The sequence below is a fragment of the Miniopterus schreibersii genome (genome assembly GCF_964146895.1).
Source record: "Miniopterus schreibersii genome assembly, chromosome: 2".
NCBI lineage: Eukaryota > Metazoa > Chordata > Mammalia > Chiroptera > Miniopteridae > Miniopterus > Miniopterus schreibersii.
The window spans coordinates 60729485-60873663 of NC_138102.1; positions in this window are offsets into that span (position 1 = coordinate 60729485).

Below are 144179 nucleotides of genomic sequence, written 5' to 3' on the forward strand. Positions count from 1 at the left end.
TCCCAAAGCTCCCTTAGACTGTCCTCATGTTTTTTAAGTGTTTTTTTCTTTTTGCTGCTCTGATTGAGTGATTTTTTCTACTTTGTCTTCTAAGTCACTTATTCTATCCTCTGCTTCACTGAGCCTGCTTTTAATTCCCTCCAGTGCATTCTTGATATCAGATACAGCATTCTTTATCTCTGTCTGACTTTTGTTTATGGTATGTATCTCTTTTTTCATGTTTTCACTAAGGTCCTCGATCTTATCATCTAGTGTCTTCTTAAGTTCCTTGAACATTTTCATAATCAATACTCTGAACTCCATTTCTGATAACTTACTTAACCCCATCTCATCAAAGTCTTTTTCTGGCAATTTTTCCTTTTCTTTAATTTGGGGGTTGTTTCTTTCTCTCCCCGTTTTGGTAGGTCTTAGTGTTTGTAACTATATATTAGATATATTTGCTGTCTCCCAGTCTTGTGGGATGGGATTTTGTCTCGTGGGTCCAGTGGAGCCCAGAGATGTGTTTTCCTTATACTTCTGAGCTTTTTGCTCTAGTCATGTCCCTCTTGTGGGTGTCCCTTTTGTGGTTCTTTATGTTCTCCTGTTGTGGTTGGGCCTAGATTGTTGTTGATCAGTCCTTAGGAGGACCCTCCTCTCAGGTTTGCTAACTGTGTCTCAGACCCAACCTCGTCGTGTAAGCTGTTGTATGGGTGTTGGCAAGGCAGAACAATACACAACTAAACTTCCAGGAAACAAGAGGTATCTTACAAAATATCTTGACAATCACAATGAAAATAAGCTATGTGAAAATAGAAGTGGGAGAGTGAAAGGAGAACACACACACACACACACACACAAATGCTTAAAAAAAAAGAGAGAAAGAAAAGTAATGCTTAGAGAGAAAGATGTATATTGTTGTTAATAGTGATGAAAATTTAGAAAATAATAATAAACTAAAATGTAAAAAATAGAGAAGCTACTGGGTGATAACAGAAGCAAAGAAAAGATTCTGAAAAAAGGGTCAGCAAAAAAATTAAGGGAGAGAATAGGAATAGGATAATAGTTGAAAATTAAAAAAAAAAAAACACAATAAAGAGAATAAGAGAAACTAACAATCAAACAAAAAGACAGGAAGACAGAAGGGAGGATAACAAAAGAATGAAAGAAAAGTAGAAAAAGAAAAAAGAAAAAGAAAAAAAGTTATGCCAATGGATCGAGAGGAGAGAGAGAGATATAGCCCAGGCAGGGAGTGAATCTGGTAAGAGATTTGATGGAAACTATAGAGGAAAGCAGTAAACCTGGTTATAATGATAAAGTCCCAGTCGTTAAGCAGGGATATCAAGAAAGTCTTGACAGTAGAAGCAAGGATAAAACAAAACAAAGCAAATAACCAAAACAAAACTAAAAACAAGCTAAGCAAGACAAAATTCTTTTATAAAAAAGAGAAAAAAAATTACTTTAAAAATGTGTGTTTTTTTTTTTTAATTTTTTAATTATTATAAAATTTAAAAAAGAAGAAAAAACAAATTTTCTCCCTTTTCTCTTCCTCCTAAGGAAAAAAGAGAACAAACAAACAAACACACAAACAGAAAACAAACAAAAAACAAAAACAAAAACAAAACAAAAAACAGAAGAAAAAAAGGTAGTCAATCAGGTGGGTTTCTTTTGGGCAACTTATGCTGTCTGAGGGTCAGTGTTTTGTGGGCTGATTTCAGTTCTCCTGGGAGGTGCTTGTGTATCAGCCATTATTAAGAGCTGTCTAGGTTTGGCTCTGGTGTCCTTAGGTAGGTGGTTGACCTGAGGCTCTCCATGGACTACCTCCTCTTGTCATCTATTTTGCAACCTTGTAGTTGCCTGGTCCTACTCCAGCATCTTCTGTAGAGTCTTTAGGGTGCAGGGTGGCTAGTGTAGCTCAGGGTACCACTCCCCTTACTTAGAGGTTTTGCTGTCAGGCCCTCATTGTGCAGGAGTTAGTTTCTGCTCCACAGCCAGCTCCTCAGTCCCTACCCTGTCCCCTGATTCTAGTTCCCCAGGCTCTGGCCTGCTGCAGCTTCAGATTGATTTCAGCCCGCTGCCTTTTTTGTATGGGCCGTTTCAGCGGCCTGGGCTCAGTGGGTTCGATTAAAAAAACATTCTGGTGAGCCCTCTGCCTGCCCAGCCTCCAGCAGGGGTTTTCATCGTTTCCTCCAGATCCCAAACAACAGTCCCTGAGTCTTATTCTTGTGATGTCCTCCTGTGAGCTGCTCTCCCTTCCCCCTCAGGACTGTGCCCTGCGGGGTGTCTGGGGCCTCGGTGAGTGGGACCCGCCCCTTTCCTGCTGGGGGCGGAGCTCCTGGCTGCAGGAGAGGCCGGCGGGCTCCGCCCCTCCCTGCTCAGCTCTGGTTGGCTGGTCGCACCAGGCCCGCCCCTCAGACCGTCTACAGTGCAGACCCCAATCCCAGCCTCCATTAGTCTGTCCACGCAGTGCACTCTGGGAAGGTGTGAGCCAGTTCCGCAATCAGACTCACAAACTCACAAAGCAACACACAGGCACAAAGTCCGCCCTGCAAGGTCCTGCGGCCCGTGTGCCAAGGCCCCCAGGAGAGGGGACCCAGAGTCAGCTCCACACAGCTTCCCTCACCTCTGGTCTCAGCAAAGCTGGGGCAGCTTCACGGCGCCACCATGGTGCCCCTCAGGGCTGGTCACAGATCCCAGCCTCTCAGCACCGGGAGCTCAGGGCAGGAGGGCTCCTCCCCTCCCCCATGCCCAGCAGATTCAGTGCTTTCTGGGGCTCAACACAGTGCCTTACAAGGAGGCAGAGGGTCCCCGTGTGTGGCCTCTCAGCGCAGCCTTCTGGTCCTTTACCACTTGGGTGCCACACACTTTGGGACAGCCTTCCCTATGGTCAGCACCCCGAGCATTAGATGCCAGTCTCAGGTGCCATTAGAGGCTTTGTTTCCTAGGAAGGCGCCATCCGCCATTAGAGGCTTTGTTTCCTAGGAAGGCGCCGACCCCTCCTCGTGGACTCACCTCTTCCCGGGGGTCCCTCTGCCCTGTGTGTGGTGCGCTCCTTCCCCTCTCGTCGCTCCGGGTGTGCGATCCCCACTTTTGGATGCCGTCCGCACTCCCGAGGGAAGGGTGCTTTGCATTCTCCAAGCCTCGGGGCTCAGCGCCCAGCACAGGCTTCAGGGGGGCTCCCCCTTCCTACGCCCCCCCTTACTGGACTCTGTGATGTTTTCTCAGCGCTCCCCACTCGCACTCCGTCCACTCAGGTATGTTTCTCTGGTTTTTCCAAGCTGGCTCCATAGGATTTTAGGAGGAAATCGAGTCCGTGGCTGGGAGTGGGGCCTCTGCTGCTTCTCACAGGGCCGCCATCTTCCCCTCCTTCTAAATTTTTAAAGCACAATGTTAAAGTATGTGGTATAAAGACTCAAGAAAAAATTATTCAATGGTTGACTAATTAGAGAAATAAAATAAATGATTTGACTCATATATATTTATATTAAATCTTTTAATCCTTATTAGGGCCATGAAGAAGAAAATATTATTTTAATGCTCCCAGTTTTTAAAATAATATTATTTTATATAAATCATATTCCTTAGATATATAGAAAGAACACATAACTTTATAGCCAACCTATTTTAAACCTACTGAAATCTAGTTTTGTTTTGTTTTTATACACCCGTAACCATTTTTATGACTTTTTGAAAAACTGCCTGTCATTTCAAACTAATATGGATAAAATATATTTGCAATAAGTATTTTCCATTGTATTGAAAATTAATGACTTAGTTTTCAGAGAATGTTTTATAAATAGGTATGTGGTATAGAATACTAAATAACTAATAAATTGGATTATCTTATTTGCAAGCAAGATCAAATTTCTTAATATAATTCCATCACATCTTATAGGCACTTATACATTAACACTCAAGCACACTCTTCAGATAGTATATATATATCAGTGTGTGCATGTATATGTATGAATATATACATGTGTGTGTTTATGTGATATACATTCATGTGCATGTGTAATGTCCATCTAAATGTTCCTCTTTCTCAGTGGACACATTTTTTCAATACATTGGCAACTGGTGTACATTTTTTTCAATACATTGGCAACTGAAATAGCTTTAGACCATTTTTAACAAGTGGTTTTTCAATGTTTAATAATTTATCATCCAATTACATCTTTCCTAAGTGTATTTCTCCAAAGTAGAGACTGGAGGAACTAGTCAGAAAGAAGCAAATCCATAGGTATCAGGTTAAAACCAATCATAAGCATACTGTGAACTGGTGTTAAGTTATACACCACGCCAACTTCAAAAATGATTATCAAACTGTGTAAGGATAACTGAAACCAGTAACACAGAGTAAACACTGTGTTAGGATAATAAGGTGCTGACAGGGTGAATGCCTTCCAGCTGAATCATTTTCCCATTCCTGGAAGATTTTGAAATGGAGAATTAAGCATTATCTACCCCAGGGTTACTCAGTCAGAATGTATTTCTGCAGATGAGCTTGCTGATATGACACAGAAACGCACAGTGATAAGTCTTACAGAGTCCCAGTGCTTGCAGGCATGAATCCTGCACATTGAGCAGACTCGGGCAATGCTACATCCTCAGTTTGGTCTAGACAACAACAAATAGAAAACACCACGTAGCTGTAGAACAATGCCTGATGGGAAAATAAGCCAAGCATTATACTGTGGTGTCTTATGACACAATTGAGAAATGAATCCCTTAGGGGAACTGTGGAGAAATTCATAAATATGTAAAACAGTTAAGTCTTTGGAAAGTATATTACTCCGTAGGATTAGATTTAGAAATGGGCAGGCTATAGCTTTCTTATATATAAGAGCTTTGTGACTGAAAATAAGACTTTTGATAAATAGCATACACATAATGGCAAATGGCAAATCAGGAGATATATAATCTATGAATTGGCTTTTAGCCAGTGTACTTCTAATAGTGGTTATTATCAGTTCATCCAAATCCTATGAGTTATTTCAATTAAACTATAAATGCAAAGAAATCTCTACTTACTCAAGTGGGGTTGTTCATTTAGAGGATATGTTAATTTTTAATTCTAGGCTAACTTCCCACAGCTTTCAGAACACAAAGAACATCCTTGCTCTAGTCTGTAATACAAGTGTTCCCAGACAAGGCAGACAATTTCAGCTTTAATTCAAGCAAAACATATATCAGATGATTATTTATTCTACTGCTTCAAATCATATTAAATATTCCAAAGTGAAATGTAAATGGTTTTAAATAATTTGTTTTTAGAATTATGCATACCCTCAAATCCATGCACAGATAAGAAAGATTTAACCACATCCATGAACATAATTCTTTTTTTATTATGCAATTCTGAAAACGAACTCTCTTGAGCTATAAAACAACAACAAAAATGCATCTGCAGTGCTTTGTCTATTCGACTACGTTACACCATAGTCATCAAGTTGGGCCTAGTACTTAGAGCAGGCATCATAGTGCTTTGAGGATAATAGAAACTCAATAAGTGTTGGCCTAACCAAGTTAACCACACAGAAGTGCCTTAGATAAAATTGAGAAAATTGTTGATAATTTATATAAGTAAACATATTGTAATGTTTGTGCTGTATTGTGCAGAATTGTTGATACAATAGATAATAATTGAATATAAATGCCAAAGAATTCTTTACAGATTCCTTTTTACTAAATCAAGGAAATGAAGCTACACATGAGTTTTTTGTTTGTTTTTATTTGTTTGTTTGTTTGTTTGTTTAAGATAAAGTCTATGAATATACTTTGTAAAGGAGAAAAGATATAAATGATTCTGAAATTTTTTGGTAACTTACTATTATTTTTTTTCTCAATAACAAAAAAACATTCAAAATTATTAATTTCCCCATTTAAAATGGCTAGGAAAAAAAGTACATTATAAAAATCTGAGACAAAATATAATTTAGCAGGTAATAAATGTCATAAACAAGGATTAAAGTCAGTTAATTATTAAAATTTTATAATTACAAATGTCAATTAAAATAATATAAATAGCAAACAATAAGAGGTGATAAGAATGTGTTTAATAATTTGAATATTAAGAAAGTCTGGGAAACATCATTAATGTTTAAATTAAAATAGTATAGTAAAACAATTTGTCAGACAATTGGAATTCTTACTTAATTTCTTGGGAAGTGATACATGAATATATGTGACAGACTGTTTTATATTTCAATCAAGTCTCCTCTGGTGCTCCCCCTATCTTTGTCTCCTGTTCTTCCAGACATATTGCAGAACTGCACTTTTCTACTTGCTTGCAACTCGAAGGGGTCATGTGACTAGTTCTGGCCAATAGACTGTAAGAGTTATGATGATGGTAGAGTGATAGTAGATAAGAGCTTCTGGGCAAAGCAGTTAATTGATAAAGACTTTCAAGCAGAGTTCTTACCGTCTGCGGTGATAGAAAGGCCAGGTCTTCCAGATTTAGCTGCATGATGATAGGTCTCACTCAGACAGCATCTCAAAATGACCAGGTGGAGTATAATTATCTACCAAACCAAGAAAGATTCACAGAATAAGCGACTACTAAAATTTTGTTGTATTTAACCACTAAGATTTGGGGGTTGTTGGTTACCACATAATAATCTAGCCTAACCTGACTAATCCACAAGCATTATGTAATTGCAATGGGTCTAGTCCGCCTTCAGGTAAAACCTGTACTTAAAGATATATTCCTCACATGTTGAAGACTTTAAAAAATTAATAAGAGTCCAGCACTATTTGATGGTGTAGTTTTATCCCATATAATAGTACTGTGAAACATGATCATTTAAAATAAAGGGTCACTAACTAGATGAAATAATTAGGTATTTAAAATAACTAAACTATTCAGGAAAGAAATATACAACCACAATTTTTTAAAAAATTAATGCATAATGTATTCTTTATTCTGTCTGCTCACCTAGAATAACTAAAATAATTAAGAAAACAAGAAGATAAAAATGATTTAACAGATCTAGCATTTATAAATATTTATTCCTATGAAACATTAATGTAAATGTGTGTATGTGTATCCTGCTATCACCAATCACAATTTCATAGCAAAAACTTGGAACAACAAGCTGAAAAATTTATACTACCTTGAAGAATTTGTACAAGGAGAGAGAAATTATTTAGAACAAGAAACAGACATGAAGGTCATTTCTTCATGCACACGTTCAGTGATTGATGGCCTGCTTTTGAAGAGTTTCCCTGCAAATGAAGAAAAAAATGTTATAAAGAAATCACAGGAGTGTAATGAATTATGGTGAGGCTGTAAGGAACAAATATGTAGTCCAGCTCACGAAAGAATTCATTGGAAAAGGAACTTGAATATAGAAAGTTAGAAGTGCCCATAATACCAATCTAGTTTTTTGGTGTCCTTGAAGAGATATAGGTAGGAAATGGGAAAAGGGAAGTGATATATTTTCTTAAAGTCTTTGTTGCATATGATAAAATCTCTTAAAATATTGGGCAAGTTAGTAACACAAGGAAGTATTTTGCAAATGCATGTTATATGCAGAGGATCTATCCTTGGTACTGTCCAGGCTTCTGAGAACCTAACATGAGGAGATTGCTCTTGTGCCTTAAACTTAATGCCTTAGCAATTGTTTTGTATGTGTCCCCATTTCAAATATTAATTATGAAATTAGTATTTTTAAGAAAACTTAGAATGTCTTATGTTGTGTCATTCTAAAATATTTTTAAAATTTTAAATAATTTGAAGCATTCAAAATGCTTATAAAATAAAAAAATGCACTGGTTATTGAAGTCAGCCTTATTTAGGAACTATGACATATCCCAGAAATCTCTGGGTCCCAGAACTATTACCACAACAAATTCATATCCAAAGTGACAGTTTGTATGGTTCGCTGTGAGAACATGTGTGTATCTGTATGTGCAAGTTTACAAGTACCTGTGTGTGTTTTGGGGTGTACTGTATATAAATATTTTATGGTATATTATTTTATCTTAGCAACTGTCAGTTTTAATCCATTTGTGTGAAATATGTAAGACTTTAATAAAGTATTGGCGCTTCACATCAAGAAAAGGTCACAAACTATTTTCTAAGCTGTAATTAACAAAAATAAAATGTCTCTTATGAGGAGAACAATATTTTTTAAAGCATTTATCTTTTTTTGGAATAAAGGACTTACCTAACTACATACATATGTTTGTGAAAAGAATAAAGTTAAGAAAATGGGGAAAATTTTAAAGACAAAAGCAAACAGAAGGTAAAGATGTTCCCCCACCCACAAATGGTAGCATTTCACTTACCTGGAAAGCCAAATGAACAAACACAAAGGGAAGTCAGAAAGGAATGCTTATCAGAGTAAAAGTTTCAAACTGTGTTCTCTTTGCCTACTTCACAAATGACCTAGTTGAGTTTAACAAAAACTTGGTCAGTTTAACACTGATCTTTTATTTACTTTGACATTTATGTAATAATGGATACTTGAAGGAATAGAACTTATCTCTTAAATGCACATTGTGCAATGATAAAAATCAGCATATCAAAGAATCTATAATGGGGAAACTGAAACTTAAAGACAACGCAAGTCATATTGTGTTATTTCCTACTCATCAGCAATCTCAAGTTCAAAACTAGGTTATCTCAATGTCAGATCAGCAAAAAGAGCATACTCTAGAAACCTAAGGACTAGATCTGTATTTGAATTCTGAACCCTGAGCAAATAATTTTAATATGTGCACATTATTTATTTGATTTTTAGAGTTTCATTCACATTCTTTGTAAAAGTTATCTTAAAATATGTGATACAAATTTAAGAATAGAAGGATCTGAGATAGAAGGATCTGGGAGGAAGATATACACATATATACATCTTTTATTACAGAATCTTTCCCCTGATAACTACTTAAAAGTGAAAGTTATATTGTTACTTTATTGCTGTTGTTCTTCAAATAATTAAGAAACATCTTAATATGACATAAAGGTCTACTGGGATGGAAAGCATATAGTTTCATAAAGTGACTCCTCATTCATCTTCCGAAAAACAGGACTTGAGGCCTGGGAAATGAACACCAATGACATGACAGAGTTTCAGGTTCCATGAAGCATGAAAAAAAATGTCAAAATTCCCCTTTAATTATGCTGACTTTTCTAACAATTTTAAATGGACGTCTGGTGGCAATAAATGAGCATGGCAAAAGAGCAATACTTTTTTCCTCAGATATTAATTAGAGAGGCTGGGAGAAAACATGGGGAAAATGTAGATGTTTAAATGAATGACATTTTTAAAGCTTTCCTTTTTTTATTTTATTTTATCTTTATTGATTTCAGAGAGGAGGAAGGGAGAGGGAGAGAGGTAGAAACATCAATGATGAGAGCGTCATCATTGATTGGCTGCCTCCTGCACGCCCCTGACTGGGGATCGAACCCACAACCGAGGCATGTGCCCTGACTGGGAATCTAACCCCAACCTCCTGGATCCTAGGTCGATGTTAAACCACTGAGCTATGCCCGGCCGGGCTAAAACTTTCTTATCATGTTGTGCTTTTACATAATCCAGCAGGTCATTCTGCTTATTTTTAGTGTTTTACCAAGGTTTAATATTTTAGTAGGGATAAACAGTTGCTAGTTCTATTAAAGTACGTGCTGACAAAATATTTTCCTTTATAAACATCTAAATGCATTACTGTAATCATAGATATGTCATATATTTTAAAGTAGCTATGGCCTGTCAAATAAATTTGAACACTATGTTTTGACTTTTACCATGAAATTTTTTATAACATATTTTTTACAATCCCAAACTAATGATTCCCATAATATGGATCTTTATAAAAGACAAAAATTTCAAATACCTGTAATAAAACAAAAAGTGTATTTTTAGTTTAAATTTTAGCAATTATTAACCAGCCAATGCATTTATCTTCTTTTTTAAAAATGATGAATAAATATAAAATAGCAAGCAGCAGTAGTATTCTGGTAACCTTCATTAAGACTCTATGACCCCAGGCTTTTAATGTACAGATAACAAGTAGGCACATAAAACTATGACGTTACAGGTCAAACTATAAAAAACAACAACGCAAAAAGAACAAAATCTAAAGAGGTCACAGATAGCATTTGTCAGTCATTCCCACTTATTTCTTTGTACAGTAAGCAAATTAATAAAAGAAATTGAGGGCAGTGACCTTCTTCTCTTACACTCTCTTATTTTTCATTTTAGTCTCCCAAGAGCCATGTTTTACTCAAAAATCTTAAACAGTCGTTCAGGTTAGAAGTCATTCACTGACTACGATCTCATCTTGGCTAGTATTGATTGTCTCTCCTGTTGGTAGGAATCACATGAGTTGATAACAAAGAGCAATTCAAATTCGTTCTCACATTTTTAACTCTGGGTAGGTGGAGAAAAAGTGGGCCTTGGTCCTCTAGTTTTCTGCTCGAAGTTCAAGAGGTTCAGAAAGAACTGAATCAGCTTTTCTACTTTCCCAGCAGACTTTTCTTTCCCCAGTTTCTTTTAGCCATTTGGGAAAATCAGCACATTACTCACATTTTTAGAGATACGCATACTTTTAAGTACATCCAAAAGGAATGGAGAGAACTACCAAAAATAACTAAAAATTACCTTTCAGTGATCAGCCAAAATTGATCCAAGTCCAGTCCTGTATTCCCACTTGCTAGACAAACACACGATTCTTCTTTTATCCTACTTTTATATAATAATTATAATTAAGGTGTTGCTGAATGAAGGTGTTCCTATGTATTAGAGATCAAAAACACACTTAAAAGAATGTTGCTGCCTCCAGAAAACCCATCACACTTCTGTAGAAGCCACTTTCCAACCCTGGCCAGAGTCTACCACTGTCTCTGAATCACCTGATGCTGACTACTACTTATGCCCAGCCTAAGATGTGTAAAGTCACAATTTTTTATTTTTTCCATCATACACATCTGTATATAAGAATACAAATTCCAAGTTATATTTAAAATATAATCCTTTGGGTTGGAATAACTTTACTTTCTCTCAAAGCATACTGTGAGCTGTGTTATACTAGTGGTAGAAAAAAAAGGAGACCCAAGAAATAAATTTTAACATCTCAGACTTCAGTGGTAGTGTACAGAGCCTGATGCACACAATAACTGTTTCTATATGTGATGTGGAAATAGTTTCAAATGTGGAGAAAAGCAGTAAATGCTTGTCACTAGATTTTAGGAAAGCTTTATTGAGCTTTACTGAGCATAGCCAATTCTTCTTATTGTTGAATAAAATTGGGTCAACAGAATATTTTCATTATGTGATTTCTCTGCAAATCCTATAGATCACAGGGTCTAGTTGATCATTTATTATAGTAGGAAAAGCAGAAATATCCTAGAGAACTTAACATATGCCAATGATAGCCAATGGATATCCAATGGCTGTCTCTACTCAGTTGTCTAGAACTTGAAGCACATGAATGTGCAACCTTGAAATTCTTTTGTATTATATGGTAGGTTGCATATACCACTGTGTACAAATAGTGGCAAAAGAAAGAAGAGAAAATAAAGAAAAAACAAAATTAGCTTTGAGTCCAATTATTTCTATCAACAAACTGTGAAATAATATAATCCAGATTTTCCTGCTTTGCAGTTCAAACATTCTAACAGGAAAAAAACTTGTATATTCACCAGGGGCTTCCAATTTCTAACTGAAATTATGGATCTGTTTCAGTTTTTAAAAGGTTAAGATTATTACTAAATCATCATTAAGATGTAATTATTTTCTCATTTTATTCAAAAGTCCTACTAGTTCTCGTCACAGAAGTTGTTTAAAAGTTGTGGTGGCAGGGATCTTTCACAAGAGGTACTACATGTGTGTGTGTGTGTGTGTGTGTGTGTGTGTGTGTGTGTGTGTGTGTGTGTAAGAAGTATTCTTTCATGGGTTCACCAAAAGTGCCAAATTTATTGGAGTGTTAATTTTGCATTAATGGTCTCTTTAGTTAATATCAACTATGGGCTTGCTATTCTAATCTATATGCTTCACATTTGAAATAAAGTTATCTTTTCTATTAGAGCCATAAAGTTATATAATGCCTGAAGAGATCTGTGAGCCTAAAAAGAATGGGCACAGAGAACTGAAACTACCTGTATCCACATATTTTAATTAATAAAACTGAGGAAAAGGGCCGTCAAGGTCAATATCAATAGAGTTGTTCTAGGAAATTATTGTCAAAGAGAATGTGCAAAATAATTTTACTCCATTTTTGAGAGGGGGAATCTTCCAAAGTGTATTAAGTCAGCTATAACTGTTTATTCACAAGAGCTTAACAAACTACAGTGGTACCTCAGTTTTTGGACGTCTCCATTGACAAACATTTCAGTTTACAAACGCCGTAAACCCAGAAGTCAATGCTTCGGTTTTCGAACACGCCTCGGAGGTCGAACATGCCCGCGGCTTCCACTGCGGGCAAGGTCCTGAGGCCCAGCTGTGGGCTGTGGATCCCTCAGTTTTCCAACATTTCAGAACTCAGTCTTCCGGAGCAGATTACATTCGAAAACCGAGGGACCACTGTACAGCTTTTAACAACTCACGTTATGACTCTTACCTAATGCGTCCACCACTCATAGCCTATTGTGTTATAAACTTTGATTGATCCCAATCAACTTTCAGCTTTAATTGACACATTTTAAACTACTTGAGCTCAGACACAAGCTCTCTATAAATATCTTCTGGTGAACTCCCCCTTCTGAGATGCTGCTAGGGCTTTGCCCAACTGACACAGCTTTCTTGATCAATAGGTTATTCAGCTCATCTTTTCAGGGAGTCAATAGTCAGCAGTGCTTTTAATATGCTGAGGAAGAAATTACTCATTTTTTTTTTTTCACTTTGAAACCTATGATATGCAACAACTGTTAGAAAACATTTGAACACTCAAATATAGAACTAATGGGATTGCCTTTTAACATTTCAAAAATTGTGTGTGTGTGTGTGTGTGTGTGTGTGTCAGCTTTCCCTGAAAAAGGTTTCCTGAGGTACACATAGATCTATTTACTTACAGTAACAACTTACTTTTGGCTATTTAGTGAGTGGACTCAGATTTATAAAAACTCTAAATGTTCTTCTCTATCCTCTGAAATATAGATAGGATACTATTGAAAATGTTATAAGTGGAGGAGATGATTTTCTTAATATTGTAGTTCTGCTTTAATATTACAAGTGTCCACAACTTTTCCTGTATATTCCCTCTGCTATGGGTCTTTGTAATTAATACCACTTCACTCAGTGTTCTCATCAGTCTAATTGTGTATTGCCTTATTGACATTCAAAAATGTTTAATATCTGATAGCTCTTGAACATTAGTCACCATAGTGATTCACTAACTTTCCTTCCGAAGGCTACTGTTATATATTATTTCCTCAATAAATTGTATTTTGTTGTAATGCCAAGTTTTCTCAGGCTAGTGTTGTACAAGCTATTTGTTCAGTTAATAAATAAACTAATCTCAGAAATAAGATGAGGCAAGTTTGCACATAGCCAAAGCCCCAGATTTTGAGTATAACTTTCAGTATATGGCAGAAAATATAATAAAAAGGGTTTCTTAATTCTTCTCATGAAATAAAATTATAAGTAATGTATATCAAAGTTTCATAATAATAATAAAACAGACAAAATGCTAAATATTTTCATGTGTAACCTCATGTAATACTCAGAAAGTTATACATTATTGCTACCTTTATCTTATAGAGGAAGAAATCAAAATGTCTGAAGGCTTAAAATTTTGCCAGTCACCTAAATATTGGCAGAACTTGGACTTGAACCCAGGTTTGTATTGATCCAAAGCTCATGCTGTTAAGCAGCAGCAAAGAACACCAATTCCTTTGCAGTACAACATGACTCTAAAAGGTGGTGATTACAAAGTATTTTAAAGTTTTACCTTAATAATATTTTTAGCTTGACAAATCATTTTACAAATATGCACCTAAAAGAAAATTAATATTACATTTGCTCATTCCTGAAGCAATGAGTCTTAATACTTACAGCATTAATTTTGGCCATTTAGTTTTAAATTCTTTTATATCTTTAAACCATGGTAATCTTAAACATGTGTTTTATGTTTATTTCCTCATGCAACAAGAAATTAAATAAATGGTATTATTTAAACAGAGCCTACAGTCATCGTAATGATATTTTATTTATTTGTTCATTGAACTTATGTCCATTTTTGCCTACTTTCTCAGGCACATTTGAGGGGCAGGAGTTACAGCAGTGTACAAAATAAATGCCTTCCCTACTCTCATAAAATATATACCTAGCAAGAGGATACAAAATCAAAAATAAACAATAGACAATATAAGATAGGGAAAATTGGTACTAGGTTAGTCTAAATCTAATATTATAGGTATGTTTATAAAACTATATAGATAAAAATGTTTTAGGCTTTGTTTTAAATTATGGGAATCAAGTAATTATAGAAGGTGCACAATTTGCAATATTTCACTTTTAGTAGTTTTTATTTCTTCTTTTTTCCGGTTTGGTTACGTTTCCTTCTTGCTTTATTTGTCTCTTCCTAGTGGTAATTCCCTGTGCAATTGCCAAAACTTCCTACCTAGCCTCATATCTAAGCTGTGGGCCAGAATATTTTTCCTAGTTCTATAAGAAAGTAAATAAAACATAGAAGCATTGTTACTTCATGACCTGAACAGGGTGTAATTTAAAATAAAATAAAACAAAAAAAACATGTCTGAAATGGCAGAAAACAAGTGCAAAAAGATCCATATCACTTGAGGCAATAAAAATACAGGTTATTACCTCAGAGGTAAGAATAGAAGACAGTCAGATGACAAGAAAAAAAAAATCAAATTTAGATATGGGGTGCTTTAATTTCTTTTTATTTAATTTTTTATTAATTTTAGAGAGAGAGAGGGGAGGAAAGAGAACCACCAGTTTATTGTTCCACTTATTTATGCTTTTTTTGGTTGATTCTTTATGTGCCCTGATTGGGTATAGAACTTGCAATCTTGGTATATTGTGAAGATGCTCTAACAAACTGAAATAGTCAGGGTTGGGATGTTTTAATTTAGACCAATAATCAAGATATTGCCATTGTAGAAAGAGGCTGTTAGAAAACAATTATCCATAGGTCTTCTGTGTTTTTCTACACCTTGAGAGCGCAGGCACAGATTGCCTTTTTTTTTTACTGATTTAGAGAGAGAGGAAGGGAGAGAGACAGAAGAGACAAACATCAATTTGTTGTTCCACTATTTATGCTTTCATTGGTTTATTCCTTTTTTAAAAAATTATGTATCTTTATTGTTGAAAGTATTACAGGTGTCCCATTTTTCATCCCCACTGACCACCTCCACCTTGCTCCCACCCCTTCCCCAGGCCTTCACTCATTATTGTCTGTGTCCACGGGTTATGCATATATGCATATAACTTCTTTGGTTAATCTCTTCCCACCTCCTACCCCCTTCCCTCTGCCCTCTGAGATATCACAGTGTGTTGGTTGCTTCAATGTCTCTGGGTCTATTTTGTTTGTTAGTTTCTTTTGTTCATAAACTTCTTCTTAAAGAAGACCCTTCAACATTTCCTGTAGTGCTGGTCTGCTGGTGATTAACTCCTTTAGCTTTGTCTTATCTGTGAAGTGCTTTATCTGACCTTCAATTCTAAATGATAGTTTTGCTGGGTAGAGTAATCTTGGTTGTAGATTCTTGCTTTTCATCACTTTGAATATTTTTTGCCACTCCCTTCTGCCTGCAAAGTTTCTCTTGAGAAATCAGCTGACAGTCCTATGGGTGTTCCCTTGTAGGTAACTAATTGCTTTTCTCTTGCTGCTTTTAAGATTCTCTCTTTGTCTTTAACCTTTGGCATTTTAATTACGATGTGTCTTGTGGTGGGCCTCTTTGGGTTCCTCTTGTTTAGGACCCTCCATGCTTCCTGGACTTATAAGTCTATTTCTTTCACCAGGTAGGGGACATTTTCTGTCATTATTTTTTCAATTAGGTTTTCAATTTTTTGCTCTCTTTTCTCCTTCTGGTATCCCCATAATATGAATGTTGGGCCACTTGAAGTTGTCCCAGAGACTCCATATACTATCTTCATACTTCTGGATTCTTTTTTCTTTTTGCTCTTCTGATTAGGTGTTTTTTGCTTCTTCATATTCCATTGGCTTGGAGGTCATCTGCCAATAGCAACCAAGGCTCAACTACAACAGGACAGTGTACACAGCCCACACAGGGGAGCACCTAGAAGGTCCAGCTCAGGCGACTGGGGAGGCTGAGCCACTGGACCCTACAGGACACCTACTACACAAAGCCACTCTACAAATTCCAGGAGACATAGCAGCTCTGCCTAATACATAGAAACAAACACCTGGAAGCAGCCAAAATGTGGAGGCAAAGAAACATGTCACCAATAAAAGAACAAAAGAAATCTCCAAAAAAGGAACTAAATGAAATGGAGCCAAACAAGCTACTAGATGCAGAGTTCAAAACAATGGTTATAAGGATGCTCAAGGATCAAAGTAAGACTATTAAGGAAACTAGTGATATTACCAATGACATAATAATGAACCAGTTAGAAAGGAAATCTACACTAACTAAAAGGAAGAATAATTTACAGGGAATCCACAGTAGAGTAGAGGATGCCGAGAATCAAATTATTGGTTTATTCTTGTATGTGTCCTGACTCAGGATCAAACCCACAACCTTGGTATATTAGGACAATGCTCTCACCAACTGAGCTATCTGGCCAAGGCTAGATTATCTTTTCAAGAGTGCTCCTATAGCAAACTACTTGGAAATATAGTGATAGTGTTTTCCTCTAGAGCTAAGAGCAGACTTCTCCAGGCTTGGAAGATATAGTGTCTCCCTCCAGAGCAATAGCAAACATGCAAACTATCTATTATAAAAGATTTGGTTTCCCTAAATTCAGTATTCCTCTCCTGTAATGTATCTCACTGCATGTGCTGATGTCACCTGGCACTCTTAATGTCACACTGTGGGAGTTGAGGCTCAGGAAAAATGGTTATTGTTAGTTTATATCTGACCCAGGAGTTTTACGTTTTCGGCCAGTGTCCATATAACTATAGCAGGCTAACTTGTTTAGTTCTCAAGTAGACTAAAACATCTCAAATACATCATAGTTCTTGATAAGGGTGGTTTTAACACTTCAAATATCCATGGACAATCAATGTCCATATAAAGAAACATGATGTAGCTTTATACAGACTGAGAAAAGCATGAAGAGATTTAGTGTGCTTTAAAGCATTTGATCAAGTAGGAAAGAGCACAGAAATGTAACTCGGTGACATTTTTCTCAAGGAATAAAGAAAATAAATTTAAGAAATTTTCTCTGCCCTTTAAGTAACTTTTTTCAGTTATTGCCTCAATTTATTTTACTTGCTTTATGGGGGATACAAATAAGAAGGACCTAATGGCTCCCTTCAGAGAGCTGAATAGGCATTTGTGAACACTAGCCACATACAAAGCTACTAACCATATAAGGGTGCAATAAATATCATAAAAATTATCAGTAAAGTTATAATCATCATTTCTTCAGATTGCTTTCATCATTACCATACTCATCAGAGTTGTTTAATCCTCACTGCAATTCAGTGACAAAGATAATAGAAGTAATAAAATAGAGTTGTATTTGTTAATATAATGTAAAAACATTGTAATGGGGGTTTAACATCAGTAATATTTAGTTTTTCTAATATCACAATTAAGCTGAATATATTATCCATGTCATAAGTATTTTACAGTGGAAGACAATGTAAACTATGACAAATATTTTTCTTCTTATACAGCAGATAATTCAAAGCCTATATACAAAAAGCTAACTACATAGCATAAATGGTAAGGCTAAATTTTAAACTCTAAAATCTAAGCGAGAGGTAGCACCAATATGCAATTCTTTTATTTGAGGCCATGCAAAAATTCTTGATGGCACGATATCATATGTTATATGCAAGGGCTTCATATGTCATCATTTCTCCCACTCTTTTCTGTTTTTAGAGAACTTTTTATACCTAGCATCCTAAAGAACCATATTTGAGTATTATTCTATAACTCAGAAATAAACTAGCAAATAGACAAACGAATGAATGAGTGAATGGAGAGGATAATAAAGTCAATTTTTAAGAAGTGAACATTAACATTGGTTAATATGTGTTCAGGAGAGCATTTTGCTAAGCAGTTACTTACCTGTATCTGATAAATTCATATACTTTTCCATGAGTTATTTTCACTTTAAAAAAAAAATTAAAAATGTTGAGAGACAGGCTCAGAATAAAGTGTAACCCTACTTTGCCCCACCTTGTATAATGCAGAAACTCTTGAAATAAACAGTGAAACAATTTTAATGTTAACTATTGGAAAGCATTGTTCAAGAAATTATAGAATTAAAGACAGAAAATCATGTTCATTTAAATATATCATAATTTATTTTCACTTACCAACTTTCAGAAAAAGAGTCTTAAATGGATGAGACTATTTAGAGAGTAATAACAACATCAATAATCATAATCATAATTAATATGATGCAAACTGGTATACATGAGTACAATGATTCATTTATACATGTAATTAGAATTCTTTAATGATGCTTATAATTGTGATTATTTTATCAATGTCTGTCCATTCTGTAATTTTAATCTAAACTAAAATATCAACCCATACTTGTAAAAACATGTTTCTAATACATTTTTAAACATTTTTATTGCTCACATTGAGAGGTTAAATTACTCATATAAAAATTACACAAATAAGAGAGAAAATATACTTCCATAATAGAAATTGCAAAGCACCATATATGTTTTAAAAATACAAAAGGAAAAATAAATTTTTATAAAAAACAGTAAAATAAGAAAAATTGAAAATGACAAATTTAGAGAAGCAATGCTAAAAAGTAAAGATAATTTTACCATGTTAATTATATGAAGTGACAGCTAAGTTCCAGGTGACTATGCTTTGTATTATATGGGAATAAAACAAGCAAAAGACTTCATGTATCAAACAGGGGAACATCAAGGCATCTAAATTTTTATTTATTTAATTGCAACTTCTTAAATAATAGATCAATAAAATCATACAGTTGTCACTTTATTTTTATATTTAATATTTCAACACATAAATTAACTCTTATTTGTAAAAATACATAGTTCATATGAAGAAATATGCAGTATTCTAAAATTAAAATTTATCTAATCACAATTTAGAAAGTTGGAAATCAATCTATTTCTAAATTTTAGTCAATGGATTAATAAGAAAAAAGTATTATGGTTCATTAAAATATAAGAAGATCTAGGTGAAGTGAGTCTATTTTACTCTTTAGTCCATCTTATTCATTCCTTTATTCCATCAACATGTTTACTGGACTCATACAATGTGTGACGCACTGTGGCATGTTTGTAGGTAATGGTATTAATCATTGTCTGTCTATACATATATTTATTAGGTACATTATCCTAATATTCTCTGTAAAGACACATCCAACTACAGGGTCCAAAAGTTTATGTCATTATACTTCTTTACTTCAGTGGAAGCAAAATAAGACTAGGTACTTGTCACTGACATAACAAAAGAACTACTGATGAAGTTAAACTAAATAACAAGGACAAAATAATTCTTCTTCTGAAACACAATATTATTTGTCTCATTATTCTTTTGTACTTTTTATTTTTATATTTCAATTACAGTTTACTTTCAATATTATTTTGTATTGGTTGCAGGTGTACAGCATAGTGGTTAGACAACCATATACTTTATACAGTACCAATATTTCCAGTACTAACCTGGCACCATACATAGTTATCACAATATTATTGACTATATTCCCTGTGCTATACTTTAAACCCCCATGACTACTTTATAACTATGAATTTGTATTTCTTAATCCCTTCATCTCTTTCATTCTGTCCCTCGACTTGTCTCCCATCTGGCAACCACCAGTCTACTCTGTGTCTATATGCCTGTTTCAATTTTGTTTATTTTGTTCATTAGATTACATATATAAGTGAAATCATATGGCATTTGTCTTTCTTTGACTGATTTATTCCACTTCTGGGTATTTATCCAAAGAAACTTAAAATACTAATTCAAAAGAATATATGCACCCCTGTATTTATTACAGCATTATTTGCAATAGACAAGATAAGGAAGCAACCCAATTGCCCATCGATAGATGAGTGGTTTAAGAAGCTGTGGTACATTTGCACCATGGAATATTACTTGGCCATATAAAAGAATGAAATCTTGTTATCTTTGACAGCATGGATGACATAAAGGGTATTATGCTCAGTGAAATAAGTCTGTCTCCTTTAAACTTAATTTGTCAAAAAATTATTCACCTTTCGCCTGGCCAGCATGGCTCAGTGGTTGAGCATCAACCTATGATCCAGGAGATCAAGGTTTGATTCCTGGTCAGGGCACATGCTCGGGTTACAGGCTGAATCCTTAGTGGGGGGGTGGGGGGGTGCAGGAGGCAGCCAATCAATAACTCTCTCATCATTGATGTTTCTATCTCTCCCTCTCCCTTCCTCTCTCTGAAATCAATAAAGACATATTTTTTAAAAAATTATTTACCTTTCTTATTATATTTTTCAGAGATATACAGAGTCATATCTGATAAACTGAGGACTGTAAGGGAAAAATATCTTAACAAATGGGAAAAAGAAAGATTACAAATAATAATAAACACATATAAACTGAAAATTCTAAGTCAAGAGGGTGACAAACATAGGAAACACGTGGGTAAGAAAGTTACATAAGGAATAAAGTCTTAAGAATTAAAAGCCTAGGAAAGAAAGTTCAAATAATAGAAAATAAAGTCCACGTGGCTGGATGGTAATAAGTAAGAGGGAGTTTTTACAACAGTTTACAATTACAGAGTATTAACGATATACCAGGCACTGTTCTAAGCATTTTACACACACTAACTCATTTAACCCTCTGAACTATGAGACAGGTACAATTATTATGCACATTTTACATATAATTGCACAACAGAGCAATATAACAACATACCCAAAATTATACAGTAAATAAAAACACAAGATTTTAACCCAGGGAGTCAGCATGTGAAACTCGAGTTTGACTCTTTCCCATTGTGCAGAACTGGTTGGTAGAGAGTGTCCAAATCACCTGGGACATGGGATAAAAACTGAAATTGGGACATTAAGTGATGTGTGAATCATTAGATTATTTCAAGACAAAGCATAATATATCTGATTTAGCTTTTATATGGACTCTAACATTGTAAAAAAGTTATTGAAACTAAGAAGAAAGCAAATAAAAGAAAAATCAAATAGCAAGCACAAAGGAGAAAATGGACAAAGTACGGACAAGATTTTTCAATCATGAGATTATGAAGGTGGGAAGAGTAGGGAAAATAGAATAAGAGTTGCAAGAGGGAAACAGCCCTGCCCTTAAGCGCCCTCAGCACTCCTAGGTATGCCTCTGCTACTTGGCATTGGTATGCTCTTGCTCAATTAGCTCAATTGTTTTGTACCTTTGTTTCTTTATCTGTGAAGTAAAAAGTTGAACCACCCAGTGTTTTGTAATTCAAAATATATTGCAAGCAAGTAAACTAGTTAAATTCTCCACTGTTGACCTAATGAAGGAATAGGAAAATTGTGAAAAGCAGACATTAGTCACTAGATTCATGAAGGAAGACAAGAAATGAGTGGTAGCCTTTTTTTTTTTTACCTTATACAGTTTGAGAAACACTGGAATAAATGATCACAATGGTCTCTAGTTTTAAAATCTATGATTCTATAATAAAAGTTTATATAAAAAGTAAACTTTAAATATATTTTATGTAAGAAATAGTTTCTCCTATACCTCAAAAATATTTAAGAAGGAAAGCTATTCTTACATGAAAAGCAAAGCAAATTGAATCCGTTAAAATGACTCTAGGGCACCTCTAGGGCATCTGGCATTGAACCCAACATTGTTCTCTGTCAAAATGGGTGCGAAGAAGAGAAACTATAAAAATTGCAAAAAAAATATTCACTTACATTAATCTAAGTTGGCATCTGCTGTTATTGCTGAGCTCTGTTGCTATCTGATACAGAGCTATATGACCTTGAGAAAAGGAAAGTAAAGAAGTTTCTCCAAAGAGGAAGAAAATGAGTGCTGTACTTTCAAAAATGTGAATTTTTGAAACTTTCTTAAATTAAAATCATATAGAAAAAATTCTTAGATATGACCTTGAATTTAATTTATTTATAATAGGAATTAAAATATTAGTTGTTTATGCCACTAATAGCTATTTGCCAGCCTATAAGACAAAATTTTGCCATAGAGGAAAAATACAATCATATTTGAATATGTCTAATGGCCCACAATTGTTCAACTTATTTGTGAAGCTATATGCCTATAAATGTATATGAATACAACTTCACATAAAACATATATACAAATAAAAAAGCACATTACAACTAAAGGCTAATAAAATAATGCATTGTTTATGGCAATGGTTTTTAAGCTGGTCAGGTTCTTCAAGTAAAACAGTTTGTGTGGGCATTACACAGTGTCCTATGAAATTATAGACCAGAACTTTTCAAAGATACAGATTGACTCAACTTCTAACAATAAACACTTAAGACAGAATTCGTAAAGGAGGAAGCACCAACCAATCAGAATAAGAAAAAATAAATTAATGCTTTCTTGTCTTCTAGGGAGTTTCATTTTCAGCCTTACAGGTGATGGTATTGAGAACCTGAATTCTGTCCCTTTAGGTATTTCCCCTGACCCTGATTTCTACCGAGTCACTGGTTGCACCAATCTGTATTCTTACTTTGGAATTTCTTTTTGGATCTGGTTTTCTACATTCAGGATATTTGTGGTTTGCTTTCCTCTATTCCACAGCACATCCTGCCCCAGATCCTGCTGCTTGTGCTCTCTGCCTGGAATCTGGAAACCTGAACCCACCTCTGACTATTCCCTTTGCTGGTACTTTACAGATAGCCTCTGGATCGTTCACTGTATTCTGATCCGGTAAATTCTGCTGATAATGGATCTACCAGGGCGGTACATTGCATATATTGTCTGAGCGACTGAAATGAATATTCTCTCAGTTATATGAGATAAGGAAATTTAAGTCTCTAAATTTATAACTAAAATTATACATATATAATCATAACCAAGATAAACATGGGTTTGATTGCCGAGCTTTATATACTTCAGTTAGTGAGTATAAGATCCTGCATCAATAAGAGGAAGTAATACTTCACTCAGTAGTGGATACAGCTATGGAGTTTATTATCCATGTATTTGCTCAAATATTAAACCAATATTTATTCAGATAATAGTTTCAAAAATGATTTACTTATATGAGTGGATGACTGAAACATGAAATATGGTAATGTAATTTCTATTATTTCTTGCCATGGAAGTTAGCATCAATTACAACAAACAGAAACTTTGATTCCTGGGTCCTAGAAGAGGCCTTACTTATCCTGACATATTTAAACAACTTTATACACATCAGGGCAAATGCTCAGATACTCAAATTCTCAGTTATTTTTGTTTGTGTGTGTGTTTTTTGTGTTGTTTTTTTGGTTGGTTGGTTGGTTGGTTGGGTTTTTTGGGTTTTTTTGCAAAGTGAAATGAATACTCTCAGATAGTAATTTGACCCATTGGTCAGGAAAAGTACACCGTAATGCAAGGATAAAAGCAAACCAGTTCATGAAAACTGTGCATGTTTAGCATGACTGCTCATTTAATGGATTATAAAGTTACTAAAGAAAATATGAGGGCCATGAGAAAAGTAAAGACATAAAACAGTGAAGAGGACAGGGCAGAGATACCCACAAAATTAAACTTACATTTGGACCTTGAGTTTTTTTAGGTTCAATATTTGTACTTGATTCCATCCACCTTTTTTCCTTCTTTTTATATTATTAAGAAATCAGAGTTTGCTTTTTAACCTAAACTTTAAATTAATAACCTGTGTGTATATGGTATATCCCTACCGATCCAATAATTATGTTTACAAATAAGTATACTAAGCTTCATTATTCACTGAAGTTCATTAAAAAGTAAAGCAAAAGGATTCCAAGATGGCAGCAGATTAAGTCGAAGCTACACAGACACTCTCCCAGTATGAAACTGGAATTACAACTAAAATATAGAAAAACCATCCTGAATAATCAATTGAAGGCTAGCTGGAGAGCACCTTCATAACCAAGGAGGAAAAGTAGAGAGCTTCCCAGGCCAAAAAAGCTAAAGGAGTTTATCACCAACAAACTAGCATTGCAAGAAATTTTAAAGGGTCTGCTGTAATAAGAAGAAGAAATAGAGAAAATAGAGAGAGAAATATAAGCATGAAGAATTAAAATGGGAATAAATAAATACCTATCAATAATAGCCTTAAACATAAATGGATTAAATGTTCCAATCAAAAGACATAGGGTAATTGAGTGGATAAGAAAACAAGACCCAAATATATGCTGTCTACAAGAGACCCACCTCAGAACAAAAGACTCTCACAGGATGAGAGTGAATAGATGGGGGAAAAAATTTCATGCAAATGGAAATGAAAAGAAAGCTGGGGTTGCAATACCAATACTCATATCTGACAAAATAGACTTAAACTGATGACCATAAGAGAGACAAAAATAGTCACTATATAATACTAAAGAGAGTGATCCAACAAGAGGATGTAACCCTGGTAAACATATGTGTACACAATACAGCAGCACCTAAACACATAAAAAAACTTCTGGAGGACTTTAAGGGAGAGATCCACAGCAACACAGTCATAGTAGGGGACTTTAACCCCCCACTGACTTCACTGGATAGATCTTCCAAACCAAAAAAAAAAATCAATAAGGAAACAGTGACTCAAAATGACACACTAGATGAGATGGATTTAACTGACACTTACAGAACATTTTACCCCAAAGCTGGAGAATATACATTCTTCTCAAATGCACATGGGACATTCTCAACAACAGGCCACATGTTAGGAAACAAAACAAACCTCTACAAGTTCAAGAAGATTGAAATCATATCAAGCATCTTCTAGGATACACTGCTGGTGGGAATGCAGACTGGTGCAGCCACCATGGAAAACATTGTTTCCTTAAAAAATTAAATGTAGAATGCCATTTGACCCACTGATCTCACTTCTAGGTATATGTCTTAAAAATCCTGGAACACCAATCAGAAAGAACATATGCACCATGTTCATAACAGTGCTATTTATAATAGCTAAGATCTTGAAACAGCCCAAGTTCCCATCAGTAGATGAGTGGATAAAAAAGCTATAGTATATTTTCACTGTGGAATATTATGCAGCTGTGAAAAAGAAGAATCTCTTACCCTTTGAGACAGCATGGAGGGACCTGGAGAGTATTATGCTAAGTGAAATAGCCAGAGATAGACAAGTATCACATGATCTCACTCATATGTGGAATCTAATGACCAAAATAAACTGATGAACAAAGTAGATCCAGGGACATATAAGCATGGAACAGACCAATAAATCTCAGATGGAAGGCGAGGGTGGGTGGGAAAAGAGTAACCAAAGACTTTTTATGCATCTATGCATAACCCATGGACACAAACAATAGTGTGGTAAAGGCCTGGGGTGGGAGGTCGGTGCAGGGTGGAAGGGGTCAATGAGATAAAAAAGGGACATCTGTAATACTTTCAACAATAAAGATAAATTTAAGGAAAGTAAAACAACAGAAAGGCCATTCGAGTATGAGGAACATTAAGTTTTTCAAAGCAACTCTTGAAGAATATTTGTACTCAAAACTTTGAAAAAAATAATTGAGGGACAGAAATATTGTGAAATTTCTGCACTGCTTCAGGCACTAATAACAAAAGGTTATATTTTGAAATGTGTCAAGTGTCTCTCCAAGGTGTGCTCTGTGCAAGTATATGTGTGTATGTGTATTGCCTAGAATGAAATCAACTGATATTATCACGTTGACTCAGGTATCTGCAGCTGACAGTGCACCCTTCAGGCATTTTGAAAATCTTCAACTAACGCTGCAGACAGCTGACAGCAAAAGAATGATGAATTAACACACTCAGGGGCATGGAAAATAGCAAAAAGAGCCTGCTAAGAAAGTTTGGAAAGATGACTTGTAAATACAATAGGTCTATTAATTTCATAGAGCTCTTCACCTGTACAATTTAGAAAAAAATGAACTCTATCTTAAATATTTTAATATTAAAATCATAATCTTAACAATTGCAATATTATTTCTAACATAGTAAAAGCATTAATTGATTAAACAATGTCTATGGAATACACAGATTTTAGTACTAATTTAATATTGGTTGTATTGAATAAATGAATGTTCTAATCAGGAGATATCTTGTTATTTTGAATATGAAAAAAAAAATCCATTATCATGTCTGTAACATAAATCTCATTCAAGAGGTCCTTGTTTAGTAATATAGCATACAAAAATATATTCATTCAGTTAAAGTATAAAGTACAATATGACAGTACAATATTTAAAAATAAATTTTTTAAACTGAGTAGTATTTATACCTATTGAGTAAATTTAACAATAATTCTCCTGAAGGATATTCACATTGGTTCATCTCTGAGTTTCATTTTTTTTATTCAGTATTTCATTTCAAGGGGGGGAAAATGGGCCTCAGTCCCACAGGAATAGTTGATTTTTTTTTTTTTGAAGGTTGGCATAGAATTAAAATGACCTTGGTAACAAGGACATATCAAAATTATCACATGAAATATATTAAAATTAAATTTATGTAGATTTAAAAACATCTTGAAATATGCTTATGTCTATACTACTTCAAATTCTATCTCTTTTAGAAAACTTATCTACTATTCTCTAGAAATGCACTTAATATTCTTTTGCTTAATATGGCCTTTATCTTTAATAATGACTTTCATATTCATTTGCAAAAATGTTTTTTTCCATATATTTTAACCTTCTTGCACAGAGGCATACATAATTCTTCATTGTTCACACCTTTCATAAATTCTTCCAGGTCGTTGAACTTATAAGAACAAAGAATAGCCTTTGTAAAAATTAAATTTAATTTAGTTACTTGCAGAGACATTTGGTACCTTAGACCAAGCCTAGGTATAGATTAGGGCCTTAAAAACATAAGTAACAATTTTCGGAAAGTCATTTGAAGAGTAACTTGGAGTAACTTTAGCAGAAAATATCTTAAAGTGACATCAAAACATACTGCTATTTATTGCTTTATAGTTGACTTATAAAATCTAGGTTGATTGCTAAACAATACCACATTTGACAAGAAAAAAAAGTAGAATAGTAATTGTAAAATACATATAAATTTTATAGTATTCCACTATTTTAGGAAATGTGTGTTAATTACTGATAAAAACATATCACCTTCCTAGGGTACATAGGTGAATTAACATTAGCAAAAATTAATATTGCTATCTGACATCACAAAACTGCATCCCACTAAAGAAAACTACATCACTTGCAGAAATATTGTGTAGTTGATATTGCTAGAGACAGAGCTGAGTTATTCACCTCACCATGATGACACGTAGACCACACTTCCTCCAACAACTGATTGCATGAGTGTCATAATACCCTGAAAAACACACTGTTTTTTTCTCATTGTACATTACTCACAATTCTAGAAAATGGCAACATTTCAGCAAGAAGGGAAGTATTAAAGAAAATCTCAAATGCCAGTTGTTTTTATACATTCCATTAAAAGGCATTTAATGAAATACTGTAAAAAGTCTAAGAAGCATATGTCATCTTAAACTTACAAGAGAAAATGAAAAAATAGGCAGAGTTTTTAAGAATGCTTTACATGAATTAACTTTTTGTTCCTTACTGCCTCTCCAGTACTATTATCATTCCTGCTATAGATAAATGACTGGGCACAGAGAGTTTAAGTGAATTTCCTCTGGTCACACAGCTAGCAAATTATAGAAAATAGCTCTTTATTTGGTCTCTACTTAAAATAAAAGTTAAGAGATTATAGTTCACTAAATCCTCATGAGCTAGGTTAAATTATAGTTAATAGAATTTATTCAGTATTGCAGTTATTACAGGAATTTCACCTTGCAGCTAAGAAAACATTGTCTTAATCTTCCATGAACTTCTGCTTAGTGAATAACTATCACTTTTCAATACACATGTGACATAAAAAAATCCATCTCTATATCAATAAAAATATATGTTGGCTCTGTGAATATGAGAAAAGTTATAATGTACCAATTAATTCTTACATACCAGAGCTGGCACGTTAATTTGTTTAGGTCAAATTGATAACATGGTTGTCATGTCTATTTTATAATATTTGTAGTTTTGCATACACTATTATTTATGTGATATATATCTCTAACTTAAAATAAGGCTTTATACGAGATATACTAGGAATAAGTAAAAAGAACTACTTTTTAAACTCAGCAGAAGAACATTCTCACCCAAAATTTCACCAATTTTATATGACGTTGGACAACGTATTTATTAAATACTATTTTCATTTACTTTTTGTGTAAAATAAAAAGTTTGACCTAAATTATAGTCAAGATTCATTTCAAAGATCAAAATAGATGATTTTTAAATGTTTTAGTATATTTTCAATAATTGTTTTAATTAATTTATTTATTTATTTTGGTTCTGTCTCACACACATACGCACTTTATATGACTCTGTGGTTTTAGTCAGAGAAACAAATCTGACTCAACTGCACTCTTTTTTAAAAATATGACAGAATTTAGAATCCAATTAAGAACGCTTTAGTGAAATTAGGTTGTATTTTACAACTTGACTATCCTTTGCAGTTTATAAAGTTTCTTCAGATTAGAATCCATTCTTCATCTATTGAAGCGAAATTTTGCTATGTAAAGAAAATAAGCACATGGAAAGACAGTGGTCTGAGAACCAAGCAGACTGGATTTATACCAGAGCTGCCATCATCATTTCTCCAAGCGTGGCAAGTGCCCTGACAGTTTAGTTTAGTTTTTGTTTTTAAAATCTATCCTTTATACCAACTTTGAAAGATTTCCTGGGAAGTATGACAAACACTTAGTAAAAGTAATTTTGACAATGACAATTTTATGATCGGTTTTTGTTTTGAGGTGATAAAAAGTATGCAGAAAAGTATAATCAATGGATATTTTAACATTCAAATTTTCCAAAAAAGTAATATGCTACATTGTGCATTTGAAAAAATATAGTCACTGAGATTAAAGAAGCTATATTCCAGTGAATGAGAAATTGATTTGGAATAAAGATGGTACAAAAGGATAGTTATAAATTACCATTACATCTAAATCATTGTGACAGCATTATTTCCTTTGTGTCCCAATCTCTGATAGGTCTATTATTAACCCTTTCTTAATACTGTAGAAATTATACTTCAGTGAAACTACAAAGTTTGTAGGTCAGTTGAATTTTTCCTGGAAATGAAATAGCAAAATAACCAAAATGTAATAATGATCAGTACTTTATATATATGTATTACCTAATTTATTAGAAAGTGTTGTACTTAAATTAATTTATAAATATGAAAAAATATAAATTTGATAAATATTAAAATGCAATTATAAACATAATGCCTTATAATTATATTTACATTTATTTATAAACATAATGAATTAGAGAGAAAATTATAAAAATATATAAACAGATATAAAGACATTATTTATAAAGATATAACATATTCATAAACATATAATACATGTAGGTATATTTACATTTTCTTATAAGCATCAAAATATTACAAATGTAGTAAAGATTCTAACTTTACCTATGTTTAATTTATTATAGCATATACTAACACTTTATTTACATTAACTAATTTATTCTTCAAAACAACTATGGTTCCCATTTCATGGCTTTACAGAATGAGAAAACTCAGGCAGAAAAGTTGATTCTTCTCTAACATCACATAATTTGTAGGTGGCAGAGTCAAGATTTTATTCCAGAAATCAGACTCTAAGGTATAATCTCATTTTCATCACATTATTTTTCTTTGAAATATTAATATTTAGAAAAGTTGTATATGTCATTAATAACATATTAGATGAGCTTGGTGGAAATAAACTTTTTTTAAATCTAAAGTATTAATGTAATAATACCAATTTTTCTATGAGTCTTGTGAATAAAGATTTGGAATTAAATGGGACCTAGTTAAAAAGTCTCTGTTCTTCTGCCCTGGCCGGTGTTGCTCAGTGGTTAGAGTGTCAGCCCCTTGCGCTGAAGGGTCTCAGGTCGATTCCTGTGCCTGGGTTACAGGTTCACCCTGGGCCCCTGGTTGGGAGACAACCAATCAATCTCTCTCTCTCTCTCTCTCTCTCTCTCTCTCTCTCTCTCTCTCTCTCTCTCTCTCTCTCTCTCTCTCTCTCTCTCTCCTCCCTCCCCTTCCTTGCCTTCTTTCCACTATCTCTAAAAATCAACAGAAATAGTATCCTCTGGTGAGGATTAACAAACAACAACAAAACTCTCTGCACTTCTGATTCCTCATCAGGAAAAAAAAAAAAGGAAACTTTAATGGGAACATCATGCATGTGTTTCATAGTTAAACGAGAAATATATATAGGTTTGTGCCTTTTGTAGAGCACAGACCAAAATTCCCAGTAACTGATAGAATGAAATTGATTATAATAGAAAGTGTGATTCCTGCTTATAAAAATAAATCCTGATGTCGAATGGACACAATTTTATCCCTTGTACAAACGGCTGCATACCTATTGGAACATTAATCTGAAAAAAATGAAAGACTATTATTTAAAATTATCAAATGGATGTATGCAACATGACCATTATTTAAAATTATCAGATGGGTATATGCAACATTTGGTGTGCTCGGACAATGCATGTTTTCATTTGTCCTGGAGTCATTAGTAATTGTGCCCTTTCACTCTCAATGTTGTCATAGTGTGGATGGAAAGTTGTCCAGTCACCTTAGGTATAGAGTAGCAGAGAGATGCTGTAACTGTTGTTTTGAGAGGCTGAAAGCCTTAGAACTGTTGTGTATAATAAAACTAAGCCTCATGAAATTATGGCTGCCAAGTCTGTAATAAACTAATGGAAGGTGTTGATAGGATGAGCACAGCGTATTCATCCAACCAAAAGTAGATTAGAATTAGGAGCACCCATTGAAGCGTGGAAGAGTTCAATTTGGGGCACATAAGAAGCATGGAACCAATAATTTCTCTAAGCTGCCAAATTAGATATTATAAGGATTAAGAACCAAAGACCATGAACTTTATTCAAAGGAGAGCTCCTTTGGCTGTCATTCAGATATTTCTGATTTTCCTACAAAAACAATGCAAAAAGGTTTTTTTTTTATACTTTATTCTATTTTCACACCAGATTTAGGCAATTAAAGTATCAAGTTAACTACATTATAGATAAGAATATATAGAGGTAAAACATACTTATCTAAGTAATTCTCAGCAATATTTTTTAAGTTATAATATTTGAATAATAATTGGAATTATAGTTATTTGGAAAAATGCATTCATTTAATTGTAAAAGTTAAGATCTCGGTCTGGAGATAAATGAGGAAATGAGATAAAGTGGCTTTTTCATCTTTCTAGAACAAATTCAAATTTAATAGTGTTCTAAGAAGTAGTATAGGCTAAAAATATAAGTAGTTTAATTTCATAAGTCTTTTTAATTAATTATCAGGCTATATTGTGAAACTTATAAAAGAAAAGCAGCATGTTTTTTTCTTTAATTTTGGACTTTTAAGATTAAAATCAAAATCCCTTTCAAACATGCCTCAAGTTGGATATTACAGAAAACTACCCGACAAAATTAATCCTTGTATTCTTAATTTTAAATAAAGTTTGTTAACTTTTAAGCAGATAATACATTTCAAGATTGTGTCATACCTGTAATACTTTTTCATGGGTGTAAAGTGCTTTTCCTGAAGTCAAGACATATTTTAAGATGTCAATTTCTAAGCTACCACCTGATGCAATGAACAGTTCTGATGCAATGAGTAAAATTATCAAGGGTCCTAGTACAGATCAGTACTATAAACACATACAAGATTGTTCATGGCTGGCCTTTAGACCTGGGGTGAAAGTAGACTGCCTGGGATTTAATTTCTTCAAGAAGAGCAATTGTTTGGGGGGGGGGGGGTGGGGATCATATTTCATTTCAATTTTACTTTATTCTACCCTTCTCGTATACTGATTTTTATGCTTAATTTATTCTTGCTTCAAAAGATAATTATCAATAATAATCTGCAATACTGATTATTTTCTTGAATGCTCATTTTATGACATTGTGCTCATTTCGCATGATGATAATAATAAGCACAATGAAAATTGTGGTCTCTGATTTCAATTTCAGAGTGATGGAAATAAATAAATAAATAAATAAATAAATAAATAAATAAATAAATAAATAAATAAATATAAATACTGAACAAATTTAACTTGATTCTATTAATAAACTACAGTATAAATTTTTTCTTTAACCCAAAACTCTTTCTGGGACAATGACAGCAAAAATGACTGAAAAATATATTTGCCTTTTATAGTGCAAAATCCAACTGTTATACTCTAGTAGCAACAAGTGAACCTACTGTCCCAATCTTTATTATTCACTAGGAAAATTCAGAGTTCTTTATAGAATTCCCTGGTTCCAATGCTAGAGCAGGAGGAGAAAAGGACAGGAATGTCGACAAGGCATAGAGAACTTGCCTGAAGGAATTCCCCATGGCCAAAATGGAAATATCCTGAGTCACAAAACAAAATTAATGATAGCACTGGGTTATAATCAAAGATAACACAAAAATCTATGAGTTCACAGTATTAAGGGAAGGAAGGAAGGAAGGAAGGAAGGAAGGAAGGAAGGAAGGAAGGAAGGAAGGAAGGAAGGAAGGAAGGAAGGAAGGAAGGAAGGGAGGGAGGGAGGGAGGGAGGGAGGGAGGGAGGGAGGGAGGGAGGGAGGGAGGGAGGGAGGGAGGCAGGGAGGGAGGGAGGCAGGGAGGCAGGGAGGCTGGGAGGATGGGAGGATGGGAGGATGGGAGAATGGGAGGATGGGAGGGAGGGAAGGGCAATAACTCTTCCTTAAAGAAGAGTTACAATTAAAAGTTCAGGAAGAATGGTGACTAGAAAATCACCAGTAGAATATCACAGAAGTAATTGCCACTGGCAAGACCCAGCAATGAATGCAGAAGTTAATGGACAAATGATTAAGCTAAAAATCGAATATATGATATATATCTACTTTCAAAGCTAAAATTATAAACTATGTTATAAAGAAAAAAAGTAAATTTAGAATGTAAAATCCTAGCAGACACAATCTTAACCAAGTGCTCAAGATTATTGTTACATATTGATAATATTACCATATAATTCCTGATTTATTCACAGAGGAACATATCACTTTTGTGGTACTTTTCCAACCTTATGAGAAAAAAAAAAATCAGACAAATCAAAATTGAGAAATATTCTAGAAATAACTGAACTTCCCCCTTTAAAAAAATGTCAAGGTCATGAAATATAAGGAAACACTGAAGGGCTTTACAGATTGGAAGAACTATAATTAGATTTCTATTGCTGCTGTAACAAATTAACACAAATTCAGTAATTAAAACAACACAGATTTATTATCTTACTGTTCTACAGACCCAGATTTTAACATGGTTCTCAATGAGCTAAAATGAAGTATTGTATTGGTAGGGCTAAGTTCCTTGCTATAGATCCTTGACTTTTCTAGCTTCTAGAGGCTGCCTGTGTTCCTTGGGTCTTGTCCAGTTTTCTGCACAAAGCCAGCAACATCACATCTCTCTGACTTTCCTTCTATTTTCACATTTTTCTCTGACCACAGCCAAGAACAGTTCTCTGCTTTTAAGGGATTCATGTGATAAGAATGTGCCCACCTGGAAAATCAATAATAATCTCCTCATTTCAAGGACAATACCTTCAATTATCATCACAGCAAAGTCTTTTTTATCATGTAAAGTAACAAATTTGCATGTAGTAGGTATTATTAGTACATGGATCTCTTGGCAGAGTATGCATTGGAGGGTGAGAGCAAAAATAAGCACTAATTTGCCTGTCACAGAAACATGAGAAATACATCAATTTTAGATTGGATCCTGGACCATAAGCTGAGCTGTAGTGGTAAAATCAAAATAAATTATATAGTTCAGTTAATCATGCTATATCAACATTAATCTCTTAACTTGATAACTTCTCTGTAAGCCTAAAATTATCTCAAAATAAAAGGTTGGCAAAGTACAGATGGTGGTTTCCTTGGGTACAGGGCAGGAGAGAGGTAAGAAAAGATAAGTTACAGTTAATTGACATAATTATTGGGGTAATGGGATGTTTTAAAACTTTTTATGGTAAATATTGAGTTGCACACACGAAACAAATAAATTACACATATATAAAATAAAATTGGCCTCAGAAATCTTATATATTTTATATGCAGATTGTGTCTAGTTTTTGATGGGCATCAAGACAATTTTTAACAGACTGCATTAATGCAGAGAATAATGAAAGTAGTACTTGAGAAATTAAATGTTAAGAATGTAAAACAAAATCTTCCTTTGCACACATAGGCGTACACACGAAATGTGTTATTACCAAAGAAACGTGGAGTGTTTGTTATTGACACTCTTCAAGAAAATTAGTCAATTCCTCTCAAAGAGAACAATCTTTCTTTGTGAAATCTACTGAATTTCACAAAAGAGAGAAGCAGTAACTATACAGCATAATTTATGTCCAAATTACTACAGCTTCATTAACAAATAAGTTTTCCAGGATTATGCAGAAAATCTAGTAAAATCATCTGTGTTGTTGTTTTTTAAATGGAAAGACTAAATTACTTTTAAAAACAACTTCAATAACTTAGGGTTTTAGTTAAAATAATAACTTTAGAACCTATGTCCCTGAATGTAGTTAATCTATATGCAAAATGCCAGCTATATTTGAAAATAAATTATTTTTAATTCTCACAATGATCAAAATGATTTTTCCTCTTTTAATAGTTTATGTGCAATATCAGTCTTTCCATGTAGTATGTTCATGCCGATAATAGTTTACTTATATTTAAATGTATTGTTTTCTATCTAAATATTTTGAGATATTGAATATGAGCTTATGTAAGTAAACAATTTAAAATTCATTAGCAATTTGGTGAAAGTTCCCTAAATTACATCAACTGCCAATATGTAACTTCTATTTTTGACCTCTATAAATGTTTAACTTTGATAATAAATATTTTAAAAGCAATTTGAACAATTCTTTTTCAATGTCATAAGAAAAATTATATCACTACTAAGTGGAGCTTCCTATGAAGATTATTATGACTTGTTTTATGCGTGTTAGTATAATGACTTCTCCCTTTATATCTGAGTTTTTGAGGGGCATATAACAATGTTTAAGATGAAATTCTAAGACTCTACCCCATCAGTTATTAGTGTTTAGACTTTTTTAATATATTTAATCTTCCTTTAATTTTCTCATATTCACATACTATATGTATTTTGAATAAGATAACTAAGGAATAGGAATATTGAATTTATCTCAAATATTATTTTTAAATTACTATGGAAGCCTGGCTGTGTGGCTCAGTTGGTTGGGTGTTGTCCCATGCATGGAAAGCTTGCTGGTTCCATTCTCACTCAGGCACGGCACATCCCCAGGTTGTGGGCTCCATCTCTGGCAGGGGGCGTGCAGGGGGCAGCCGCTCAATTTTCTGCTCTCAAATGGATGTTTCTCTCTCTTTCTCCCCCTCTCCCTTCTTCTGTCTCTCTAAAAATCAATTTTTAAAATCTTTTAAAGAAATTAATTATTATGGAAAACTCTTACTAATTATTTACAAAGTCAGTCATTTTTCCTTCAAACATTTCTAATAAATATGTAATCAAAATGTTTTCCAGCACTCATTTAGATATTACAATATCAGCATGATTGACTTGTCTACGTTATGAATCCACTGTGCATAACCAAGTAAGGTTATCATGGCCATGCTTGTTAATAAGTCATAGTTAACCTGTCTATTGAGTTCTCATAAAATGCTCAAACTGATACTGTGATATGATTTATTATGCTTTATTAGACAGTAATCAAATGTGAACTCCAATTAAGTGTTGGCAATTTGATTTAAAAATTGCATTTTGACTAAAGAGTAAAGTAGACTTAGAGAGATTATATTATTTTACCCTACTACTCAAATATTTGAAAAAAGAAAAAAATGTGTTTGTTCAGCTCTTCAATTCGTACAGACTTTTACTCATTTATTTCAAGCTTTATTTCCACCAGTTTTATAACAATATCACATCATTGATTATTTGCTTAAAATACTGCCCTTGGAAATTCAAAAGATTATTTTAAGTCTTTGCAGGTACCTTCTTTTGTGCTTGATGAGACAAGTGTTTTGGTGGCCTTCAGTGAAATGACCTCTAAGAATACAAAATAGAAAAAAAAATACCTATCTTGCATCAATAAAAATCAGATTTTAGCATTTATTTTCTAAAACAAAGAAGAATTGAATATCATCAAATGTGCAAATTAGACTTTTATTAACTTTATGTCCAGATGTCAAAGTAGTAGTATGTAAAAGCATATTAAATAAAATAATATGAAAGATGTTATAAAAACCCAAAACCTGAGAAATATTATATTTCATAAAATACAAAAATAGTTCAAATTAATACATAAATAGATTATGGCTAAAGCATTCAGGAATAGACACTCAAATCACTCTGAAGTCTGTGTGTCTTACTTCCTGTTATTTTGAGCATTTATGTTTATAATGCCTTATATGTCATTATAAAATATGAATCTAACCTTTTATATTCTGCAAATAATTTATTTTTATTTTTATTTTTTTAAATATATCTTTATTGATTTCAGAGAGAGGAAAGGAGAGGGAGAGAGAGAGATAGAAACATCAATGATGAGAGAGTCATTGATCAAGCCCACAGTCTGGGCATGTGCCCTGACTGGGAATCAAACCCTGATCGCCTAGATCTTAGGTTGATGCTCAACCGCTGAGCCATGCCCGGCTGGGCTCTGCAAATAATTTAAAGGAGTTTAACTGTCTTTAAATAAAGAAATGCACTGTCCTTTGTTTTTAATATAAATAAATTTGGCTTCAAATAAAATAATATGAACTGAACTATATTAAATTTTTATTACAATGTTTCCTTTTAATGAAATGACCTAAATTGTGTCTGCACCTACTCTTGACTTAATATAAGTTGAAAGACTTGGCTAAAACATTTTATGACCATGTCAAAAATATTTAAGGTCTGAAATTTTATACTATTTGCATTCTAAAGTTTTGCCTACCACATTTCTTTGATGCTGTGCATAAAACATGAGACTCGTGGATCAAAGACAAATAAGCACAATGAATTTCATGAGCACGTATGTTAGTTCTTCTTGACCCTAGTTTTCATGGGGCAGTATAATATGCACCCAAATGATATGCACATGTAGTAGGTTTGCTTATAAAAAAGGAACTCGGTTCATTATATTCCACATATGAGTGAGATCGTGTGATAACTTGTCTTATGAAGAACAAAACAAACTAATGAACAAAATAGATCCAGAGACATAAAAGCATGGAACAGATTGTCCTATCTCAGAGGGAAGGCAGGGGTGGGGGAGTGGGTGAGGAGCGATTAGTCAAAGAATTTATATGCATAAATACATAAGCCATGGACACAGACAATAATATAGGGAAAACCTGGGGGTGGGGCCAAAGCGGGTGAAGGGGATGGTGGGGTAAAACAAAGGGGACATCTTTAAAACTTTCAACAATAAAGATAAATTTTAAAACAGGAACACTAAATCTCCTATATTAGGCAATAAGAAGATCTGCCCTTTTCTGTTTTGTTTTTTAAAACCAATTCCTCTTTTTTTCATTTTATTTTTTATGAATTTTTATTTTATTAGATTGGGGTGAGATTAGTTAAGATTATAAAGGTTTCAAGTGTACACTTCTATGATACATGATCTATATATTGCATTGTATGCCCACCATCCAAAGTCAAATCACCTTCCATCACCATATATTTGACCCCCTTACCCATTACTATCTCCCAACCTCCTTTCCTCTGGTAACTACGACAGTGTTGTCTGTGTCTATGAGTTTGTTTTTCTTGTTTGTTCATTTGTTGCTTTCAGTTTTATATCCCACATGAGTGAAATCATATGGTTCTTAACTTTTTCTGTCTGACATATTTCCCTTAGCCGGATATTCTCAAGGTTCACTTATGTTGTTTCATATGGCAGGATTTCATCCTTTGTTATGGCTGAGCAGTATCCCATTGTATATATGTACCACATCTTCTTTATTCAGTCAACTAGCCAAGAATATTTTGGTTGTTTTCATATCTTGGTCACCATAAATAATGCTGCAATGAATATAAGGGTGCATATATTGCAAATAAATGTTTTCAAAATTTTGGGATAGATACCCAGAAGAAGGGTCGCTGGGTCATATGGTAACTATTCTTAATTTTTCAGGAACCTCCATACTGTCTTCCATAGAGGCTGTTTATATTTCCACCAGCAGTAAATTAGGGCTCCTTTTTCTACACAATCTCTCCAACACTTGTTATTATTATCTTGTTGATAATAACTATTCTAACTGGTGTGAGATGATATCTCACTGTAGTTTTGATTTGCATTTGACTAATAGCTAGTGAAGTGGAGCATCTTTTCACATATCTATTGGCATTTGTATGTCTTCTTGGGAGAGGTGTCTGTTCAGGTCCTCTGCATATTTTTTAACTGGATTGTTTGCTTGGTGTTGAATTGCATGAGTCCTTTATATATCTTTGATATTTACCCCTTTTCAGAGCTATTGTTTGCAAATACCTTCTCCCATTCAGTTGTCTTTTTGGTTTCTTGGCAGTTTCTTTTGCTGTGCAGAAGCTTTTCCATTTGATATAGTTTTGCCTTTACTTCCCTTTCTTTTGGGATCAAATTCATAAAAAAATCTTCAATAAGACTAAGGTCCATAAGTTTAAGCTATGTTTTTTGTTTTTTTTAAAATATATCTTTATTGATTTCAGAAAGAGGAAAGGAGATGGAGAGAGAGACAGAAACATCAATGATGAGAGAGTCATTGATCAAGCCCACAACTGGGCATGTGCTCTGACTGGGAATCGAACCCTGATCGCCTGGATCCCAGGTCGACGCTCAACCGCTGAGCCATGCCCGGCCGGGCAAGCTATGTTTTCTTCTATGTAATTTATTGCTTCAGGTTTTATCTTTAGGTCTTTGAATAATTTTGAGCTAATTTTTGTATATGGAGACAAACTGTAGTCTAGTTTAATTCTATTGCATGTGGCTTTCCAATTTTCCCAGGACCATTTATTGAAAAAGTTTTCTTTCCTCCATTGTATATTTTTAGCTCCTTTGTTGAAAATTGTTTGCCCATGTGCATGTGGGTATTTTTCTGGGCTCTCAATTCTCTTCCATTTGTCTGTGGGTCTGTTTTCCTGCCAATACCATGCTGTTTTGATTGTCATCACTTTGTAGTATAATTTGAAGTCAGGGAGTGTGATACCTCTGGCTTTGTTCTTTTTTCTCAGGATTGCTATCCTGCTGGAGGAAGACTTACCTTTATAATACTGGATAATCAGCATGCCTGGACTTGGAACTGATGCTGATTCACCTTGTAAAACTGTGTGCATATAACTATGACAAGATTGCCCCATACAAGACAGTAATTTGCTTGCAAGATATGCAAAACCATGAGAGATCTAAAGAGATTCCCACCTTGATTCTATTTGAAAATTCCACCTTGATCCATGAAAATTTTCCGTAAGTATGCTATGCCTTCATCCACTCTGATTAATTTGATTAAAAGAGACTGGGAGTATATCCATTTAATTTGCCTCATACAGCATTCAATTAAGGCATCTTTTGTAGTATTCCATGTGGGGAAATGAGACCAATCTATAATATTGATTTCAGCAATTCTTTCCACCCCCATCCACAAGTTCCAGACCAGCCCAACCATCTCAAAAAAATTTTTTTTAATTCCATAAACAACAGGATCTACCTTAGAAATTCCAGAATCCCAGTGGCTTTCTTCTTTAAATTTTTACTTGCATTTCCACTTGGACCAACTCATTAATTCAGAAATAGTAGGACAAACTAACAATTGCACAGAATTCACCTTATCTCTTGAGAAGGAAGACGAAGGAAATTCTATCATAGCAATCCTTCCTAGAGAGTGAGGCTGACCAGAATCACTTTGGGAGCTGAGGTACTGTTACTAATCAATTCAACTAAAATCAAGTATAAACTTCCTATTACTTTTCCTAATTGGATGATCCCCATCATAGACACAGCTTCCTAAATGGTACATATAAATAGTCTCTTATCCCAGTGGAAAGCTTACACAAATAACCAACAAAATCATCATTTTGGAAAGGAATCTGCAGTTATCCATAGGCTCCATAATCTACTGCTCGTGCTTCCTTAAACAGTTGAAGGGCTTTTATAACAATCTCTATGTTAAAAACACTGTTTTCATGAAAGAGTCAAGCACATGCCCTGTTTCCACATAAAATTTACAGTCCTACAGCACACATAATGATCCTAGAAAAAAATGTGCTGATGAAAATTGTTTAGGCCCTTCAAAGAAGACTTACATCAGTCAGTTATTCCCATGTGCTCTACCAACCAGACAGTAGGCCTTTCAATGCCTAGTTCTGTTTGAATAGTTGAGTCTAGCCATAGTTTAAGAGATTTTCTTAAAGACAGCCATCTAAGACTTTCCTGTTGTCCACCCCATCTTCAACTTGGCATTCATTTGTTGTACAGGCTATGAAAATGGGTGTGCCAAAGACATCAGCAGCTACTGATATATTTTTGTGTGTCAGAGGGGAACTATCTGTGTCCTCTACTGAAGTATCCAAATGACTTCTTGATAATATTGTGAAATATGGTTTTTAGATCATGATGAGAGCTACCAAGGAGACCCAAAAGTCTTATAAAATTAAGCTACTTATAACAATTTTAGAGAGCCATATTAGGACCTTCTCTTTGAGGGAAAAGCTTAAGGAATGGATCTTAAAGACAAAGATCATAAATGTTCTTTTTTCTCCCAGATCTCTTAAATTCTATGTTTTTCTTTCAACAGGTGCCTAAGTTATTGTTTTCCTTCACCCACAATGAAAATGGTTTGTTCTATTAGAGTAACTATAACCTAATTTTCCCAATGGTCACACATTCACACATGCTCTGTAATCTGGAAGGGTTGTATACAAAAAAAAAAAGTATCACTTTCTAAAACATTATTTACTCACTTTTGTCCCATTTTAGCTTGTTTAGTGTTGACTTGGCAAATGCTGTGCTGAATTAACTACTCAATTATTATTTATACAGTGGGTATCATCTTATTCAAACAAAAGAATCCAGATGCCTGAATAAATCAAAATTAAGATTGAATCCTCTAGGACCCTTTGACTAGGTTTTTATCTTAGAGTGCCAGCAATCGGGATGGTCTAAGTGACATTTTTTTTAAGATAATGACCTTTTTAAAAACTATGTTTTTATTTATTTCAGAGAGAGGAAGAGAGAGAGATAGAAACATCACTGATGAGAGAGAATCATCAGTCGGCTGCTTCCTGCACATCCCCTACTGGGGATCAAGCCTCCAACTTGGGCATGTGCCCTGACCAGGAATCGAACCATAATCTCCTGGTTAATGGGTCTACGCTCAACTGCTAAGCCACACAGGCTGGGCTAGGTGTGTTTTTTTAAGGGGAGGAAACAGTATCATGACTAGCAGTCATAAAGATGGTACTATAGAATCCTCTTTCTTCTTCCACCTGCCTCCATACCACACAATAGCTAAGAGAAAAGGATTGCTTGTTTGGGTCAACTACATACTTATACCAAACTAGCTTTTGGTTTTGGACCAGGAGGAAGTAATAAAGGCAGGATCAGAAATCTTTTAGAATTTGAATTTGAGAAGTCAGTCTCAATGTTCAAAAACATCAGAGACTGAATGAATGATGGTGGTTATTGTGGAGGTTCATCAAGTAATTTGACTACCAGCCTATTTTTAAGTGACAGTTTAGATAAAGGTACACCATGATCAGAATGCAAATATTCTGGAAAACCGAAACATCAGTGAACCTGGCCCACACATTTAGGTGAAACTATATAAATGGAGAGTCCCAGTGAGCTAGTGGTTCTGCTTCAAGTAGTGAATAGGTAAAACTTTCACCAGAGATGATTGCTACTCTTTCATGTGTAACCAAGTTACTACTGAAGCCAGTCCTGGTTGCATTCTTGAATACAGCATGTCCCATTTCACTAGTGAGATTTTTTGTATACTATTCACCGTATTAGTCATTGAGTCAGCATCCAAGATGATACACCACAAAATGGGAATATTAGAACACAGCGTCAAAGGGCATGCCAAGAGATGCTTTTCAAAATGTTATGTTGTACCTGGTAGCTGTCCATACTGAACCTGTTGTGTGGGCAACACATCTAAAAGCCCAAAGGGTGCTATTTGGTATGGGTAGCCTCCATTTGCCAGAGCTTCCAATCATAAAAACATCACTAACAAAAACCCAAAAGTACCAGTAACTTAGCAGAGCCCAGACATACAAGCTTTTCTATAAAGGCAGTCTTTTTCATTTATTAGAATTCCCTTTGACACTTGGAATTGGGATGAAGAAACCTATAATGCAGGAATAACTAATAACACACACATTTTTACTATGCGTTCAGATATAGAAGCAACAATAAAATATATTGCATTGGCCTAACCCCCACCACACACCCATACTTACTTATGTTAGTGTCTTTTCCAGGACTGAAAAACTTGCTCAAACTTCATTTTTGAATTTGTGCAAATCCTCTCCTTTCTTTTACATCTAAGAAAGCCATAAAAGTTTGATACTCTTTCCTTCAAATTTCCCCGGGCATGTACAGCCATCAGTTACCCTTGGGAATAAGGAGAACTCAGCTACATTTCAAGTTAGTTAGTTAGTTAGTTAGTTAGCCAGTTTTGTTTTTTGATTTCACTTTTAACCCTTATCCAAGGATATGTTTATTGATTTTAGAGAGAGAGGAAGAATGAGAGAGAAAAACATTGTTGTGAGAGAGAAACATCGATCAACTGCCTCCAGCACACATCCTACAGGGGATTAAACCCACACCCTGGGTATGTGCCCCACTGGAAATCAAATCTGCAGCCTTTCTGGTGTATGGGACTATGCTCCAACCAACCGAGCCTCCCAACTGGGGATATTTATTTATTTTAAATTGAATATATTGAGATGGCATTAGTTTGTAAAACCATATAGGTTTCAAGTGTACAACTCAATAAAACAGCATCTGCACACTGCATTGTGTGCCCATTACCCTAAGCAAAGTCTCTTCCCATCCCCATTCCCCATCCTGGCCCACATCCACCTAGCCCCCATCTGCCTTGCCCTCTGGCTATCACCATACTGTTGTATGTGTCTATGTGTTATGTATATGTTTTTTTGGCTAATCCCTTCACCTTCTTTCATCCAGTCCCCCAATACCCCTCCCCTCTGACAGCTGTCAATCTGTTCTATGTATCCATGCCTTTTTTTCTATTTTGTTCTTCAGTTTATTTGGTTCATTAGATTCCACATATAAGTGAGATCACATGGTATTTTTCTTTCTCTCACTGGCTTATTTCAATTAGCATGACAATCTCCAGATCAATCCATGCTGTTGCAAAAGGTAAGATTTCCTGCTTTTTTATGGTGGAGTAGTATTCACTGTGCAAATATAAAACAGCTTTTTTCCCCCAGTCATCTATTAATGGGCACTTGGGCTATTTCCAGATCTTGATTATTATAAATAACAATGCAATGAACATAGGGGGTGCATATATTCTTTCAATTTGGTCTTTCGGATTTCTTAGGACATATTCTTAGAAGCAGGATTGTTTGGTCAAAAAAGCAGCTTCATTTTAATTTTTTGACGAAATTCCATAATGTTTTCCACAGTGGCTGCACCAGTCGGCATTCCCACTCACAGCGCACTAAGATTTCCTTTTCTCCACATCCTAACTAGTACTTGTTTTTTGTTGATTTATTGATGATAGCCTTTCTCAGGTGTGAAGTGATATCTTATAGTGATTTTAATTTGCATCTCCCTGATGATTAATCACATTGAGCATTTTTTCATATGTCTATTGGCCATCTGTATGTCCTCTTTGGAGAAGTGTCTATTTGGTCTTTTGCTCATTTTTAATTTGAATGTTTGTCATCCTGGCATTGAGTTGTATAAGTTACAATTATATGCCAAAATATTAGGCAACCTGTGTAAAATACCTGTGTAAAATGAATAAATTTCTAGAAACATAAAATCTTCCAAAACTGAATCAGGAAGAATCAGAGTACCTGAATAGATGTATTACAACTAATGAAATTGAAGCAGTAAAAAACAAAAACAAAAAACAACAAAAAAAAACTAAACTAAACTAAAAAAACCTCCGAATAAACAAAAGTTCAGGACTGGACAGCTTCACACAGGATTTTTACCAAACCTTCAAAGAAGAACTAACACTTATCATTTTCAAATTATTTCAAAAACTTCAAGAGAAGGGAAGACTTCCAAGCTCTTTTTATGGGGCCAACATTATCCTAATAACAAAACCAGACAAAGACACCACAAAGAAAGGAATGTATAGGCCAATATCCCTGATAAACTCAGATGCTAAAATCCTCAACAAGAAATCAGCAAACTAAATCTAGCAGTACATCCCGGCCGGGCCTGGCTCAGCGGTTGAGCGTCAACCTAGGATCCAGGCGATCAGGGTTCAATTCCCGGTCAGGGCACATGCCTGGGTTGTGGGCTTGATCAATGACTCTCTCATCATTGATGTTTCTGTCTCTCTCTCCCTCTCCTTTCCTCTCTCTGAAATCAATAAAGATACATTTATAAAAAATAAATAAATCTAGCAGTACATTAAAAAGATCATACACCATGACCAAGTGGGATTTATTCCAGAGATGCAAGATGAGTACAATATTTGCAAATTTATAAATGTGACACATCACATAAACAAAATGAAAGACAAAAATCATATGATCATATCAGTAGATTCCAGAAGAAGCATTTGATAAAATCCAGTGCTGATTTATGATGAAAACTCTCAGCAAAGTGGTAATAGAGGGATCATACCTCAACATTCTAAAGGTCATATAGGACAAACCTACAGCCACACCATATTCAATGTACAAAAACTAAAAGTGGTTCCCGTAAGATTAGAAACAAGACAGTCATGTCCACTTTCACCACTCTTTTTCTACATATAACTGAAAGTTCTAGCCACAGTAATCAGACAAAAAGAAGAAATAAAATCCATCCGAATTGGAAAAGAGGAAGTAAAATTGTCATTATTCACAGATGACATGATATTATACATAGAAAACCCTAAAGACTCCACCAAAAAACTACTAGATCTGATAAATAAATTTAGCAAAGTAGGATACACAATTAATATTGAGAAATTGATGGCATTTTTATACACCAATAACTATACCAATATACCAATGGCATATTTCAAAGAGGTAGAACAAATATTCCAAAAATTTATATAGAACCACAAAAGACCCTGAATAATTCAGCCTCAATAGGGAATAAAAGGAGACATCTTGAATACTTTCAACAATAAAGATAAATTTAAAAAATAAATAAAAGCAAATTTTAAGAAAACAAACAAAACATATGTCTTCCTGAATATTAATACTTAACTAACTATCCACCTTTAGCCCTCAAATATTTGCCTCACAGCAGATAAATCTCTTCCATTAGAAGTCAAAACTTATAAACTAGACTCCATAAATATGAACTTAAAATTGACAGTAGGGAGCTGCAACCACCAAGCTAACCTTGAAATCCTAGTAAGAGTTAAATGACAATAAAGTACAAATTAATATACTTTAAAAATCACATATATTTAAAGTGTCTTATCATTGCACACTTTCCTGTTTCCAGTCACCACCAGATGTGTAGACTTGCTGGTCAATCACAGGAGACCAAGATTAGTATCAAGAACAGAATAACCAGCATAGTCAAACTACATACCCACGGAAAAATCCCCTGCTCTCCTCTCAACTCCCATGCTCCTTTTGCCCTATATAATTAGCTAGCTTGACAAGAGCTGTTAAGATAATTTTGAGAACAAGAGTTCCCATCTTCTCAAGTCACCTCCACTTGAATAAACCACTTTCCTTCTTACAGGCACCTGTCTCATGAGTTTAGTTTTTGTTTTTGCAGGAAGTCAAAACCTGGGTTTGGTTTCAGTATCATCTGATTCTTTGTGTGACACCCATGGGACTTGGGACAACGAAAACCTACATATATATTGTGATAAAAGTACTGCTTGCTTCGTCATGAGTAAAAGGCATTTGTTTTACAAGGACTTTAAGATTGTGCCAGTATCCAGGAATGTGTTACAGACTAACTCAAGAGTTTGTGTGGTAGTCAAACCACTGGCTCCACCTCCAAGATTATCATTCCTTGATTATTTATTCAAACAGTAACTCAAGTACTGATATAAAGGAATTTTTCATATGTAATTAAAGTTGCAGACCTAAAACAGGGAGATTATCTGAATTAGTCTGGTAGGCCTAATGTAAACACTTGAAAGCAGAGAAATTTTACTAGTTGGAGTAAGAGCAATAGAGTGAAAGAGGAAAGCAGAAAAGATGAGGCCAAAGGGATACAATTTATCATGAATATTATAAATAATGGATTCAGATAGTCTCATAAGAATGTCTACTGTGACCCAGTAAAATGACTAAAAATTAAAAATTTTAAATAATTTATGGCAAAAATTTAGAGCTATGGAAGTCACATACACTGCTGTTGGGAGTGTAAGTTAGTCCAACCATTTTGGAAAACTGGAAGCATCTAAAGTTGAACACATTCATTTCTTATGATTCAGTAATTCCATTCTTATGCATACATCCATCAGAAATTCATATATATAAAGATATGTACTACATATTCATAATACTACTCATAATAGTCCCAAGTTGAAAACTACTTGAATGTCCACCAACAGAATAAATAAATCGTGACAGATTAACATATTCAATTCTCTGCTGCAAGTAGAATGAATAATTTAACAGTATATTCAACAATATATGAACTGCTGAAAAATACACTCTTGATCAAAAGAAGCTAAACACACATACATACACACACACACAAAGTGTGCACTATATGGTTCCATTTATGTAAGCCAAAGAAACAGGTAACATTATCTGTACTGTTACCACCATGGTTAATGACTAGAAAGATGAAAAGGGGAGACCTGTAACATGAGGTAAATGTTTTATTTCTTTAGATGGGTCCTGGTTACATAGGTGGGTTCAATTAATGACAATTCTTCTAGCAGTGAATTTGTGCTATTTTCTTTATGTGTATTATTTAAAAGATACATTATTACAGCATTTCTGCCGAAGTGGGGGAGAAAGGAAACAAAATTGAACATTTTTTTCTGGACAAATGGAATTTAAAATATTAGATAGATAAATAGATATTCGTATATTAACAAACATAAAGATAAATTTAAGAGACACTATATATACTATTATGTACTATATTAAGATATATAAAATATACAAATATGCAATGTAAGCACTGTAGATCATGTCTGAGTATCAGATATATCAGATAATATGAGGTGAAAAGATTAAAGCAGAGAAGAGTAAGCGCATTTAGAACCTGATTTTCCAGGGGCCTGCTTTCCAATGCCATAAATTATCAAATCAAGGACCACTAAATTTGGAATTTAGGGTGATGTACCTTTTAAATCATACATATGTATACCTCTTTATTTGTGGCACATAGTGCTCACAATGCTAATTCCAAAACTTCTGCAGGCTTAGTTGTGAATATAATTTTATAGACCCTAATGATTTGATAAAGGGTGCATTTAACATTCTACTGGAACACCATTTAGTAAACATATATTAATATTCACTATATCAGCCATTTGATGGTGTCTTTATGTTGCCACTTATTTTTTTAAAAAAGACATTTGCCATATTTCTAGGATCAACCTGATCTACTCAAGTTTATATTTTATAATATTCTTTGTCCTTTTATCAGAATGTCTGCTCTTGTGTGTCACTCTACTGCTACTATGTCCTCAGAGCGATTCTTAATAAGTGAATTCATATTCTTGATGATTGCTTTACCTGATTCTATTTTGAATAACTGATCATATTAATTCCTAAAATAAGCCAGACTGAAACTACAATGTGAAGGGATTTGACCTATAGATTGATGTTTTTGTTTTCTTTTTAGAGTAGAAAGCCGCTGATTGAACACTTTTTTTTCTCTTTTGGTTAATTCTCACTGGAGGATATTTTTCCATTGATTTTTTTAGAGATAGTGGAAAGGGAAGGGAGAGGGGGAGAGAGAGAGAAACATGGATGTGAGAGAGACATTGATTGGTTGCCTCCCACATGGCCTGAACCAGGGCTGGGGAATGAACCCTCAACCCAGGTACATACCCTTGACCAGAATCAAACCTGAGACCCTTCAGTCTGTAGGCTGACACTCTAACCACGGGACACACCAGCCAGGGCTGATTAAACACTTTTAATTAATTATCATGAACAAGTTAGTGATTTAGGAGAATCTAACTAGCAACACAGCTTAAAAATAGTTTAGAGTAGATTGATGCTAGGTAAGGAAAGAGGAAATAGTCGTATCCTCATTGCTAAGAGCATGGTCTAATATAGCAGTAATGAAAACTGAAAAGAAAAAAAGAAAAGAAACATCCACCTTTGTGAGAAGGATAAACAATATTTGATGTGTAGCAAATTTTGAGTTTTATCACAGAGATGAAATGGGCTAATGTGAGTATGATTATCTGATAAGGGAAGAAGTGCTTAGGTCATGTACATATAAATGCGTGAAGATAAAAAACTTGCTAAATCAATGATTACTGGGGCTTTCCAACAATGCATTAGGGAAATGTGTAAAAGTAGGGAGTGGGCAAAAACAGTAGGTAGCTAGTTATAAAGTTACATAGTATGCATATGCATATATATGTGTATATATAAATGTGTATGTGTGTATATATACATATATATAATTTGTTAATCTAAGTCAATGTTAAAATATCTAAAATTAGAAGGTCTTCATATCCAATAACCAGTGTTTCATTAAATATTCATCTTCTCAATGTTTTTACTGATTTTTATAATCACTTATGTAATATATACATAAAACAATACATTAGAAGCAAGTCTTCCACCAAATTCTTTCTTTCAGCTTATCCATAGTCCTTCCAAAAATAAGCCAGTTCTACCAGTTTCTTAAAATGCCTTGTCCTGTCATACATACTCTATTCATATAGAGACATGTATGTAATTCACCACAAACAGCATATTATATGCACTGCCACACACCTTGTTCTATTCATTTAACAATGTGGTTTGACATTCCTTATGTAAATATAAAAAACTGCTTTATTCTTTTTAACAGCTACATAATGTGCCATGTATGATAAAAGAATTTTTTAGGTCATATCTAGTCTTTGAATATTAAGCAATACTATTGTGAATATACTTTTATATATGAAAAATCTCATGTGTTATTAATTGATAACATAAATTATTATAAGTGTTAAGTGGTAATTCAAAAATTTATAGATCTAGAACATATCTAGCATTCTTATAACATATAAACCAAATAATAATATATGCTTCAGTAGAATATCACCTTAAGTTTAAGAGTATATATAAATTTCTTTAATAATAATCTACCCTTAGGCCTAAATACCATAGTAGTTAATGCCTTGGGCAGTAATTTCACAATAAACTGGTTCTAGTATTATTTTTTAATTTAGATTTATTGTTGAAAGCATTACAGATGTCCCCTTTCCCCTCCCCCACCATTGACCCCTTTTATCCTGCATCCACCACCTCCCAAGGCCTTCTCCACACTAATTGTCTGTGTTTGTGGGTTATACATAAGTGCATATATAAGTTCTTTGATTAATCTCTCCCACCTACTCCCCCACCCTCACCTTCCCCCTGAGATTCTCAATCTGTTCCATGCTTTTATGTCTTTGGATCATTTCTGTTCATCAGTTTATTTTGTTATTTAGATCCCACATATGAGTAAGATCATGTGATATATGTCTTTCTCTGACTGGCTTATTTCATTTACCATAATGCTCTAATACTCTAAAAAATAAAAATAAATTTTAAAAAAGAATATATATGCATAACCATGAACATGGACAATAATTTGGTAAAGGCCAAGGATGGGATAAGTGGGGAGGGTGAAGGTGGGCAAAGGTGGAGGTGACCCCTGCAAAAATATCAACATTAAAATATTTTAAATAATGAATGAATGAATAAATAAATAAATAAATAATAAATAAAATGGAAAAATAAATAAGTATCCTTTCAACTTTGAAATGGAGAAAAATAATTCTCTATTACCAGAATTGGGGATTTGGTCTCATTTTTAGTGGAGTTTTTCTGCTATAGAAATGGACAGCAAGCCAAGTGCTAGAAAAAATTGTCCAAGAAGAGCACACTCATAAGGGCAATATATATTTATTTCATGCCAATCAAAGCTATCTCATCAGTTGTTATTAGCCTATTCAGGTTTTCTTATTCTTCCTGATTGTTTTACATGATCTCACTAATATGTGGACTCTAGTAAACAAAATAGACTGAGGAACAAAATAGATCCAGAGACACAGAAGCATGGAACAGACTGATGAATTTCAGTGGGAAGGGGGGTGGGGGGAGAGAGTGGATGGGGAGAAGTTAATCAAAGAACTTATATGCTTATATGCATAACCCACGGGCACAGACAATAGCGTGGTGAAGGCCTGGGGTGGGGGGGCGGATGTAGGGGAGAATCAATGCTGAAGAAAAGGGGGGATATCTGTAATACTTTCAACAATAAAGGTCAATAAAAAGTAATAATAATAATAATGCAGTGATAGAATTAATTGGCATTAGATTTGGAAGTAGAGAAGCCTCAGTTTACAAATTTTGGCTCCTAGGTAGGAATGAATTTAGCCTCCTTGTAATAATAGCTAGTATACATGGTTGGGTGAATGTATGCTAATATACAGGTAAAGGAATCAGCAGTAATCAAAATATAACTGATAATATTATTATTGTAGTATGTGAAATTGGATTCAGTTTACATATAAAGGATATTCTTTTTTTTCCTTCTATGTCTATTTATTGTTCTTGGTATTATTCATTTATTGCCAAAAATACAGTGAATTTTTTTTTTTTAAGACAGAATCAAACAGGGAGCAGTTGTGCTCACAACTAAAAGTCAGGCTCTAACAAAAACAGGTTTTTTCTGTTTACTGAGAAATAGTTTTTGTGCAGTAGCTACAAAGGCATTGCTCATGTCAGGAAAGATTGCATCTATTGCTTCCCCTTGATTGATCAGGTTTAGATTAGTTTGATAGAACTTGTACTTTAAAAAGCCAATGCTGTTATTAACTAATTCCAGGAGTAAATTACCTCCATAAAATAGGCCAGATCATTTCCCCTGTTGCCTAGTCAGGAGGCAAACTTGCTGGCAAAAGGAGACAAGTCCTACTCCCTCCCACCAAGAAAATTGCAGGACGTGCCAGTTATTCTCTAGGTCACTAAGCAAATGAACAATCACTCTCAGTTGTAACCTTGCCCTTCAGAGTAACCTCTTCTCTTCCAGGTGCTGGTAAATTAGTAACATTTTTAAACTTTTTTTAGTAAGAGACTTAAATTAAGGGATCATTAATGTCAAAGATTATACATTTTCTTTTTCCAAAGTGTAGCTACAGCACTGTCTCTACAACAAAGCATATAAAATATAAACATAAATTTAAACAAGTAAGATGTGTTTGCTTTCATCACGCTTTATGATTATCTTTATTATCAATTTTAAGTCATTTTTTATTATTTTTGTCATTTTGTCTACTCTACTGTCTTGAAGTAGTTTTTCATATTCCAGAAATTATTTGTGTTTAGTATTGTCATCTCCTTGACAAATATCGGTTTTATTAAATAGACAAGAATCATTGCCCATGGAAAGGAAGGTAAGTTAGCCTCGTTACTCTTTCCACATAGATCTCTGAGAAAGTCCCTATTACTATGTACAATTACAGGACAAATCAATTTTAAAAATAATAAACATGTGGGGAAGGCATGTGTGTGTAAATAAGCATTACCTTTAAATGAAAAATTAAGTCAGTGTAAGATTTGTAAGTCATTGAAAGTCATACATTTATTAAACATGATTATCTTTTATATTTCCCAGGCCTACTTACTTTCCCAGGCCTACTTACTTACCTTGTTTCAATCAAGAAACAAGGACCAGAGATATAATATTCAAGAAGAAATAAACTTGATTTCAAGAAGCATACCAAACACTACAGGATATAAACACAAAAACGAAGTCTTCAGTAGATCAGTACACATTATTTTAAGAGCCCTTGCTTCTGACTGATGAGACCTATGGCCATCTGCTATTCTTTCACAGTTTGATATAAAATAATCTTTTATGCTCAAAGTCAATTTTGTTTGGTATATTGTGACCATCACTGAGGTATTCAGTAAGTTCACAGATAAAAGTTGTGAAGTATAGTGGGCAGAGAAGGTAAATACATAACCGGATTAAATATCTAATATAGTATGGATATATAACATTATACCCTACTTAAGGGAAAATTTCAATATAAGTAACAGACTGATGCATCTGTGGTAATGCCATTGGCCTAGCTGCCAGCAGACTGTATATCTGACAGTAGATGCGGCCAATTTAGCTTATAGCAGGGCCTCGAATAACATTCTTCCATTCAGTGTCATTTAGTCATGAGATGCTGTTGAAACTTAATTTTTGTCCTGTGATAAAACTGGTTTTGTTATACATTGTCTCACTTAAAGTTGCAGAACCTATTGTTGAGACCAAGTGAGGACTTACCATCTTGAAAGGAAGTCCACATTGTTGATAGATAACCACTATCTGACTCATATGGCAACAATATTGGTAATACCATCGAGAAACCACTGTGCTGGGGACAGAAAGAAGGGGTGAAAGACTTCTCAGTAAGATTTCTTTGTTCTACCTTTAAATTAGATCTCAAAACTGGCCACTTCTTTCCAAGTCCTTTACACCAAGATCCAAGATTCACAATCTCTTTCCTGGATCATTACCAGCTTGCCTCTCTCATCCTATCATATTCCCCACATAGTAGCCAGAGTGATACTGTTAAACATTTTATCATAAAGCTTCTATGCTCAAAAACCTCTACTGGGTTTCCCACAGTACCCAGAGAACAAGACCAAACATTTTTCAATGACCATCAAAATAGAAATAACCCAGCTGACCATTTTGCTCTTTCATTTTATGTTCTACTACATTCCCCTTGCCTGACACTCTGCTTAAGTCGCACTGGCCTTCTCTATGTTTCTGGACTGTAACAGAAATTACTCTTCCTCAGTCTTTGTAATCAATCTTCTTTTTCCTGGAATGCTGGTCTTTGCTCAGTATAACATAATAACCACTTTCAACATTTGCTCATTTCCTTAATAGTAAATATTAGGTAACTATTACATATTTCCATATCTCACACTTATCTTGCTCCACAACTATAGGAAGGTAACATGAAGATCAGAATTTTTATAGCTTTAATGGTTTCATTTTCTCCTAAAAGGAACCAAGTTTCTTTGGAGTAATTATTCTTTCTGAGCCTGGGGTGAAAAATCAGAAAGTGATGTGAAACATTTTGTGTGTGTATGTGTGTGTGTGTGCCCACATGCATGCCACAAAGTAAGGATGTGTGTAAAAGATGTGCAAGCATGTCAAAGTCACACAAAAGCTACCCAGGAGGGGCTTTCACTCTTCAAATCTGGAGTAGTTCAAATATCAAAATAAAAAATGATAATAAGGGGTTATGACTGATAAGTGAAACATAAATGTGTAAATATATTAAAAGTCTGATCCAGAGTAAGGGAATCCAAGAGTCTTAAAGCACTTCCCTGATGTGAATTTCCTGATTTGAAGGCTGTACATGGTTAAGTAGAAGGATACCCTTATTTGTAAGAAATATACACTCAGGTATTCTAGGGTAATGAGGCATCATATCAGTAATTTATTCTCACTGATTAGAAATAAGAAACTTTTTATAAGTTTGGAATTATTGAACATTTTAAAAATTTAATAATAAATCTAATTATACAAACTAATGTTTTCTGTGGTAGATGATGATTGCCTTACAGCACTTTCTTTCATATTATTTTTAATTTCATAAGATATTTACAATTATTGATTCCCATAACATTTTATTTGTTATCAAATAGTTAAACCAAGGGTAATTTCTTTAACATCAGTGTTAAGTGATATACATTTTTCTGTATGATAGGTATCACAATATAGAAAGGATAAAAAAGTTTTAGTGTTATGAATGTCTCCCAAAGACTCTCAAAACTTGATGTCTTTTTACTTAGATATCTGTTCTTAATACTCTTTAAAAAATTGCAGAGAAGAGCTTTTATTGAAACATTCCACCCTTTGTCTTTCCCCTTATCTTTATGAGCCACCGAGTCACTTATAATTCTATTTCCATTCTTACAAAGGCTGAAACATATGTTCTTCTGTGTACAGAATAGAAAAGCCATATTAGAAATGTTTATTTACAAATTTGCATCATTTTGCAGAATATTAAAGCATCATTATGCAAATTTTCTACTTTTAATTGGCATTTTAAAATCAGATTTATATTCCAATTTTCTCAGATGGAAAATGCAACACACAAAATCATACATTGTGTATATTTTCTAATGTCTTCTTTCCTCTTATTCTTATTAAACCTTATCTGTTGCTCTATATGTTGCATTATTTAAAGACTGTTTGACATATTTACTACTTGTAGAGAGCTAATTCAAGAACAAAATTGCTTTTAACATGCTGTGATAGATTTTCAGAAAATTTCAAGTTCAATTATTTATAGACTAATTTTCTGTTTGCTGTCTACTGAAAGGCAAAGTGAAAAGTTCACAAATCCAGCAGGATGACACTTGCCTCCTCATATTCTAGGGCCCTGACATTTCTTCGTGGACTGACAATAAATCATAACTCCCCAGGCTACTCGTTAACTTTTTGAAGTTGATATAGTTCAACTTAAAAGTTTGGTCTCTCTTGGATGACCACGAGTTCTGTTTATGGATACCATTAAAAAAAAAAAGTACTTGAGATGGTAATAAATGGTGCCTCGAAGACTAAATTTAACTGTAGTAAACTTGGATCATAATCACGACTGCTACTTCCTATGAACATCCACATTGATGCTTTAAAGGCTTTAGGGACAACTGTCTTTTTCACACCAGATAAATTGTATTTTCATTTCAGACTGTGTCATTACCAGACCTATAGGCAGCCATCAATCACCTTGTTATCTCTGAGTCATGTATCTCTGTTATTAGGGTCCTACTAGAGCTTAATTTTTTAAAAAAGACAAAACAAAAAACTCAACAATTTGCAAGCTGATGGCATTTTAATTAGAGAAAGAAGTACAATAAAGAGATTTTCAACATAAATAAATAATAAATTTTAATAACAAAGTATGAGGAACAGCAAATACATTTTAAATAACATAGTAAAAAACTATAACAAATTTTAGATTTAAAAACATTTCTTATAGTGACTTTTTTTAGTAATCAGGATATTGCATGTTGTCAAATTGTTGCAAAATTGTAATTATAAAATGTTTTCATCACATACTGATATAGGAAATGTAATAAAATATATGATGCTATACAGAAAGCAACTAATTCAATATTTCTAAATATACACACATGCATAGAAAGTGCTTTTGTCATGTAAACCTCAAGAATTATTAAATTCAAAATAGATTAAATATTTAAATGTAAGTCATAAAACCGTAAAAATCCTAGAAGAAAACATAGGCAGTAAAATCTCAGACATCTCTGGTAGTAATATTTTTGCTCATATATCTCCTAGGACAAGGGAAACAAAGGAAAAAAAATAAACAAATGGGACTGCATCAAATTAAAAAGCTTCTGCACAGCAAAAGAAACCATCAGCAAAATGAAAAGGGAGCCCACTGTATGGAAGAACATATTTGCCAATGATACATCTGAGAAGGGGATAATTTCCAAACTATATAAATAACTCATATGACATAGCACCAGGAAGACAAACAATCCAATTAAAAAATGGGCAAGTGACCTGAATAGACACTTCTCCAAAGAGGACATACACATGGCCAAGGGACATATGAAAAAATGGCCAACACCACTACTTCTGGGAATATATACTAAGAATCCCGAAACACCAGTTCAAAATAGTATGTGCACCTCTGTTCATAGAAGCATTATTTATAATACCCAAGATCTTGAAGCAGCCCAAGTGCCCATCAGTAGCTGAGTGAATAAAAAAGCTGTGGTACGTTTAAATAATGGATATTTCCTGGCTGTAAAAAGTATATATATTTTGTTTTTCTTGTAAATCCGCACCCAAGGATATGTTTTCTTTTGATTTTTTAGGGAGAGTGGAAAGGAGGGAAGGAGGGGGAGAGAAAGAAACATCCATGTGAGAGAGACACATGGACTGGTTGTCCCATGCACATGCCCTCACTGGGGTCCGGGATGGAACCTGCAACCCAGGTATGTGACCTTGACCAGGAATCAAACTCAGGGTCCTTTGATACAAGGGTCAATGCTCTAACCACTGAGCAATACAGGCCAAGATGAAAAATAAGGAACTCTTAACTTCTGCTATGGCACGGATGGACCTGGAGATTATTATGTTAAGTTAAATAAGCCAGTCAGTGAAGGAAAAAAATACCATTGTGATCTCACTTATATGTGGAATCTAATGAACAAAATAAACTGATGAACAAAATAGAAACAGAGGCATGGATACAGGAAACAGACAGATAGCTGTCAGAGGAGAGGGAGGAGAGGGAGACTGGATGAAATCGAGTGAAGACATTAGCCAAAGAACATATATGCATTACACATAGACACAGATAACAGTGTGGTGATGGCCTGGGGGGGAGGGGGCAAGAAAAGCAGGTGGGGTGGGCAAAGGGGGGGGGAGGATTTGTAATAGTGCAAAGAATAAAAAGAAAGTGGGGAAAAAAGAAAGTCATTTCTCAGGCAAATTGTTTTATGATAACCCATCCAAAAAATATCCATTCATGCCTCTTTAGTGATTATATTAAAAGTGAAGATTAATAGCAATAATAGTAGCATAAAACTTTTTAGCTCATTCATATTCACTTAGAAAAGTTTTTGATGGATTAAGTAGGCAAAATATGTTATTTTAGTATTTTCTTCCTGAGTTGAAGTAATCAATGAAAATTTTCTGATGTGCTCAAGTAAATATTTGTAATTTTATCTAGCTACTATTAATCCTAAATACTTTAATCCAAAATCACAACTAAAATAACGTATTTCCATGAATTCACAACATACTGGGGAAGCATTCTAGAAATCTCCAATAATACATTAATCTAAATATGTAAAGTAAATAGCTAATTATCATAAAGGAACTTAATACTCCTTGTTTAACCTTTTAGATTCTAAATCAAGTAATAATTTGTAGATCATCTTTAAAGAACTTTTAGCTTGAAGATTCATTTCTAGGTGTTTGGGGGTTTTTTTTGTTTGTTGTTTTTTTGCCATTAACCCAGTGTTTTAGGCTTGTTTCCTGGTCAGTTTCCCAAATTTGTCAGTGTACATGGTATATCTATTGCTTTGCAAATGCCATTTTTCTCTGAAAGGCTCTTTATCTCCTGCTCTACCTAGTGAGATTTACTTATCCTTCAAATCTCAGCTCAAGTGACATCTTTCTGTGGAAACTTCCTATGTAGTTGTACTCAGTCTCCAAACCTGATGGAAATAACTATTTTTCTCAGCTTTGGGAGTTCTGTTTCTAAATTGGCACTTATCATATCCATCTATAGATATCCTTTTTGTTCTTATCATCATATTGTCACCATAACTCCCATTAAACAATTTCAGTCTTTATATATATACTTAATATATATATTAAGTACCATATATACTTAATATATATGTGTATATATATTAAGTACCATGCACTGAGTTAAGAGCTTGATAAAAACTCATATAATCCTCACCTAAAGCTGTATATTTTTGTGTACTTTTTCTGAATCTTCCTTTCACATTTTAATACTTTATTTTTTAGGGTAATTTTAGGTTTACAGAAAAATTAATGTAAGTTCCATGTACTCCCTCTACTCCTATTATTTATATATTTTATCAGTTTAGTATATTTGTTACAATTGCTGAACACATACTAATACATTATTACTACCTAAAGCTCATAATTTACACTAGAGTTCAATGTTTGTATTGTAACTTCTATGGATTTCGACAAATGTGTAGTGTGTCCATCATCACTGTATCATTCAGAATAGTTTCAGTGCCCTCTGAATCCACTGTGCTGAACCTATTAATCCTTCCCCAAGCCACTGTCAACCACCAACTTTTTACTGTCTCCATGATTTTATCTTTTTCAGAATGTCATATAACTGGCATCATACAGTATGTAAACTTTTCATATTGACTTCATTAATTATCAATATGTATTTAAGTATCCTCTATAATTTTTAGGGCTTGATAGCTCATTTCTTTGTATCACTGAATAATATTCTATCTTATGGATATAGAACAGTTTATTTATCCATTCATCTCTTGAAGCACATCTAAGCTATTTCGAAGTTTTTGCAAAGATAAAAAAAAGATGTTACAAACAATTGTGTGCAGGTTTTGGGGTAGACATAGGTTTTCAATTCATTTGAGTAAAAAACATGAAATGTGATTTCCAGATCCTATGGTAAGATTATGTTTAGTTTTATAAGAAACTCACAAACTGTCTTCCAAAGTCTCTGTAGCATTTTGCATTTCCCCTGCCATTTTATCTAAAATGTGACCACCAAATCAAGATTTTATTCTATACACCCTAGCTTTTAGCTTATGTTATCTTCTGAGATTTTTATAGTTTTGTATTTTGCATTTAGATGTCTGGTACATTTTCAATTAATTTTTGTGAAATGTGTAAGGTCTGTGCCTATATTCACTTGCAGTAGTTTCAGTTTTATTAGTAATACTATTGGTATTTTGTTTTATAGTTAAACAAACTAAACTAATAAAAATAATACAATTATCATCCAGAGTGTCATGCACAGACACTATATAACAGAGTTGAGCCTGTGCACAAGTCCACCTGATTTCAAAGTCATTGAAATTATTAATTGACCTATATAGCTGCTTTAGGTATCAGTCATATTTTACAACTCTATCTTTCCTAGTCCTTGACACATAGCAGGTCCTAAATAAATCTGTGGTAAAAGGATAATTAATGAACAAGAAAGATGAATTTAATATGACAGAATCAAATACCAGAGCAATCACATCTGATATTATTTATTATTGGTTATATTATTTTTTTATGTAGGCCAAGATTTTTTAGTGAATGTTTTTATTTAATAATACATATATACTTTATTATCTATAAATTTAGAAGAATTAAAATGCATACAGGAATAGGTTAGGAGATAGTCGTATAGATGATAGATTATGATCCATGTTGAGTTTAGAATTAGAGAAATATTGTGTTTTTTAACAAACACTAAGTGTAGACTATTAATGATATTTAAGAAGAAAGAAGGAATAAAATAAAGTGTTTGAATTACATATTAACCTTTAAATGGAAGATACTTAGAAGGCAAAATTAATCCATTTTTATAAACTTTAAATTATGTTCTCATAAAGATATTTTTACTCAAACTATATCAATTACATTTTTAGCTGGCTTAACACTTTCTCATTCATTATCAGATTTACAATTCTACAAAATTGCTAGCAAATAGCTATAAAAAGAGACAATTTCTGGCATAAAATTGAATGCATGCTTTCCATGGAAAGTTACTAAAATAGGTACATTTTATTTTCAGGTAATTAATTTCTGGAAGCTACATCTTCATTTATCATCTGACAGGCTCACAATAACAATACATGCCCTTATGATCATAAGACTCAGTATTATATCTTCAAAAAATGCCTTTTCACAGAAATTTTCCAGCAATGGTAATTTGTGCCGAGTCAAGCAGCATAACTGTTTATGGGTTAGAGAAGCATGCTTGAGTTTTTTAAACTTTTGTAGTTTCTACATTGTACTTGCATGTTTTATAATACTTAACATTCTTCTTAAAATACAAATGCCTGTACATCAGCATAGTTACACTAAGAGAAAAGACATCAAAAATGTTAGTGTTTTTTTCTTTCTAATTCTTTGTAATTAATCCAAAGTAATATAGGAGATTATCTCTTTAAAAGAAATAGTACTTATTTCATATTCACTTCTAAGAAAAAGAATATTTTCTTTGTTTCCTATAGTCATGGTTTACCCAACAATTAATTAAGAGCGAACATTCTATTGATAGCCAACACAACACCCTTTTCCCTAATGTACATGCCTTAAAATTACCTGGCTCAGTACTTTCTAGTTCCCTCCATGCTGTGCCAAAGGATAAAAGATCCTTCCTCTTTACAGCTGCATAGTATTCCATGGTGTAAATGTGCCACAGTTTTTTTATCTACTTATTTACTGGTGGACACTTGGGCTGTTATTATGCTAAGTGAAATAAGCCAGTCAGAGAAAGACAAATACCACATGATTTCACTCATATGTGGAATACAATAAACAAAATAAACTGATGAACAAAGTGGATCCAGAGACATAGAAGCATGGAAAGGACTGAGGGATCTCGGAGGGAAGGTGGGGGGGGAGGGGGAAGGGGGTGGGGAGAGATTAATCAAAGAACTTATATGTTTATAAGCATAACCCATGGACACAGACATTGGTATGCGGAACACCTGGGGGTGGGATGGATGTGGGGTGGAGGGGATCAATGGGGATAAAAAAGGGGCATCTGTAATATTCTCAACAACAAAGATAAAGAAACTTAAAAAAAATTACTGACACATTAATTTTACCAGTCTAAATACTTTTTATTGGATTCAGTACTATCACTTTGGGAACACAAATCTTCTCTAGATTTCTCAGTGTTCTTTCAAGTCCTGGCTTCCAGAGCTATGGAAATGGATATGCAATGAGATGGAGAATGTGTGCTTTTATTTCTCCCAGAAACATTTGCTCCTCTCATGCCATGGGTTCTAGACTTGGAGCTATTTGTTTCTTAATAGTTTGTTCCCATTCAACATATATAAACCTTCTCTTACCTCCTTTAAACAGTTAGGTTCAGGGTGAAGGTCCTGGATGGATGGAAAAGGCCACTGAATAGCCAAGAATCTTCCTGATGGGTTTAGAGAGTTACTTTCCTATGTGTTTACATTTCAAAAGAATAATTCTCAGTTTAAATTTTAAAACACTTATCTTAACTTCCCCCTGAATATACTTGTTTACATTCCAAATAATAATCCCAAATCCTTCCCTCTTTCTTTGAGAGGAGAACTGGTTTATATCATAAAACAGTGGTTTCTCTATCTCCCTCAGGAGTGAGGACAACTATCCTTCTTCTATATAAACTCCTAGCTTCATATTTCTGGGGTTCCTTACTTACAGTACTGATATGGGTAGGTTTAGCAAGACCTCTAGTTCTAATCAGATCACCCTGGAGCAAATGGAAAGGGGTGCAGTCATTCCTGTAACTAATAAGAAATCTTTCACTGCCCCACAAATATATGGACTACTTTCAGGAAAATATGAGTAAATATAGATATTAAAATCTTATTTTAGAACATCATCTCTGAGAATCCTGTGCCTTGCTGCCTGAAAGTATACAGAGAGAACCATCGTCTCCCATAAACATCTCTGATTCTTACATGTGTCCTCCCAGCAATTAGAGTATAAACACCAAGAAATAAATGTTTTGTATAATTTTGCAATTCTCATAGAACATAGACCTATAACATACAAATATCTGAAAGTGAGTGGAATATCATTATCTAAATTGTCCAATTGTTAATCTTAAAAGAATAAGGTACATAATAATTGATTTTAAAAAGTTGAGTGGTGAGTAATACTGCTAGAAAAAGCTCTGCTTGGGTGGGGGGAAAAAGGTCAAGCAATGAAATACTAGTGAGGAAGAGAAAATGACAAATAGCTTTTAAATCCTTCTACAGATCATCTAATCACAATTTTAGACTATAATATAATAATTGCATAATTATCATATTATCCAATTTTTTTGGTATTTTTCTTTAGTGTTTCTAAATAATTTGCTGATTGTTTCTTCCGCTTCTAAGTATCATTTAGTTGTTCCAAAACATCTACTGAGTTCCTAAGTCTTTGGGAGAACTTGTCTAATTAAAGCCTTCCTTTCAGAAATATGTGGGTAGTAATTTCTAAGAATGTCAGCAAAAAGAAAACAAAACTGAGGTCACCTTTCAGCCATGAACCTAAATATGTCACATTGACTGATTATGAAATAGGATGTGCATCTTTATGTACAATGGACAAGATGACTTACATCTGACATCATGAAATAAACTACTACATGGCCTCTAGTCAAACTTATTTATTAATATGTCTAGGCTTGAGAGTTAATATGCATGATTGCCAAATTATAAAGAATTGACTTTTCCCTTCTTGGTCAGAGAGCATTATTAATTATGACAATCATTGTTTTCTCCAGGAGAAAATGCAGCACTGTGTGTCTGTTAAATAGCTCCCAAAAGAGTAGAACTCTACGACTGTTTTTCTTCCAGAAAAATCAGTCATATCTGCTCACTACTTCTATTGAACTTCTTAAGAAAGAACTCCAAATAAGTGACATGAATATCACCCCATAGATTAGAATACTACAGCATAATTTATGAAAACTTTTATGGCAAAATAGATTTCAAAATTTCATTTTGAGGAGTCTGACTCCTGATTAACAATCTATGTATGATTTTTCAGGTCTGCCCTTAGGAACTTGAAAAGGCATGACTGGGCAGGTTTCACAGGGAACAGCTGCCCTCTTCACAGCAGACTAGGCGTACAGCCCAGGTATTTCATTCTCTAAAAGGAGTTGTAGTAAAGCACTCAGTGTCTTTAGCAGTTCATGCTCTTATGCATGTCTGCATTCTTCACCCAAGTATATTTAGTTCTAAGTCTCTTTACCTGAGGTCTTCAACCAAGTTCTTCTCCTGAGGCCTTGGGCCAAGGTGTCCTTATGTGGGGAGAAGAGGAAACCTGAAGAAAAAAATTTTCACTCTGATTCAGTACTCAGGTCAAATGGAAACAGCAAATTCACTAAGAAAAATGAGTTTCTAAAGCTTTATAAATTGTTTTACATTATTTTGTAATCTTAACCTGTGTGGTGAGTCTACCTGCAGAGAACATGGATAATATATCAGAGAAATGTGATGTTTTAAATTCATAAATTAACATATATTTTGGATAGAAACACTACAAAATGCAGAACACTATAATGGGGGAAATTAAAAATCACTCATATAAATTTGATAAATTCTATTATCATCATAATTAGCTAGTTAATATTAATAATAGGAAGAGAGTAACAGGAGGCCAGACATTATAGGCATGGTCATCTGGGCAGTTTCACCAGGAAGCTGCAACTTCACACTCCCCAGGGAATCACCAGTCCATTCCCCGGCAGATCACTGGGGGAAGGGATCAAACAAGAGGAGAGATGGGCACATGCACAGTCAAGTCAGAGCAATGCAGAGGAGGTGCTTGCCTATCAGTCTAATCTGGAAGACAATGGATTGGCTAGGGGGTGGAACCACAGAGGTCTTAGAGAGTCAATTGGTTAGTCTGAAGAAGATCCTGGTTAAAATCCCCAAAGAGTTCCTCCTCTCTTGTTGTCCTTGAACTTCTTGCTCTTGTTCTCTCTTGCTCCATGTCCTTTAGCTATAGCCATGTGGCCTTAAACAGTCGCATGGCCCATGGCCGTGGGGACCCCACATGCAATGAACTGCAGCTGGGAATACAAGCTCAGCTAATCAGATGCTAGACTGGACTATGCTTTAATATGGAGCAGAAACTATGGACAGTGGCATTAACTCTGGCCCTGCTGAAGATGAGACTGGACTTCTTCCACGGAGAGAGAGACAGATATGGGATTCTGGAGGGATATCCCCTTAATTTTTAATCATCAATAAAGCTTTCCATTAAATCCCATCCTGCCATGAGGGCCTCAGGAAATTCTTTTCTTCAAAACACCCTAAAAACTCTAATTCTACAGACAACAGATCTACTTGATATATATGCAAATTTATTGCATATGTGAATACATAATATTTTGTACTGGATACATTTTGGATTAGAGTAATATAGTTTCATATTAACATGTTACTTATTTAATTCTTTTATCAAATATTTTGAGACACTTTCAATGCATCCATTTTTTACAAGCCATCAAAAATTATTTAGAATCATAATTTTTAAACTGCAAAATAATATCCCAGCAGATATATTCACCATAATATATTTATTTCCCTATTTAGAATAAAGTTGATTCAACATTTTCCACATTAAAAAAATATTAAACATTTATACCTGATGCTATGTGTCTGATTATTTAAACAGCAATGATTTCAATCAATAATAGAAAATAGGAAATAATATAAATATTTTTAATTCCTTGACATAAAATTGCCAAATTACTTTATAAGAAGTTATACCAATTCAGAGTTCTCAAGGTGTCGTGAAAAGAATTAAAAAAAAAAAAAAAAAAAGCCAGAATATTTTTTATCTTGGCAAACTGCATGTGTGAAAATGTTTATTTCATTTTTAATATTCATTACTTTGATTATTACAATTAAATAATTTTATTAAAATGTTAATGTGAAATATATTTGTATGACATAATAACTCATGCATTATTAACAGAACTCTTGGATTTATAAAATCTATTTATACATCTTTTTTTCTCTTTTTAAAAATATTTATCAACTCTACATTTTCTCCTACCTATTTGTTGCTCAGGGCACCAGGAAATTACATCTAATTTTATGTTAACATCTCCTCCAGATAATGAAAAGGTGATTCAACATTAAATATACAAAACTGAATTAATTTTCTTTATTATAACTTTGAGCAAAATTCTAAATTTTATATCTTGAAGACTGTCACATATCCTTCTACCCCTGAGAAACACCTGAGTTTTACCTTTAATTTATTCCTCTCCTTTACACTTTCTAGCAGCTGATCAACCAATTTTGTTAACTCTATTTAAAACTCTCTTATTTATGTTTTTCTCCCCATCTTCCTGTCAACTGTCAAAATATTACCTTATAACTTCTTGCTTGGTAACTCTGCTTAGCATAGTGTGTGTAAAAATTATAGCAGATGCTTGATTTTTTTAAAAAAAAATTGTTAATTTTATTAATAATTAAAATCTCTTTGCATCTGGTCCCTCTTACAATTAAAAAAAATGTTATCACATCAAAACTTTATGTACATAAACATTTGTTACTTTCCATTGGCATGTAGGTGCAATTCAATTCTAGCAACGCTTATATGGTCCATTATTTTTTTGCCACTGTTTATTCTCCAGCCTTATTCCTATACACTCCTTGTCCACAATGTAATTTCTGTTAGCCTGAGAGTTTGCCATTTTTCTCAAACCTGCCTTCATATTGCTACTGTCACTGGCTGCAGACTGGGTCTACTACCCTGAATACTCGCACCATCAGTAGTGCCATGTATTCTGAGCATTCACAGAGCATGCTCATGAAACAGTCCCCAAGAGGACTGTTAGAAACCAAATGCTCTGTGATTTTATTTTCTGAATATATTCTTTAAAAATTGGAGGATTTCTAAGGTTACTAAGACAAAGTAATACATACATGATATATATTCATCGAGGAGAAGTTTGGAAAAAAAATCTTGTGACATGAAAATAAAGGGGAAAAAACAGTCTGTTTTATGTTCATTTCTCTTGCGAAACAAAAACACAAATCTTGCAGAGACCCATCCCCCTACCTTTAGCCCTTCCTATATTCTTGATTTAAAACTCTCTCTCTTCATATAAATATGTGTGAAATAAATCTTTACTCTGAGCTCACTCAGTTATTCTATAGAGGGAGAGAGTCATTGTGGCAGGTTATTCCATCTATAATAAAGTACTTCCTTTTTTTAAATAATAGCTACTTTTTTAAAGTAATAAACACTGTTGAAATTAAAGCATATTAACTATACAACTGAGAAACAATCACGGAGAAACTTGGGGTATGCACAATGTGCCAGTGGTCTATACACGGGCAAACAAATTGAGGTAGTTAATTTAGGCTGATCACTCCATTTCAACCTGAACATTTGCATTTTAACACTTCATCTACACCCATTAAACATTTATTAAATACATATTAAACAGTTAATATTTGCAGTCACTACTATAGGGTCTAGGAATAAAACTTCTGATAAGACATAACACGTGCCCTCAAGGACTTACTTGGTAGTGGGACAGGCTGGTAAATATACTAGGAACCACAAGATAATTTGAAGATGATAAAGCACTGAGAGAATACAACTCCTGTGATTCATAGAAAGATTTTATGAAAGAAATTATATTTAACTTGAATTTTGAAGATCAGCTAGAAAAACTGAGTGGCTAGATGAAGAAGAGAAAGGGAAAGAACCATCCAAGGGGAATTAAAATGTGGGAAGACACTGAGCTATGATAATGTCTGGCCATCTAAATTGCATCATTTGTGCCGTATGTAGCTTGCACTGGGAAAGTTGAAGGAAGTCATTCACAGGTTATATGCAGGAAGGTGAGATGAGCGCATTTGCAGAAATTCATGTGTATGAAGGAAAACAAAGATGATTAGGTAGATTAGAGAATGGGCAAACTAATCCCCCCCCCCCTAAAAAAACTAGGAAACAAAATATTAGTGAGAAAATAAAATAAGGCAGTGTCAAGGAAATGGAAAACATGTGTATGCAGGAATTAACATGTTTTGGCTCAAAGATATTACTTATTAATCCTGTCTCAGACTCAGAATTTTATTTGGCTGGTTACAAAAGAACAGTTTTCCTTATTAACTGATAAAAAATATTTATTTACTGCTATGATTTCTTTCTAGAAAAAAGAAATGACTTTTTCTTTAAGAATAGAGTCAAGTTGCTGGCGAGGAGGCAGAGAAAAGGGGATCCTTGTGCACTGTTGGTGGGAATGCAGACTGGTGCAGCCACTGTGGAAAACAGTGCGGAGTTTCCTCAAAAACTTAAAAATGGAACTGCCTTGCCCTGGCCAGTGTGGCTCAGATGGTTGGAGAATCGTCCCACATACCAAAAGGTAGTGTGTTTGATTCCCGGTCAGGGCACATACCCTGGTTCTGGGCTCCATCCCAGTCAGGGTGAGTACTGAAGGCAATCTTGAATCAATCATACTGTGAATTGCAAAATGGAGTGATTGTAGGTTACAAATACTTAATTAAATATATATAATTTAATAGTTGCCACTGTGCCTTATAAAATGTACCGTTAAAACAGGACATGTAAATAAGTTTGCTTTGTCACTGGAAGAGTTTAAGATTCACTGTGATTGGGAATTTCAGCTCCCAGATTTTAGTCTATAAAGAAACCTATTAAAAAATCCAGCATCTTTCTTCAATTGCACATTTGATATCAAACAGCTCTCCTGTGAGGATAAAGATTTCAAGCAGTTGAGTGTGTTTCAACTTCTCATTTCCCAAAAATGCTAAAATTAGATTCTCTCAAAAACCACCAAAGGTAAGCATGACCCCCAGATCTCGTTGTTCAGTGTCTAGCTGACTTCTGTGACAATAGTGTACTCAGGGTACCATTCGATGGTACTGAAAAATAATTTATTCAATTATTCCTCTTGCTCAATTATTTTACTTCAATGGAGCCACAGGTACAATTTACAATGATCACCATTTTACTCTCAGAGAAGAACTGAGTATAAATCATTTGTTTTCCTTCTGCCTAATCACTATAAATCAGGTGTTTTTTGCTTCTAGCAACTTTTTTTTCCTGAACTTGGGTATTTGTTCAGATTCAGATGACTATTCAGATTATCAGACTAGTTAAGAGTCACAATCCTGATTTGGAATTTAATTCAACTCCAACATTTCTGTAGCAAATTTTTATTTTATTTTACAGTGAATGAGGTAAGTGCTTGCTGTGATATACAAAATAGTTCTAGGTAATGGTATGTGTATTTTTTCCTAAGAACACTTTTTATATGTTTAGATTTATTTTCTGGCATGCAATATATGATTTGTTTCATGGAGACTTTACCTAGAAACAATCTATAATATCACTTACCAGCCTTCTTTTTAAGCATTATGTCTAAGTGAGCTACTAATATATGTGTTCTATCACTTCATGTGTCCTAGAGCATCTCTATACCATGCAGTTTAGTCCAGAGGATGTATAGGGTTTTCCACTAATTAAAATCCCCCTTCTAATCTGCTATCTTGACAGTAAAGGATTTATGGCACTGTGTCCATTGCTGAGAATGCATTCATAGAAAACAGTGTCTATCGTGTTACAGAGAACTATTCTCAGTTTATCAGCATGCATGGTTTTTTTCTGATAAAGGAACAAAGCTGGCTGGCATCTGACAGGTATAATGTGCATGTGCTCTTCCATGGGATGCCTGTCAAAATCTCTCAAACATATTGGTTTCCTCCAGGCCTTTTGTTTATAATTCCTTTAACACGAAGCAATCATAATAGTCTATACAATACTTCAGACAAACCAATGACTAGATACATTAATTCTTTTTGGAGTTTTCTGAAGCTTTCACTTACTGCTAAACTCACCCATAGGGCAAGCAATAGCACTTAACTTACTCAATTTCAACTGCTTACCGTGTGTTTCTCCAAAAACTTTTTGTCACTGGAAGATAAACAACGATCTCTGAAATGTATATATCCTGACAATCTTATTAAAATTCACAAATATATTTCTGTCAATCTCAAACATAAGAAAAACAAGTTTCTCAAAGATGAGAGCATCATCAAGTATGGGAAGAAATATGAAAACCTATGATTTCAAAGACATTAATAGGAGTTTTAGGACGAAGTTGATTTTGTCATTAATACTTGCCCAGTGTTAGCACTTCAGCTAATGTTAATGATGATAACAATAAAGCCATGTAAACAGAAGAATATACCTAATTATTTTAATAGAAATAGAGCTAAAAGAAATTTTTTTAGTTTTACTCATGTTAATTTTTTATTTTATTAAATTTATTGGGGTGATATTGGTTAATAAAATTATATATGTTTCAACTGTACAATTCTATAATGTCATCTGGATATTACACTGTGTGACCACCACCCAAAGCCAAGTTTTCATCAATCACCATGTCTGACCCCCTTTACCTTTTTCTACCTTCCTCCTGCTCCCCTTTCCCTCCAGTAACTATCATATTGTTGTCTATGAGTTTTTGTTTGTTTGTTTATTTGTTCATTTGTTGCTTTCAGTTTTATATCCCACATGATTGAAATCATATGGTTCTTGACTTTTTCCACCTGATTTATTTTGCTTAGCATGATATTCTCAAGATCCATCCATGTTGTTGCAAAAAAAAAAATGGCCAACAGACATATGAAGAGATGTTCAACCTCACTAGCTATTAGGGAAATGCAAATCCAAACATACTCCCTCACACCTGTTAGAAAGTCTATTATCAACAAAGACAAGTAATAAGTTTTGTAAACGCTTCTATACTGCTGGTGGGAATGTAAATTGGCACAGCCACTATGGAAAACAGTATGGAGCTTCCTAAAAAATTTAGAATAGAGTTATCATATGACCCAGGAATCCCTCTTCTGGGTATCTACCTCAAAATTTAAACACATTTATTCATAAAGATATATGCACCCCTATGTTCATTTCAGCATTATTTACAGTGGCCAAGGCATGGAGACAACCAAAGTGTCCTTCAATAGAGGATTGGATAAAAAAGATGTACAATGGAATACTACTCAGTCATAAGAAAAGATTAAATAAAAGTGAATTTTAATGAAAAGAAACACATTTTCCACTTAAGTCCTTTTTATTAAGAGGGAGGGGTGGAGTGTTTTAGCCCTTCACTAAAATGATCTCATAGTATATTTATACTAAGGGGCTATGACAGAGAAGTTCTTTTAAAGATGGCATGGCAGTCTTGAATTCATTAAAAATTTACAGTTTAATTAAATTATGAAATTATTGTTTTTAAAACATCTCCAATAAGTTAAAGTTAAAAGCCTTAATAAATTTAACTAAATGATGAGTAGAATTAAATGACAATGATCAGTAGATCGCACCTATATAACATACAGTTTTTATAGCATCTCATTTCCCAGATGTTCTGCTTTGTATCAAGAGGACATGTGATGCATGTGTATCTCTGACAGTACTTCTAGTAACTTACTGATAGCTAAGATTTTTTGGAAATTCCAGAAAGTAAGATTAGGTTGGGGACAAGCTTTCTTAGAATAGCTCAAACATTACTTCTGTTCATAAAAAGGTAACTTTCTGTACCCATATCCATAGGATGCAAAATATCCAGGTGAAGACTGTACAATTCACTAACCTTTCTCAATTTTAGAATATTTAATTTGTCAAGTTACATCAGGGTATTTACAATTATTTTTACATTCAGTTTAATATTTTTTTATTTTTAATTACAAATTCTTTAAATCCTAGCATTTTTCTGGTGTAATAAATGTAAAACATATATACTACTATAGAAATAATGTAGAATATGATAAATATATAAGAAATGAACACCAATATAACTGCCAGCTCTATCAAGAAACAGTTTGGGCAGCAATTTATAAGATTTAAGCATGTATCTTCCTCATCATATCCATAATCTCCTAACCTTACTGAGGTAAATAATTACCTTCATGTTTATGTTAATGATTTTCTTGCCTACTAAATGTTTTTGAGATTTCCTCTTTGATGTGTTGGTTACTTAAGAGTGTGCTGTCTGATTTATATATAGTTGTAGATTTTCTCTTATTAATTTCTAGTTTAATTCTGTTTTTCACCTTAGAAAATCATTTAAGTAGTGTTCTATCTTTTTCTATCCTAAAAGACTTTATGTAAGATGTGGCAGAGGGATTAAAATGTTCCACTTTGAAGGAATCTTTTTGGAATATGGGGTTCCTTTGATATATTGGCTATCACGGGGTCTAACTTCCATGTCATTCGCCACATAGAATTTTTTCATTTCTATAATTTCCAGAAGAAATTCTCCATGAAGGGAATGGGTGGATCATACTGATCAGAAGGAGAAGTTGAGCAATGATATAGGCCTATCATCTTCAAGCAACCCCATAGCTAGCCTTGGAGCTGAAATAGCTCAATTCATGCTAAATTATCTCAGATTTAATACCTCTGTCTCAATCAGTTATTTGATATGTTTGGTTGGGAAATCCATGATCTTGCATGAGGTGGCTATTTGCAGCTTAAGCAATCCTTAAAGCTACTGAGAGTTAAATACTTTAGTCTGACAACATTCACAGCAACAAGGGCAACAAATCATTCCTTTGAGAGGGTTGTAGCCCGGCCGGGTGTGGCCTAGTGGTTGAGCATCGACCTAGGATCCAGGCGATCGGGGTTCAATTCCAGGTCAGGGCACATGCTTGGGTTGCGGGCTGGGCAGCCGATCAATGACTCTCTCATCATTGATGTTTCTATCTCTCTCTCTCACCCTCTTTTCCTCTCTCTGAAATCAATAAAGATATATTTAAAAAAAATAAAAGAGAGGGTTGTAGGTCAGAAATCTCTTTGTTCACCATGTGTAAGATACAATAGTTTTCTTTTCCTCTGTTAGTTTTTCTGTAAGCCATCTTCCAACCCGTGACTCAACTTTTCTATTTTGTGTATATATAATGACAACCATTTTCTTTTAACTAGAATATTTAGTTTATTTACATTCAATATTATTTAACTATATAAAATTTCAATGTAAAATTTCTTAATTTAAGGACTACTTTTTTATAGTTGGAGTCTGAAATGACTTTTATTATTTTAATACTGAAAAAATTATTTTCGCTGAATTAAAAATTCTAGGGTGGCATTAATTTTTTTTTTAAGCTCAGGAAAGATGTTATTCCACTGTGTCATGGTTTTCATTGCTGCTTAGAGGAAGTCAGCAACCATTCTAACTGTTGTTATTTTTTAAAGTAATTTTATTATCCTTCACTCCTCAGATTCTTCTAAAATTTGTCATTTTCTGTAGTACAAATAAGACGATTAAAGCATGAAATTTCTTTATAGTATGATTACAGGGATCCATGGGGCTTCTTAATGTTTGGCTTTGTCTCTTTCATGAATTTATTCCTTATACTAAAGGCTCTCCATCATGGGGTCAAATTTGCTTGTGTGCTAACAATCTCTACTTGAGTGTTTATATATATTTCTTTTAATGGTGGGAAAATGTGCAACCATGAATGAAGTTATATTCTTCTCTGAGGGATTTAAAATTTGCTTCAACCATCCTGGAATCACTTCAACCAGCCTGGAATCACTTCATCGCCCCTATATCACAAAAGCTTTTAAAACTTAGACTTTCATTTTTCACTAAAACTATACTGTGCCTTTAACCCAGAGTGACACTCCTTTTGTGTAGTGGGTACTCCATTAGAGTATCACTTTCTGAGACTTTGATTTTGGTCTTTTGGGGTTTTTTGCTCTTTCTTTTACAATAAAAAATAGGTAAAGATATACACTTAAGACCAAAAACACTTTCAGGCTATTTTGCTCCAGACACCAATATTTATTAGAATTTGGACAACATGGAAGAGTTTTTGTTTTTTTTTACTATCTTGTCAGCCCTAGATTTTTTAATTTTTTAATTTATTTTGGAAAATATTTTTATTTATTTTTAGAGAGAGAGGAAGTGAGAGGGAGAGAGAGAATCATCGAGGTGAGAGGATGTGAGAGAGCAACATCAATCAGTTGCCTCCTGCACACTCTCCACTGGGGATTAAGCCCACAACCCCTGCATGTGCCCTGACTGGGAAATTGAACCAGCAACCTTTCGGTGCATGGGATGAAGCTCAACTAACTGAGCTACACTGGCCAATGCAAGCTTAGATTATAGTAAAGAAGATTATAAAAATATATGTTATCCAAATTTCCTAATTATTTTTGGCAGGGAAGTTTTCCCAAATAACCTAACCCATTATTTCTAGAAATGAAAGATCACATATATAAATGAAAAAAGGCAAATACAGGGATATTGATTATTAGTGTGACCTAGTTCTCAAGGCACAGGAGAGCAAAGGATTTGCAACCTCTTTAGTAAGAGTTGAAACATTGGTCATTCTCTAGTGATTAATAGAAAGTTAAAATTTTCTTCTTGATGCGATTAACATGCAATCCCATTTCTTTAGTCAATCATTAAAGTTCTAAAAGATAGTAACTTACTAGCCTGGCTGGCATGGTGAGCATTTACTTATGATCTAGGAGATCAAGGTTCAATTCCTGGTAAGGGCATATGCCTGGGTTGTGGGCTCAATCCCCAGCAGGAGGTGTGCAAGAGGCAGCCAACACTGACTCTCTCATCACTGATATTTCTCACTCCCTCTCTCTGAAATCAACAAAAAACTTATTAAAAAATTAATTAAAAAATGAAAGATAATAACTTACTGTATACGTATGTCTATTAAAGAAGTGTTTTGAATGTGCCTGACCTGTTAATTAACAATAAAACAACTGCCATTGTACAGCTCAATGTTGGTGAAATATTTGGTAGTCAATCATGGTATATTTTCTTTAATACAGAAACATTTAAAGATATTGACATGAAAATTTAAATTAAAACCAAATTGTTTGTGTAAAAGCTACTATGTACAAAATTAAAAGTGACCATAGTATCACTCAGTAATAATATGCACCTTTGCTTAAAAAGACCCTTCTTTCCAAAAATATAAGATAAAGCATATTCAGTAATTTCACAAGTTTAAGATCAGTCAATCTTTTCAGTCTGAGACAACAAAGAAGCAAACGTGGAAACAACACATTGTAACTGAATCTGTTGCTCTTGAATGTCAAAAAAGTGTTCAGAGACTTGCATTCCTATCATTTGGATGCATCTGTTACAGGCATAAATGAAAGCATGGAATAATTTCAATGTGCATTTGATTGTTGAATCTTACTCTGTTAAATCTTCTATTGAATATTCCTTTTCAAATCAAAGTCTTTTTAAAGACAAGTCACAATTCTATTATCCATGGTAGAACTATAGATATTAACTGTTAATCACAACCAAAGAAATGTTTACAAAGGCTTATTTCCAAAATTACAGTGTATTTTATTTCTGCAACAAGTTGTCTTTGTCGCTCTATTATTTAAATAATTACAGTAAGGACAGAATACCAAACTACACACTTCAAAGTCATTCTTAATAATATTTTGTATTAAGTAGTATTCATTCTTAATAAAAATGAACATATTCATTGGAAATAACAGAGAAATAATAATGATTCTTAAATTTGCTTAAAGTCAGACAGTTTTAGTCTATTTCATGCAAGATGTTCCTTTTTGGAGAAAATTTATTATTCATATTTTATGAGCTTGTTCAGTCAACCAAGAGTCAGATTGTTTTAGAATAAATTGTGAACTTGGGTAATAAGGTTACCTCACTTTGCATTAGATTAAATTATAAATTTAATCAATGTGGTCAAGTGATAATAGAATGTTTCAGTATTTCACATAAAATATCTGCCTATATTTTTCTTATTATGTTCCATTCAGTGTGTGTAGCCTTGACTGAAGTGTAAATATGGTGTACCAGCCCTATATCAAAGTATTTTGGAAAATGAAGATGGCACTTTTTTATGCTACATAATCTTACCTTAGAAGTAAACTTTAATAATATTTTTAACCTCTAAATTGAAGGCATTTTCACTGTCATTTGGGGAAGGAAACAAGATGGCAGCGTAGGTAACCACTGTACCCGCCGCCTCCCGCAACCTCATCAAAATTACACCTAAAATACAGAACCACAGAGATGCGGCCGCGGGCCCACACCCGGTGCGGGTTAAACCCAGGAGGGAATCTCGGCGGTGGGGGTTTCCTGGAGGGGCAAGGGGTCCCAGCCCCACAGCAGGCCCCCAGCCCAGGGCTCCAGGGCCAGGAAAAGCTGTCCCCACAACTCCGGGCTGTGAAACCAGCGGGGACTGTCCCTGAGGGTGGCGGAGGCTGCGGGAGCCCCAGCAGCTCCTCCTAAAGGGCCCGGCACGGACTCACTCGGACGCTCCCTCTGAGCCCAGCGCCGGGCAGCAGCCTGAAAGGACCTGGGACACTCGGGGAGGAACTAACCTGCCTGAAATCCGGGCGAGAGGCGGAGGGCGGCTTCCTCCCAGGCAGAAGGGCTGGCGGAGGCCATGGCTCCTTTGGCGAGTCCTCCCCGCACACAGCCCGCAGGCAGGCGCCATATTTGAATCGCCAGCACCTGACTCACACCTTTGGCCCCGCCCCGTGATTCCCGGAGGCCCCGCCCCTCCCCACCTGCAGCTCATCCAGGCCATTTCCAGGGGCTTTTCTGTGCAAGTGGCCTCTCGAGCCTCATGCTTAGGACTTTCCTAAAATCTCTCAAACAAGCAGCAGCGGGCCCCATATGGCTTGATAAGTGGCCCCAGGCCTGGCACTAGCGCAGCCTGCATTGGCTCATAGCTTGGCCTCTCCTGGACACCTCCAAGCCCAGCACAAGCAGCAGCCAACTGCAGTTTGCTGTGTAGCTCATGCTGGGGGGCCCTGGGCAAGGCACTGGCACAGGCTGACTTTGCACCTCCTGGGAGGCCCCAGAACCAGTGCACCTGATGGTCAGACTCAACCACACTGGATTACAACCCTACCACATCCACGAGTGACACACTCAAGGGGCACACTTGGTGAACACCAAAGCCCCACTGAAGTAAATCCTGCTCCATAGGGGTGTCTGCAGCACAGCAGGTCTCTGGCTGTAGTTGCAGCTGGTCCTCACAGCTGATTGGCCTGGGGGTCAACTCCTCCCAGTGACACCAACAGCAACCAAGGCTCAACTACAACAGGACAGAGCACACAGCCCACACAGGGGAGCACCTAGAAGGCCCAGCTCAGGTGACCAGGGAGGCTGAGCCACTGGATCCTACAGGACACCTACTACACAAAGCCACTCTACAAATTCCAGAAGACATAGCAGCTCTACCTCATACACAGAAACAAACACGTGGAAGCAGCCAAAATGTGGAGGCAAAGAAACATGCCACAAAGGAAAGAACAGAAGAAATCTCTAGAAGAGGAACTAAATGAAATAGATCCTAGCAAGCTAACAGATACAGAGTTCAGAATTTTGTTTATAAGGATGCTCAACCATATTAGTAAGAGTATGACAAAAATAACTGAGAAAATCGGTGACATAATAAAGGACCAATTTGAAATGAAAGCTACAGGAACTGAAATGAAGAATAATTTACAGGGAATCAACAGCAGAGTAGAGGACACTGAGAATCAAATCAGCAATTTGGAACATGAGGAAACAAAAAACACCCAACCAGAAGAGCAAAAAGAAAAAGGAATCCAGAAATATGAAGATAGCATAAGGAGCCTCTGGGACAACTTCAAGAGGCCCAACATTTGTTTTATTGGGGGGCCAGAAGGAGAGGAAAGACTGCAAGAAATTGAAAACCTATTTGAAAAAATAATTACAGAAAACTTCCCTTACCTGGGAAAGAAATAGACTTACAAGTCCAGGAAGCACAGAGTGTCCTAAACAAGAAGGACCCAAAGAGGCTCACAGCAAGACACATCACAATTAAAATGCCAAAGGTTAAAGGCAAAGAGAGAATCTTAAAAGCAGCAAGAGAAAAGCAGTTAGTTACCTACAGGGGTGCACCCATAAAACTGTCAGCTGATTTCTCAACAGAAACTTTGCAGGCCAGAAGGGAGTGGCAAGCAATATTCAAAGTGATGAAAAACATGGAACTACAACCAAGATTTCTCTACCCAGCAAAGCTATCATTTAGAACTGAAGGTCAGATAAAGAGCTTCACAGATAAGACAAAGCTAAAGGAGTTCATCACCATCAGACCAGCACTATAGGAAAAGTTGAAGGGTTTTCTTTAAGAAGAAGCTAATGAACAAAAGAATCTGATGAACTCAATAGATCCAGAGACATTGACACATGCAACAGAAGATCATATTTCAGAGGAAAGAGGGAAGAGGGGTGGAGGGTGGGAAGAGATTAACCAAAGAAGTTCATGCATATATACTTAATCCAAGGACACAGTCAATAATGAGGTGAAGGCCTGGGGAGGGGTGGGAGTGAGGTGGAGGGGGTCAATTGGGGGGGAAATGGGACCCTTGTAATATTTTCAACAATAAAAATAAATAAATAAATAAATAAATAAATAAATAAATAAATAAATAAATTGAAAGCATATTCTATATAAGTGATGGCTGTCTGAATTTTCTTTTTAGGATAAAGAAAAGATTACTAAGCATTAATGATAAAATACCTTTTTTTCTAGTTTCATGAAAATAATATATTCACTATAATTATTTTTTTCATTTTTCTATTTTATTTTAATTAAATAGATACTTTGAACCAAAAAGAATTATTCAAAATAAAGACAATCTAAATCTTGGTTAATATTGTTTCAAAAAACATTCAAAACACAATACATATAATTTCATAATATTTCACTTTATTTTCTAACTTTTCCTACGTTTGAAGGATAGAGTTCTTTTCTGTGTCCCCCCCACTCAGGTATAAAAATAGACAATAACTGTTTGGGAGTAAGGCTTCAACCCCACTGAGAAATTCTTCATAATGGCATCCTGCCTACACTGGGAAATTGAATCATACTGTGACGACTATAAGAAGCAGCTCTTCCATCAATTAGATGAACTTAATCTCTAAAGAGAAGTTCAGTTTGATAAGCATTAAGTGCACCTTAAATGAAAACAAAGAGCACACCTTTGTGTCTCAACAGGATAATTCAAAATAGATTTTTAACCAAATACATATATCATAATTCAGTTTGGATGGCATATATAGATAATACACTTAAACACTCATGGGCCACACTTACGGACCAGTAATTACATGGAGAGCCCTCACTATACAAACTGCTTTAAAACTTTGTAAGTCTCTGTTTCAATTAGACATCATAAAACTTAATTCTTTATGCTCTGAATATAAGACACAAATTTAAAATATATTTAAAAGAGTTACAGTATGACATAACTGAAAAACAAAAATAAAATAAAATCACACCAAGAGAAAAGAATTCCAGATTAAAAACATGGCTTTATTAGTTATGTTGCTCTAAATTTATACTTTTCTTTTATACTTATTATTCTGCTACCTATTTAGAGTACATCCCAATTACTTACACATTATTTTTTACAGTTTCTGTTTTCGTCAAAGTGAAGAAAATCTTTCAGCTTTACCGAGGAAAGGAAGAAAATCACTCAGAGACTCTTATATTCCCAACAAGATAAGGACCTAAGCTTGGTGGAACCAACAATCTATAAAGTGATACTGTGCAATAAAAGTAAATGTTGGCTTGAGTGGAATGTATGAATTTTAAATGCTGAAACTCTATATTAAATCTCTGAGCATGTGTGTGTTTGTATGCATGTGAGCACATGTCAGGGAATGCACAACCCTCCCCCAAAAGATCTGGGATTCTATTCACAAGCATCTTATTTAAAATGTACATATTAAGTTAATTTTTTGCAAGCCTACCAAAGATTAGAACACTGCTATATGCCAAATCAAATTAAAGTTCACATTTTCAAAAAGCTTTCTCCCATCAGTTCTACCAAAGTGCAGTTTTCTCCACAGCATGTAGTGCATACAAAATGGCATCGGGCTTACTTCCGAATATATTAGCTTAATGTACAACTAGCCGTTGCCATCTACTAAAAATGGCCTTTACAAGTAAACCATCCATCTGCCAACAGAGGCAAAACATTGCAAGTAATCTATGTCCACCACTAAATATTACTTATGATATCGTAAATGGGAGATATATGGTCTTTTATTTTTAAAATTTTTATTACAATTCTGGAAAGTCCAGGAAGCACATTGTGTTAAACATCATAGCATTTACTGGCAGGAACAGAGAACAGTGATAGATAATAAAAAATAATAGTAAATGAGATCTTACATTTCTAACAGAAATAAAATATCTTCAGAATAGTTGGAAGCATATGCTCATAAATATTATTGAATTTACCTCTTTGGTTTCATCATCTACCTCTTCTTGAAATATACTATTTCTTGGTTAAAATGTCGCCATTTCAATATCAGTGATAATCTTTCAGGTGTATTTGAATTTACAATAACTTTACCTTTAGTATAGAATGGACTTACATTATCTCCCCAGTGAATTCAAGACAGACAATAGTTCGGGGAAGACCTGGGGAGAGGGTGGGACTGGAGTGGAGGCAGTCAAGGGGGGATATCTGTAATACTTTCAACAATAAAGATAAATTTTTTTTTTAAAAGCTATAATTTTACTCTTTCAATGAAGTTTTGAATTTGTCTTCCAGGAATGATCTTTTAAACCCTGCACTATTCTCAATTATCACATTATTCTAATAATCGTTGGCACATGGCAATAGAATTATTTGTTAACATATCCCTGATCTGTCATATTGCCTGCCATCCAAAGTATAAGAATTTGTTTCTACATTTACAATATGTTTTTCTCTCAGTCTGAGTCTCTCATTTTTCTCTTTTTCCCCATGTTTCCCCCAGGCTTCCGCTGAGTACTGTGGGATGTGTTCTGTGATTTAAGAGGGATGAAGTGATGCTATGGGAGGTGGTCAGTGTTACCACATGAATGGTTATCTTGTTTTTGTTTCATTCATTCTAAGATTATGAGTGATGAAAATTACCTCCAGTGACACAGGTATTTTATGTATCCGAACTCTTCCTCTTGGCAAGAAGAATTCTTAGGGATACAATTGGAAGTGGGATTGGCAGAAAAAAAATTGAGAGGTCAATGAAAAAATATAAAAAAGGAATCAGAGTAAAACAGGCCTGCAGACTTGCACCTGACCTATGCTCTGTATAAACTGATGAATGTCATAAAGGGAAAGGAAACAGAATATGGTAGAAATGATACTTTGTGTGCTCAAGAGCCACTTTTTTTCTCTTTTCATAATGGTCAGGCTTTAATATTGTTCTACTGTTCACCTTCTGTTACAGGTTTCAGGAAATCCGTAATGTGGTCCTATTCCATTGATAGACTGAGTTAGGGGTGGGCAGATGATGGTGATCCACCAAAAAATGAAGTAAAAAGCAGTTCTTTATTTCAGTAGTACATTTTGAATTCTATATTTAATGCTTTGAGCTAAGGCATCCATTCTTTGACTGTAAGAATAATTGTCTGAATTGAACATATTAAGGATAATATGGAAAAATGATAAAAATCCCCATTCCTTGATGACATTGTTGAACCACTGACCTAATAAAACCCAAAGCGATTCTACTACTAGACTTTTCCAAATATTTAAACCTTTTGTGCATTATTTATTAAAATATTTCCTCCTCCCTCCTCTGGTACTCCAATGAGACATATTTTAGAAAACTTAATATTGTCACTCAGGTGAATGAAACTCTGCCCATTTTCTGTTGTTTTTTTTTTTTTTCTTCTGAGCTACAGTTTAGATAGTTTTAATATCTTTTCAAGTTCAAAACTTTTCTGTCTAAATTTTTAATGTGCTGATAAACCTAGTCAAATAATTATCATCTAATATTGTATTTGCAACTAAAGTAATCCTTATTGATACAAACTACGAAACGTAGCAGCACACAAACACACAGGCATACACGTTCTTAGAGACTCGTGGTCTTTAGTCTTCATGACTGTAAGGGTTAAATGGGTAATTCACTCAAAATCTATTCCCTCCTTTGACATTCCACTTTCTAGTGATACTCTCCCCTTTTTTATACCACCATTCTTCCCTTTTCAGCACTACACAATGTACTTCCTTTTCTACTGGAACTATTCTAACTACTATTTAATTGATTTATAAACTGCACACTTACCACAGCTCCTATTTCAACAATTACCAAGTTATTAATTATTTTTAAATTTATTTTTATTGTTGACAGCATTACAGATATCCACCATTTTCCCCCCCTTTGCCTTCCTCCACTTGGGCCCCGCTCCACCCCAGGCCTTCACAGCACTTTTATCTGTGCCCATGGGTTATGCATAAATGCATATAAGTTCTTTGGTTAATTGATTCCTGCCCCACCTCCCGCCTTCCCTCTGAGATCTCTCAGTCTGTTAACACTTTAATCTAAAATGGACCTGCCAGGCTATACCTCTTGACTTCATCTCTCTCTATAAATAAATTTTTCTATCCATTATCAACCTTTTTCAATTCCTAATACTAAGCCAAAGATCTGTCACATTAACCAGCATTTTTCTGGTGTTATCAGTTCTCTTTCCCCTATGCCCTTCCATTGTTCCAAACTTGGATGTGACGTGGAAATTAAAAACTCAGCAGAATGGCTGCTCCTCTATATTTAGACTTACCTTAGCCAGTAGAGAAGAATATAAGATAACAGAATTATAGAGAAAGGAGTCATGATCTTATCTGTGTCCCCATTGTCTTAACTAAAAATTATCTTTTTACTTGCATAGTCTTTTCTTTCTCCTTTTTACTAAAGGCATTTTTTAAATGGTTCACTCTCTTCAAATCTTCACCACCTCCCATCCTACCTTGCAACCCAGCTCCACTATCACAATATTTTACCACCAATAAATTGAGAATAAATTGATTAGACTGGGAAAGAAACAGAATCATAGTATTGGTAAAATAAATACAAGCACCCAGCTGGTGTGGCTCAGCAGTTGAGCATCAACCTAGGATCCAAGGAGATCACAGTTCGATTCGCGGTCAGGGCACATGCCCGGGTTGTGGGTTCGATCCCCAGTCAGGGGCGTGCAGGAGGCAGCCGATCAATGGCTCTCATCATTGATGTTTCTATCTCTCTCTCCCTCTCCCTTCCTTTCTCTGAAATCAATAAAGACGTATTTTAAAAACATAAATAAGTAAATAAATAAATACAAGCTGAGTTAAAACCTATTAAAGTGGAACACAAGCTTTGGCTTTGCAATTATAAATGTCAGGTAAATCCTGAATATATAGTTAAAAATAGAATATACATCATAGAAGGTACAATTTTTGACCAAGAGTTTAAATATCATTTTCAAGACAAAATAAACTACTATATTTAATAGTTTAACTCTCTTTTGAGAGCTTTTCCATCCATATGAAGAACATCAGACTCTTTGAGCCAATCACTTCTCCTCAACAGCCCACCCGTTTGCTAGGCTTTGATAATTTGCTTACTTTGCACATCTACTCTTCTCTGTTAGTTTCTATTCTTCTTTTAAGACAAAATGCAAACTTCAACTCTATAATTAAGACTTCTCTGACAAAGTAATAAGTGTATAACATATGAGAGGAATACCGTGGACCTATCATGTGAAGAAACATTAAAAATTGTGCCTTCTGTGATGACATCACCCCCACTCATAGTTTTAATAAAGTTTATCTTTTGTTTCCTCATATCAGTGTCATTAGTTGAATTATCTACAATGAGTCCCAATCTTGTCAATCCAACTATCCCTTGATATTCTTACTAAAATAAGATGCCTATGATAACTGATTATAACATTGGAGAATTTTAGGTAGATTAATTGTATCTCAGGGCTGGTACACAGTTTCCAGCATCCTTACCTAAGATGTGGCCTTACGTGACTTTCAAAATAATATAAAACAAACAAACTAAACTTTGACCAGAGGAATTTTAGGGGATTTTATTAGCATATGTTGACCCTAATGCCGGGAGAGTCAAGCAGTGATTTACAGAATGAACTGCAAGATTTTTATGAACAACAAAGATGATAAGTTCTCCTGTCATCCATAGTTCCTTCCTCAAATGCCACTATTAAAATAAAGGAATGAATCCCTGTGAAATCTTGTCAGGGTCCCTGTCACTTGTGATATTTTGGGATGAAAACCAAAGCTAATAGTTTAGATAATGTTCTCTAAAGCATTAAATCAAATGAATTTTACATAATGGGCAGCTGGTTTTTATCAGGGGAATAATGGAAGAGAGGTAGTGTTCTCAAGCAATCAATTGGAGTAACGAAAAGGAAAAGCTATTATGCAAATATATGGCTAGGTACTGCTAATACACTTTGAGGAGATTCAGCAAAGGATATACATAGGAAGACTGCACATTCAGACTTTTTCTGCCTGTGATCCAGTTATATTTTAATAGCAGATATTTGTATAATAACAAATATTATTTTAAAACAAGGTAAAATATTATAAAATATCGGTGATAATCCTGAGTGACATAGGTGAGTATGTTATCTCCTTGCTATGTGACCACCATTCCCCAGATATTTCTAATGGTTTCTTATGGTGGAGATACTAAAAGTGACATTTATGTCTGGCAAATGAAGTTTCGTCATGCAGAATTATAAATCTTAAATTCTATAACTTAAAGTTAAAAATAAAATACATAGATAAATATTATAAATAATAAGTAATGTTAAATAATAAAAACATTTCAGTGCTAAATCTATAGTTTGAGGAGAACTTCAACTATTAAGCATTGTAGAAAATCAAGGTCCTAACATTCTACAGTAGTAAAACAAGAAGAATCTCAAATAAAGACACTTAATGATGATTAATTACTCTGAATTCAGAAAACTAATAAATACAAGATGCCTATTTTTTTAAAAAATATGACCCAATAACATGTCACATGGATTTATATTCCTAATTCTCTCAAGTACAGTTCAATATCAGTCTTCTGAGAAAATGAATCATAAGTGCAAATTCATATATTTCTTTTAAGGCACATAATTTTATTATCTTACACAACAATCGTGACAGAAAAGTGAAAGAAAAAAGACTATGAATTTCAAAATCAATGAGCCATTAGAAATGGAGGTGACAGCCTATATACTGTGAAAGTTTAGGCATGAAGAGTGGAACAAATACATGCACCCTATGAGCAGGACGACTGCTGACTTTCAGAAACTACCACTTTGGCACACTTAGTAGGAGTAATGGTTCTTAAAAGTATCTTTTTGATTTTTCCCCCCAAAATAATCTAAAGATAATAAACAGGATTGAATAAAAAGGGAAGAGAGCATTCCACTGTCCTTGAATTATTTCAAACTCAAATCAGTTCAGAAGCTGCTGGAAGTTTCAATTTAAAAAAAATAAAAGTAACCTGAAATTGTATGTTATCGGAACCAGTTACAGAAAGTTTTATTGTTAAAATCTACTCTATAAGAATTCTAATAACATTTAATTACACAGAGAAGCTGACAATATGATGGCAAAAACTTTAGTAAGAAAGCACAATATTGATATGCCCAGAAAAGTGAAATAGGAACTGGAAAAACAACTTTCCAATTTCTATTAAATCATTTACCTTAGGGTATACGGAGTAAAAAGTGGGACAAGCAGTCATGGAAAAAAAGCAAAATAAGAATCTAGGTGATAATTAACTAGTGTTGAAAGGATAAGGGGTCCAATCCATGTTGCTATAAAATAGCCTATATCTCTATCAATTATAAATTATTTAAATATAAATGACCAATATTAAACAAAGACCAAAATTCCTTGTGCTATACTTTTAAATACATATAAATATGAGAAAAATAATAACTGTGTCACATTGTTGTTACAAGGATTAAATGGAAGAACATATTTAATGTTCAAAGGAGAATGTATTGCATATAGTAAATATTCAAAATATTAGTTATTTTCAATATTAATGTTATTGGAGTTTCAGTTGTTATTTTTATCATTTCATCTTACTGTCACAAAGCATTTACAGTGCAATAGAGGAATGTATAAAGTACATATATTTATTAGAATTTATTGGTAATAAAAAATGATAAAATGGAAACTCCCTTTTCTCTGTCAAATCATTACTTTTAGATTACCTGTTCTTCACCTCTATCTGTCTCAGGAAAAGAGTGATCCAATGTCCTCCTAGGGCAAGTCATATTACCTGTGTTTACAATTCGAGCCTCATATCTTTTTTGGATCATAATCTATTCATGTTTTTAATTCTCCCTTGAATAGTCAATTACTCTTGCCCACACATGATGTCTATCAAAAATGCTAATGCAAACTTTGGATGCAATTATAGTTATATAATATTTAGAAAAAGGAATAGGTCAATCATGTTTTCCTTTTAGCTAGATAGTTGAATTAATTTATGGAAACCCTGCTGTAAAAGAAATATAGAGATATACACAAGGTAGAAGCTGAAGAAAAATTTTATGGTAAGTCTGTTTTAAATAAAGTTACAATGACTTAACTATAACGACAAATGTGTGCCCAGCACAATTCTAAACACAAATGGCAGAGTGATATAGAAGACAGAATAGCCCATTCAATGAAGTTTACATTTTAGTGGACAAAAATTAAAATGAAACAGACAAGCAAATAAATACATTGAATTAAAAGAGTGATAGATGTTTTGAAGAACATAAAATATCACAATATTTGGAAATGACATGAGGTGGCTTGGAAGTGGACCACAGAATAAATATCCATAAGTTAAAGAATAGAATTATTATATAAATGGAACTTTTAAGAATGAATTATATTTGTGAGATTGAAAAAATGCTAGTATCCAGTTAATTGAAAGAAATGGATCATTTGAGTTATTTTACCCTAGAAGAATGACCACACAAGAAAACACATCATTTGGGGAGTATATGGTTTAAGAAAAAATTAATTTAATCACACTTTTAGAGGACAGATGTAGAGAAGAGACAGTAGAGTTATTTCTAAAGTGAAAAGAAAAAGCATGAAACGGTTTTGGTTTCAATATAATATACTTCCTTTAACAGTAAATCTACAGCAAAAACAAGCTTCCTCAAAGGACAGTGCCATATCCATAATATTTAGGATTATTGAGTGTTTGCTGTGGGATAGTAATAATGACAGGCACTTTGTACGATTTTACCTTCAAAACAATCCAGTCAGGTAGGTGCTGAAATTTTATCCAACTTATAAAGAACATTCTTTGGAACATGAAATCTGGCACACAACTAGTGGAAGACAGAACTAGAATGCAAATAAAGCTCTATCTGAGGCCAGTGTCCATGGCTTAACCCACTATGCTTTCCTGATTTATTAGGATAAATGAATACTTGGAAAGGATCTTGTAGATTCAATTCAAGCATTGGATAAGCGTTGGATGAAAGTTCTGGAAGTGTGGGAAGTAACATAATGCAGAGAGTAAAACAACAACTACTTTTGTTACAAAATGTTAAACCTTTCAAATCTGTTTGAACTAAATTAAAGACCAGTATTTTTAATTTATAGTTTACTGTGTGACCTTAAGGAAGTTATGTAACTTTTCCCCTATGTCTTTTCATCTAGAAACAATGATTAAAAACATCCCATGCAAATATTAAACAAAATGAGATAAACTTTGACAAATTGCTCAACCCAATGTTTAGCACAGACTGATCATTCAGGAAATAAGATAAATTTCTGATTTGTTTCATTCATTTATTCATTTATTCAACAATTATTTATTATACATCTATATATATCTGGTTCTGTATTTCGTTCTGAGGAAAAATGATGGTGACAGATACGATCACTGTTCTCCCGTAAGTTGGGGTATCAGTGAAGGCTTAAAACCACTTCCAGTGCTATCATTTGTGAAGATCCCTTTTATATAAAACATAGGGCCTCTTAGTCACCAAAAACAGAAACAAACCTCTTGCCACAAAGGTACAATTAAACACTAGTTTCACATTCTCCATAAGTTTGTTCACTATAAAAAATAAAAATAAAAATCTGAATCGTGTCTACCAACTACCTCCAATAATATTCTTTGTTCTGCCGCACCCCCACTTATCAGCAGGTGACATGTGGCTCTACAGTTACTGATGTCTTTAAAATCACACCTTTCTCCTTACACTAGTCCTCACTCCATGGGAACTTTGTGGCCCTTATGGTATATTAAATATAGTATCATTTTCTTTTTGAAATATTTTTTCCTTAATATCACAGAACCGTAAGCACTTTGAGATTGTATACAGCTTATCAGTCTGGTGTTATTTTATTCATTTTTACTCCAGAAAATTTTATTCAAATGAGACCCATAGCTAGATATATACCTGCAATATTATTTTTACATTACAATCATGAAGAAAAAAGCATAACATCAAGGCATATAAAAATTATTAAAAAGTGACAGGAGTAAATCTGGCATTAAAATTCTCAAGATGGCAGAGGCTCAAATGGCAAAAATGTGATTTCTATTTGTACAGCAAGTTATTTGTTTTACAAGCGAGAAAGTAAAATGACATTTTGTGGATACTTTGAAAAAATTACTTGAAAATAAAGCAGAGTTAACCAATAAATAAATCAAAATCAAGAATGTAAAAAAAAAATATTCTGTATAAAATAATTGGAATGGCAAAGTAGTTGAAGCCCCCTTAATAGTCAGTCTCATTTATTTTAGTTAAAAAGGAAAAAAATTAAGCAAATACCAACTCAACAAATGGCCATATTTTATAGTAACTTTTATAGTCAATTGTAATTCTGAGGTTATATGATTTCTTGTCTAAAAACGTGAGAAAAAATTATGCTTAAAATGCCCGTTTCACATTCTTCAAATAGTTGGATCGTTTCCTCTCATTTCACTCATCCATTTCTAAGGGCTAGCTGTGACCATGGGGCTGATGACCAACCATTAAATATACCAGTGTGAGTCATGTAAATAGGAACTGAAAAAAATCATATAGAAGGAATCCAAGTCCTGATAATTTTATGGAGAATTGCTGCACTGTTGCTCTGGACCATCTACTTACCTCTAGACTATCATGTAAGAGACATTTAACATCAATGTTTTTTGAATCACAGCATAGTTGGTCTATATGTTATAGCAACATACACCATATCCTACCTTTTACCATGAGAAAAGAAATAACATTTAAATAGAGTTAAATGTTTTAACGCAAAATTCAAAAGTAATTTTAAAAATAAAAATGTATAGCATAAGAGCAACAAATTAACAACTTCATAAAATCAACTGAGTCTATTAATTTAAATCTATATGTGGGAGGTGGTGGAATTTGAAAGTAAAATTATTTTAATTACTTATTTTGCATAACACATGTTTGATAAATTTAAATCTATAATCAGAGTAAAATTAAAATAATTATTTCTGCCCCCATATACATTAGATACTTCTTGCTGCTCTTGTCTGACCACACCAACTGCCTGTGAAAGCCACCCTTGCAAAGGACAAAGCTTTTAGAGCCACGTTTGTTCTGCTAAACATATCTCCCAGGCTAAAGCGGAGAGGCTGGGTTAGAAACCTGGCGCAAACTAGGACAATTTGGTGATCTCTCCTAGGAACCTGGAATTGGTCTGAGTTGATGGCCAACACTGAGGGTCAGCATTCTGTGGGGTGGGCACAGTAGGCCATGTGCACAGAAAGAACAGAGCAAGTGAGCAGTGACACACAGGTATATCATGGAAAGCAGGAAAAGGGGCGAGATCATGATCCCTGGAAGCAGCCTGAGAGATTAGCTGCTTTGATTCCTAATTCTAGTTCTTGTTTCTGTTCCTGGTTCACGAGCCCAGATACAATTGAGACAGGCCAGTAAGCCAGGACAAGTGGAATAGGAAAACTGAGACAGGTTGTTCAACAGCGGTTTGCAGCCACCTAGTAAATCCTATCTTCCCTAAACCAAGGGCACTTGAGGGTAAGCGGTTTGTGTTAGATGGGCCAGGTACAGAAGCTCACCAGGGCAGGAAGCCTGGATGCCTAGCAAGGGGCAAAACTGGGAAAACAAGGATTTGCCCCCAGGGTAACCTATTCCCCCCACCCCATCATGCAGTTTAGACCCCTGAGCATTTTCTCCCTAAAGATAGCATCTAGGCCTCAGTTGTATTTCAGCTCCAGGCCCAGATAAGCAGCAAAGCCACCAGACAAGTGGCGCCCTGGCTGCCTCAGGACCAGTTACATTGACTAATGACCCCCTGCCCTGGCACCAACCAATCAGCGGAGAGCATGACCCTGAAGAGCACACCTGGAAAGCTGATGAATATTCCACTGAGACCCTCCCCTGAGACCTCCCTTAAGGTTCCCGCCTTCAAGAGAGAAATAAAAACCTCAAGACAAAGGACCCGATGTGCTCTCCCTTTGGGTAACACCCCCAGCCCCATTCCCTTTCTCTTCGTCTTCCAGCACAGGCACCCGTCTCCTAAACTCTAAGGGACCCTGTGAAACTTGCCACCAGGGCAGCAATGGGCAAAGGCAGCTCATCACAGGCTAATACCCCGAGCCTCTTCCCAAGGCCTCCTTTTCTCTGACTCCCCCAGAGAGCCAGGGCAGCCCAACCTAAGCTTTCCTGTTGCTTCTTCTATGCTAAGCCCTCTCTTGTTTTACTGTCCCCAGCTTTAATAAATATTCCCTCATAGTCATCTGGACTCGTGTTGTGAAACTTTTCCTTCACGAAGTCAAGAACCCACACACCACCGGCTGGCCCTAGGCAGACCAGCCAAGGGCCAGGTTCCCTTTCTGGTAACATAATTTTTGCTTTGGTGTTGTAATATAATTCTACATATTTAAAGAAGCTGGTCAATCCCTCATACTCAGATGAAACAGGAACCATTCTTGAATAAATCAATCCCTTTTGTTTCTCCCCCCAGAGAAATGTTACACATGCATGAACAACTTAGTGCCAACACTTATAATTGTTTTGGTGAATAATTCTGTATTGCCTTGAGGTGCTTCTACCTCTAAACACTGTATTTTCTATGACACTGGCCTATATTATAGATCATTTCTAAACAAATCTTTTAAGATTAGCTTTTTAGAGAAATGAGACGGAAGCTTTAGAGTTTTATATCAAGATTAATCAATTTGCATAAGATGATTCTCATTGTAATATGAAATTTATTTTCCCAATATACTACACAAATTCTTGGTTATAAAAATTGATTACAGGACATCAAGAGTAATGTAGTAAAACATCATTTTAAAACAATTATTCTGAAGAAAAGCACAAAAATAAAAATAGATTTTTACTTTAGACTGAATCATCTGATAAAGGCTCTATAAGGATGTAGCATCTTAATAATAATCAGTATCTTGTGGGTTTGGGGTAAGACATAAAGAGGGGCAGAAAAAAGTTTTGCACTTTTGAGGAACGTGAAAGATAATAAGGTATTCTAAACAAAGTAAGCAACGGAAATGTTAAACAGGAATTAGATATTTGTGAGCCCAGTGGGCCAATATAAATATTTTTCATTTCAATTGATTTTAACAGGAAACCTTTCAGCAGGCAGAGGATGTGATTTAAAGTGCTCTTCAAAATGGTCATTATGTTGCCATGTGGAAAGCAGATAGATAGCTAAGGGCAGCAGGAAGGAAGGGGGATCACACAAAATGCTTTGGAGCTAGTCTAGGTGGGAGCAGATGGTGGCTGAGTTTGGCTGGTAGCAAAGGAGAGAATAGAACCTAAATGGAGTCAGAATTCACTTTGCAGGTGGAGCCTATGGAGTTTCGGGGAATATTAAATAGAATGCGTGAAGATGGAAAGGCAGACTCCTAGACGCTGGCTCCTAATCCAAGTGTATGGAGCATTAATTATTTACATAAATCACAGAAAGCGAAAGAAGACTCTCTAGGGGGCTAAAGTACCAAGGCTTTTTACTTGGACATTTTTAGTTTGAGAAGCCTATTAGGTGTCCAAATGAAGTTCTTGAGAAGGTGATTCTGCACCACAGTTGAGAGATCAGGGAAGATTTAAACTTAGAAATCACTGTCATGAATGAAATGTATAGCCATGTTACTTAGAGATAAAACATAGAGAAAATTCTACAGATTGAGAAAGGAAGAGAATCCAGGACTCCTCCAACGAGTAGGTATTATTTGGAGGGTAAGAGTAGCCAACAAAACAGCTGAGAGGGAGGGGGGGAAATACGCTTGTAATGAACATCAGATTTCCAAAAATAAAGAGAATCCCTGAATCAAAAAGAAATGAAATGCTGAAGACCTCAGAAGTCAGCTGAAAAGATGATGTAAAGTGAAGACAGAAATCGTAACTGGAATTGGTAACACAGAAACCATCAGCTTGAGGGTGTTTAAAAATAAACAATGAAGTGTAATTTTACACTCACAGTTGCGATTTGTAACTAATCCCAGTTGTGCTATTTTTCTACAGCAATTCAAATTATTTGATCATTATGCAAGTCAGTTAAATAAAAGGAGAAAAATAATCGGATGTGATGATGGCAATAAAATGAGTAAATTGAAGACTGTAAAATTTAATCAGGGTAAGGGTAGAAGTAAGAACATAGATTAAAAAAAAAAAAAAGTGACAGAGGCAAGTATGTTTGGGAAAACCTCGGTTTCTCCCCCAGTGTGTCTCCTTTACTTTCAGACAGGACACTTCATCCTGACATTTCTGCCAGACGTGTGAGGAGTTTTCCCATACTAGCAATTCTCTGAGGCACCACCTGGGTGTCCTACAATTTATGGAGCTGGAGACAGTGTCAGATCCCACAGTTAAGGCTCAGTCCCACAAGACTGCCCCACCCCACTGCAAATGCCAAGTGCCAGTAGTAAGTCCCGAGGCTACTCACAAAATCTGTCCCATTTGGCTACATATTGGAGGTTCTGATGCCCTTTTCCTCAGGTTTGATTTGCTACAGCAGCTCACAGAACTCAGGGAAACACAAATACCAGATTATTAAACAATATGATAAAGGATACAGACAGATAAAGCGATACATGGAACGAGGTCTGGGGTGGTCCCAAGTATAGGAGTTTCTGTGCCTGTGATGTTGGGATGCATCACCCTCCCAGTGTGGATGTATTCACCACCTTGTACCTCTCTGAACCCCATACTAACTGGATTTTTTAATGGAGGCTTCCTCATAATAGGCATGATTAATTAATTCCATTTCCAGTTCCTCCCTCCTTGGTAGGGAAGTGGAGAAGGAGCTGAAAATTCCAAGCTTCCAATTTTAGTTGGACTTTCTGGTGAACAGCACCCATCTAGGAGCCCACCAAGAGTTGCCTCACTAGAATAAAAGATGCTCCTAATGCTCTTATGACTTAGACTATTACAAGGGTTTTAGGGGCTCTGTGCCACGAGCCAGGGGCAGGGACCTACATGTATATTTTCTACTATCTCACAGCATCGAACTGAAGTTCCTTATGAAGTGAAATAATTATTGGAGTGCAATTGCTAAAGCACTGAAGTGATAAGGAGAGGGATTATGGTTAGAGAACTGTGTTTGAAATAAAGATTTTGCAAGAGTTACAGTTATTGATGATGATAAGAGTTAAGATATGATTAAGAGAAATGGAGATAAGAAAGTCAAAGAATGCTAACTGACCTATGATTAGAATCTGGAGGTTTGAAGAGACTTTCATTCCAAAACTAAGAATAAAACAAATTGGATATGTTTCAAAATCCTAGATTTTTTTTAAAAATTAAAAAATTCAGGGAGCTAAAAATGCAAAGAAACAAATGAACTGAATTTTAAAACAGGATGTGGCCCTCTGAAGAGAGAAAAGACCAACAGTTGTCCCACTCTCTGGTGAACTGGTGGACAAATAAGAAATCAGACATAAATTAACCTAAGAAGACACTAACTGTTAACTAACATCTTTTTAACAACCACATGTAGGCTGGTGTAACAGGTTAGAGTGTAAGTCAACATCTGTCCACTGATTTGCTCCCAGGACTTTTCACTGAGAGCATGGGGCATTACACCAAAGGCTGGGCATAGGGTAAGAGAATGGAGGGAGATCACCCTTAGACATCTGGAATTTTACTCAAATCCAAGATCTCTATTCAGTCATGTGCCACATAACATCATTTTGGTCAACAACAGACCACATACAACATGGTGGTCCCAGAAGATTATAATGGACCTGAAAAATTCCTATGGCCTAGTTACTTGATAGCCATGGACTTCATAGCATAGTGAATTTCACACTTTATGGGGAAAGACACAATACCCCTTTCCCAAAACATTTGGGAACACACTCACTTTTCCCACTCAGTATGACAGAGGATGGCCCAGACAGAGCAATAACATAAATAAAGGAAATAAAATGCTTACAGATTGGTGAGGAAGGAATACAAGTTTTTTCTGCGCAGATGACATAATTGTGCACATGCAAAATTCCAAATCACCTTTTAAAAAGCTAATATTTCTAATAAGTTACTTTAGCAAGATTGCAGGATACAAGGTCAATATAAAAACATCAATCGTATTTCTATAGAATACTAACATAAATTTAAAATTTACTTAAATAGTCCTATTTACAACAGCACCCAAAACATGAATGTGTATGTTAATTCTAACATATAGTCAAGGTCTATATGTTTAAAACAATAAAACATTGATGTGTTGTGTCAAACAAGACAGAAATAACTTGAGAAGTATACTGTATTCATGGGTTGGGTAACATTATTGGCATGTTTTCTATTTTCGCCTAATTGATCTCAGTAGAACTACCAGAAGAAATGCCTGTAGAAATTTACCAATTAATCTATAATATAAAAGAAAATGTAAAAGACAGAATAACCTAAATAATCTGAAGAAGAAAAAGTTGGATGTCTCATACTATCTGATTTCAAGACATATTTTAAAACTACAGTAACTGAGTATGATCATGATGTAAGGATAGTCATATAGGTGAAGTAAACAGAAAGTAGAACATACAAATAGGCTTACATATACAAGGTAAATTGATTTTGGACAAAGGTGCAAAGGATATTCGCTAAAGAAAGGATACTTGTTTCAAGAATTGGGCATTAATATGGAAAGAAATAAACTCAACATACACCTCACTGTAGTAGATCTAGATGTAAAACCTAAAAATATAATATTTGTTGAAGAAAACAATATTTTAGTGACCTTGTATTGGACTGCTCATTAATTCCTGAAATTATTTTAAACCAAGACAGAGTCCTCAGTCCACTTTGCTTTTTTCCTACTTCCAGCAGAGAGTATTTGCCCACTGTGCACCTTGATCTGGTGACCACGTCCTCAGAGCACAACACCTCAACTAAATAAAGATATTTGCCAAGCATTACAGATGAGTTGCATTTTATATGACTGTTAATGTAATTAAACATTCAAACCTGTGAATAATCTTTTGTGAATTTATTTCAGTGTGACTGTTGACATATGTCAGGGAGCCAAAATCTCAATGGATTGAAATAATCCTCCAGAGAATGGCAGTTTTGCACCCTTCTTTATAATTACAATCAAAGGAGATGCAAGTGGGTTACTTGAAATTCATTGGTGATAGATTAGGGAGGTGGGAGAAAGCAAAGCAGGGAAACCTCTGGGATTGGATAAAAAGTAAAATGATAGACACATACTTTTTTTACATAGGTGGGTACAGGGTAGTAAACAGTAACAGTTAACAAGATATCAATAACAATGAGAGGATTCTGGTCTCAGCCTTGGTGCATTGAGGGCCTGGAAAAGGGGAAAATTACTTGTTTTGCAAAGGCATATGTTAATCAAGTATGTGATCTTAGATGCAAAAGACAATAGACAGGCTTAAATTAACCTTTGTTAGGGAAAAATACTGCCTCAGGACATGGCTACCAACCATCAACTGCTTATGTTTTTAAAAGTTTTTAATTTCAGACATCCTTTGTGGTTATTTTAGGTCTCTGAGTTTGCAAGGCCTCCACTCCCAGGTCTGCCCTGAGCTTTTCAGGTTTATTATGTCGTCCCTTTTGGTCCACATGACTATAAAAGTCAGTTTATGGAAGCACATTCACATATATTTAAAATTATCTGTAAATAATCCCTTGTCATCCATATAAAGCATACTATGAGACATATTGTATCACAGTAAGTTCAAGACAATTTGTTTCTCCATGTAGGAACAGATGCTTCTCAGTTCATGTTTACTTTGGAGGCTCACTAGGAGGGAATCTATGGCAATATTTAAATTTTTATTTTGTTTCCTCCAATGTTTTTCTTTCCTTTCAGCCAGAGAGTGACTGCATTTACATATGATACATATAAAACGGTATTACCCCACCAGTTTGTATTAGATTCTACTTATTTTGAGTCAATGTATTCTTAATCGTATAGAGATCTTATACCAATTTCTGGATTCAGATGCATTTAGTGTGCTCCTTCACGTCAAATGCAGACCTTGCAAAGTGTATTTGTAGAAAATAGGCCTGCAAAGTATACGCTGTGTATGTAAAAGGGGATATGTTTCACAGAAGAATACTTCTGGGAAATACTTTTATTGACTATCTCCTCTTGATGATTTATAAACCACATTAATATACTAGAAGTTCTATGAGGCCATCAAATAAGAAACATAATTTTGTATAGTCCATTCTTTCAAAACTTATTTGACATTTGAAAATATAGGGTAACCCTGGAAAACAAAGTACTTGATTTCCTATTTGAATGGAAAGCTACAGTAACCAAAATGTTATGGAATTTGCATGAAGATTGCCATATAGGTCATTGAAAACAAATAGAGTCCAAAGATACACACACACACACACACACACACACACACACACACACATTTTTTATTAAATTTATTGGGGTAACATTGGTTAATAATATTATATGTTTCAAGTGTATAATTCTAGAATACATCATCTGTATACAGATTTGTGTGCTCACCACACCACATTTAGTCTCCTTCCATCACCATATATATGACCCTCTGTATCCTCTTTACGCTCCCCGGAATCAACTCCCCTTGGTACTGAAACCGGGACAACAATGGGTCTAGGCGGCCTGTCACCACTTGAGCCAATTTAGCAACAATGGGTCTAGGCTGCCTGTCACCACTTGAGCCAATCATATATGAGCGTTTATTCCAATATTGCCTGCAAATTGGGAGAGCAATAATGGTCATCCACAAAAATCTTCTCTGGCGCCCCCCCCATAATCCAGCTGTTTATATTGGGTAGAAGGACAAAGATTACATAGCAAAGTAGGAATTACAGGCATGGGAAGTAGGCAAGGTGTAATGGTTACAGGTTATAGGCAATGAGGGCTGGGGGTAGCAAAGGGCGGGTGCCTCGGGGATTCTGTTATTTCGGGAACAGGCTGTTAATCTTCCCATGTTGATAAAAGAAGTATGGACTTCTTATAAAAGAATAAGTTAATTCCCATGTTAACTCCCCTGTCCCAGAGTGTACAACTCTCAGCCAGGTTAGAATCTGCTTTCTCTAATCAGAACAGAACAATCACGGTTAACAGAGCATGATCAATATTTCTTACAAGTACAGCTAAAATCATGGTTAACAGTGCATGATCAATACTTCTTACAAGTATAGCTAAAATCATGGTGAACAGAGCATGATTAATATTTCTGTCCCCAAAAGTATCACCCTTCTGTTGTCTGTGTCTCTGAGTTTATTTTATAACAACTTTTTATAATAATGCTAATGTAAGTTAGTGAAGAAAGCATAGTCTTTTCAAAAATAAAACTATATGAAATTTAAAAATTATTCTCAACCTTTACCTCGTATTGTCTACAAAACTTAAAACACATAAAAAAAATAGAACAATAAAAGCTAAGAATAACAGACACAGATTGGTGCTTGGCCTAGACAAAAGGTGGAGAGACTTACTACCAAGAGTCACAGGGAACTTTCTAAATGGGAGGAAATTCGACTGCGTATATGTTTGTATACTTAAATGTACATGACATTTTTTTCATCTGGATGTATATGTAACAGTTTTTTTCCTCAGTCTCTCAGGAATTGGGAGCACATATATTTTGCCAAACCTACTCATGTTACTATTCAATACCACGTATAAAATTCTTGTGTATTATTTATATGCACCTAGATGTAATCTTTTCAATTGGTTGGTCTAAGGAAAATTCTTTGGGCAAATCCACAGTACAATGCTAAATTCCTGTCTGGTTCTCAGGTAAAGCTCCCTGTCAGCATAACTTTGACCTAAAGCTTAGCTAGATTTCACCAGTCAAACCTGGCTCCTGTTCAGCTTTTCAATCATGAACTCACTAACCCTGGCCAATGTGACCCTATTTCTTCTTTACAGCATTATAGAATTTTGAGCCATGACTTTTCCATTTCAACTAGTATTGAGTCTCAGATAAAGTTTTCAAGGGATCATAACAAACAATTTTATTTAGCTTATGAAAGTTCAAGAGTCATGAGGTGATTTCTCACTCTACTGAATTTGTTCACAGTCAGCCTTAAAGAGCCACAAAACGTAGTTGAAATTCCTTGTTAAAAATTATTTTCCTTACTAAATTTCAAGAAAAAAGAAAAATCTAAAACTACATCATGTTTCTAAAAGCTGAGGACTGTTTATAAGAAAGGGTTTCATTATTTCCCGTACTCATAGGCCACAGTTGTCTATTATGAATCTAGTAGTATATTTCTATCAGTGATATAATATATAAGTCATACAAAGTGACTTTAAAAGTAATTCATAACATTCTATTAAAAAATATCAGGAAGAATATTTGCTATATGTTTCCATGGAAACTAATGTGCTTGCACAAAAATGCCATGCCCATTATTTCTCAATAAAATGTCTCTGATTTATATTAAATTGATTCAACACCAAAGGAAGAAGGGGGGTTTTAATATTCAAGAAATGACTCAAATTTAGAATTAAAACAAAAGGAGGCTATTATAAATTTGGGGGGACTGGCTTGGATTATCTTCCTCATTCAACAAGATCTTTCATTCTGAAATTAAAGAACTCTGGTTAAGATCTGGTATGATCTTATGAATACATTTTTAAAATTTATATAGAATAAAGCACATATTTTATAGAAATGAACTTACTTGATTTACTATACAATGGTCTTTTGGAAAAAGAATTACACATTTTACAATAGTATAATATTATATTTTTGGAATGTAATCTTGAAGTTAAAGTTAATCACTCACATAGGATATGTGAATAAACTTGGGATGTTGAGCTTTTTATTATTTTTAAAGCTCAGCACTAAGCTGAATTATGTTTTCTGGCTGACTAAGTTGACTATTTACTATATTATTTTCAAAGTAAACACAGGCTTAGATAACCTTTATTGAACCTCAGCAAAAAATTCTCTTCAGACAGTCTCAGTTAATCTAATTGAATTTCTGAAATTCCCATAGAAATAGAGGCATATTTTGAATGAAGAAAATAAATATCTTATTTACTTAATTAGGTCTTAAAAATATCAGACGTAGTCTTTTTTAATTAATATTAATTTCACAGCTTGATTATCAGTATGAAAACTCAATCATGAGGAAAAATGCCAATGTAGAAATCCAGAACGGCTCTTGAAGTACTTTTCTCTTCTGCCTCATTCTATGTTAAAGTTGTAAATAGAATACAATTCAATTACTCATGGAAAATAAAAACTCTCTGATGCTTTTAAATGTATTCTATAAAATATCATCTCGTGTATAAAACTAATAGAGAAGAAATAATTAAATTTTAGCCCTGCTTGAATATAAGGATGGTATGCTTTCTAGACCAACTGATCACCATGAAATCCAAATTTCATAATTTGAAAACTTGTCCTGCTTTGGATAAAGAAATGTATTTTTCACTTAAAATATCTCAATCAATAAATATTTTGATTTGGGATATTCTCCATAGGATCCTAAGCTCTAATATGAGTGCAATTTGTGTATTACTATAATAGACAAATATACACATAGTATCCAGGCTATAACTTTCTATTTTTAGTGTGATATAAAAAATTGATTCAAACTTCATTCATTAGTCATTACCTACATAATCACTTAACTCAGATGAAAATTAAATGGCCAATATTTTTTACTTCTTGAAGCACAAATTCTACAATGAAGATGGCACAGAACATACTATATGTATTAGATTAATTTTATCCATATTTATTTGTGTATTTGTATACTTTTATTTAAAACCACTTTCTAAATAGAAAAGTACACATAACTAAAATTATACACCTATAAAAACTCTAGAATAAATGGAGCCTTTTTAAAAATCTTGTTTTGATGTCTTTGTCCCAATCCCCTACTTACTGCATCTAGCACCATTTATAATCTGGGACATTTGTAATGCAACTGATGTTAGAGCAATGTATCATGGAAGAGACAAGGTAGAATTTGATAATCCTTGCCTTGTGAAATGTGAAGATTTGATTTTTAAATACTCCAACTGCACGCTAGGCCAGAATAATAGCTTCTTTCTTCGGTCACCTCTAATGAGAACACACTGAAGTAAAAGACTGGCAACTTAGATTGGAGGGACAGTAGAAAACAGGTTAAAAGGCCATAGGAAGACAAAGCCAAAAAAAGAAATTTTTTTCTAGAAAGACCACACTGGGTAGGTCAATGAGTAGGAACAGGGTTTACATGGAAGAGCTGTCCTCAGAATGGCAAATTAAAATTACTACATCCACTCGATAAGCTTGCACAATAACCTATATCTGAAAGTCATCTTCAATTTTTTAACTATCGTAGGGTTCCATTTGTATCGTAATATATTACTTACACCAACCTCTGATCGCTGTTATCTACATGCTTTACCTGCAAATAGTAAAAGAGTACTGTACAAAAATAAACCATGTGAAGTCTTCCCTTCCATGCCTTGACAGTTAATATTAGGTGAGGTTTCATAGATAATATACATGTATCAACATATTTGTATGTGCTTGTGTGTTTAGATGTAATATAGTACAAGTATACATTTTAAAAAATCAACAATCAATTCAGCATGCTGAAAGAAGTAATTCAAAGACAAAAGATGCTGAATGACTTTTATTTGTAGTAATTTGCCTCCCTATGTTTTCTAATATCCTACAAAAATTATTTTAAGGTAAACATATTTATAAAAGAAAGAAAACAGCATAGTAAAATGATTAAATGTTTAAGTAGTAAAATAAAAATTCCAATACAGTAAAATCTCCATATAACATATTAATTTAGGTGAGGGGGTATCCATTAAAGCTGAAAGTCCATTATATAATGAAATAGGTATGTTCATGTGCTAATCATTCGCAGAACAATGCTTACAAGTGGTGACACTGGATTTAAATACGTACACCATAGTTGCAGATAAGTAATATTTATTTATGTTGGTGAAATTATTACAATGTTTTTTTCCAACATATGGCCTATTCTCTAAAATTTGTTAAAAATAACAGTGAATTAATAACAAAAAATAACCTGTTAATTTAATTGTAAGCCAATCTTGGTTATAAGCATTTTAAAATTAACAGGGTGCTAATTTTCACATATGACATGCGAACCGGAAACTTTGTCTGTTAAATCCAAAGTCCATTGAATCGAGGTGCACAAAATTGAGGGTTTATTGTAGCTTTTGGATTAATACAAATGAGATAAAGAGTTTCACCCCTCCAAAATAATCATCAGAGTCATCAATAATTACTTTCAAGTTCTAAAACAATGATTATATGTAAGGTTGTCCTTTCTTACAAAACTTGTTTCAAGTAAGAAATTACAAATGGGAGCTATACTTTATGGCTTCCTTTGGGATTCCACACATGTTATTATACGGCAAATAAAGTGTAACTAAGAAAATAGTGCAGGGAAGGCCTGGGGAGGTGGTAGGAGCTGGGCGGAGGGTGCCAATGGGGGGGGGGGGGAAGAGGGATATCTGTAATAATTTAAACAACAAAAATAAATTTGAAAAGAAACAAAGAAAATATTCTGAAGTATGTAGCAAGAATTTTAAAATACCAAATAAGTTAGCTATAGTAAAAAGACACAAAACAAATTATAAAAATGTTCATGAAGAAGACAGCGGAAAAATTGCTATTTTCCACATATTCGTTAGTAACATGGTTTGCAGCTCAGAGTGGCACTGTGACCATGACCAAATTCTGGATCATGAGATATATCAGAAAATACAGGGTGGGCAAAAGTGGGTTTACAGTTGTGAGTACATGAAACAGTTCATTCTTATATTACTATTTATTAATTACTGTATTCTTTTCCATTTGAACAACTGTAGCCCTACTTTTGCTCTGCCTTGAATGCTAGACAGGGGACTTTGCTGAAAGGTGCTGTATTTTCCTTTCTCCTTGTATTCCTTCTTCATTTTGTAACATAGAAATCACGTGTGAAGTCCTGTCAGTCACCTTATACTTGGGAAACTCAGATCTGACTCCAGTACCGTGGAGCAGAAAGATCAAACGAGTCAGGTTCCCTGATAACTTGTAACTGTGGAACTACCACATTAGCCTCAAAGTTCCCATCTCCAGCATCATTTTAGATAAGAGAATTAATTACCTCTGTGTGTATGAGCCACTGTGGTAAGATTTCTATCATTTGCGACTGAACACAATTGCTACCCCATATGGTACAGAAAGATCAACAAAATTAGTTTGGAATCTTTTATTCTAAATAATATAAACTGACCTTAGCAAGCACACGTAAGTTTATTTAAAAAAATACTTGGGCCCTAACGGGGTGGCTCGGTTGGTTGGAGTGTCATCCTGTGTCCCAAAAGATGGCAGGTTCCATTCCCGGTCAGGGCACATACCTAGGTTTAGGGTTCGGTTCCTCGTCAGGGCACATACGGGAGGCAACCCGTCGATGTTTCTCTCTCGCTTTCTCTCTCCGACCCCCTCCATTTCTCTCTCTCTAAAAAAAATAAATATAAAAAAATCAGTCAACATAGCCTTGGGTGAGAATAAAAAATTTAAAAAAAAAAAAAATACGTGGCATCTCACCAAATCAAGAGAAAATAAAAAAGTTAGGACTTAAGAAAGAACGGTTGTAAGACTTACCGAGAATGTCTTTGAAGCTACGTCGTCGGAAGTACTCGGCTCCAAAGTCTATGTCGTCTGTGATATCCTACAGTGAAATGCTTAGAAGTGCAAATCCGACTGGACTGCACTTTATCCTTTAGTCACGGCAAGCTGGTGGCAGCTGAGGCGTGGCTGCTAACAGTCTCAACGTGACTTCACAGAATGGGGACAACGCAGCTCTCGTGGTGTTGCTGCCGATGCCAGGACAGAGCTAACAAGTAGGAGGAAAGAAAGAAAACATTAAGCACATAGTCAAATACAATCTTTTTGACCTAGATGTAATTAAAATGTTTCTATCTTATGTTAGATTCTGCGTCAGGTATTAAAAACACATACATACAGACATACAGACATACCTATGTACAACTGTTTCCTTCTCAAAATAAGCAATCCAAAGTCATTCCCGGTATCCAACTTCAAGCACAAGATCTCTGTAAGATAGTTATTTATTGATTTTTTAATTTATATCACTTGGAAACTATTATTAGGAAAAGAAAAAGAATTTAAAAATTCATGTGAAGCCAGAAATAAAGGTAAATGTTAGAATTCTAAATTCTGCAACAATATTACTGCTGATAATTATGACATTCCCCTCTATTGCCTGAATATTCCAGTGAGAGTTCTTTACCTAGGAGTAATTTCCAAACATTTCTGTCTGAGCTGTTGAAATCATTGCATATTTAGTCTTTAATAAAATACCAATGGTCATGTTATTGCACTAGAGACTCCTCCAAGTTCTAACCATTCTCTTTCCTGCCACCATTGTTTAGCAACTGTACTAGTTTTCTTTTAAAAAACAGGACAGTCACTCTAGCCTTTCTCCCTGTCCTATACTTTCCCACTGTTCCCGTGGCAGGAGTTGTTAGAAATGGCCAGGTAGCAATTTTAGCGATTCTATCAGGCTCCTAATTATATTCCTTAGTAAAAGTTTTTCTCACTTGATTATGAACATTGATAAACAGAGGCCAGAGTCACAGAAGTTATGAACAAAAATTTTAAGTGAGTCATTAAATATAATCTTACAAAGTGTCACCCACACTTTTCTACCTTTTGGTAACTGTAAGTATACACACTACAAGCAAATACACACACACATACACAGACAGACAGGCAGCACCATAGATCGTTCATTGGTTCAAAGGATTTATGCCATTCTGAAGGAGACAATTCTATCAATCTCGTTATTTTCTCCAAACAAGCTTGGATCCTGAGAAGCAATGCCATTATTTTATGATGATCACACAGAAGCACCCCTAAGGCTAAACAAAGTGGTTGACAGAGAGCTCAGTGATAGCATGGGCAGGCAGGTTGGGAGGGTCTGCTTGCAAGTCTTGTTTTTGTCTGAGATCTGTCAGTATATATTACTTGCTCTCAATGGGGTACCACTAAATAAGCTCAACTGATACCTAGCTTGACCCTACAGTATTCAATTCACAATCTCTGCTAAAGTTGCATGGTTCCTAAGGTTCCAATGGCTAATTATTTAATATCCAGCAAAACCTTTCAGTTCCCAGGAAAGAGTATGTTTAAAGGAATTTACTTATTTCTTGAAAGTGATACGGGCTTACTTCTGAAAGCTTGCATTTCTGATGTGATTCCTTTTTCAGAAATTTTCAACTGCTTAAAGCAGGACAATCCATTTAATTGAAACCCAAGTCCAGTGAAATATTTCAAGCCATAGTATTAAATGTTAGAGAAGCTTACTACATATGTGGGGCAGCTGGAAAATTATTCTAGTTCCTATGCCTAAGTACAACTAATAGTACTTTAGGTTTTAAGTCAATGGGCAAAAGCAGGGCAGTTACATGCCACCTACTTTGCCTCAAAAACCTAAAGAGATCTATCAATATGTCTGCCTCCTAATATTGGATATTTTCTGTTTTTTCCTCCTAATTCATCTCCACTCATGAGTCATCCTGTTTTGAACCAGAGTATGCCAAAAGTGTGGACTGAATTAATGGTTTCCTTTATAAATATATGTGTGTGTGTGTGTGTGTGTGTGTGTGTGTGTATGATACATAAAATCTTTCTTGATTTCAGAGAGAGGAAGGGAGAGGGGGAGAGAGAGATAGAAACATCGATGATGAGAGAGTCATTGATCGGCTGCCTCCTGCACCACCACCACCCCCGCCCCCCGGATTGAGCCCGCAACCTGGGCATGTGCCCTGACCGGGAATTGAACCGTGATCTCCTGGGTCATAGGTTGATGCTCAACCGCTGAGCCACGCTGGCCGGGAGAATTAATGGTTTCCAGTATTCTCCAGTGTGGTTAACCAATGAGTAAGTGGCCAAGATGGAAGGCAGGAGGAGATTTCAGTTAGTTATCTCTTTCGCTGAATAGCTCATGCTGCTTTCTCTAGGAAGGCTGCGTCCATATAACAAAGCTCATATAGCTTCTCTCAAGCTGACATCTTCTGTAGGAATAGCTACTATCTCTGGATCTGTACAACTCATTTTTTATTTTACCTTCTGATGTAGAAGGATAATGGCTCCATGTCTTCACTACCCTGAGATGCCTCCATGTCCTTTTTTGGTTTTCCTTTTCCATGCTTCCTAGAGATCTGTAAATAGCCCTCTCCTGATCACTTCTGGTTTTTTCCAACATATAAGTCAACCAGAGCTGGATTTAAACAAAACGAGGCATAACATTCTTCACTTTGAGGAAGTATCCTCAACTGCCCAGACACTTAAATTCCCAGGAATTTTAATGATGTGCAGGCCTTTAACATTTCCTGAATTTATTCTTCATTCTGATACACTTCTTACCATTGTTGCTGAGGAACTTGAACTTGCTACTCTCTGATCTCCTGTTTTTCTCCAGGTACGAAAGAATCAAGTTATTAGTGATGCATTCCAGGATGATGGCTTATGGAGATAATGAAGTTGTCAATGTCCTTCAACAATAATTATGGTACTGATATGAAGCATCATATATCCTTAAAGCAGGTCAAGACTTAATTCTGGGTGATCTATGTTTGGCAGACCAGATATTTAAAAAAAAAGAAAAGAAAAGAAAAAGAAAAAGTTTGCAGGCCTGGGTTGGTTAGAGCATCATCCCAATATGCCAAGGTTGCAAGTTCGATCCCCATTCAGGGCACATAAAAGAATCAACCAGTGAATGCATAAATAAGTGAAACAACAAATCAATGTTTCCCTTTCTCCCTCTCTCCCCCTTCCTTTCTCTGTCTAAAATCAGTAAATTAAAAACACATTTTTAAAAAGTTTGCAGGCATAGAACTACTTTCCAATGCCAGAGGTTTATTAATTATCCATAAAAAAAAGACTACATCTGGAATAGCTGCTATAATTGCAATCACTGCACAACTACTTTCTTTATAATCTATTGTCATTTTCTAATGTGTCAGGCTCCCATATAGTTCAAACCAGGAAAATTAACAGGTAAATAATAAACATCTCCATAGCTGCTCCATTCAAAATTTTGATCATGACTTTAATCTCTATAATTCACAAAAGAATGCACTATTACATTTGGATTGCTATTTTACTAAACAGGAAGTATTTTAATTGTTTCCCCTTGACTCTTCATGAAAATGTAGGGTTTCTGCCAGGTTCTAAGTTTATCAATTTAAAATTTTCACTCAGGAAAAGATAAAATAGCCTTAGTATTAGTGAAATATGTAACAATTATGATTAAATTTAACTGCATATACTAGCAACAGCAAACTTAAAACATAAACTATTTTAAAATTATTAAATATTTATTTTACCTTTCCTTCTTTTGTAAATTCAGAAAGTAGACAGCCCATGGAAAGTTTGACTGCTTCACACTCATCAGGGGCCCAACATGTTTTCCTCCTATTATTCTTGCACTTGGCTTTCTTTCTTCTACTTGCTACAGGCCACAGGATCTCTAGAGACACCACTGAGTTCACACCCCCACATTTAATTTCCATGGTTAATCTCAAACTCTCTGACAAACATGAACCACACTGAATTATCTAAGTTCAGACTACTTTTGAGCCACTTTACAGTGGTTTTCTGAAATAAAGTTTGTTACCTAAGTGATTCAATAAAACATTTTATGCTTCAACAAGATAGAGTGGGGTTTTGGTTTGCCTCTGGAAATTCTACCAACACACAGAATATCAAAACCTAGCATAGACTTTTGGCAAATAAAAATCGAAAATAAATCTTCACTATGAATATAGATATAAACATCTAAGGGAAAGAATAACCAAAATAACAGAATCAGTAAAATGCCAACCATGATTTAAAATGCTAGGACTATAAGAAAGCTCAATATTGGAAAAAACATTAAAAATTATTGTATTAACATTCATATATCAAATAACTAATGATACTGACATGCCAAAGGGAAGTTATCTTTTTTTTTCAATGCTCCCCTGAGGATATTTTTTTTTCATTGATTTTTAGAGTAAATGAAAGAGAGGGAGGGAGGGGGAGACAGAAAAAGAGAGAAACATCCATGTAAGAGAGACACATTGATTGGTTGCCTCCTGCGCGCATGCTCCCCTACTGGGGCCCAGGATCCAACCTGCAATCCAGGTACCTGCCCCTGACTGGCAATGGAAGCTGGGATCATTCGGTGCATGCGCTGGCACTCTAACCAATGTGCCACACAGGCCAGGGTGAAAGCTATCATTTTAATAAATGTTGGAAAAAGGTTTGATCAGATCATAAGAAAAACTGATTTCAGATGTTCGAGCAAAACCTTATATCTCTCCTTTAACAATGATCAGCCCAGTATTACATTTAAAAGTATAAAATGCAAACAAAAGAAAGGTCACTTCTCATACCAATTTTATTTCATTTTAATGAGCAACTGGTAGCTAGAAGCAGAAATTAAATAAGAAGTGTAAATATAAGAAATGAGTTAAATTATTTCAGATGAACTGATTTCAGGTAAAGAAGTAAGAAGCATCAATAAAAGTGCCAAATAAATCAATAAAACTCAAAAACTTCCTTACACAGCAAAAATAATGAATTAGAAAATATAACCACAAGAGTAACAGCAAAATAATCCTTTTCACTGCACCAGAAAACAAGAATAGATGTGGAATAAAAATTACATGCACAGGACATATAGAGATGAAGTCATAAAACTTTGCTGAAAAAAAATTCAAAAATTACTAAAAAATAATTTTAGTGGCTCTTTAAATTTTATCAAAAAGATAGTCAATTTCAAGAAAGAAAAAAACAAAACAAATCTCAAACACAGCAACTGAATTTCAGTCAATATAGAGTAATGAGGTTAGAAATACAAAATATGTTAAAATATATTATAACATTAATTAGCAGAATTTTGACAAATATAAATATCAATAGATCTGAATGCAAAGTGTGGAGACCCAGCATATATTGTGATTTCATATTAAAGGTAAGATAGCATCTTAAAACAGGAAAAAATAGATATGCCAATTACTAAACAAGAGGCTAATCATATTTCCATCCAAAAAAATTCCAGACAGAAATACAAATGTAAATCTCTAAAATACAATCAGGATAAAATGTCAGTGCATCATTTTGTAATTCAAGCTGACAGTTGGTTCTAAACGTGGAAAAAAATAATTGGTGACATGCAGCAAAAGCAGTGCTTAAAGGGAAGTTTATATCATTGAATGCATATATTAGAACAGAAGGAAGATCTAAAATAATTCACCTAAAATAATTCACCATCGGAAACTACAAAAAGAAGAGCAAATTAAACCCAATATAATCAGAAGGAAAGGAATATTTAAAATAGAGCATAACTCAATAAAATTAACAGGAAATCACTGGAGAAATATCACTGAAACCAAAAGCTAGTTCTTTGAAAAGGGCAATTAAAATTTGTAAACCTCTAGCCAGGCTCACTGAGAAAAAAAATGAGAGGACACAAATTACTATGATCAGAAATGGAAGTGAAAATATTATTGTAGGCCCTGGCTGGTGTGGCTCAGTTGGTTGAGTGTCATCCCTTGCAAGGAAAGGTTGTTGGATCAATTCTGACCAGAGCACGTGCCTGGGTTGCTGACTTGATCTCCAGTAGGGGTGCGCAGGAGGCAGGTGATCAATGTTCACTCTCACATTGATGTTTCACTCTCTCCCTTTCCATTCCTCTCTCTCTAAAATAATCAATTAAAAAAATCTTTTAAAAAAATAAGGTGACAGAAAGAAAGAAGAAAGAAAGAAAGAAAGAAGAAAGAAAGAAAGAAAGAAAGAAAGAAAGAAAGAAAGAAAGAAAGAAAGAAAGAAAGAAAGAAAGAAAGAAAGAAAGAAAGAAAGAAGGGAGGAGGGAGGGAGGGAGGGAGGGAGGGAGGGAGGGAGGGAGGGAGGGAGGGAGGGAGGGAGGGAGGGAGGGAGGGAGGGAGGGAGGGAGGGAGGGAGGGAGGAAAAGAAAATATCACTACTGGCTTTAGGGGAATTAAAAGGATAATGAAGAATAATGTAAAAAAATTCTATGCCTACAAGTTTAATGATCTACATAAAATAAAACAATTCTTGGAAGACACAATTTGCAAAAACTCACACAGGAAGAAACACATTATCATTGTATGCGGCTATCTACTAAAGAAAGTGAATTAATAATTATAATTTTCCAAAACTGAAAGCTGCATGCCCAGATGGTGTTACTGGTGAAATATACCAAACATTTAAGAAAGACATTATACTAATTCTCTATAACCTCTTTCAAAAGATGGGTGCAGAAGGAATACTCTCTGATTCTATGAGGCCAGTATTTACTAAATTACCCTAATACTAAAAACACAGATACATGAAAACCACAGATCAATATCTCATGAAAACAGATGTAAAAAACCCCAACAAAATATTAACATATCAAATCCATTCATGTATAAAATGAATTGCACTGCACAAACAAGTGGGATTTGTTCAAGGTGTGCAAGTCCTTTCAACATTCTAAAATAAATTAGTGTAATCCACCATATAAACAAGCTAAAAAAGAAAAACCACATGATCATGTCAAAAGACACAGAAAAATGATTTGGCAAAAATAAAACACCCATTCATGATAAAATTTCTCAGCAAACTAGGAATAAAGAACTTCCTCAATTTAATAAAGAACATACACAGAAAACCTACAGTTCACATTATACTTAATAGTGAGAAACCCAAAGCTTTCCCACCAACAGTCCTCACAACAGTCCTTTTCAACAAGGAATTCCTAGCTAAAGTAATGAAATAATAAGATAAAATAAAAGGTATACAGATTGAGAAGAAATACAATAAAACTTTGTTTGCAAATAAAATGACTGCCTATACAGAGAATTTGAAACAGTGGACAAAAATTTCCTGGAACTAAGAAGAGATTATAGAAAAGTAGCAGGATATAAGGTTACTACACTAAAGTTAGTTACCTCCCTATACAACAGCAATGAACAAATGGAATTTAAAATTAAAAACGCAATACCATTTATATTAGTACCCCCCAAAATAAAATACTTAGGCATAAATCTAACAAGTTATGTACAAGATCTATGTGAAAAAAAACTGTATGATTCTGCTTAGTAAAATAAAATAACTAAAATAAATGGAGATATATGTTATTTTTGTGAATGGGAAGACTCAATATTGTCAAGATATGAGTTCTTCTAACTTGCCCTACAGATTCAATGCAATTCCAATCAAACTATTGGCAAGTTATACTTTGGATATGGACAATCTGATTCTGAAGTTTACACGGAGAGGCACAAGATCCAGAATAGTGAATAAAATATTAAAGAAGAGGAACAAATTCAGAGGACTAGCACTACCCAACTTCAAGACTTACTATTAATCTACAGTAACAACAACAAAAAGACAAATATCTCAATAGAACAAAATAGAGATCACAGAGACAGATTCCTATAAATGTAGTCAATTGGTCTTCAATAAACGAGCAAAAGCAATACAATGGAGAAAAGATGGTCTTTTCAACAGATTGGTAATCTTTCTTAAAAACCAGACGTTCACATGCAGAAAAGTGCAAAACTATAAAAATCTTAAAAGAAACATAGGAGAAAATCAAGAGGACCCTGGTTTTGGTGATGATTATTTTTAAATATATTTTTATTGATTTTTAGAGAGACAGAGAGAGAGAGAGAGAGTATGAGGGAGAAATAGAAAAACTGATGAGAGAGAAACAGTGATTGACTGCCTCGTGGACGCCCCCTCCTGGGATTCGAGCTCAAAACCCGGGCATGTGCCCTGACCAGGAATCAAACCCGCAACCTCTTGGTGCATGAGTCTATGCTCAATCACTGAACCACACCTGCCGGGCAGGTGATGATTTTTTAGATATAACATCAAAGAAAAAGTCGATGATAAACTTGGCTGCTTTAAAATTAAAATAAAGAAACTCTGGCCCAGCAAAATCATTGTCAAGAGATTTTTGAAAAGCCACAGACTGAAAGAAAATATTTTCAAAAACATATATAATAAAGGAATATTACTCAAAATATAAAAGTAACTCTTAGAACTCTGTAATATAACATGAACAATACAATTTAAAAACGGGCCAGCCCTGGCTGATGTGGCTCAGTTGGATGAGCACCGTCCCACGCACCAAAAAGTCACCAGTTCAGTTCCTGGTCAGGGCAATACCCAGGTTGTGGGTTTGTTCCCCAGTAGGGGTGTGTGCAGGAGGCAACCAACCAATAGATGTTTCTCTCTTCCTCTCTCTCTCTCTCTTTTCCTCTCCAAAATCAATAGAAACATTTTACAAAATTTTAAAAACGAGTCAAAGAGCTTAACAGACATTTTACCAAAGAAGACATACAGATGGCAAATAAACATGAAAAGATGCTCCATAACCTATGTTATCAGAGAAATGCAAAATAAAACAATGAGACACTACTATACACCTCTTAGAATGGCCAAAGTCGAGAAAAGTGACAACACCAAATATTGGCGAGGATGTGGAGCAACGGAGACTCACATTAATTGCTGCTAGAAAAATGGATCAGCAACTTTGATAGATATTTTGAAAATTTCTTATAAAACTAAACATATTTTTACCATATCACCCACCATTTACACTCCTTGGTATTTACCCAAAGGATTTGAAAATCTATTTCCACACCAAACCTCCCCACAGATGTTTATAGCAGCTTTATTCATAGCTACATTATGATATTAAGCATTATAATAAGCATTATGGAAGCACCAAAAAAAGAAGAAAAAGGGAAATAGGCAGAGAGCTTATTTGAAGAAACAATGTCAAAAACTTCTCAGATCTGTGGAAAGAAATGTATATAAATGCAATAAAGTAAATAACAAAATGAAGGGAGTCACACAATTTTTTTGGTTTCCCAGTGCATGGAGAAGTTATGTTTACACTGCACTGTAGTCTATTAAGTGTGTAAAAATAGCAATATACCTAAAAAAAGAAATTTTAAAAATACTTTATTTCTAAAAAATGCTAATCATTATTTGAGCCTTCAGCAAGTCATGTTTTAACTGGTGGTTGGGTGGTGTTCTTGCCTCAGTGCTGATGGGTGATGACTGATCAGAGTGTTTGGTGGCTGCTGAAAGCTGTGGTGGCTGTGACAGTTTCTTAAAATAGGACAACAATGAAGTTTGCCGCACTGACTGACTTTTCAAGGGCAATTTCTCTACAGCATGTGATGCTGTTTGATAGCATTTACATATAGTAGAATTTCTTTAAAAACAGGAGTCAATCCTCTCAGGTCCTGCCATTGCTTTGTAAACTAAGTTTATGTAATATTCTGAATCCTTTGTTGTCATTTCAACAATTTTCACAGCATCTTCATCAGAAATAGTGTCCATCTCAAGAAACCACTTTCTTTGTTCAACCATAAGAAACAATTCCTCATGTATTAAAGTTTAATCATGAGATTACATTAATTGAATTACATCTTCAGGCTCCACTTCTAATTTTAGGTTTCTTGCCATTTTCACCACTATTGCAGTTACTTCCTTCATTGAAATTTTGAACCCCTCAAAGTCATTCATGAGGGCTGGAATCAACTTCTTCCACACTCCTGCTAATGTGAATATTTTGACATTTTCCCATCAATCGTGAATGTTCTTACTGGCATCTAGAATGATAAATCTTTTCCAGACAGTTTTCAGTTTGTTTGATACAGGATTGCCACAAACCTTCGATTTGTATTTTTTAAAAAGAGAAAAGCAATATTTGAAGCACAATACAGTGAAGTACAATACAGTGAAGTATGCCTACATAAATGTAACAAGAAAACAAACAAATAGCCCATTACAAAATGGGCAGAGGGCTTCAATACACATTTCTCTAAGAGGATATACAAATATACAAATGACTAACAAGGAATTAGAAGATACTCAACATCACTAATCACAATGAGATATCACATCACACCTATTAAGATGGCCACTATATATATATGTATGGGTTTTTTTAAATCAAGTGTTGGTGAGGATGTAGAGAAATGAGAATTCTTATGCACTGTTGGTGGGATTATAAAGTGGTCCAACTATTGTGGAAAACATTAAGTTGTTTCCTCAAAAAATTAAAAATAGAACTATTATATGATGCAGCAATCTCCCTTCTGAATAAATACTGAAAGCAGGGTTTCAAAGTGATTTTCACATGCATGTTCATAACAGCACTACCCTCAATAGTGAAGAAACCCAAATGCCCATCAATGGATAAATGGACAAACAAAGTGTGCTATAGACATACAACGGGACATTCATCAGCTGCATAAGAAAGGAAATTCTGTCGCATACTGTAAAATGGATGAACCTTGGGGACATTATAATAAATGAAATAAACCAGTTACAAAAAGGCAAACACTGCATGATTCTACTTATCTGAGGTATTTCCAGTAGTCAAATTCATAGACACAAAAAGTAAAATGGTAGTTACCAAGGCTGGGTGGGGGAGATTATGGGAACTGTGGCATAAAGAGCACACAGTTTCAGTTTTGCAAGATGAAAAGTTCTGGAGATTGGTTTCACAACAATATAAATATACATAGCATTATAGAATTGTATACTTGAAAATGGTTAAAATGGGCATTTCAGGTTACGTGTTTTTTGCCATAACACAAAAAGGAATGACTATAAAAATTTTAGTAATTTATAAGTTGATCGACTTCTATACGTTAAAATGGTCATACTTCTTAAGACATTTACTATATTATTTATCAGAATTGAAAAGGAGAATTTAAATGAAAAGAAGAAAATGAGTGAGACGTTTTTGCAGTGTACATTTATACATGCTAATAGCTATGAGAAAACATTCTTACTGAAAAAAAGATGTTTTCACATAACATTTCTCAGTTTGCAATTTCTACAAACTCCACACAGTTTGATATTTCTTACATCACCATATATATTCACAGAATGTGATTTTTGAAACACACTTGCAAAATTATATGTGAAATGTATTTTTATGCTTACTATACCTTGTAAGTTAGGCTGCTCTGTTATTAATATCCTCCTGTTAACACAGATATTAAGTGACAGTGCTGGGTCTATATCCTATGAATCTTGATTCTCTGAATAACAGCAAGCATATTGCTATATTTCTCATGTTTAAAGAGAATCTGAGTATGCCTAAAAAGATCAATGGGCTGTCAAATGATTTTTATATATCTGAATCAATATACAGAATATTCACTGCTCAGATGGTAGAGTAGTTTTCTGTTATTTGAAGTTAAGAATTTTCTAATGCATTTGGAACATGATTTAAAATCAATATCGCTATTCCACTGAACACGGTTATCTATACTGTTCAATCTATTTATGTTTACTAACATTGTATAATTATATTCTACAATTTTAAAGTTGTTCTTAACAAAATCATTAAAGATTTTTATCATTTCAACCCTAAAAGTTAGAGTTAATTCCATTTGGTCTGTAATTCAAATATTTGTGTGTTTATGGATGTAATGTATAATAACATTTGAGGCCCTGATGTATAGTTGCCAGAATTTTTCTAAAATACCCATAGTTACTCCCTAAAATGAAACACACACACACAACATTCAATAACACACAAAGTTAAAACTAACATGCAGCAGAGTATGAGCATTTGGGCATACTATACACTAGTTCTAAGGCTTACAGAAATAGATTGAAGAAAGCATACCAAAAATTAAAATATCCATGACTTCAATAAACTGAAATTGTCTAAGAGAAGAAATGTGAACATTTGTTTCTTTGCTCACCATACATTCCCGTATTTGGAATCCATTTTCTTTACCAACCAGAAAAATGGATAGTGATCCCCTATTTCAGCATCAGTACATTAAAAATAATGATTATTTTTATGTAACTACTATCTACTTTTATGAACAGGAAATGCATGCACATAGTACACAATTCAAGAGTACACAGTCATAATCTCCCTCTTTCCCAGACCTCAGCCAGCCAATTCCCCTCCCCAGAAGCAACAGCATTACAAAAAATGTCTACACATAACAAACCACATAATTGTTATTTTTTAAAAGAAATGATCAATAGCCTTTAGTAATTTTTAATTCTCTTTCTTAGTCACAGTGAGTATTTTTTCAGGCGATCTTCAAATTCTGGCTAACGAAAGGAAGTCACCCTAAGGTCTGACTCCTCAGTTACCCTGCAAACAAAACACTTTCTCTATGGGGTTCACAAAGTCTGTGGCCCCTGCCAAAATTACCTAGTTTCTCATCTACTCCACCAGGCATGCCTATTCTAGTTAGTTCATTCTAACTCTGGTGTACTCTCACTAGAAAACAATGTCAAACTCCAGGAGGCCTTCAGTTGTCAACCTCCAAGTTTTTATTGCTGCTATTGTTGCTTAATTTTTATTTACCAGTTACTTCAATTGAAAACAAAAGCTACAAGAATAGCACCAAAACTGCTTTATCTGAATGATTTAGAGTAGTTTGCAGCCATGATATCCTCATGATGATTGTTGCAGAAACTTTCAGACATGATTACCAATTAATAATTAAGCAGTATTTCAACAGACTAGGACATTCTCCTATATATGCATTGCACAACCATCAAGGTTAGCATGTTAATACTAAGATAGGACTACTCTCTACCCACTAGATCTTATTCAAGATTCATCAAATGTACAGTAATTAAAAAGGACAATTATAAAGAGCATACACTGCTTTTAGTTATGGCTGTCATTAGAGCCATTCAGTAAAGTACAGTTCCTCAAAATTTTGAAGGTTACAGGACAGTAACTGAGTAGAATATCCCACAATTTTAGTTTGATATTTCCTCATGATTGCATTCTAGATTCATTTTGTACAATTTTGGTAAGAATATCACATAAATTCTACGGTATTCTTATTGCAACCTATTAGGTTGCACCTGGTTTCCATTTTTTTCCATCATGGGTGGCATTAATTTTGATCACTTGATTAAAGTGGACTCAGATAAATTTCAGTTCTATACAGTTATGCTTAATCAGTGTAAAATGGGGCCAGTAGGAGTTACCTGTAGGTTTACTCAGCTTATGAATTCTGAAAGATGTATTTTTCTAAAATGTATTTCCTTTCAGTTATGCTCAATCCTGAAGGAAAGTCAATTGATTCATTCACTCGGTAAAAAAGCATTAAAAATGCTTACTATATGTCAAACACTGTCCTAGGAACTGGAGTCTTTTGCACGTGTTATGATGAAATCAGGAATGAGCCTGTGTCCATGGCAGAAGAGGAGACATAGATCTCACTCGCTTCTTGGCTCAAGAGTGGAATGGGGTTTCACAAAAGAGAAACCCCATTTCTCATCTTTTTGAAGGCTGGGGATTGAGGAGGCAAGAGGTAAGGCTTGGTCAGCGAGACAAGAGAAGGCATACATGATTGTTTCTCCTATTATCTAAGCAGAACGTTGGCACTAGAATGTTCTGCTAAACATGGTCCATGAACCCTCATCCCCACTGCTTTCCCCTTTTTTAAGGGCAATTGTAAAAAATGGTATAGTCATAACCTGCACTGCAGCTACCTCTGAGCCAGACTGTTTTAATTTATGGTACCTGCTGTTGAAAACTAGTATCTGGGAAATCTGGGTATCCAGGAGCACTTGGAGGCTTGGGCGGCCCTGGCATATTTCAACTCCTCTAGTTAATGGAGGGTTGCCAGATTTAGCAAATAAAAACACAGGAAGCACAGTAAAATTTGAATTTCAGATGAACATATTTTACATAAATATGCATTACTCAATATTTGGGACATACTAATACTTAAATATTATTTGTTGCTTTTCTGAAATTCACTTTTAACTCAGCATCCTGTTTTATCTAGCAACCGAACTCTAAAAGTGAGAAAGACAGTGGTGCAGTAGGTATAGCCCCACTCCTGCTCGAAGAGCCATCTGAATCCTGGTTATCCCATTGTCCAGGCAAAGCCGAATGAGCATCTTGGGTCACTTATGGGCAGTGTTTGTTATTGCACCATAGGGAACTAATAATAAACCTAATATGTTTGCATATTTGTCCCTTTCAAAAATATGATACATGATTGTGTATGTCTCTCTTATTAGCTATATCTATTATAAGTCTCTACAGATTTAATTTTGTAAGAAAAAGAACCATATTTCCATATAGCTCACTGAAAGAATTTTCTTGGCCTGGTTTTGTTTTTATTGAAATAATTCTGCCAATATTAAGGAAATGTCAATGAACAAATCCCTTTCCTTTTCTCAGGGTCTTGGGAGTGTGGACTCCATTGTCAAATGGTACAGGGGCATAGAATGGTAGATGTGGCTGATGCATTTTTACTTGACATACATTCTCTGCCCTTCCCCGAAAACCCCCTTGCCTCACCATTCTGCCAACAAAATTTTCAAAATGTTGCCTGCATTTTGGCTAGGTATGGGCATGTCCTCTAAAATACAAATAGAAAGACTGGGTTAGGCATCCTAAGAAAGTTTTTTGGTTTTTTCCCTAATAAAAAGATTTTCAAGGAGAAAGTACCCTTCTTTCCTTTGGATGCAGTGTAGTAAATATGATGCCAAGATCTATGGTAGCTGTTCACTGATCCTTGAGGAAAAGATAGAACCCAAGCCAACAGCTAAGGTTGACTAAGAAGAATATGAAAAACCCCAGGGCCTCCATGACATCATTTTGCTGCTAAATTAATCAGACACCCTGGGTTTTTGTTATGTGAGGTAAAGAACATCCTATTGCTTAAGCTGTTGTTTGTTGGGTTGTTTGTTACTTGCTGCTGAAAGAGTGCCATCTGGTTCTCATCATCATCTGTCCATGATGGTATTTACCAATTCATTCATCATTCTGTCCTGTCCTTAGTTGTCAGTGCATATGGGCTGCCACAGAACCATCCTTCATTCAATACTCAAAGTCCCACTGGAAGAAATCATTCTTATGTTACTATCCAGGAAACTTTATGAGGCTGTTTAAGATCATCTGCTAGGGCCCTGGCTTGGGCTCAGCTGGTTGGAGTATCATCCTGTACACTGAAGGGTGTGGGTTCACTTCCCAGGCAGGGCACATACCCATGATGTGGGTTCAATTCCTGGTTGGGGCACATACAGGAGGCAGCCGATCAATGTTTCTCTCTCTCTCTCTCTCTCTCACCCTCCCCTTTCCTCTCCTTAAAAAAAAATCAATAAAAAATAAAAACATATCCTTGGGCGAGGATTAAAAAAAAAAAGATCATCTGCTAGATTCTTCATACAACTATCCATTTGGGGGTAGGGGGTTCCCTAGCCCTTCCCTTTCTTCTCTGCCTAGTTCTACCTAAAAAATAAAATATATGTTTCTTCTTTAATTAGATTGTGTAATACTTTCTGGTGCGGTTTTTTTTTTTTTTTTTTCTCTCTCTCTCCTGGACCTGGATTATGGGACGGGAAAACAGGCTTAACAGAAAATTGCTCCTAAAACCTATTACCACTCGCATGCCCTTCTCCTTCAAGCTTCAGTTTAGACATTGTTTTCCCCAGTCTGAAGGGACACTGCACTCTCTGTTTCTCCATGTCTCTCTCCAGATCCTATTGTTTATGCCCTGGGTCCTTCCTACTCTCCTCAAAAGCCAGCCACATGAGATTCAATACTTAGAAGAAACTGCTTTAGGGTAACATATCCTTCCCTGGAGCAGTGAGCACTGAACAGTTTCTGTTCTCTTAAAATGGGCGAGGGGGCAAAAAAGATCAGGAAATATCAGAAATAGTTGTGTGAAGATTTCAAATTTAAGAACCTGACTCTCTCTCTCTCTCTCTCTCTCTCTCTCTCTCTCTCTCTCTCTCTCACACACACACACACACACACACTCTCACACACACTCACACACACACACACACACAACTTTTATTTACAGAGTCACTCTCCATAAATTTCTTTGTTGTCTTCATTCAGTCCTAAATGTATGTTGGGGGCACATCCAGCATATTTCTCAAAAGATGTTGGAAATAGGAAGGTATTCCTGTCGATTACAGTTTATTTTCTGGGGTCTAGGCTACATATTCAACCATGTTTGATATCACTTTAAGACTTCTTTAGTTTAGCTACCTTTCAGGCTAACTATATGATGTACTGAAAAGACTAATTCTAGAGGCAGTTTATAAGGTTCTTGTCACAGAGAGAGGGTCATCTGAGACTTGACCCCAATATCTGATAATAGATGGTGAGAATTAGGGAAATGTACCGAAGTTTTATTGGTTAGAAGCAAAGTTCATTGGGGAGAAAGTCATCTTTTGGGAAAAGCGGGAGTCTGGGAATCACTTAAATGGGCCCTTGGTAATATAAATGAGAAATAAGATTCTTTTATTGAAAGTAAGGTTTTGAGACAGTATCAAATTGTTCTGCATATTAATGTCTAAAATTGTTTTCCTCTGGGCAAAATTGCCTCCTTCCAGGAAGACTATTATGATGTTTAAGTCTGTTCTCTAGAATTCCACAAAGGATGAAAGGTGATTTTTTTTTTAATTTGTTTTGTTCTGCTTTGCTTTGTTTTCCTCACCTTACAGTACATAGAGACTTGAGGGGCTAGACTCCAGGTAGAAGGGAAGGTGACTGAGAAATACGTATGATTAAGGTGAAATGAAACTGACTCCTATAACTAAATAGCAGGCTGCAGTCTAAGCGGAAAAAAGTCAATAGGAAATCTTGTGTAGCTGATAGATTCTAAGAGATATATTCACTTTTATGTTTTTGTTGCTCTTAAAAATTCCTCTATTGCATCCTGCTTTGTGCTCTTTAACTTCTCAATAAAGAAGAGTTGGAGTTTAAGACCAGTCCTATCTGCTATATGGGTAGAAATGTATCTATATTTTTTAAGACAACAACAGCCAAAGGAAGAGTTATCGAATAAGTGGTGCGATGCAAGGAATAAGGCAGCTTTCTATTGTTGCTAGCTAATTTAACACTTAAGTGGAAACCACTCAGGATTTTTAAAGCATGCAAAAATTCCTTGAGGAATGTCACACATAAGAGACAACTCTCAGTGCTAGGCCATATAACGAGGGCTCCTATATTGCTAACTGTCAAGTAGCAGATACTATAGATGGCTTAGTCACCATCTATTTCCCCTTTCTATTTTTTTAACAAAACTGAATTTGATCCAGGAACCCCCTGAGCTCCATGTATCCACAGGTTTCACACAGCTAAGCACAGTAATCTTAATCTTCCCTAGTACTCCTCCGAAGTGTTTTGCAGCTGCTATTACAAAGGCACCCACCAATCCGACTGGAGGCCTGCTGCAACACGGTGTGTGCTTCAGGAGGCCTCTTGCTGCAGGGACTCCCCGCAGCTGCTGAGATTAGGGGTGCAGGGGCACTAGGTGGGCCTGAGTCAGCAGCTATTTAACAAGCGATTCATAAGTATCTCAAGATTTAAGAAGTGGAAAGGCCTCATATTGGTGCAGATCAGATAAATATCAGCCTTGTTCAATTGCCGTAGTCGGGAAACAGGCAGGTAGAGTTGTAGCTAATGAGGTGAGAAGAGAAAATTGCTGAGTAACTTCTAGGAAAACTTGGCTAGTGATAAAAAGAAACACAAACTATCCGTTGAACAATAGTTACCCATATCCACCTCCCCCCATCCCTTGGCAACCACTATTCTATTCTCTGCTTCTGTGAATTTGACTATTTTAGATACCTCTTACACATGGAAACATGAAGTATTTGTTCTTCTGTGGCTGGCTTATGTCACTGGTATAAAGTTATAGTTATACAAGATGAATAAATTCTAGAGATCAGCTGTACAACACAGTGCCTGCAGTTAACAATTTTGTTCTTCTGGTTAAAGCTGCTTTGAGTATTTTTTTTCCCTTTTATTTGCTGCCTAGAATTTCCTAGCAGGTGTTTGATCTTTTGTTTCCTTGAGAACACAGATAGAATAAGAATTTGCTTTGCAGGATAGTATTGAAATTCCCAGAAAGCATCCTCTACCAAAATGCTTGAAAAATCTTTGGATCATTCTCTAACCAATGGTGATCTGCTCATGTTGAAGTTACATCTATCATTAGACTGTACCCAGTTCAGACATTTGTTTCCATAATTACACTAAATGGCTGTTTCATTGTGGTCTAAGTCAAGAACTTGCTGTTATGACTGATTCCTCTATTTTTCTCATATGGCAAATCCAAAACATATGCAAATAGTGTCGGCTTTCATCTTCAAAATATATCCAGATTTTAAAACCTAAAATTACCATGTAACAACATCACCCTATTAAATGATGCAGAGAAAAATGAGTTATTGGATTAGCTCCCTAATCTTTTCTGTTTTCACGTGTCCTTCACAGTCTATGTTCACCACAATAACTAGAATAATACTTTAAAAACTTAAATCAGATCACCTCAGTCTCCAAATGCAAAACTGTCAACATCCCATCTCACAGAGACTAAAACAAAGGAACTTACACAGGTCTCTAAGGACTTCACCTGTGGCTTATCTCCTACTTCTCTCGTTCACCCTGTGTGGCCACAGCCCACCTTGCTGTTGCTCAAGACTGGCAAGAACATTCTACACCTGAGGGCCTCTGCACTTGCTCTCTCCTCCAGGGAGCCACCGGGCTTGCTCTCACTGTTCAAAGGCCACTTTTTAGTGAGCTCTTCCCTGACTGTACAATATAAAATAGTAATTTGTCCCTATTGGTAGAACTGCCTATTTCCCTTACCCTGATTTATCTTCCCCATAGCACTTAGCATCTGACCTATTATAAGCTTAGTTTGTCTCCCTGTTTATTATCTCTCTGCTTCCATTAAAATGCAGTCTTTAGACTTCTGTTCTCTAGTCTGCCATGTAAGAACTTTGGCGTTGCCACTCCATCCTAACAACAAATAAAAACCTGAGCAAAGTAAAACATAACATTTTTTAGATCCATAAGACAAGTGACATAACCGGGCAATCCAGTATCTCCCAAAATTGTAAAGAACAACAGGAGCATTAAAGAGAGAGGGAAAATGCACTTCACAGTCATACTTCAGAGGTACTGCGGGTTTGATTCCAGACCACAGCAAGAAAGCAAGTTCTAATTTTTTTGTGAGAGGAGGGCCTTGCCTTCAGTTAAAAAAAAAAAAAAAAAAGAAGCCACATCTGTGAATCACAATGAAGTGAAGCGCAATAAAACGAAGTATGTCTATAATTGATTAAAAAGAGTTAAAAATCAGAGGAATCCAGTCATAAAGGGGCCCCGCACTTTAGCAGTTTTACTCTCGGGGGGGGGGGGGGGGGGGGGGAAACACACAGTAAAAACCTGCCCGCTTCCTACAGGGGAAGGAAAAGAAACCATTTTTAAATACACCTGAGCACTCAGTCCATTTTTAACAAGGCCTGCCCTGAGGAGAAACTACTTAAACAGAGCCCAACCTGCAGGGGTTTTATCAGAGCCTAACTGCCCTGGGGGAAGCGAAATTCCCAGCCCCAGGTCCCTCTGCATTGTACGTGGGAGAAGGGAAATACTCTTCTCCAGGCTACTCCTGTCATCTTGTCCCACCTCAGGGGAGAAAACTGAGCACTGTGAGGTTAATAATCCAGAGATTCAGGCTCACCAAAAGGATGGGAGCCAATCTTAGGAGCCCTGCACGCCCCTCGCCTCCCCCGAATCCTTACCTATTGCCTAGGGGTCCAGATGGAGCAACGGGAGGGAAGGGCTGGGACGTGCGGAGCCTCAGGGCAGCACAGGGAGCCGCAGCTTCAAACTGGTGGCTCTGCAGCCGCAACCACTTGTTCCAGAAGCAGCCCCATCCGGCGGGATCTAGGGAATTCCACCGGGGCAACAGGGGCGTACTGGGAGAGAAGCAAGGGGGCGCCTCCCAAGGTGGAGTGCTGGAGCCCCTTCACCTCATACGGGCACTAGGGAGTCTGGCTCACTCCACTTTCATACAAAACCCAGTTCTCCTGGATGCCCTGTGCCGCTCCTCTCAGAGTGCCAACGCAGGGGCACCTCTGTCCAGAGGCCCCGCCAGGTGCATGGGAACAGGGCTCTGGCCCGAAAGCTGGGCAGTGGGGGGCTGCTTAGGCAGAACAGGGAAGTGAGCCTTCCAGGGGTGCCTAAGGGCCTGGGGCCCAATCCCAAGGCCACAGCAACCTTGACTTGCGTTCCACTGCACATCCTCTGCTCCAGTTGTTCCTCCAGCAGCTAGGAGGCGTCTAGAATTTGACCCAGGAGACAAGTGCTGCGCTTTCCTGAGTCTTTCCCCTGAAGAACAGCCTCAGGGCATCTCCTCTTTCTGACCCAACCCAACTGCCAGTACCCTGGCCCCTTTACCCAAGCCCCTCCAGCAGGAAATGTCTTTTGAAAGCCATGGGAGATGATCTCAGGCTGAGGCCAGGGCCCGGTCTGGCTGGATGGAGTGTGAGATTTCCTAGGAAGGCAAACAGTGCGCATCTGGAATGGAGTGTGCACTATGCGGCCTTGAGTGAGTGTGGCAAGTGTTCCTTTTACCAAGTACATCATATCTAACATACTGTGAAAAGACAAAGCAAACTAGGAATTTATAACAGCTATGATTATATTTATATGCTAATGACAGTAAAGCATGAAGTAGAGAGCGTGCAAGAACAGAGAAATGGAAACCCCAAGAAAGAATTTAAAAGAAATGTTAGAGATCAAAAACACTGTAATAGAAATGAAGAATGTCTGTGAAAAGGCTATTAGCAGTAGACTGCCCATGACTGACGCAAGAATTACTGAACTTGAGGAAATCACAATAGCAACTGCAAACACTGAAAAATCAAAGAGAAAAAACATTAAGAAAATAAAATCAACAGCATAGAATTCTGTACCCTAACAAAGAATTCTTCAAAAGTGAAAGATAAGTACTTTCTCAACTAACAAAAACTGATGGAATTTGTTGCCTATAGACCTGCTTTGCAAGAAGAGTTTAAAAAATTTTTTAGAGAGAAGGCAAATGATATAGGTTAGAAACTCAGATTTACATAACGGAAGGAAGAGCATCAGATACAGAATAAAAAATGATAAAATAAAAACAACTTATTCTTAATTCATTTAGCATACAATGATTTTGATTATATATATATTCCCCAAAAATGATTATATATATATATGTTTATGCATAAGTGAAATAAATTACAGCATTTATAATATGGATGAGAAGAAAGAATTAGGATTATTTTCTTATTACAAGATTATAAGGACCTGTGCAATGATAGTGTTATTTAAAAGTGAACTTGTGTATTAATCAGCATTCTCCAGAGAAACAGAACAGTAAATATATATTCTATTAACCAGAAAAATGAATATAGATGTATATTGAGAGAGAAAGAGAGAGATTTATTGTAGGAATTGGCTTACGCAGTTATAGAGGCTGAGAAGCACTGTGATCTGCTCTCTACAAGCTGGAGAACCAGAAAAACTAGGGGCATAATTTAGTCCAAGTTCAAAGGCCTGAGAACCAGAGTAGCCAGAGTGGTGTAATTCCAAGTTAAAGGCTGAAGGCCTGAGAACTGTGGATGGAGGGATAGATAGTCATCTCAGCTCAAGAAGCGAGAGGAAGAATTCACTCTTCCTTCATGGTTTTTGTTCTGTTTGGGCCTCAACCGACTGAGTTATGCTCACTCATTTGTGTGAGGGAGGCTCTTCTTTATTCAGAGTACTGATTTAAATGCAATGTTTATAGCAGTCTCATTCATAGTTGCTAAAGCTTCAAAACAACCATGGATAAATAAGCTGTAGTACATCTAGACAATGGAATATTATTCACCCTGAAAAAGACATATCAAGACAAATGACATTGAGGACTTAAATGCATATTACCAGGTGAAAAAAAAGCCTATGAAAATATACAGAATGACTTCAAATATATGAAATTCTGGAAAAGGCAAAACTATGGATATAGTTTTTAAAAATAAGTCACTGCCAAGGATTAGAGGGAGGAAGGAATAACTAGGCAGAGCATAGAGCACTTTTAGGGAAGTGAAACTACAATGGTGGATACATATCATTATAAACCAATAGAATGTGTTCAATAGAATATGCACCACTCTTTAGTTTGCTCAAACAAATAAAATGTACAGCACCAAGAGTGAACATGAATGTAAACACGGACTTTGGGTGGTAAGATGTGTCAGTGTAGGATCATCAGTTATAATGAATGTCGCACTCTGGTGGGAATGTTGATAATGGGGGAGGTTATGCATGTGTGAGGACAAGGACTGTGTGTGATATATTTGTACCTTCCCTTTTTTTTTTTTTTTTTTTTGCTGGGAACCTAAATTAGCTCTAAAATATAAATTCTATTTTAAAAAGATCAAAGAGAACAAAAAGTGCAATTTCTATAAAGACAGTTATTCATTCTTTAAAGATTTATTTCTGGAACTTATAGCTGGGCATGACACATAGTAGGCCCTAAACAGCTATTTGTTGAATGAATTTCTCAATGGCTGAAAAGCACTTTTTACTGGCTGCCACCTAGATGTCAGTAAAGCCTAAAAACTGAAGCCTAAAATGAACAATTGAGTCTCTCAGTAGCATCTTCATTGTATACCCCAAAGCATTTAATAAATTATCATATTCTCTTCTTAGTGTGTTTACAGCTGTGTGATTACAAAAAGTTTAGGGTTTTTTTGGTGGCTTATTTTTTTGTGGCTGTTGTTAGTGTGTGCATGAATAAGGTTGTAAAATTATAAGAATAAAGTATATAACTATTGTTTTACCAAAGGAAATAAATGCAAATATAATGCAGAGCTTCAGTGATTTACAAATATATTGTCGCTGTAATATGAAGATAAATGCACATCTTGCATAATGATTTGCTATAAAACATTTTAAGAATATCATCAAACAGAAAAGGAGCCGATCTCTGTAATGTCAGGCTGCATCACATTATGCAGTATCAACAACCCTAGAAAATTCAAAATAGCATATTATTTGGCTTGTCTTATTTATAAATATTCAAAGACTTTTGGTTTCTTTAGAATGCAAGTACAATGATCACTACAAGTTTCTAAGGCATGAGAACAGTGCTGTCTCAGGTTTCTAATACAAAGCACCTAGATCTACCAATTTTCTTGTGACAGTTCTGAGGCTTATAAATGTATCCTGTCTCTGGCCCCAAAGAAAAGGCTTCGTTAGATCATAGTTGTAAAAAGTGCAGTGTAAGGAGTAGTAATCTGATCTATTCTTAGAAATGTATTAAAAGGAAGTGTATGACATGATCACTGAGTGGGAAAATACCTTTCAAAATTGTCAGTTAGCCCAAACTCAAGTATTTACTGTTGTTAAGAGTATATATGTTGGCTTTTTTCATTACAAATACTAACTCATATTTAATATGGCAAGAACACAAAGATATGGAGAAAATAAAATTTACCCCCACTCAAGTATAACTGTTTTCAATAGTTGGGTAAATCTCCTTCTAATCATTGAAAAGAAAAGGGGAAGAATTTTCATCATGTACACATAGTTCTGTAATAGTCTCTTATCATTTAACAATATATTCTGAACCTTTTCCATATCATTACATTGTTTCCTTAGTTAAGCATTGTGCAATCCTTTGATAATTTCTCATGATTATACCGTGGTTTTGAGTAGGTAGCTATAATAGCTCGGGATTGGGAAGACGAGATGCTTACACTTAACTTCATCTTTCTTAGATATCTACATTTTTGTTTTAGTGTCTTCCCCATCAAATTTAAATATTTCATTCTTAGAGTGGCAATTCTTTTTTCCTTAATCTCCACCTTCAACAGCATCCGTTAGAATTCTTATCCTTCAGATCCCTCAGGAGGGTCATCAGTTCAAACTAGGGCCACTTTGACTATTTTTTAACAAAACACTTGTAATTATTACCACTAGACTATATATATTTTTACATACTGGGCAATGGCTAAAATTAGGGGTTATGTCTTCCCCCCTACTTTTCTGTTCCCTCATGCCCATCCTGCTCTATTCTTCTGTTTTTGAGGATGATGGTGGGAGACAAAGAATTATCAGTCTCAATAATAAAATATTTAAATTGGTGGGAAAAATCCTAAAATAATAAAGTAAATATCTAGGTGGGATGGTAAGATGGAGCAACTAGTCATCCTGATTTTGTTAGGATGGCAAGGGGCCCTATTAGGAGAAGGAAAAAATAAAATTAAATGAAAACAAAACTGAATTAAAATATATTAAATGAAGTAAACCTACATTTTCCAACCTCCCTCAACACAGCAAAGTTTAGTCAGTCTCGGCGGAAGTCTACTGGAATATTCGGCAGGTTTTACCTTGTGAAACAGGCACCAGCCTTTTCTTCTTGTTTCCTTATTAATCTACTGCTTATCGCCTGTAATGTAAGATTGATGTCAATGTGAGGCATGTGACTGACCGTGAGGATTACAGCACTCACTGTGGATGGTGCAACAGGGAGATAAAAGAAACCTGCAAAAACGGGGACCTCGGGAAGCTAATGAACTATCCCAGCACTTCCTGTATTTAAAAAAAATAAAAACTGTCTCCTTTCAGCCCTTTTATCTGTTATCTACTTCATGCAGCTGAAGGTAATCCTTAATTGATATTTTCTCTCCTTCCACACTCACTGTTTTTAAGAATGCTATTCCACAGATAAAACCAAACAAATCTCCTATACATTATCACCTTGTTTTTTTTCTGAGTAATCTCTTATCTTTATTTCACTGAAATTCAGATTGAAACCTCAAGTATCATCTGTTCTGCAGCTTTCTTAAAAAAGTATATTTTACTTTCCCTCGGCCCCCATATTTTAGAATCTGAGATTACGTGAAATGGAAAAAGCACTGTCCTCCCGCCTCGCTGCTCCTTCTGGACAACGGTGTGTCTAATCACATCTGAGAGTGTTTTTTGTCTTCTGAGGCTGTGCAGTTTGGCTATGTCCACAGCATCCATTCTGGCTTCTGGTTTCTTATGATTCCTACATTCCACAGCCGATTGGCCTCCAATGCTGATATAGTCCGAATGACTGCGATAGTCACACAGACCATCGCTATCCAAATTCTTAAATGCTTATTATGTACAAACGTTTGTGCTCACTTTAATTCCTCTGCATTCTCCCATACATGCAAGCTGGCTGTCAGCATCATCTACACGGCTTCATCTCCAAAATTTCAAATAGTAGATTCTAACTCTGATCATAAATAATAGATTCTAACTCTCTCTCTTCTTTTATCCAATAAACCCTCCTTACTTTTGACCTTTCTAATATCTCCTACACAAACCTTCTCTTTTTTTATTTCCTTCTGTTCTCACTTCTATGAACGAATATTAAAACTCCTCTCATTGATATTACCAGTTCTGTTCCTTTCTTTATCCTTTTGTGGTAAGTCCTTACAAAATTCAAACTTAAATCAATAAAATTATTTGCTCCCTTCTATATCCAGGCTACTCAGCAGTCCAACAAGTAAAGTACATAATTGTGTTGGCTATGCTGCTACTAAATCATGATCTCAAGTCTCAATGGGTCCTGAAAAGCTGCCTGTCATTCTTATGCACAACTGGCAGCACATGGCTCCTCCATAACATGAAAGGCAATAGAAGCGATTAATTCTCCGTAATGACGGAATGGACAGTGTCTCAAAGGAAATGTGTTTATTTCAAAATAATAGTTTGGGGATAAAGATATTTTTGAAAAAACAGAAAGACGAGAAAATTAGGCAGATATATAAATATATAGCTAGCTTAGAAAACTGCATGTCACCCATTGTACCTGAAAAGTATGGATTTCATTTAGCAGATGAAACTGGAATATGGATGGTATGTTTACCATCCTCAGGAGTTTTTAGTTTTATTCTATTATAAATAATAGCAAATAAATTTGGTAAACAGAGGACTAAAAAAAGATTACATATGTATGAATATAGCTTCATCTTACAAAGTAAAAATACTTTAAATTAGAAATTTTTTATAAAATAAAAAAGCATATAGTAGAAAAATAGAAACGAAGTATCAAAAAGAGTTATATTTTGGTAAGTATTCTATAGTTATACGTATGTTCACAAAAATTAGATCATAGTGTACATGGTCTACATATTGTTTCAATTCTGATTTTTTCCATATAAATATATAATAACACTATTTCTTTATTCAAAATTATCTTACACCATCATTTTAATGATTCAAAGTTATTTCATAATATCAGTGTTTGAAATAAAGTAATCTACTGTTGATTTCAGTTGGTTCCAGGTTATAAATATTAAGAACAATGCTTCAATAAATATCCTTGTACAAATAGGTTTGTGCCATTTATGCTTTTAATTAATAAATTAATTTACCTTAGAAAAATTTTTCTAGTAATACTATTCCAGGCTTTTAAAATTAACAATTCTCCACGAAGTTGGAAGTAACATATTTTACAACATGGATTAGGATACTCAATATTGTTAAAATATAGATTCTACCCAAATTAAATGACAGCATAAATGCAGCCTTAGCCACAATCCAAGTTGTAATATTTTCTAGAAATTGATAAGATGATTTTGAAACTTATTTGGAAGGACAAAACACCAAGTATGGCCAAAGCACTTTAGAAAAATGAACAAAAATGTTGAAGGAATCCAAGATTTATTATAATACTACAGTAATCCATATAGTGTGGTCTTGCCAAAAGGATACACAAATTAATCAACAGAGCAGAACAGAGAGTGCAGAAACAGAACTACACATATAGGTGGTCAAATGATTTTCAAGGATGCCAATGCAATTCAATGGGAGCACACAAAATCTGTTCACCCAAACAGTGCTAGAATAATTAACAGAGAAAAAAGAAAAGAAAAAAAAGAAACAAACAAACTTCTACTTCACACATGCCCAAATATAAAAAATCAATTTTAGGTAGATCAGTATCATAAATATAAAAATCAAAAGTATATTTTAGAAGACAAATTGAAAAATATCTTTATGAACAGTGTGTAAGTACTTCTTAAAACAAAGAAAGGGATAAACATAAAATAATTTTTAAAAGGAGGAATTAGTTTTGATCAAAATGAAAAACATTTTCCCATTAAAATGAAATAAAAACACCAATGAAATGCATAGATATTCTAAACACTGAAAAAGCAGGCACAGAACTTTGGGCAAGTTACATATGTTTTACCTACACTGATACATAACTTGTTGGATTAAAGTGAAGTTTACTTGTATTAATCCATTAAAGAAATAAGAGGAACCAGACACTATTTAACCTTCTTACATTTTTCCTTTTTTAAATACTCATTTCCACCCAGCTGGTGTGATTCTGTGGCTTAGGATCTACCCATGCACCAGTCAGGGCACATGCCAGGGTTTTGGGCACAATCCCCAGCTGGGAGAGTGCAGGAGGCAGCTGACTGTTGTTTCTCTCTCACTCTCCTTTCCTCTCTCTCTAAAATCAATAAAAACATATTTTTAAAAAAGTTAATACTCTGTTCCATGATTCTGACACTGTCTAATAGTTTTACCAATGAATCTATGACTGTTGATTCTCAGTTTGATTTGCTGATTCTTCCCATAGATTCAATTAGCTCCTCTTTTATGTTTACGCCAAATATATGTATATTTCAAAGATAAAATGATAAAATCTTCCAGGGAAAGAGTGTATTTCAGTACAGATAAGGAGCCCCTGTATCGATATTTTGCCAGGAAGTCATGAAATTCCTCAATGACAGCACCGAACATCTTTCAAACTTTGCTAGAAGATATACATAGTTGTAATAATTCTCTCTTCCTCAATAACAATATTTGCTATACTTCCTAAATACCTCTTGAACCCATACACTTCTTTTGATCCTCTGTCCAAGTGATTTGCAAATCTTTTATAGACTACTGCAACAGATCCTTGTTCCAGTGCATCCAATTCTCCACAAAGTATCTAGACTGACCTTTCTAAAGGGTAAATATAACAATTTCCCTTTATGGGTAATTTCTTTCAGCAACATATTGTTTCCTGAATGTTAAATTTTAGACAATTTGGCATAGCTTCAACTGTTTCCATCTCTCACAGTCTGCATTTCAAAATTGACTTCTCTTTTCCCCCCAGGTTTTAGATTTTTCATGCCTCTGGGGCTCCTCATGTGTTAGCCTTTCATTCAGTACCATTGATAATAGAAAAAAAAATTAAATGGATTAAGCATTGCTAAGAGAGTCACTTAAAATAGAGTCAGGAGGCTGTTAGGGAGGTGGTGCTTAATAATAGAACTGCTATTAAGTTGCTAAACCTGTTGCTAAACTTAGCTCAAGGCTGAGCCATAAACATCCTGGAATAACTGCTAGATGGACACATATGGAATCTCTTTCTTGCAGTTTTGCCTCCCTGGTTTGCACTTTGGAACTAATCAACCCCTGTTAACCTAGCCAGCAAGCCTTAATTTGCATAAAAATTAAATTTTTGTAGATTGGCCTTTATAAATCCTGCCTTTCTTTGTTCTCTCCAGAGCAAAGTTGGGTTGCTACATGAATCTACATCTTTAGAGGTTTTTTTGTTTGGTTTAGTTCACCCCATTATCTCTTTCCCCCTCTACACCAGGTTTCGTATGTAATTAATTCTCTGTCAGTAACTCCATTTTCAAATATTACTCCCTCTGGATGACTTGTCTTGACCCTCTGTGTTACATGAGAAATTTATACCTCTTCTCATAATATAGGTCTTCGTTGTAATTTTTTGAATTCTACAGTTATACTTATCAAGGACAAAAAACCAACTTGCTAATAGCTATCTAGATATATGCTCTATAGTCTATGCCTTATTAGAGCTAAAATTCAAAGTGACGAGTTGGGGTATGTGTAGTTAAAAAAGGAGATGCTGAGCCTGGCAAGTGTTACTCAGTGGTTGAGCGTCCACCCAGGAACCAAGAGGTCACAGGTTATGGGCTCAATTCGCTGTAGGGACTGTGCAGGAGGCAGCCACTGGATGATGTTTCTCTCATCAATGCTTCTATCTCTCTATCACTCTCTCTTCCTCTCTCTCTCTAAAAGTCTCTCTCTCTAATTTTTTTTTTTTAAAAGGAGATGTTGAAGTAGCATATATACCTGCAATGTAGTTCCTATCAGAGAGGGCAACTCAATATTCTGCAGAATATCACTCACATTTTGCCCGAGTACCCCATTTGGATTCATCACCCCAAGCAGTATTTAATAATAAAATTTAATTTAAAGAATGAAAATAAAGTACTGCTAATATTTATTCTGTGATTGCTATATGCTACATACTATTCATACCTATTTTATTTAATCTTTATAATATGTTATTCATATTTTACAGCTAAATAAATATTTTCAGGGATCTCTCTTGTAAAGAGCTAGTAAGTGATAAAAGTTTCTGGACCAGTTAATTTACTCCAGGGTTGTACAAATAAACACAAATTCTACTGTCTCATATAGGTAATAGTATAACATAAATTTTATATATAAGATAGATCACTTGCTGAATCACAGAGAAGCCGTTATGATTCTAGCCTGTGCTTCATGAATTTAGCCAATGAGTGTTCTAGTTTCCAGTACAACTTCAGGCAGAGAAAGTCTGTTAGACATGCAGATTATTTCAACTATGAAAGACTTATTTTTAAAAGTGAAGTACTGTGTGTCACCCATTTAAAAAATAATATATTTAAAATATATTCTTATACTTTAAAAGTAGACATTTACAAAGTGTAAAAAGTTTGAAGCAAAATATGATAATTTGCTTTTAATGAATTACAGACAAATTAAATTATTTGCAGCTTGTTCTGATTTTTTTCTTAAGTATGCTAAGAAAATCCATTTATATTTCAGATAATAGTTTGGGTCTGATATCTTTTAACTTTTTTAAATTGAATGTGTATGATTCTTTGTGTTCATTAAAATTCAGTGAACTCTGAAGTTGTCATAAGTAAATAAAAGCCAGAGGCAATAGTACTCTGATACTATTTCTACACATCTCTGAAAAAATAGTCAAAGAAATGTATATATAAATATTTTAAACTGTAGTTACTTGCTTTCTTTAATAAACAAAATAATTTTAATATATCTTGTTGATCTATTTTACTATTATGATGTGCTATTTTATTCAAGTCACTTATAATTTTAGAGTTGGGGTCCAGATGATAATATTTTCTTTGGAAGAACAAAGAAATTAGTGTTTTGACTTAGAAAATGTGTATGAGTTATGTGCAACGCCTCTGTCTCCTGTCTGCTACTGTGCATGATTCTTAACTATTGAATAAATATAACAATAATTGTTCCTGTAGATAATTTCCTTTAAAACTTTTTTGGGTAAGAAAAGAACATGTAGGAATTCAATAGATTCATTCCACCTTACACAGATAAAGGGATTCAAATAAGAACAAATCACAGACACCTATCTAATATCACAATTATTCTTAATATTATCCATATATGTGCATATGTATATGTGTGTATACATATTTGTGTACATTTGTGTGCATGCACACCTACATTTTAGATGTCAATAGATAAAATGTCACTTGTCATAAGTACTATGGAATTTGCAAGAAAGAGAAAATGTATTTTACTGCTTTGTATATCCATGCATAATAAGAAAGGAAAATAATATTCCCACTTCATGCTGCTATCCAGTCCATAAATATTCAGTTATCCTGTCAGTTAAGAAGCTCTAGTCTGAAATGAAGCCCCCTAAAACTGAGTGACCTCATGAGCTATAATGCTGAAAACTCACCAGGTCTGAAAATGAAGAGTGTGCAGAGCTCTCATGAAAACCATCACTCCAGTAACAAGCCCTGTTCGTAATACAGAAGAGGAAGGGTAGTTAGCCTCCATCAATGGCACACAAGAAAGCCTTTATTACAAGAGTTCTGATTTTGACAGTCACTAAGGCTAAAAGTTCAAACCTTTTTTCCTATTTACCTGCTTTGTTATTCTGATCAATTTAATTTAAATTACCATTCTTAAGTCTAGTGCTAAAATAGTGCAGTTAACAATTGAGCTTCTCAACTGAGGCTGGAAATCACAGGTCTCTAGTTTACTTTTAGTTCTAAGTTAATTATTTTAAAACCACTAAGGTTTATTTATTACACTATTTGCTACCTCACCTGTGCAGTCTCAAATGTTTGTTTAGAAATATTCTACCATCGTAACAGAATTAGTCTGCTTCCAAAGATGTTGATTTTTTTCACGTTACAGTTTATCTTTTCAGAAACTCTTGATTCTGTATTCTATGACTATAAGTACAAAATGTTCACCTGGTATCCTGAAAAGCCAGTGGTCTACAAGGTCAGCATTAGTCACAGCATATATGTGAAACAAATGTCTGTCTTGTGGATACATCTATTTATTTCTGTCATGAAATGGTAACATTTATACTTGGGTAATTCAATTGCTATGTTCATTTATCATTGAATATCGAGAAAGAATAGATTGACTAAGAATGAGCTCACTCTGCCAGTCATATATAGAAATGTCTTGGGTGACACAAAGCACACATATTTGAGAAAATATCATCCCGATTCTTCCAGAAACTGACAATTCAGAACTATAAATATCTTTCTATGAGGCCAGAAAAGTTATATAAACATTCAGAACAACTGTTTCCTAATCTTGCCAAATATTTTGTGTTAAAATAATTTAAATCAATATGAAATTCATGTTAGGTAAATACATACTAGTGGTTGTTATTAAAAATAATGTGTTTTATTTAATAATGTTTAAAAGATGTGCATTGTAATTTATGTAATATATGACTACAGTAACATTTTCATGTTAATGTGATTAAATTTTGTTTAGTATCACTTTTTAAATTGTGTTTTAGAGAGAGAGAAAGGAAGAGGGAGAGAAAGAAACATTGATGTGAGAGTGAAACATCTATCTGCAGCCTCCTGAACGCCTCCTACGGGGACAGGGCCCTGACTGAGAATCATTGGAAGCCTTTTGGTGCACAGAATGACACCCAGCCAACTGAGCCACACCAGCCAGGGCTTAGTATCACTTTTAATATCAAATATCACAGTAGTAAAATTTTTTGAAAATAGGAGACTTAAAACAACACATGCAATACTTTAAACATTAATGTTTAAACCTTCAGATTGCAAATTGAAATTGATAAGCATTTTTTTGTTTTAAATTATGTAATACAAAATAAACAAGCATGCCTTAAAATATTCCTCAAGGGTAAAATTAGTTTATAGATTCTTCCATCTAAGAACAATGTAATGGACATCACAAGTGATTTTTTTGTTTGTTTGCTTGTTTGTTTAGCTTGAATACTCAAGCATAATACATAAAGTAACATGGCAATTGCTGAATGTGTCCAAGATCATTGAAATTTGCTTTCATGGACACAAACCGTTGACCTTTGAGAAAGTTGATGTGATTCTACTGGCCTTTAATGGTACCAAAAGAGAACATTTTCCTTTTACCCTGCTTCTCCTGAAAAGTTACCACATGAAAAAAATAATTTGTATAAAGGAATGAATTTCGATGTATTTTTGTAATTTTACAGTATAAAGTAAGAAAAACATCTTAACAAAAAGCCTCCAAAGCCCTATAAAATCATCATTATATATGGATAGAACCAAACACATCTCATTAACCTGTGATTAAATCAAATCTTCGTCTACAAGAAGATACAAGTTGAAGAGGTAGATATATATATATATATATATATATTGTTGATTAGGAAAATGCTTTCAATTTTCTCTTCCAAAGAAAATGCAAAATGAATACTTATTAGTGCACAACATGTAAAACATCTAATCTGAAATTCAAATATTCCATTTCTATGCATGTCCAAGTTTGCCATTTTCCATGCATATTTTCATGTGCAACCATATGCTTGAAGGCAATCTCCAATACCCAGATGACAATTTACCTTTTAAAACAAGCCTTTAAATCTCTTCTTAATCCTCACTTCTCATATGAAGCATATTAAATGAGTTAAGATTTTTTAGAATTAACTCATCTTCATCATGGAATTAGGATTTCTGCATTTGTCAACAAGTTTTATTTCTTTAATATTTTCACATTATGTCACAGTATGTATAAATCCTGCAGCTTGAATAAGGCCTTCCCGCAACCTCCCGGCAAGAATTAATCTTTTGCTCCCCTCGCCTTTCAAGTAACTTTTAGACCTTAATCATAGTTCTTATTGGTGTAGATCTCACTGGTTTTAAACCCTTGGATTAAAGAAAACTTTCATTTAGGCATATTTGGTTCCTCCAGGAATGCTTATACATAATAGATGTGTAAGTAAATACTTACTAAATTGTATTACAAATTAAGATACTTTTGAAAAGAGTATTACATTGTAATCATTTTGATACATTCATGCTTCAGCTGCACTAGACAAAAATGTATATACATACATACGTACGTAGATAAATGAACAAATAATATGTCTTATTCATTGCCCTTAAAATTAAAGAAGTTATAACTATACATATACATGTTTTTTATTAATGCTTTATTTTGAGAGAGGATGCCATCATCTGGAACAGGGTTGGTTGCTCCACCTCAGCACTATTTTGTGCTGGGTAGTTCTTTGCTGCTGGGAGCTGCCCTTTGCAATGAGAGATACTCAGCAGCAGGCACCCAAGATATCCCCCGAATCCTGACAGTCAAGGCATCGCCAGACATTACCAAGGATCCTCAGAGGCCAGACTCTCCCTTGCAGAGAAGCGCTGGTCTAGGAACAGAAATAATTGATAAACCCTCATTTTCATAGGTAAGATTTGTCATCGCAGAACTTTCTCTTGAGCTCAGACGACCGATTGGACCGGCTACGGGGTCTCTTCTACGGAGAATCAAAACGCAGGAGGAAAGGGGGCCACAGGGCAATGCCCCCTTGCTCACCCCCGGCTCTTTTTGCTCCCCCCGCCCCTTGGCTTCTGAATGGGTCTCTCCGGCCGCCACCTGGGTCCCACCTGCCTACCTGTCTGCCCGGCCCCTCGGGGACACCAGGCGCAAGCCCGGAAGCCGCTGACCTCCCTCCCCCCCCCCCCCCCCCAACTTGCTGAAAAGCTGACTTCAAAGCGTCTCTGGTTCGAACAAACAGAAAGAGCCAGGATTTCATGCGTCTCTGGTTTTGCGCTGGGGACCCTTTACTACGAAGTATCCAGGCGAAAAAGAAAGAAAAAAAATTGGAAACTAACCTGGTAAACATTTAAACTTGGAAACTTCTGGGGGCTTTTTTGTTGATGTAACCCTTCTTCAAAGTGGGAATGGGACGATCTGGGGTGACAGCGCCCCCTGCTGGGCGGCGCTCCAGGGCGGCCTCTCCCGGCGGACGAGGGAGCAGCTGAGTTTGGAGGTGAGCTGCGGGGAGGTGAGCTGCGGGGGGTGAGCTGCGGGAGGGTGAGCTGGGGGGGGTGAGCTGTGGGAGGGTGAGCTGCGGGGAGGTGAGCTGCAGGAGGGTGAGCTGCCGGGAGGTGAGCTGGGGGAGGGTGAGCTGGGGGGGCGGTGAGCTGTGGGAGGGTGAGCTGCGGGGAGGTGAGCTGGGGGAGGTGAGCTGGGGGAGGCGAGCTGCGGGGAGGCGAGCTGCGGGGGGAGGGGCGAGCTGCGGGGAGGCGAGCTGGAGCTGCGGGAGGGTGAGCTGCGGGGAGGTGAGCTGGGGGAGGTGAGCTGCGGGGGGGTGAGCTGGGGGAGGTGAGCTGCGGGGGGGTGAGCTGGGGGAAGTGAGCTGCGGGGGGGTGAGCTGGGGGAGGTGAGCTGCGGGGAGGTGAGCTGCGGGGGGGTGAGCTGCGGGGGGGTGAGCTGGGGGAGGTGAGCTGCGGGGAGGCGAGCTGCTGGGGGAGGCGGGGGGAACTGCGGGGAGGTGCGCGGGAGCTCTGGGCGCCCCTTCAGGCGTGGCTCTGAATCGGGGTCGCCAGCCGGCCCTCGGTGACCACCGCAGATGGAAGCCTCGTACCCAGAGGAAGCGGCATCTGAAGAGCTGAAGGTGGGCAAGAAGCAAAGGCCCTTACCTCCACCCCGTCAGTGCCCCAGGCCTGTGCAAACGGAGAGAGGCCGTGCTACCCAGGACTGTATGAAAAGGCGCCCGGGAGAAGCCGAGCACCCCGCCGGCCCTGCTTTTCTGTCCGTTCGTGTCAAGCATGGGTGCCCCCCAGCCAAGTCACAGAGCCGAGGGGAGCCACCTGCCTGGGCGACCGGAGTGAGCGCCAGCGCCTCAGCTCGCCAGGCTGCCCACCAGCAGGGACGGGGCAAGGTGAGTCGTGTGGAGTGTTAAAGTTACGTATTGATTGTACGGTTCGTTTTTCTATTTATTTCATTTAAAATCATGGGGTATAGAATAGTTTTTCAGTGTGTACATAGTTGCAGGCAAGAAACAAAACTCAGGACAATGGAAAAACTGCCCTGCGTTTGCCCTGCTGTCAGGTATGATTTTCCTTGGGACGTTACTGAGTTTCTCGGACCGGGGACTGGCCTAGGAGAGTGGGGGTGCTGCCCGGCAACGCCACTCACAGCAACTCAAGGGAGCTATTTCTGATTAGAGGATCCCCCTCAAATGGGAGGGATGGTGGGAAGCTGTTCTTTAATGGTCAGATCCCTAACAGAAAATGACTGTTTATTTTAAACTATGCTTTACTTGAGTTCCTCACTGTCTTTGTCCCTCTTTGCAAAGGCTTATTGTTATATTTAGTAGCAGCTTCAAGTGACAAAAAGACTAAAATATTTGAATGTTAGTGCCAAATGCCATAGGGAATTTTGCAATGACATGATTTTAGTCTCTTAGCCATGCACACAAATTTTTGAACCATAGCTTTAATTTCAAGCTTCATCTTGAGTGCGTAAGTTTCTTTTTTTATGTCTTGATCTTAAAAGACTTCAGAATTGTCATTTTAATTTAAACAGGTAGATATTTTATAATTGAGCATCTTGTTTTTTACAGAAAATTAGTAATGTTTTGGCTGACGGATCAGAAAATAAGTAAATTACTTTCTACACATTAATTTCTCCATATATTTTTTAAGAGTTTATTTAAGATGAATAGACTAGAAACAAGTTTACTTTCGGTCTTATGAACTTTGCCTCTGGTGGTACAAGGTTTTTAAATGGATGGTAAACAATTGTCTAAAAATACTGAGGCCTACTATGTTCAGGAAATGATCTTTATTTGAACCTTTATTTGGTTATCAGAGATCCAAATTATATTTTTTAAAAAACTAAACAACTGAAAACTTGGAGTAGAGCTTTAAAAAAAAATCTTAAATTCTCTGACAGCATTCAAGTTAAATTACTTATATTTCTATTACAAAGCACTGACAAATGATGCCCTATGTAACAGCTAGAGTTATCTTTAAGATTATTTTACCCCAAATCTTCTTCTTTTTTTTTTTTTTAAGCCATAGTGAATAAGAACAAGGTTAGACTTTATATTTTTCAGAAACAGCTTTTCATGTCTAAATTTCTTTTACAGACTTAGGTTCTTAGTTCATGTTGTCCCAAGTATCCATCTGATTTTATTTTTTTTAAATCCTCACCGGAGGATATTTTTTCCATTGCTTTTTCAGAGAGAGTGGAAGGGAGAGAGAGAGAAACATTGATGCAAGAGAGACACATCAACTGGCTGCGTCCTGCATGGGTCCCAACCGGGGCTGAGCCTGCAAACAAGGTATGCTCCTTTGGCTGGAATCAAACCCAGGACCCTTCAGTACCCGGGCCTACGTGGTAACCACTGAGCAAAACTGGCCAAGGCAATGTCCATCTGATTTTAGATTCAATGTTGATTTTGTTTTTGTTTTCTTTTTTGTTTTGTTTTTTTGGGGGGAGCTGGAGGGGGGCTATTTTAAAATAAGCCTGCCACTGGAAAAAAAAAAATCACTTGTCAAAATTTGAACTACCAATTTTCCTCATGTTCAGTTATGTTAAAGTAGCATAATAAATGCCTAGAATAATGCTCTCATTGATCAAGCACATACACGAGGTGACCAACAGCAAAACATAACCAAAATGTACTTTTCTTTTACTTCCTCTAGTAAAGAATTTGCATGCAGCCATGTTTAATTTAAATTTTCTATGATGGTAGAAAGTCTAAGAAGCTGGGAAAATAATTGAGTTTTATAGCACTATTTTCAGAATACAAAAATAAGGTTAGATATTCAATCATTCTAACTTTTCAAAACTCCATGTGATTCAGACTGCCCCCTATAGTTTGAATAATAATTTGCACTGGCAGCAAACCTGTAGTGGCAGAAGAGCTTGAGTAGTCCTAAGCCGTAAACTGGATAATGTTCCACTGGAAAAACACCAATAATTCACGTTTGAGTTTTGAGGGGTTATTACAGATTTGATGATCATTTAGGTCCTATGTGTCTTCATGTATTTCACCAGGCTCCAAACTATTCCCACATGCACTATATCCAGGGGCATAATCCTCCTGTTAGGATTTTATTATGTCCTTAGAAGTGTTTTTTATCCTGTTGTGTGTTTCTTTACTTTATAGAAAACTTTTAAAAATGTGTTTCTTTACTTTATATAAAACTTTTCGTTCCCTGAATCTGGTTAACTTTGTCTCTTAGTTAAATTGATAAAGCAGAATGATCGTTTTAGCCTGTTCAAACGTGCAAGTGTGTGAGACCATGGTCGGCATATGTTAGGTTACAAATGAGCATATCTATGAGGCATATCCTGCTGTTGATGTAGTGGGTGCGTGCACAGAAGGTTTCAATTTTAACTATCTAGTGGTAGTGTGATGCTGTACTGTTTGGGAAAAATAGCATTTTCTATTTTATAAGTTGTACGTATAAACATAAAATTTGTAATGGTTCATTTATAAACTGCTTTCTACACATGCCTACCTGTTAATAGTGTTTTCTGGAAGTATAGTAGTATGTCTTGTAGAATTTTACCTTATGCTTACAGTAAATAGCTTCTAGCTAGTTGAAATGTTAAATTCCTTATTGTTTTCTTTGAATTCTATGGGGCATAGAGCAAGCCTGGAGGACATTGTAATCATTTCTTACAGAGTAAAAACTTAGAAAGATTGTGCATGAGAGCCTAAATAGTTACTTTATTCATTATCATCTTTGGATAAGACTTTCTTTTTAAACATATGCTACTTCCAGTTAATGCATTTGGCCCTACTGAATTTTCAGGGACCAAAAAGCTTTAAAGGAAAAGTTCTGCATCTTAGAATTGTAACCAATTCAGTATTGGCTTGGGATTGTTCTGAAGTATTTATTGCTTAAAAACTATTATAAGTAACAGTTGGCAAGATCTCTAAGCAGAAAGTTCCATGTTAAAACTTTTGCCTGAAAGAATTTGTATGTGAATGTTAATGGAAAACAACTTTAAACAAAATAAATTTAAAGTGGCCCAAAATGAAAGCCACAGAGCGCTCATTTGGTGCTTAGTCTTTGTAAGAGCTCTCTGTGGTTTCACTTGCTTTTAAATGAGTACATATCACCTTCATTAAAAAGAAGATTTGTTCTATAATTTCATTGAAAAACTTAGCGTAAAATAAATTGCTTTAGCTTCTGGTCAGCACTGATTAAAATGTGAGTAGGTGAAGTGACTGACTATCTTAAACCTTGGTGTATCTGAACCCATGCTATCATAGACTTCCGAGATAAATACAATTCTTACCTAGTGATATTAGTCTTGTATCCAGAATGCTGTATTCATTAAAATTTTTTATGCTCATTTTTGTATTCTGTACTTTTTCTTTTTTTTCTTTTTTTGCTTGCGCGTGTGTTAGTATAAATGTGTTGCTTTTAAAGTTCTGTCTCTGTGACTTTCAGAAATAATTTTCAAAGAGAATTAGTTTCAGGAAAAAGAAAGAAAGAGGAGATGAATACTTATTCTTATTTCTGACCATAGAGATTAGAGGGAAGAGAAAGATAATTTAGAAAGTGCAATCTGAGTGCCAGCCTGGCCTCTGTCTGAGTTTTGGTCCAAAAAAAAAAGAGACTTGTAAGATGTTGGGAGAATTTCTGAAGACAGAGGGGCTTTTCCCACCTAAATGTATGGCTCTGTGGAAAAAGGCCGCCTTGCACACTTCCCATAATGATCTTACAAGATCACATCAAACTAAGCCTGTTGGTGCAGAGGACAGATAGTAGAAAGGTCAGAAGTTTGCTTTCTCAAGTGCCCTTTCATTCTTGTGTATTGTGTATGGGCAATGAATTTCCTATATCGCCCTGCAGAAATCACATAGGTAAGCAGTTATGTCGGGATACAGTAGGCATATCATGGAAACTATCTAGATAAGAAAGGACTAACCAGTCAGTTAGTTGTCAATTCCCTAAAAGACCACTAGGAAAACAAACAACAAAAAAAGTGTGTTTAAGTATTGCTAAGTGGCTGAGTTTGTTAGACAGTCTGTAGTAAGGGATAATACCACTTTGCCAGAATCTTGATAGTCAGAAGAGGGAAACTCAGTAGAGAATATTTTATTTCAGAATGGACAGATAATCATTACAGGAGAGCTCAGCATTGGTAAACACCCTGAGATGAGGTTCATAAAGTAAACTGTGATAAACAAACTGTTACTCTTTTTAAGTAGCTATTTTAGGTGGCACCAGGGTCTTATTGTCAGGTAGCAATAATTTCCCGGAGGAAGTAGCTAAGTTTCTTACCTTTGTTTTCAGTATTATTTTAAAATAGGGGGGAAAATTATGTTGGTTTCAGTTCTTATGCCAAATTATAGACAAACAAAGAAACATATGCTTTTTCAGTGAGAGTGTGAGTGAAGGAAGTGCTCAATTAGAAAAGAGAGTGGGACATTCCCAAGGACAGGTGAATCATCCTTAGACTTTAGCTGCAGGGGACAGCAAAGTTCCTGATGGTGAAATCTGCTAACCTCTGCTGTTAGCCATCCAGGAAGCTGCTCAGATCACTTTAGAGCAGAGAAAGACAAGGGAGCATACCAAGGACACTGCATGAATCTGGGCATCTATCTGTCCTGAATGCCTACAAGATCTCTTTTTTAAAAGTATCTTTATTATTGAGAGTATTACAGGTGTACCACATTTTCCCCATCACCCCCCTCCACCTACCTCCCGCCCCACCCCGGGCCTTCACTGCACTATTGTCTGTGTCCCTGGGTTATGCATTGATGCATACAATTCTTTGGTTAATCTCTTCCTCCCCTCACCCCTTCCCTCTGCTATACATCAGTTTGTTCCAAGCTTCCACGTCTCTGGGCCTAGTTTGTTCATCAATTTCTTTGGTCATTAGATTCCACAGATAAGTGAGATCCCGTGATAGTTGTCTTTCTCTGACTGGCTTATTTTGCTTATTGTAATATTATCCTAAAAGATCTTTTAAGGCCGAACTCCATTTTGGGTGAGAGTAAGGAGAGAGAAGATTGAGAGAGAGAAATCTGAAACTTTTACCTAAAGAATTTTTTTTAAAAAAAATATATATATCTTTATTGATTTCAGAGATAGGAAGGGAGAGGGAGAGAGAGAGATAGAAACATCAATGATGAGAGTCACTGATTGGCTCCCTCTTGCACATGCCCCCTACTGGGGATCGAGCCTGCAATCCGGGCAGGTGTCCTGACTGGGAATTGAACCTCAATCCCCTGGATCATAGGTTGATGCCCAACCACTAAGCCATGCCAAGAATTTTTGAATTATTGTACTGATACATTAATAACCTGGTTATTATTAACAGGAAATGAGTAAAGGGGAGACTACATAATATAGGCATGCCATTTATACAGCTTTGCCAAAAAGCTGCAGTTAACATTCTCCAACTCTGTTCCCAGTAGATCACTGGGGGAAGGGGCTGGAAAATAGATGCATGACCAGTAAAGTCTGGGTGATGTGGGGAGATGCTTACCTGTCAGTCACACCTGGGAGCCAGTCAGTGACCTGAATAGTCTTGCCTGCTGCAAGGGTAGGAAATTTGAGATTCTTAACTCTAGAACAAAGAAAGCTCTCCCTCAGCTCTCGTGCTCTTGGCTCTCTTGGGACAAATGTTGCAGGGAGTGTGTTCCCCTGCCTTCGTCAACATGAGTCACAGCCATGTGGGACCCACACAGTGGACTAATGGACTTTAACTAGCCTGATGCTACATCAGATCCAGCTCCACCATAGAAGGGAATCTCTGGACACTGTTTTTGGCTCTACTAAAGTCCCAGCTGCATATTTTCCAAACTGGTTTAAAGACCATGGGACTTTGAAAAAGAGGAATATAATTCCACACAGATAAAAATCATTCATTCTCCCATGCGAGTCATAGAAAATCCCTTTCTGAAGATATCACAAGAACCCTACTCCCACTAGCAATAAGGAATTCAACCCAGCCAATCCTCCAGCAACAGTACCACACTAAGTTTATAGAACTTAGATAATATTTTTTTCTCCACTAGAGAAATCATCCAATCAACTTAAAAAAATCTATCTGTGTGCAATGTATGTTAATTTGTGAATTACTATGTTTAATAACTATTATGTTACATATTTCACCTAATGACTGCCATGAAAGTTTGGAGAAGGAAATATCCATGTGACCTACCCGGAGTAACCTGGCAAAGCTTCGGACACATGCAAATGGAGGAAGAGAGGCCTCAAAGGAACTTTAAATTTTAAATTCAAAATGGGAAGAAACACCAACAAGAATGTTCTAGTCCAGCCAGGCGTGGCTCAGCAGTTGAGCGTCGACCTAGGATCCAGGCGATCGGGGTTTGATTCCCGGTCGGGGCACATGCCCGGTTGCGGGCTCGATCAATGACTCTCACATCATTGATGTTTCTCTCTCTCTCTCCCTCTCCTTTCCTCTCTCTGAAATCAATAAAGATATATTTAAAAAAAAAAATTTTAAAAGAATGTTCTAGAGAAAGGAAAAAATAAGCAAGGAATAAGAATGAAAAACCAGCCCGGCCGGGCGTGGCTCAGCGGTTGAGCATCGACCTAGGCTCCAGGTGATCGGGATTCGATTCCTGGTCAGGGCACATGCCCGGGTTGTGGGCTCAATCAATGACTCTCTCATCATTGATGTTTCTATCTCTCCCTTTCCCTCTCCTTTCCTCTCTCTGAAATCAATAAAGATGTATTTTTAAAAAATAAATAAGTATGAAAAAACACAATTGGCAATATTAATATTTAGGCCAGGAAAACAGAAGCTATGTTATATACTATTTCATCTGGAGGAACTTAATAAGGAATTGCTTACTAATGCATTGGAAAGACCGGGAAACAAACAAGAAAAAAAAAAAAAAGAAAGTAAAAATAGAAAAGAAAATGATGTGACGACTAGGAGAGTAAAAGGGAGCAATGGATTA